The 140,435-nt window shown below is 44.1% G+C and overlaps 5 protein-coding genes across 8 annotated transcripts; all 5 read left to right on the top strand.

Moving 5' to 3' along the window:
• Nucleotides 1-7,923: 7,923 nt before the first annotated feature.
• On the top strand, nt 7,924-17,045 carry LOC129837426 (uncharacterized). 2 transcript variants are annotated; one of them, XR_008756716.1, is made up of 7 exons: nt 7,924-8,148; nt 10,503-10,855; nt 11,030-11,105; nt 11,353-11,431; nt 12,470-12,650; nt 12,737-16,169; nt 16,279-17,045. XR_008756716.1 is itself a non-coding variant. In XM_055903575.1 (6 exons), the coding sequence occupies exons 2-6, from the start codon at nt 10,505-10,507 to the stop codon at nt 13,301-13,303; spliced, it is 1,254 nt and encodes a 417-aa protein (XP_055759550.1). In that variant the 5' UTR covers nt 7,924-8,148; nt 10,503-10,504; the 3' UTR covers nt 13,304-17,045. The 2 variants fall into 2 exon arrangements, 1 of the variants encoding a protein (XP_055759550.1); XM_055903575.1 differs by having other exon boundaries at nt 12,737-17,045.
• A 20,199-nt stretch (nt 17,046-37,244) lies between these two features.
• On the top strand, nt 37,245-46,871 carry LOC129837693 (U4/U6 small nuclear ribonucleoprotein Prp3-like). The gene is made up of 17 exons (XM_055904062.1): nt 37,245-37,416; nt 37,808-37,955; nt 38,164-38,294; nt 38,734-38,901; nt 39,044-39,127; nt 39,268-39,551; nt 39,675-39,796; nt 39,935-40,122; nt 40,300-40,466; nt 40,615-40,697; nt 41,164-41,310; nt 41,446-41,545; nt 41,769-41,882; nt 42,041-42,159; nt 42,373-42,450; nt 45,530-45,585; nt 45,798-46,871. Exons 2-17 carry the CDS (start codon nt 37,811-37,813, stop codon nt 45,945-45,947), a joined length of 2,136 nt encoding a protein of 711 aa, XP_055760037.1. The 5' UTR covers nt 37,245-37,416; nt 37,808-37,810; the 3' UTR covers nt 45,948-46,871.
• Nucleotides 46,872-46,994: 123 nt separating this feature from the next.
• LOC129837692 (regulation of nuclear pre-mRNA domain-containing protein 2-like) lies at nt 46,995-65,438 on the top strand. Its single transcript, XM_055904060.1, has 10 exons — nt 46,995-47,368; nt 57,885-58,014; nt 58,228-58,367; nt 58,489-58,541; nt 59,033-59,159; nt 60,063-60,238; nt 60,344-60,647; nt 62,556-62,834; nt 62,969-63,148; nt 63,362-65,438. The coding sequence occupies exons 1-10, from the start codon at nt 47,182-47,184 to the stop codon at nt 65,416-65,418; spliced, it is 3,633 nt and encodes a 1,210-aa protein (XP_055760035.1). The 5' UTR covers nt 46,995-47,181; the 3' UTR covers nt 65,419-65,438.
• Nucleotides 65,439-65,713: 275 nt separating this feature from the next.
• Nucleotides 65,714-96,977, top strand: LOC129837694 (threonine--tRNA ligase 1, cytoplasmic-like). 3 transcript variants are annotated; one of them, XM_055904064.1, is made up of 18 exons: nt 65,714-65,802; nt 71,270-71,414; nt 72,159-72,278; nt 72,420-72,541; nt 72,966-73,074; nt 73,575-73,639; nt 73,774-73,852; nt 77,184-77,330; nt 77,581-77,679; nt 85,188-85,354; nt 85,443-85,605; nt 87,529-87,666; nt 88,149-88,226; nt 88,329-88,429; nt 95,365-95,466; nt 95,584-95,656; nt 96,492-96,606; nt 96,757-96,977. In XM_055904064.1, the coding sequence occupies exons 2-18, from the start codon at nt 71,403-71,405 to the stop codon at nt 96,897-96,899; spliced, it is 1,833 nt and encodes a 610-aa protein (XP_055760039.1). In that variant the 5' UTR covers nt 65,714-65,802; nt 71,270-71,402; the 3' UTR covers nt 96,900-96,977. The 3 variants fall into 3 exon arrangements, with proteins under 3 accessions (XP_055760039.1, XP_055760038.1, XP_055760040.1); XM_055904063.1 differs by lacking the exon at nt 65,714-65,802 and adding an exon at nt 70,495-70,746 and having other exon boundaries at nt 71,270-71,451; nt 72,164-72,278; XM_055904065.1 differs by lacking the exon at nt 65,714-65,802 and adding an exon at nt 70,815-71,104.
• Nucleotides 96,978-109,866: 12,889 nt separating this feature from the next.
• Nucleotides 109,867-118,235, top strand: LOC129837098 (ADAMTS-like protein 4). Its single transcript, XM_055903015.1, has 4 exons — nt 109,867-110,676; nt 112,148-112,211; nt 116,383-116,996; nt 117,401-118,235. Exons 1-4 carry the CDS (start codon nt 110,654-110,656, stop codon nt 118,233-118,235), a joined length of 1,536 nt encoding a protein of 511 aa, XP_055758990.1. The 5' UTR covers nt 109,867-110,653.
• Nucleotides 118,236-140,435: the final 22,200 nt, after the last annotated feature.

Genomic DNA, 140,435 nt, shown 5'->3' with positions numbered 1-140,435 from the left:
AGAATGAAGTTGCCCATAGTATTAGAGGATGAAGTTGCCCATAGTATTAGAGGAGAATGAAGTTGCCCATAGTATTAGAGGATGAAGTTGCCCATAGTATTAGAGGATGAAGGAAGTTGCCCATAGTATTAGAGGATGAAGTTGCCCATAGTATTAGAGGAGAATGAAGTTGCCCATAGTATTAGAGGAGAAGGAAGTTGCCCATAGTATTAGAGGATGAAGTTGCCCATAGTATTAGAGGAGAATGAAGTTGCCCATAGTATTAGAGGATGAAGTTGCCAATAGTATTAGAGGAGAAGGAAGTTGCCCATAGTATTAGAGGATGAAGGAAGTTGCCCATAGTATTAGAGGAGAATAAAGTTGCCCATAGTATTAGAGGAGAAGGAAGTTGCCCATAGTATTAGAGGAGAAGGAAGTTGCCCATAGTATTAGAGGAGAAGGAAGTTGCCCATAGTATTAGAGAAGAATGAAGTTGCCCATAGTATTAGAGAAGAATGAAGTTGCCCATAGTATTAGAGGAGAATGAAGTTGCCCATAGGCACTGATCTAAAGTCAGTTCTGAGTTCCCCCCCTAACACTTAGGCTACTTAGATTAGGATTTGGTGAAGATACACTGATCCTAGATCTGTGCCTAAGGCAACCCCTATCTGGTGCCAGATTGTCTTCTCCATGACCAATATACTAGTGTTTGAAAAGAGAGGAATAATCCACATCCAAAGTAATGACTACAGGCCTGAACTGTTACCTTGGGAACGGTGACACACACACACACACACACACACACACACACACACACACACACACACACACACACACACACACACACACACACACACACACACACACACACACACACACACACACACACACACACACACACACACACACACACACACACACACACACACACACACACACACAGGTTCATGCTACACACATCACAACTGCTGATACCAGACTCTTATTTACTGTTACTAATACTGCACCATTTAAACACTTGGCCCCCAATCCCCCTTTCCCTGATGTGTAAATATTGTACTATAAATTGTGCCTTCCTGTATACTTATGCAAAAAATGTATAATATTCTACTGAGCCATTTCCTTTGTGTTCGTATTATTATGTTTTATTATTTATTTTTGGTGTTGGATTGTCGAGAAGGAACCTGCAAGTAAGCATTTCGATGGACGGTGTATATCGTGTATCGTTAAATAAAGGCTAAATAACAACAAAAAATACATACAACTAATAAAACGTGAAACTTGAAAGTGAGAACAGAGCCCTCTAGCGTTGGTAAATGGCAAGAACAATAGTGTTTCGTCGTGTGCAGCAGCAACAGGACATTTGTACAATGTATGCAAATCCTTGACGCATGAAAACAATTGTAGACGCCAGGGGGAGCCCTATTCACACAATATTGTGGATGGAGTTCTATCAACAATAGAAAGGACACTTCGGGTCCTCTCTGTTTTGCCAGGAAATGTACATATTTGAAAACATATCTGCTATTTGCATATTATATTTGGGGGGAGATATTATTTCCATAAAACCACTGAATATGGCTAGCATATTGCTATATATAATGCTGACCACAAGTCTGTTGTTGTGAGATATGTACAATTGGTTTAGGACTCATGTGAATGCCTGGACCACCAAAATATTTTGACGTTTTCTATTATGTCTATGTGTTGTCTTGGTAGGTGTCAATTCAACAACTAGGCCTAGAGCTAAAGCCTATAACTTTCCATCTGTCGTATCAACGGTATTTGTCTTTTTACATCGCCCATTACTAATAACCTACATCCTTTCCTCTTCCAATTTGCTCTCAGCACTGTGTAGTTGGCCGTTCAAACGTGCAACCATTGAATAATGTTATGCAATTGCCATGACCTCTAACAGCTTTCTATTGGCTCGGCAACATCGTAGGGAGCGTGGCGAATGCCTTTCTCCCTATACCATTGGTTACACATTTGTAAAGGGGGCGTGGCCTATTGGCTTCATTCACAAATCTCCGCTTGAGCGCCTCTTGTTCATGAGCGCGAGGAACTTAAAGAACCCGACACATCTACAGAGCCACACGTTTCCCGATCAGCAGTGTGTGTTTGCCCTGCATTAGTTTATTCCTGCCGTCGTTATCATATCATCAGAACACAGAGATGAAATAGATAACATTCCTGTGTGTTCTCTGCTTGCCAAACTGTTGTTATGGAATGTGGTCTCCCACAGCCAAACAATGTGCAGGTGCCAGGTGCAGACCACGTGAGAACACACAGTCTAGTTAGAGAGAAGGCTAGTTAGTGTCCTCTGGCTTGGCTGTCTAATAGGAGCCTGATACAGCACTGTTAAACTAGGATAGAGAGAGAAGGGGAGGAGGTGTGCAGTTTACATAACCCTTCTGTATAGCGTTCCTCCAAGAGGTATACTACAAAGCGAATCAACTTGTCGAAATATTCAGAAATAAATGTTACATTTAAAAAAAAAGATAAACTTGAAATGGGCATGGTCGAATTGACTTAACAACAAATAACACATATCTATGTTTAGCTTTCTTAAAGAACCATAAAATCAACAGTACTTTCTGGCTATTTATCAAAGTTAGCTGACTAACTGCTTTGTAGTATCCTTCAGGTTTATCAGTTTACTGGTGTCTGATCTGTCACTACCCTCACCTGGCCTGGCCTCTAGGCCTACGTACAGACACCCACCACACCTTTACCACACATATCCTTGAGACAGACCTTTTACAACTGTCAACAACGGACGTAAACTCATCGCACCCAAAATGTGACACCTACTTGCATCAACGTTCTAAAGTCATGGCGTCTCAGCCTTTTCTAACCAAGGAAGTTTTCCAGGTTCCAGTCTTTCTAGTTATTACACTGGAACTCTCATTTCCGCCACAGGGAGAGCACCTGTCATTTAACCAGTTGTCCTGTCACCTTTGACTCTGCCTTTCTCCCTCCTGTCATCCTTATCCCAAAATAGAAAAATATGAGATTATTTCAAATTGACTGATCCGATATCATTTATTCTTTTTTTTGCATAGCACCCAGCCAAAGCATTTAACCAAGAAACACAGGTAGGGTCTTCATTTGAGCAGGTTTGTTACAGCAGGAAAATAATCCTGCAGCAACAGCAAATGTGAATTATTATGTGGATTATAATTAATGGACATTTTTGTAGGGGTTGATACATTTTTGGTAAGGGAAAATCAAGTCTGAATTGTTAAAGTGGAATTGCAGGAAATTTCTCCTGCAACGGGGTGATCAAATTAAGATCCTACATCTGTAACTAGTCTCTCTACTATGTTATTGAACTTTCACACAATCAGTCATCAGCAGCTAGCAAGGCCCCTGCTCAGGGTCTGTAAAGCCTATAGTAACCTAACATAGCAGACGTAAAAAGACGCCTGAGCGGTGTTCCCACGTCCGAAGCTAGGTTGAATTAGCTGTATCCCGGATGAATTGCTGAGGGTGAGCCTACAGAAACCTTCTAGGCCAACTGTCAGTGTCAAGAGAAACCCCCTGCCTCTGGTTGAGAATGCCAGAAAGCACACAGACCCTTGTGATATATCCTCAGAGGGGTTTATAGAAAGCATAACTTTATATTTTTTAGACAGATAAGGTTGAAATGGGAATGGTTGAATTGACTCAACAACAAAAAACACATATCTAAGTTTAGATTTCTTAATAAACCAGAAAATCAACAGTCATGAGTTAGCTGGCTAACTCATTGATTCTTCTTTGTAATACCCCTCAGGTATATCAGTTTACTGTGATGGTGTCTGAGCTGTTTCTGCCCTCACTGACCTGTCCTCTAGTTCTACCTACAGACACCCACCAGGGGTGGACTAGGACCAGAAATAGACCCTTGCATTTCTAACACAACGGCCCATTTGTTCCCTTGAGGCCCTTATTATTAGCCAGATAAAAAACAAGTTCGATAGTCCCACTGGGCAAAAAATGGACCAGCTCCTCTGGCATTTGCCGAAATGCCGGATGGCCAGCCCACCCCTGACACCCACCACACCTTTACCACACATATCCTTTAGCCAGACCTTTTACAACAACAACGGACCTAAACTCATCGCACCCAAAATGTGACACCTACGTGCATCAACGTTCTACTGTCATGGCGTCTCAGCCTTTTCTAACCAAGGAAGTTTTCTAGGTTCCAGTCTTTCTAGTTTACTTCTCAAGCTCTGACCCTCTGGCGTATGTTAGTTCCCATGAGTCACAGTAAGCTTGTATTTCACCCATACCTGTTCTCTTCTCCATTACTTATACCATTAATACACATTGTATAGGCCTACAGAACCCTTTATTTACACCAGCTTTACTACACTGGAACGCTCATATCACAGGGAGAGCACCTGTCACTCAACCAGTTGTCCTGTCATTTTTCACCCTGGCTTTTTCCCTCCTGTCAGCCACCCAGTCATCTCAAAATAGAAAAAGATTAGATTATATCAAAGATTTTCAAATTGACTGATCTGATATCACTGATCACTTTCTGGCATAGCACCCAGCTAAAGAACATTTATCCAAGAAACGCTTCTGTAACTCCTCTCTACTATGTTAATGAACTTTCACACAATCAGTCATCAGCAGCTAGCGAGGCTCCGACTCAAGGTCTGTAGAGCCTATTGGAACTCACTGCCCCCGGTTGAGAATGCCAAAAAACACACAGACCCTAGATATGGGGGAAGGGTGGAGAGGGGGATGGGTAGAGAGGGGGATGGGTGGAGAGGGGGATGGGTGGAGAGGGGGATGGGTAGAGAAGGGGATGGGTGGAGAGGGGGAAGGGTTGAGAGGGGGATGGGTAGAGAGGGGGATGGGTGGAGAGGGGAATGGGTAGAGAAGGGGATGGGTGGAGAGGGGGAAGGGTTGAGAGGGGGATGGGTGGAGAGGGGGATGGGTAGAGAAGGGGATGGATGGAGAGGGGGAAGGGTTGAGAGGGGGATGGGTAGAGAGGGGGATGGGTGGAGAGGGGAATGGGTAGAGAGGGGGATGGGTGGAGAGGGGGATGGGTAGAGAGGGGGAAGGGTGGAGAGGGGGATGGGTAAAGGGGCGGAAGGGTGGAGAGGAGGATGGTAGAGAGCGGGATGGGTAGAGAGGGGGAAGGGGAAGGGTAGAGAGGAGGAAGGGGAAGGGTAGAGAGGGGGAAGGAGAAGGGTAGAGAGGGGGAAGGGTGGAGAGGGGGAAGGAGAAGGGTAGAGAGGGGGAAGGAGAAGGGTAGAGAGGGGGAAGGGTGGAGAGGGGGATGGGTAAAGGGGCAGAAGGGTGGAGAGGTTGGTGGGTAGAGAGGGGTAAGGGTGGAGAGGAGGATGGTAGAGAGCGGGATGGGTAGAGAGGGGGAAAGGGAAGGGTAGAGAGGAGGAAGGGGAAAGGTAGAGAGGGGGAAGGGTGGAGAGGGGGAAGGGGATGGGTAGAGAGGGGGAAGGGTGGAGAGGGGGAAGGGGAAGGGTAGAGAGGGGGAAGGGGAAGGGTAGAGAGGGGGAAGGGTGGAGAGGGGGAAGGGGAAGGGTAGAGAGGGGGAGGGGGAAGGGTAAGGGTAGAGAGGGGGAAAGGGAAGGGTGGAGAGGGGGAAGGGGAAGGGGAAGGGTGGAGAGGGGGAAGGGGAAGGGTAGAGAGGGGGAGGGGGAAGGGGAAGGGTGGAGAGGGGGAAAGGGAAGGGTGGAGAGGGGGAAGGGGAAGGGTGGAGGGGGGAAGGGTAAGGGTGGAGAGGGGAAAAGGGAGGGTGGAGAGGGGGAAGGGGAAGGGTAGAGAGGGGGAAGGGGATGGGTGGAGGGGGGGAAGGGAAAGGGTAGAAAGGGGGAAAGGGAAGGGTGGAGAGGGGGAAGGGGAAGGGTAGAGAGGGGGAAAGGGAAGGGGGAAGGGGGGGAAGGGGAAGGGTAGAGAGATTTTCCTTTTAGTACTTTATTTGCACATTGTTACAACACTGTACATAGCCATAATATGATATTTGAAATGTCTATATTCCTTTTGAACTTTGGTGAGTGTAAAGTTTACTGTTAATTTTATATTGTTTATTTCACTTTTGTTTATTATCTATTTCACTTGCTTTGGCTATGTAAACATATGTTTCCCATGCCAATAAAGCCCTTTGAATTGAATTGAATTAAGAGAGAGAGAGATCGGGACAGGTAGTGGGTGGTCGTACTCGTCAGCACCAGTGAACCCTGTGAAGGGGAGGATCACTGAGTTCATTCTGCTTTGGAATGTATGGGGGAGGAAAGGCCTTGTATCGACTTAGGACCTCACGGTATCCTATATATAACCACCCAATAACCCACCATCATAAATGCCAAAAGTGTGCAAAGCTGTCATCAAGGCAAAGGTTGGCTACTTTGAAGAAGCTCAAATATAAGATTTTTTGGTTACTACATGATTCCATATGTGTTATTTCATAGTTTTGATGTATTCACTATTATTTTACAATGTAGAAAATAGTACAAATAAAGAAAAAACATTGAATGAGTAGGTGTGTCCAAACTTTTGCCTGGTACTGTAATGCTCAGAAAAACACCAGCAAATCTGAAAGTGATCCCTGTTTCACATCAAACCAATTAAGATATTATTAAATAAAAAGTAGCTCATACATTTCTGTCCTATGATGATAGATGGCCAGGTTTTCGCCAACAGGGACAGTGAATGGGAAATGGCCAGGTTATGTATGTCGCATGTTGAAGAGGAGTGTTGCTGAGTTCATTGTGAGCTGGATGTATGGGGAGAGGAAGTAACCTAACACTACATATACTATATGCTATACACTATATACACACCCAGAAAAAAACAGCAAATCTGAAATTAGTTCCTGTTTCACATCAAAGCAATTAACACCTTTATTAAATCAAGAGTAGCCTATACATTATTGTTGTGTGTGTGTGTGTGTGTGTGTGTGTGTGTGTGTGTGTGTGTGTGTGTGTGTGTGTGTGTGTGTGTGTGTGTGTGTGTGTGTGTGTGTGTGTGTGTGTGTGTGTGTGTGTGTGTGTGTGTGTGTGTGTGTGTTTGCGTGTGAGCGTATGTGTGTTGCATGGTGAAGAGGAGGGTCATTGGGTTAATGTTTAGCTGTATGTATGAGGGGATGGAAAGCTTTAGGTCCCTAAGCACCGTATGCTATATGCCTCTGTGTCAAATCAATCTAATAAAAACAAATTGCATTTTTTACATGTGCCGAATACGAGTGAACTGCTTGCTTACGAGTCTTTCCCAACATTGCAGAGTAAAAAAAAATATATATAATAAAAAATCAAGAGGAATAAAATACACAAATACACATTGGGTTAATTGGGTTAATGTTTAGCTGTATGCATGGATTCTACAGGCTGCCGCAGCCCATAATAACAGTATCAATATGATCTTCTTTCTCCTCTCTGTTCCTGAGGTAGCCTATTTCACACGTTGATAATGACTTGTGGTTTCTCTAGATCAGAACGAAGAGAACAGAACTCTGTTCCAGACCCGGTGTGAGGGGTGACCTTGAATGGTGCCGCGTATTGACAGAACCCTTAGTCCACCAGTTTATTCAGAGTTATAGGCCTAGTCCTGCCTAATATAGCATTTAGGACTAGACCATCAGGTACAAATTAGTCATCATATTGGCCTACGCCTCTATCCTAAATATTTTATACACTATATCTCATTTTTGTTCTAGGCATTCATTATAATAACTCTATAGGCCTAAAAAGGCGTGCTCGTGTGCGTGTGTTTACACCGCTCAGCCGTAGTAGACTGAGGCACGAGCAGACAACCCACTCAGCCCTAACCACGAGCCCCACATGTATGGGCGGGGCTTTGAGTGCCCCGCTGACCCACCAATCAGCAGGCAGTAAAGAATTCACTGGCTGCATGGATCCACCAATGGAGTTTGTAACTTCAGACGAACAACCAATAGGGCACGAACAAATGTGGGCACGTGTATCCGTGCACATGTTGAAGCTCGTAAACCGTGGAGATAGAAAGAACTAGCAAAGAGGCAAACCAATGAAGGTCCGGCGATCGTGAGAGGAAGGAGACTGCCGACCTGATGTTCCAACGAGTGTGAGACAAATATCGACAAGTGGGCTACAGAGATAGATAGACGTTATCAAGGCCGTTTCTGGCAACCGTGGCTGGTTCTACTGCTGTTATTTTGTTGCAATATTTCAGGTGAGCGTTCTCTTTAAAATGTTACATTTCTACATTCCTGCGCGGTTTACGGAATTGACTGTGATAAGCTATACCAGAGACATGAAACAACGTTTCCTTAATTACGTTCGTTGTGTTTAGTGTAGGCTAGGCTACTCCTGATTTGTTACATCGTTGATGGTTTATGCATTACAGTGTTATAGAGCTGTAGGCTAGCGTTAATTCTAAAACCATGGAACAATTGCTAGACCTTTGTCAACGTCAGACTTTAACATAATATATTACATTTGTCAGTGTTCGTTATAAGTATAATTATTGTGCTTAGTGTCATTTGTGTCAGTTGTAATGTTTGTGTTTGTCATGATCACGTTCCTCAAACACACACACTCACCACCTGAGACACAGTCAAATTCCCCTGCAGCCTACATACCTACACGGGACCGGGCCAACACACACACACACACACACACACACACACACACACACACACACACACACACACACACACCGAAAAGAAAGCTGAGGAGTGTATGAGTTTTGGCTCATATGATGCAGTGGGTTGATCCATTGGTCCATGTTATGTCTTTGTATTACATAATATTGGCATGCATTCAGTCATTCATCTTTACATTCCCACAAAGTCTATCTAAATGATAGGCGTAATTGGGACAGCACAAGTCCCAGGAAAGAGCCGCCATAGTTATAATCAATCTGTTATAATCGATTGTTAGGATTGTTACAATTATGTTGCCCAAGTGTACTGTGGTCCTTTTCTTGTAAAGATAACAAAATCTGTGACAGACTATTAAACAGTGAAGTGAATTAATAAGTCTCTCTGTGTGTGTGTGTGTGTGTGTGTGTGTGTGTGTGTGTGTGTGTGTGTGTGTGTGTGTGTGTGTGTGTGTGTGTGTGTGTGTGTGTGTGTGTGTGTGTGGAAAATCAAAACAAATTGTATTTGTCACATGTGCCGAATATGACGTGTGTAGACTTTACCGTGAAATGCTTGCTTACGAGTCTTTCCCAACAATACAGAGTTAAAAATATATAATAAAAAATCAAGAGGAATAAAATACACAACTACACAAGAGTGTGTGTAGTTATAAAAATCACAACTTCTGTGACAGACTATTAAACCATGAAGTGAATTAATAAGTCTGTGCGTGTGTGTGTGTGTGTGTTTGTTTGTTTGTTTGTTTGTTTGTTTGTTTGTTTGTGTGTGTACATTGCAGAGGGACTTTTATCACAGAGGGTTTGCTCTAGCAGAATGTGTGTGGCGAGACTTTATCAGTGTGTGTGGGGGGGGGGGTGTTTAACGGTATGTTGTGTGTGTGTGTGTACATTTGTGTGCGTGGAGGGTGTATATACGAAAGTGTGTATTTTTGGGTGGTGGGCGTTAGACCTTGTGTGTGTGGAGATACTAGTGTGCTCTTGTTACCCCTCTTAATGTAGTCTGAGGTCACAAACCAACAGGGACTCCCAGATTAGAGAGGGGGAGAGAGAGAGGGAGGGGAAGGAGTACTGTCTACAGAGGAGGGGGTTAGAGGGTAGGAAAAGAGAGGAAGAGATGGGAGGCAGACAGAAAAACTGAGAGGAGGGGGGTGGTATAGTGAGTGAATCAGAGTGAGGGGGGATGGAGAGAAAGAGCGAGTAAGAGGGGAGGAGCGAGAGAGAGAGAACCCTGGAGGCCGAGGAGGAGAGAGTCAGAGAGAGAAAGACCCAGCCTACCTTATTGGATTCTACTACTGCATATTCTACTCGCACCCTTCCCCCTCGCCTTTCACTCTCTCTTTCCCCATCTCCTCGCCCTCAATGGGAGCCAGACATGCACTGCCATTGTGTGCCTACTGCATACCCCCAGTCACGCTCTATATCATGTTTAACTAGGCCACTGGTAGACCCACCATTTTGAATTGGTGTTATTATTTTGGGGTTGTAGGATAAAAAAAATGTCTCCCCTATAGCAATTTCCACAGCAATGTCGCTCTTTCAATTCAATTTCAATGTAAGGGCTTTATGGACTTGGGAAACATATGTTTACATTGCCAAAACAAGTGAAATAGATCATAAACAAAAGTGAAATAAACAATGAAAAAAAAGACCAGTAAACATTACACTCACAAAAGTTCCAAAATAATAAAGACATTTGAAATGTCATATTATGTGCAAATAGTTAAAGTATAAAAGGGAAAATGAATAAACATAAATATGGGTTGGATTTTTCTTTCTCTCAGTTGAATATACAATGTCATTTGGCTGTTGTCATGGAGGACACATTTTGTTACTTGGCAGTTATTCTAAATCTTTTCTCTGTTTACCCCACTCCCCCCTGCTCTCTCGCCTCTCCCCCCTTCCCCCCTCTCTCTCCAATCACACAGTGATGCAATCACAGGGCAGCACTTCCTCCCAGCCCTCTGTTGATTCGCTGAGCTCCAGTGACAGCTACCTGTTCAACCACTCTGAGCAGGCGGAGGATGACACTGATGTCTTCCTGTCTGAACGCTCCCCCGCCGTCATCCTCGGCACTGGGGGCATGGTCAGGGGCAACGGGAGTGCCGGGGCAGAGAGTCCCGAGTCCCAGTGGGCGTGTGACGGCTTCACTGACCGCGAGGAGGAGGAGTCACGGGGTTCAGAGGTTACTGTAGGTCACCCCAGGGTCACAGCTGAGAGACTGAGAACAAGCGAGACGGAAAGAGAGAAGACAGAGGGAGACCTGCTCTTTGCCCAGAAGGTGAATGTCAGAGAGAGATGAAGGGATTGGGATGGAAGACAGGGATATATAACTCATCTTCCTACAGATATTTGAGACTGAACCAACTTCAGAGACAGCTTGACCACAGTACTGTACCCCATTAATAATCATCCCTCCTGTCTCTCTCTCTCTCTCTCTCTCTTTCTCTCTCAGTGTGCTGAGCTGCAGGGGTTTGTAAGGCCCTTACTGGAGCTGCTGAATGGACTGAAGGGGGGACGATTTGACCGTGGTAAGCACCATTCTCCTACACTGATGTGTGATGCTGCAGCCTGTATTGATCTAGTCTGTATTGATCTAGTCTGTATTGATCTAGTCTGCAGCTACTGTGTCTGTAGTTTTCATCTGTAGGCGTATTGGTGTGTGTATGTCTGGTGTGTGTGTGTATGTCTGGTGTCTGTGTGTGTGTGCTGACTGTAGCGTGTCAAACAGTGTTACAGTGTGAATGCTGACTGGAGGATTATGTATTTGATTGACAGGTCTGAGTAGTTTCCAGCAGAGTGCAGCCATGGACCGCATCCAGAGGATCATAGGGATCTTACGGAGACCCAACATCGGGTAAGACCACACACACACACACACCTGTTTATGTGCGTACTGGACTCAACCCTGCACTACTCAGTTTCAGCATTATGTCACAACAGCAGAAAAAGAGAGCTTTCATAATATGTAGTCCAGTTTGAATGTTTAGAGAGAGAAGTGGATTTAGTCTGGATCTGTGTTTAGTAGATGAGAACAGGAATGTTAATGTCCATGCTATTCTTAGAAGGGTTGTTTTCTAAACCTTATAATCCTCCTCCCTCTATCTCTCCATTCTCTCCTCCCTCTATCTCTATCTCTCCATTCTCTCCTCCCTCTATCTCTCCATTCTCTCCTCTCTCTATCTCTCCATTCTCTCCTCCCTCTATCTCTATCTCTCCATTCTCTCCTCCCTCTATCTCTCCATTCTCTCCTCCCTCTATCTCTCCATTCTCTCCTCTCTCTATCTCTCCATTCTCTCCTCCCTCTATCTCTCCATTCTCTCCTCCCTCTATCTCTATCTCTCCATTCTCTCCTCCCTCTATCTCTCCATTCTCTCCTCCCTCTATCTCTCCATTCTCTCCTCTCTCTATCTCTCCATTCTCTCCTCTCTCTATCTCTCCATTCTCTCCTCTCTCTATCTCTCCATTCTCTCCTCTCTCTATCTCTCCATTCTCTCCTCCCTCTATCTCTCCATTCTCTCCTCCCTCTATCTCTCCATTCTCTCCTCTCTCTATCGCTCCATTCTCTCCTCCCTCTATCTCTCCATTATCTCCTCCCTCTATCTCTCCATTCTCTCCTCCCTCTATCTCTATCTCTCCATTCTCTCCTCTCTCTATCTCTCCATTCTCTCTCTATCTCTCCATTCTCTCTCTATCTCTCCATTCTCTCCTCCCTCTATCCTCGCTCTATCTCTCCATTCTCTCCTCCCTCTATCTCTATCTCTCCATTCTCTCCTCTCTCTATCTCTCCATTCTCTCTCTATCTCTCCATTCTCTCTCTATCTCTCCATTCTCTCCTCCCTCTATCCTCGCTCTATCTCTCCATTCTCTCCTCCCTCTATCTCCACCTCCGTAGGGAAAAGTATATGAACACTCTTCTCCAGGTGGAGACGATGCTGAAGATGTGGTTTCCACAGGTGTCCCCCATGGCCCCACCTACCGCCCCTACCCTCTTCCCCCCTCGCCTCTCCCCCCGGGACAGCCCCAGCAGCAACCCCCCACACAGGCACAGAGACCAGTCGCACATCCCTGTGAAGGTGAGAACACACAAACACTCACACGCACACACACAATAATATGTTGATAAGTTGTGGCTGACAACATTCTCTCTGTCTCTCTCCAGAAGCGCAGACTGAGTTGGTCAGACACAGACTCTGACACCCCTCCTCCTGTACTCTTTAAGAGGCTCAACGGCGGTGGAGGAGAGGAGAGGGGGAAGGAGGGGAGAGACGTCCCCTCGGCAACTTCAGGGGTACCCCCACACCCCCAGGACCCCACCAGCGACCAAGAGAATGAGAGAAAGGAAGATGAGGATAGCAAAGAGAGAGATGAAGAGTCATCGAGCAACAAAGCGGGGCTCTGTTCTGAGCCCGGTCCCACCTCGGTCCTTGTAGTGCCCATCCTTTCCCCCTGGAAAGCAATGGAGGGGAAACAGCTGCTGCCTGTCATGCCACCTCCCACCACCAGGGGCAGTCCAGAAATGCAGGACAGCGTAATCTCTTCTACCACGCCCTTCAACAACCTCCAAAGCCAGCAGCAGCCAATCGGGTGCCAAAGCCAGCCTGTTGCCGGGAAGACTGGGAAAAAGACCGTAAAGACCTGTCAGGGGCGGGTCCAGGCTCATTCAATCACGGCAAAGCCTTTGAAAAGGGTGGAGTGTAAGAGCAGGGTTAACCCCGCCCCTTTATAGACCTGATGCACTGAGCACACTCCGACCAGCAGGCTAGTGTGACTACGTCAACATGCTAAAGCTGCTGTGATAGGGAGAGTCAGGGTTAGAAATGGGCTGCAGTCCAAACACTTTATTTTTAGCCCCTCAGCCCTTGCACTAGCCACTTTCCCTTGGGGGAATCCCCTTTGAAACCGGATGCAGTTTGATTGCCATCTTAAGTGGAGGTCCAATTCACTAACGTTGCCCCCTCGGCCCTCGATTTAGCTCGAGGGAGCGAGTGAAGAACTTTGATCACTTGCGGGGTTTATATGACCCACAATTCATTGCAAATTGTAGTCAGGTATCATACTCCGGTGACCGCGAATGTTACTTTCACTCACCACGGCTGCATTTTCGGCCTGTCAGACAAAATGATGATTCTAGCTTGATATATATATATATATATGACATTGATTTTAGCGTTGCCAAATTGGCTCCTCTTCGTGAGAAGCCTATAAAACCTAGCTAGCTTCATAAACATATTTTTGGGAATTCTGAAATGTTTTGCAATAAATGACCAAACTATAAAACTAGCTAGCCAGCTATGGATAACTGTAGCTAGCTAGCTACGTTAGCTTGCTAGATACATGAATAGCTTTAGGTTGGTTGTTTTTTAGCTCAACGTCAAGATTTCCACTAAGGACGTTGCCTCTCCGATCATCACTTTCTAATTTGAATTTGGACTGCAGCCATGGTTTTAGGTGCTGATGTGTTTCCTTAATAATGGATCGTTTGCAACTACCTAAACGCAATTAGGACCATTAATGAAAATGATATCTGAGAGACTACAGTTATTACTACATGAGGACAGAATGTGTCCTTGTGAATCATAATCACAGTTCCATAACAATCAGATTTTTTTGCACAAATAGTAGTTGTAGATTGGGAAGGTTGGTAAGCACGTCTTAAAGCCCATCGCTTGTTTATAGAATATTGGATCTCTCATTGACCGTCTGGTATACTCTCTTACTCCACTTAAGAAAAGGTAAATGCCACTATGCAAACTTAATGGAAACGCTGTTGGCTTATGGATATTTGGGTTTCAGGTGGTTGGAGGCAAGGAGGTGAGAGGTGACGAGGAGAGGATGGTTAGGAGGACAGGTGGGATAAGATTTGGGGATTAAGGATAGTTATATTCCTGGAATGATATTCCTGGAATCTCCTCAGAGATGATGCTTCCAGTGAATAACAGCAGACAGACAGTTCAATAGACCGAGGCATTACGGATAGAAGTGAGGAATGATCACATTAGCCAGATGCCATTAGACTACTGAATGACCTCTAGAGCTGAATAACATCTAAGAGGACGTGGCAGGGACCTCTACTGAAGTCTAAAGAGGTTTAGAATCGTTTCAATGTCAATCCACCAACATGACACAATCTGTTGGTAAAGACGGATGCAAGGTGTTTTGGGTGAAGATCGATTATGACTGTGAAACGAATGAAACACAACTGTGTTTTATTCTGTGTGGAGAAATGTGAAGCGGGTTATCTGTTAAACAGTAAATCAAAATTCAAATGCCTAACCGGTAGGAGATAGAATACCAAACAGACCTTAGATCAGCTTCTAGGGACAACTTAATCCTTTAAATGGCTCAGTGAGAGACTCTAAAGACCACCCTGAGAGAAGAGTCCACTCACAGACAGACAGAGACAGACATAAATCCTGTTTATTTATTCACATGTTGACTTGACAACGCTGCGTTTATTTATTACCTTTATTTATTAATTGGCAGCTGTGTTTCTCGCTCTTTGAACTTACAATTGGTTGACCGATTGGTTGACCGATGCTCTTGGGAAAGTTGCTGTACAACGGTTTGTGGTTTTTACTGTTATGATGGGACACATTTTGGGGGGATGATTGGACTACTGTGCCTTTACCAAATAGGATGTGTACAAAAAAACAAAGCATTTTATTCTTTCAAAGCATTTTCTACTACATTTTGATAGTTTGCTTTTCTTTCTTAATAGCACAGTGCACAATCAGTCGGATAACACAGGACACAACCCCTAATTCCTGCCTTCAATCTCTTATCTGGCTTCCAGGGGTCTGTTGGGCAAAACTAGCTACCTACAGATCCCACAGCAGCAAGGCAACCTCTACTCCAACCTGTGCAGTGGTCATGTGTACAACACAACAGTATTCTATACATCATAGCCTTGTATGAACTAACGACAGTGGCTCATTTATTTCAGTGTTTAGATTGACAGTTGCCTCTTCTCTGGGGTGTATTTATAGTTGATTATGTAGGTCTGACTGGAGGATGTGATCAGTGCTTACTATCTCCTGTGTGCTTCTTGGCGCTCGTCAAACTTGAAAAACATGTGAGGATCAGAGCTGAAAGGGAGGCAGTATGAATATTTATTTTGCACCATCATCGCAAGCTGCTATACATAATATGACTAAAACATGATTGATATATTCCTCATAACAAATAATTAATACACATGTATTTACTAATGAAATATAAAATATATGCCATTTAGCAGACGCCTTTTATCCAAAGCGACTTAGTCATGCGTGCATACATTTTTAGATATGGGTGGTCCCTGGAATCAAACCCACTATCCTGGCATTGCAAGCACCATGCTCTACCAGCTGAGCTCCAGAGGAAATAACTGGTGTACATGATACATGGTTTACAAAGAGTTTACTTATGCTTAATAAACTGTTTATATGCAGAGCTTCCAGTAAAGCAGTGCTATAACAAGTTCATATGGTTGCATCCATACTCCCTATAGCTTTCTCCAAGGAGAGCCACAACTGAACACACAATCACTGGTAGCCTCCATGTTACCTACCTACCATCTTTACTTGGGGCTGGGGGATGTTTTTATGCTTGAGGTATAAGTTGCTCTTAACCACCGGTCTAGGATCAGATTTGTCCTACCCCCAATCCTAACGTTTACCATTAGGGGTTGAAAACACACCTGACCCCGAGCCTGTGGTTAAGAGCCACTTCTACCTACTTGTGTTTTTTATACAGCTGTTTTGTGTCAGAGAAACTGATTGCACAGATTTTTGTGATCTCTTTTCCATGTATGTTTTCTACTGCAGAGACCACCGCTGATTGGTCAGAAATAATATGTCTTGTTTATTTCAACTGCCTTTTTATATCTTAGTAGATGCTGTATTCCTCCTCTACTCCTCCCTCCCTCCTCCTCCTCTACTCCTCCCTCCCCCTCTACTCCTCCCTCCCTCCTCCCCCTCTACTCCTCCCTCCCTCCTCCCCCTCTACTCCTCCCTCCTCCTCTCTACTCCTCCCTCCCCCTCTACTCCTCCCTCCCTCCTCCCCCTCTACTCCTCCCTCCCTCCTCCCCCTCTACTCCTCCTCTCTACTCCTCCCTCCCTCCTCCCCCTCTAGTCCTCCTCTCTACTCCTCCTCCCCCTCTCTATCTTTCGCCCTCCCTCCAACCCTGTGCTCCTCCTTCCCTCCTCCACCTCTCTATCCTCCCTCCTCCCCTTTTCTATCCTCCGCCCTCCCTCCTCCCCCTCTCTATCCTCCATCCTCCCCCTCTACTCCCTCCCTCTCTGCCACATTCTACTACTTTTGCCCTCTTCCCTTTCTCTCTCTCATATCTGTTCATCCCTTTCTCTCCCTCTCTTACCTTCTCTCTCACTACTTCTCTGTTTCTCACTCTTACTCTGCTGTCACTCTGTGTTACTCTTCGGAGTACTTTTTACATTGATGATACAAAAATAAAATCTTTTAATAAATGACACTTTTGAAGATACATTTTTTGAGTTCTCTGTTATGTGTGTATGCATGGGTGTTGGTATGTTGGGTTAGAGTGTGTTGGGTTAGAGTGTGTTGGTATGTTGGGTTAGAGTGTGTTGGTATGTTGGGTTAGAGTGTTGGTATGTTGGGTTAGAGTGTGTTGGTATGTTGGGTTAGAGTGTTGGTATGTTGGGTTAGAGTGTGTTGGTATGTTGGGTTATAGTATGTTGGTATGTTGGGTTAGAGTGTGTTGGTATGTTGGGTTAGAGTGTGTTGGTATGTTGGGTTATAGTATGTTGGTATGTTGGGTTAGAGTGTGTTGGTATGTTGGGTTAGAGTGTGTTGGTATGTTGGGTTAGAGTGTGTTGGTATGTTGGGTTGGGTTAGAGTGTGTTGGTATGTTGGGTTAGAGTGTGTTGGTATGTTGGGTTAGAGTGTGTTGGTATGTTGGGTTAGAGTGTGTTGGTATGTTGGGTTAGAGTGTTGGTATGTTGGGTTAGAGTGTTGGTATGTTGGGTTAGAGTGTGTTGGTATGTTGGGTTAGAGTGTTGGTATGTTGGGTTAGAGTGTGTTGGTATGTTGGGTTAGAGTGTGTTGGTATGTTGGGTTAGAGTGTGTTGGGTTGAATTGTGTTGGTATGTTGGGTTAGAGTATGTTGGGTTAGAGTGTGTTGGTATGTTGGGTTAGAGTGTGTTGGTATGTTGGGTTAGAGTATGTTGGGTTAGAGTGTGTTGGTATGTTGGGTTAGAGTGTGTTGGTATGTTGGGTTAGAGTGTGTTGGTATGTTGGGTTAGAGTGTGTTGGTATGTTGGGTTAGAGTGTGTTGGTATGTTGGGTTAGAGTGTGTTGGTATGTTGGGTTAGAGTTTATTGGTATATTGGGTTAGAGTGTGTTGGTATGTTGGGTTAGAGTGTGTTGGTATGTTGGGTTACAGTGTGTTGGGTTAGAGTGTGTTGGTATGTTGGGTTAGAGTGTGTTGGGTTAGAGTGTGTTGGTATGTTGGGTTAGAGTGTGTTGGTATGTTGGGTTAGAGTGTATTGGGTTAGAGTGTGTTGGTATGTTGGGTTAGAGTGTGTTGGTATGTTGGGTTAGAATGTGTTGGTATGTTGGGTTAGAGTGTGTTGGTATGTTGGGTTAGAGTGTATTGGGTTAGAGTGTGTTGGTATGTTGGGTTAGAGTGTGTTGGTATGTTGGGTTAGAGTGTGTTGGTATGTTGGGTTAGAGTGTATTGGGTTAGAGTGTGTTGGTATGTTGGGTTAGAGTGTGTTGGTATGTTGGGTTAGAGTGTGTTGGTATGTTGGGTTAGAGTGTGTTGGTATGTTGGGTTAGAGTGTGTTGGTATGTTGGGTTAGAGCGTGTTGGTATGTTGGGTTACAGTGTGTTGGGTTAGAGTGTGTTGGTATGTTGGGTTAGAGTGTGTTGGTATGTTGGGTTAGAGTGTGTTGGTATGTTGGGTTAGAGTGTGTTGGGTTAGAGCGTGTTGGTATGTTGGGTTAGAGTGTGTTGGTATGTTGGGTTAGAGTGTGTTGGTATGTTGGGTTAGAGCGTGTTGGTATGTTGGGTTAGAGTGTGTTGGTATGTTGGGTTAGAATGTGTTGGTATGTTGGGTTAGAGTGCGTTGGTATGTTGGGTTAGAGTGTGTTGGTATGTTGGGTTAGAGTGTGTTGGTATGTTGGGTTAGAGTGTGTTGGTATGTTGGGTTAGAGTGTGTTGGTATGTTGGGTTAGAGTGTGTTGGTATGTTGGGTTAGAGTGTGTTGGTATGTTGGGTTAGAGTGTGTTGGTATGTTGGGTTAGAGTGTGTTGGTATGTTGGGTTAGAGTGTGTTGGTATGTTGGGTTAGAGTGTGTTGGGTTAGAGCGTGTTGGTATGTTGGGTTAGAGTGTGTTGGTATGTTGGGTTAGAGCGTGTTGGTATGTTGGGTTAGAGCGTGTTGGTATGTTGGGTTAGAGTGTGTTGGTATGTTGGGTTAGAGCGTGTTGGTATGTTGGGTTAGAGTGTGTTGGTATGTTGGGTTAGAGTGTGTTGGGTTAGAGTGTGTTGGTATGTTGGGTTAGAGTGTGTTGGTATGTTGGGTTAGAATGTGTTGGTATGTTGGGTTAGAGTCTGTTGGTATGTTGGGTTAGAGTGTGTTGGTATGTTGGGTTGGGTTAGAGTGTGTTGGTATGTTGGGTTAGAGTGTGTTGGTATGTTGGGTTAGAGTGTGTTGGTATGTTGGGTTAGAGTGTGTTGGTATGTTGGGTTAGAGTGTTGGTATGTTGGGTTAGAGTGTGTTGGTATGTTGGGTTAGAGCGTGTTGGTATGTTGGGTTAGAGTGTGTTGGTATGTTGGGTTAGAGTGTGTTGGTATGTTGGGTTAGAGTGTGTTGGTATGTTGGGTTAGAGTGTGTTGTTATGTTGGGTTAGAGTGTGTTGGTATGTTGGGTTAGAGTGTGTTAGGATATTGGGTTAGAGTGTGTTGGTATGTTGGGTTAGAGTGTGTTGGTATGTTGGTATGTTGGTTAGAGTGTGTTGGGTTGAATTGTGTTGGTATGTTGGGTTAGAGTGTGTTGGTATGTTGGGTTAGAGTGTGTTGGTATGTTGGGTTAGAGTGTGTTGTTATGTTTGGTTAGAGTGTGTTGGTATGTTGGGTTAGAGTGTGTTGGTATGTTGGGTTAGAGTGTGTTGGTATGTTGGGTTAGAGTGTGTTGGTATGTTGGGTTAGAGGGTGTTGGTATGTTGGGTTAGAGTGTGTTGGGTTGAATTGTGTTGGTATGTTGGGTTAGAGTGTGTTGGTATGTTGGGTTAGAGCGTGTTGTATGTTGGGTTAGAGTGTATTGGTATGTTGGGTTAGAGTGTGTTGGTATGTTGGGTTAGAGTGTGTTGGGTTGAATTGTGTTGGTATGTTGGGTTAGAGTGTGTTGGTATGTTGGGTTAGAGTGTGTTGGTATATTGGGTTACAGTGTGTTGGGTTAGAGTGTGTTGGTATATTGGGTTAGAGTGTGTTGGTATGTTGGGTTAGAGTGTGTTGGTATATTGGGTTAGAGTGTGTTGGTATGTTGGGTTAGAGTGTGTTGGTATATTGGGTTACAGTGTGTTGGGTTAGAGTGTGTTGGTATATTGGGTTAGAGTGTGTTGGTATGTTGGGTTAGAGTGTGTTGGTATATTGGGTTAGAGTGTTGGTATGTTGGGTTAGAGTGTGTTGGTATGTTGGGTTAGAGTGTGTTGGTATGTTGGGTTAGAGTGTGTTGGGTTAGAGCGTGTTGGTATGTTGGGTTAGAGTGTTGGTATGTTGGGTTAGAGTGTGTTGGTATGTTGGGTTAGAGTGTGCTGGTATGTTGGGTTAGAGTGTGTTGGTATGTTGGGTTAGAGCGTGTTGGTACGCTGGGTTAGAGTGTGTTGGTATGTTGGGTTAGAGTGTGTTGGTATGTTGGGTTAGAGTGTGTTGGGTTAGAGCGTGTTGGTATGTTGGGTTAGAGCGTGTTGGTATGTTGGGTTAGAGCGTGTTGGTATGTTGGGTTAGAGTGTGTTGGTATGTTGGGTTAGAGTGTGTTGGGTTAGAGCGTGTTGGTATGTTGGGTTAGAGTGTGTTGGTATGTTGGGTTAGAGTGTGTTGGTATGTTGGGTTAGAGTGTGTTGGTATGTTGGGTTAGAGCGTGTTGGTACGCTGGGTTAGAGTGTGTTGGTATGTTGGGTTAGAGTGTGTTGGTATGTTGGGTTAGAGTGTGTTGGGTTAGAGCGTGTTGGTATGTTGGGTTAGAGCGTGTTGGTATGTTGGGTTAGAGTGTGTTGGTATGTTGGGTTAGAGCATTTTGGTATGTTGGGTTAGAGCGTGTTGGTATGTTGGGTTAGAGTGTGTTGGTATGTTGGGTTAGAGCGTGTTGGTACGCTGGGTTAGAGTGTGTTGGTATGTTGGGTTAGAGTGTGTTGGTATGTTGGGTTAGAGTGTGTTGGGTTAGAGCGTGTTGGTATATTGGGTTAGAGTGTGTTGGTATGTTGGGTTAGAGTGTGTTGGTATGTTGGGTTAGAGTGTGTTGGTATGTTGGGTTAGAGTGTGTTGGGTTAGAGCGTGTTGGTATGTTGGGTTAGAGTGTGTTGGTATGTTGGGTTAGAGTGTGTTGGTATGTTGGGTTAGAGCGTGTTGGTATGTTGGGTTAGAGTGTGTTGGTATGTTGGGTTAGAGCGTGTTGGTATGTTGGGTTAGAGTGTGTTGGTATGTTGAGTTAGAGTGTGTTGGTATGTTGGGTTAGAGTGTGTTGGTATGTTGGGTTAGAGTGTGTTGGTATGTTGGGTTGGGTTAGAGTGTGTTGGTATGTTGGGTTAGAGTGTGTTGGTATGTTGGGTTAGAGTGTGTTGGTATGTTGGGTTAGAGTGTGTTGGTATGTTGGGTTAGAGTGTTGGTATGTTGGGTTAGAGTGTGTTGGTATGTTGGGTTAGAGTGTGTTGGTATGTTGGGTTAGAGTGTGTTGGTATGTTGGGTTAGAGTGTGTTGGTATGTTGGGTTAGAGTGTGTTGGTATGTTGGGTTAGAGTGTGTTGGTATGTTGGGTTAGAGTGTGTTGGTATGTTGGGTTAGAGTGTGTTAGTATATTGGGTTAGAGTGTGTTGGTATGTTGGGTTAGAGTGTGTTGGTATGTTGGGTTAGAGTGTGTTGGTATGTTGGGTTAGAGTGTGTTGGTATGTTGGTATGTTGGGTTAGAGTGTGTTGGGTTGAATTGTGTTGGTATGTTGGGTTAGAGTGTGTTGGTATGTTGGGTTAGAGTGTGTTAGTATGTTGGGTTAGAGTGTGTTGGTATGTTGGGTTAGAGTGTGTTGGGTTGAATTGTGTTGGTATGTTGGGTTAGAGTGTGTTGGTATGTTGGGTTAGAGTGTGTTGGTATGTTGGGTTAGAGTGTGTTGGTATGTTGGGTTAGAGCGTGTTGTATGTTGGGTTAGAGTGTATTGGTATGTTGGGTTAGAGTGTGTTGGGTTGAATTGTGTTGGTATGTTGGGTTAGAGTGTGTTGGTATGTTGGGTTAGAGTGTGTTGGTATATTGGGATACAGTGTGTTGGGTTAGAGTGTGTTGGTATATTGGGTTAGAGTGTGTTGGTATGTTGGGTTAGAGTGTGTTGGTATATTGGGTTAGAGTGTTGGTATGTTGGGTTAGAGTGTGTTGGTATGTTGGGTTAGAGTGTGTTGGTATGTTGGGTTAGAGTGTGTTGGGTTAGAGCGTGTTGGTATGTTGGGTTAGAGTGTGTTGGTATGTTGGGTTAGATTGTGTTGGTATGTTGGGTTAGAGTGTGTTGGTATGTTGGGTTAGAGTGTGTTGGTATGTTGGGTTAGAGCGTGTTGGTACGCTGGGTTAGAGTGTGTTGGTATGTTGGGTTAGAGTGTTTTGGTATGTTGGGTTAGAGTGTGTTGGGTTAGAGCGTGTTGGTATGTTGGGTTAGAGCGTGTTGGTATGTTGGGTTAGAGTGTGTTTGTATGTTGGGTTAGAGTGTGTTGGTATGTTGGGTTAGAGTGTGTTGGGTTAGAGCGTGTTGGTATGTTGGGTTAGAGTGTGTTGGTATGTTGGGTTAGAGTGTGTTGGTATGTTGGGTTAGAGTGTGTTGGTATGTTGGGTTAGAGCGTGTTGGTACGCTGGGTTAGAGTGTGTTGGTATGTTGGGTTAGAGTGTGTTGGTATGTTGGGTTAGAGTGTGTTGGGTTAGAGCGTGTTGGTATGTTGGGTTAGAGCGTGTTGGTACGTTGGGTTAGAGTGTGTTGGTATGTTGGGTTAGAGCGTGTTGGTATGTTGGGTTAGAGCGTGTTGGTATGTTGGGTTAGAGTGTGTTGGTATGTTGGGTTAGAGCGTGTTGGTACGCTGGGTTAGAGTGTGTTGGTATGTTTGGTTAGAGTGTGTTGGTATGTTGGGTTAGAGTGTGTTGGGTTAGAGCGTGTTGGTATGTTGGGTTAGAGCGTGTTGGTATGTTGGGTTAGAGTGTGTTGGTATGCTGGGTTAGAGTGTGTTGGGTTAGAGCGTGTTGGTATATTGGGTTAGAGTGTGTTGGTATGTTGGGTTAGAGTGTGTTGGTATATTGGGTTAGAGTGTGTTGGTATGTTGGGTTAGAGCGTGTTGGTATATTGGGTTAGAGTGTGTTGGTATATTGGGTTAGAGTGTGTTGGTATGTTGGGTTAGAGCGTGTTGGTATATTGGGTTAGAGTGTGTTGGTATGTTGGGTTAGAGTGTGTTGGTATATTGGGTTAGAGTGTGTTGGTATGTTGGGTTAGAGTGTGTTGGTATGTTGGGTTAGAGTGTGTTGGTATATTGGGTTAGAGTGTGTTGGTATGTTGGGTTAGAGTGTGTTGGTACGCTGGGTTAGAGTGTGTTGGTATGTTGGGTTAGAGTGTGTTGGTATGTTGGGTTAGAGTGTGTTGGTATGTTGGGTTAGAGTGTGTTGGGTTAGAGCGTGTTGGTATGTTGGGTTAGAGCGTGTTGGTATGTTGGGTTAGAGTGTGTTGGTATGTTGGGTTAGAGTGTGTTGGTATGTTGGGTTAGAGTGTGTTGGTATGTTGGGTTAGAGTGTGTTGGTATGTTGGGTTAGAGTGTGTTGGTATGTTGGGTTGGGTTAGAGTGTGTTGGTATGTTGGGTTAGAGTGTGTTGGTATGTTGGGTTAGAGTGTGTTGGTATGCTGGGTTAGAGTGTTGGTATGTTGGGTTAGAGTGTGTTGGTATGTTGGGTTAGAGTGTGTTGGTATGTTGGGTTAGAGTGTGTTGGTATGTTGGGTTAGAGTGTGTTGGGTTGAATTGTGTTGGTATGTTGGGTTAGAGTGTGTTGGTATGTTGGGTTAGAGTGTGTTGGTATGTTGGGTTAGAGTGTGTTGGTATGTTGGGTTAGAGTGTGTTGGTATGATGGGTTAGAGTGTGTTGGGTTAGAGCGTGTTGGTATGTTGGGTTACAGTGTGTTGGGTTAGAGTGTGTTGGTATGTTGGGTTAGAGCGTGTTGGTATGTTGGGTTACAGTGTGTTGGGTTAGAGCGTGTTGGTATGTTGGGTTAGAGTGTGTTGGTATGTTGGGTTAGAGTGTGTTGGGTTAGAGTGTGTTGGGTTAGAGTGTGTTGGGTTAGAGTGTGTTGGTATGTTGGGTTAGAGTGTGTTGGGTTAGAGTGTGTTGGTATGTTGGGTTAGAGTGTGTTGGTATGTTGGGTTAGAGTGTGTTGGGTTAGAGTGTGTTGGTATGTTGGGTTAGAGTGTGTTGGGTTAGAGTGTGTTGGTATGTTGGGTTAGAGTGTGTTGGGTTAGAGTGTGTTGGTATGTTGGGTTAGAGTGTGTTGGTATGTTGGGTTAGAGTGTGTTGGGTTAGAGTGTGTTGGTATGTTGGGTTAGAGTGTGTTGGGTTAGAGTGTGTTGGTATGTTGGGTTAGAGTGTGTTGGTATGTTGGGTTAGAGTGTGTTGGGTTAGAGCGTGTTGGTATGTTGGGTTACAGTGTGTTGGGTTAGAGTGTGTTTTTATGTTGGGTTAGAGTGTGTTGGTATGTTGGGTTACAGTGTGTTGGGTTAGAGTGTGTTGGTATGTTGGGTTAGAGCGTGTTGGTATGTTGGGTTACAGTGTGTTGGGTTAGAGTGTGTTGGTATGTTGGGTTAGAGTGTGTTGGTATGTTGGGTTAGAGTGTGTTGGTATGTTGGGTTACAGTGTGTTGGGTTAGAGTGTGTTGGTATGTTGGGTTAGAGCGTGTTGGTATGTTGGGTTAGAGCGTGTTGGTATGTTGGGTTACAGTGTGTTGGGTTAGAGTGTGTTGGTATGTTGGGTTAGAGTGTGTTGGTATGTTGGGTTAGAGTGTGTTGGTATGTTGGGTTAGAGTGTGTTGGTATGTTGGGTTAGAGTGTGTTGGTATGTTGGGTTAGAGTTTGTTGGGTTAGAGTGTGTTGGTATGTTGGGTTAGAGTGTGTTGGTATGTTGGGTTACAGTGTGTTGGGTTAGAGTGTGTTGGTATGTTGGGTTAGAGCGTGTTGGTATGTTGGGTTAGAGCGTGTTGGTATGTTGGGTTACAGTGTGTTGGGTTAGAGTGTGTTGGTATGTTGGGTTAGAGTGTGTTGGTATGTTGGGTTAGAGTGTGTTGGTATGTTGGGTTAGAGTGTGTTGGTATGTTGGGTTACAGTGTGTTGGGTTAGAGTGTGTTGGTATGTTGGGTTAGAGTGTGTTGGTATGTTGGGTTAGAGTGTGTTGGTATGTTGGGTTAGAGTGTGTTGGTATGTTGGGTTAGAGTGTGTTGGTATGTTGGGTTAGAGTGTGTTGGTATGTTGGGTTACAGTGTGTTGGGTTAGAGTGTGTTGGTATGTTGGGTTAGAGCGTGTTGGTATGTTGGGTTAGAGTGTGTTGGTATGTTGGGTTAGAGTGTGTTGGTATGTTGGGTTACAGTGTGTTGGGTTAGAGTGTGTTGGTATGTTGGGTTAGAGCGTGTTGGTATGTTGGGTTAGAGCGTGTTGGTATGTTGGGTTACAGTGTGTTGGGTTAGAGTGTGTTGGTATGTTGGGTTAGAGTGTGTTGGTATGTTGGGTTAGAGTGTGTTGGTATGTTGGGTTAGAGTGTGTTGGTATGTTGGGTTAGAGTGTGTTGGTATGTTGGGTTAGAGTGTGTTGGTATGTTGGGTTAGAGTGTGTTGGTATGTTGGGTTAGAGTGTGTTGGTATGTTGGGTTAGAGTGTGTTGGTATGTTGGGTTAGAGTGTGTTGGTATGTTGGGTTAGAGTGTGTTGGTATGTTGGGTTAGAGTGTGTTGGTATGTTGGGTTAGAGTGTGTTGGTATGTTGGGTTAGAGTGTGTTGGTATGTTGGGTTAGAGTGTGTTGGTATGTTGGGTTAGAGTGTGTTGGGTTGAATTGTGTTGGTATGTTGGGTTAGAGTGTGTTGGTATGTTGGGTTAGAGTCTGTTGGTATGTTGGGTTAGAGTGTGTTGGTATGTTGGGTTGGGTTAGAGTGTGTTGGTATGTTGGGTTAGAGTGTGTTGGTATGTTGGGTTAGAGTGTGTTGGTATGTTGGGTTCGAGTGTGTTGGGTTAGAGTGTGTTGGTACGCTGGGTTAGAGTGTGTTAGTATGTTGGGTTAGAGTGTGTTGGTATGTTGGGTCGTCCTAAAGAGTAGTTTACAGCACTGAGGGAGCAGATGTGACTCGATGGGGTGTGGATTTAGAGCTTGTACATTTCGGAAAGGGGAAGGGAGGAGAGAGAGAGAGAGAAAGGGGGGTAACAGGGATTGGGAAATGGGTCTGTTATTGGACTGAGCCTCAGTAATCTGAGGGGGGGGGCTTTATCCTCCTCCCAGCTGCTGCCTGGCCTGCCTCCTCTACTACATAATCTATGTGCTTGTTTACTGCATGACATTAACATGAAATCTACTACGTTCATTGTACAGTTACATAACACTACACTGATGGATCTGCTGGATGCATACATATTTCTACCTCATCTGATTTAGGTGTGTGTGTGTGTGTGTGTGTGTGTGTGTGTGTGTGTGTGGCGATCGAAGGAGGCAAGTCAAAAGTTTTAATACTGTACATATACTGTACGAGTTACATCCTAGCAGTCTGGAGGATGATACTGAAAGCACACACACACACACACACACACACACACCTAAATCAGATGAGGTACCCCTCCAAATTAAAATATGTCTGCCTAAAGACACACATACAGTGGGGCAAAAAAGTATTTAGTCAGCCACCAATTGTGCAAGTTCTCCAACTTAAAAAGATGAGAGGCCTGTTATTTTCATCATAGGTACACTTCAACTATGACAGACAAAATGAGAAAAGGAAATCCAGAAAATCACATTGTAGGATTTTTAATGAATTTATTTGCAAATTATGGTGAAAAATAAGTATTTGGTCAACAACAAAAGTTTATCTCAATACTTTGTAATATACCCTTTGTTGGCAATGACAGAGGTCAAATGTTTTCTGTAAGTCTTCACAAGGTTTTCACACACTGTTGCTGGTATTTTGGCCCATTCCTCCATGCAGATCTCCCCTAGAGCAGTGATGTTTTGGGGCTGTTGCTGGGCAACACGGACTTTCAACTCCCTCCAAAGATTTTCTATGGGGTTGAGATCTGGAGACTGGCTAGGCCACTCCAGGACCTTGAAATGCTTCTTACGAAGCCACTCCTTCGTTGCCCGGGCGGTGTGTTTGGGATCATTGTCATGCTGAAAGACCCAGCCACGTTTCATCTTCAATGCCCTTGCTGATGGAAGGAGGTTTTCACTCAAAATCTCACGATACATGGCCCCATTCATTCTTTCCTTTACACGGATCAGTCGTCCTGGTCCCTTTGCAGAAAAACAGCCCCAAAGCATGATGTTTCCACCCCCATGCTTCACAGTAGGTATGGTGTTCTTTGGATGCATCTCAGCATTCTTTGTCCTCCAAACACGACGAGTTGAGGGACATGTACTGGCTTAAGCAGGGGTACACGTCTGGCACTGCAGGATTTGAGTCCCTGGCGGCGTAGTGTGTTACTGATGGTAGGCTTTGTTACTTTGGTCCCAGCTCTCTGCAGGTCATTCACTAGGTCCCCCCCGTGTGGTTCTGGGATTTTTGCTCACCGTTCTTGAGATCATTTTGACCCCACGGAGTGAGATCTTGCGTGGAGCCCCAGATCAAGGGAGATTATCAGTGGTCTTGTATGTCTTCCATTTCCTAATTGCTCCCACAGTTGATTTCTTCAAACCAAGCTGTTTACCTACTGCAGATTCAGTCTTCCCAGCCTGGTGCAGGTCTACAATTTTGTTTCTGGTGTCCTTTGACAACTCTTTGGTCTTGGCCATAATGGAGTTTGGAGTGTGACTGTTTGAGGTTGTGGACAGGTGTCTTTTATACTGATAACAAGTTCAAACAGGTGCCATTAATACAGGTAACGAGTGGAGGACAGAGGAGCCTCTTAAAGAAGAAGTTACAGGTCTGTGAGAGCCAGAAATCTTGCTTGTTTGTAGGTGACCAAATACTTATTTTCCACCATAATTTACAAATAAATTCATTAAAAATCCTACAATGTGATTTTCTGGATTTATTTTTCTCATTTTGTCTGTCATAGTTGAAGTGTACCTATGATGAAAATTACAGGCCTCTCTCATCTTTTTAAGTGGGAGATCTTGCACAATTGGTGGCTGACTAAATAATTTTTTGTCCCACTGTATACTATCCCAGATGCTCTGAAGAACTGAAAATACACAAACACTCACTGTGGACACATGATCAGAGATAGTGCACTGTGAAACTGATGGCACATGACATGACTTTGGCCATGGCTGCATTACAAACACTTAAAAGACACACCCTCTCCCCTCAGGCTTCAAATTAAGTGGACACTTCTGATGATGAATCATGACGTCTGATGAGTTGACACTTGCAGGGCAAGGGGTGAGGGAGGAATGAATACATTTTAAATGGACCGCCCTTGCCCGGAAATTCGTCAGTCCCACGGTTGTGTTGTCAGTTATCATGGAACCACCGGTCGCTGTTGTGTTGTCAGTCATCATGGAACCACCGGTAGCTGTTGTGTTGTCAGTCATCATGAAACCACCGGTAGCTGTTGTGTTGTCAGTCATCATGGAACCACCGGTAGCTTTTGTGTTGTCAGTCATCATGGAACCACCGGTCGCTGTTGTGTTGTCAGTCATCATGGAACCACCAGTAGCTGTTGTGTTGTTAGTCATCCTGAAACCCCCAGTAGCTGTTGTGTTGTCAGTCATCATGGAACCACCAGTAGCTGTTGTGTTGTTAGTCATCATGAAACCACCGGTAGCTGTTGTGTTGTTAGTCATCATGAAACCACCGGTAGCTGTTGTGTTGTCAGTCATCATGAAACCACCGGTAGCTGTTGTGTTGTCAGTCATCATGGAACCACCGGTAGCTGTTGTGTTGTCAGTCATCATGGAACCACCGGTAGCTGTTGTGTTGTCAGTCATCATGAAACCACCAGTAGCTGTTGTGTTGTCAGTCATCATGGAACCACCAGTAGATGTTGTGTTGTCAGTCATCATGGAACCACCGGTAGCTGTTGTGTTGTCAGTCATCATGGAACCACCGGTAGCTGTTGTGTTGTCAGTCATCATGGAACCACCGGTAGCTGTTGTGTTGTCAGTCATCATGGAACCACCGGTAGCTGTTGTGTTGTCAGTCATCATGGAACCACCAGTAGCTGTTGTGTTGTCAGTCATCATGGAACCACCGGTAGCTGTTGTGTGTGCTTTATATGCGCTACAGTCAATTATGATTGCATTTCATATCTTGGCTAGAAGACAACACCTCCGCAGACATCGAATACTAGCCATCTGACGATATCAGGTAAATCGAAAATTATTATATTGCGATGTCAGGGAAAGTTGTATGTGATAGCTAACGTTTCCAAAAGCTAACCAAACAAAAACATCATTACTTTTACCATACGTGTTTTTGCCGTCATGTGCATTAGTAGCAACATGTCTAACTTATTTACATAAATTTTTACTTACACTTGTATGTTGACTTCTCCATATTAATGTTGGTTGTAAGTTTTGGCTGACTTTTCTTAGCGGATGTACAATCATCGCGAATTAAATAATGGGGCGTTTCAGGCCCCGGAGTGAACAGAATTGTACACTCGCACACTCAATCGCAAACGAGGGCTGAGGGGCTTACGTTGCCAACTTTGCTTACTTGGCTAATTGTTTGGACCGATGGAAAAGATGGCCGTGGGGATTCCCCCAAGGGCATAAGGTGAGGGTAAGTGGAGGAGGGTGTGTCTTTTACGTGTTTGGAACGCAGCCCCTGTGTTTTGGGTAATCATGTCACAGGACCTAGATTTTAACCTTTATTTGAAGCCTTTCCCAGGAATTTGAATTACATCAAAAATGAAAGAAATTGTCTGAGGATGGTGCTGGACCATCTGATATAAAAAGAAAAGGGGACAGGCCGATGAAAAAGCTTTAACTAAAGATGATTGTCCAATACACAGGGCCCTAACCATGACACCTTCCATGCTGACATTGTCACAATGGAGAGTCACGCCCTGACCTGAGAGATCCTTTTTATGTCTCTATTTGGTTTGGTCAGGGTGTGATTTGGGGTGGGTATTCTATGTTCTTTCGTTCTATTATTTGTATTTCTATGTTTTGGCCGGGTAGGGTTCTCAATCAGGGACAGCTGTCTATCGTTGTCTCTGATTGAGAACCGTACTTAGGTATCCCTTTTTCCCACCTGTCTTTGTGGGAAGTTGACTTTGTTTATGACACTTAGCCTTTAGCTTCACGGTTTGTTTTGTAGTGTTTATTGTTTTATCGGCGTATTCACTTAAATAAAAGAAAATGTACGCTCACCACGCTGCACCTTGGTCCAGTTCATTCAACGGCCGTGACATGGAGACTGAACATTCTGTTTAATTCAAATACACAAACATCCAATTATAAATTAAACTCTTTATTTTCTTATAACAAAACTGAATCCCTTTTAAGTACAATTTTTAATGACGTTCTTTATTAAGTTATTATTCCTATTGAAGTTGTAATTTGACAAAAACACTAACAACCACTCACTGAGTTACTGTGTGCCATGTCTTTAACTTAAATTCAGCGGATGTGCTGGACTCTTCCATCCCTGCTCCTCCTCAACAGGCAGCGTATCCATGGAGTTGAACGTTGAGTTTGGGAGCAGAAATTTGAGAGGGTGTGGTTCTCCAAGCTCAGACAGACACGATAGAGCACTGCCATCCCATCCTCCACCAACCAACATTCACAAACAAAAAAACACACACGCACAAAAACACATACAAGTGACAAAACTCAGGTGTGCACACGCACACATCCCTGACATAGTGACTGGCTGATTCAGTACCAGGCCAATCTCTTCTGACACACTGACTGGTTCTAAGCTACAACAACAAAGACCGCCTCCCCCCTGCTTCCCTCCACAGTCCCCCTTGTATCCATGCAGTTTTTAGCTAGAGAAGCCCCTGCCTCCTCCCTCCCTCCCTCTCTAGCAAGGGCAGGAGGAAGGGAGGAGGGGGAGAAAGAGGAGTGGATATGTAGAGGGCACATAGAGGAAACAGGATGACATGACTGCTGAGTGGGGTTTAGGGAACCAAGAAGTAGAATTTTGTGTGTGTTTAGTTGTATTCCTTATTTTGAACATTTGAATTGAAGAAAGTCAAAAGATAACCTCCTCCCCCACCCAACACACAACCTAGAATGAATTAACTCCAATGTTATTCCAGACAGAGCATCCCAACACAGATCAGAACATATCAAATTGTGATTTCTAAAATGTTTCAGTGTGTACAACACTTCTCAGCCAAACCCCTCCCCCCGTAGTAATACTAGAGCTGTGTAGCCTCTGCCAAGTCCCCAACGACAGGATGTTCCGGTTTTCAGGGGAAATGGAAAGAGAGCCTGTGACATGACTTCTGCTTTTGGACGCTAACAAGGCGACACTCCATGTCAACTCCTCCTCCACAGTTACTGGTTTGGTTGAACAGTGCAGAAGGGAACCTCCCGACAGTTTTCTTTTCTTCTCGTCAAGACCGGTATGTAGGGCAGTGTTGACCAAACCCGGTCCTGGGTACGCCAAGGGGTAAATGTTTTGGTTTTTGCCCTAGCTGTTATGTGCCATACATAAGCATCTACCGCTGGTACCAAAAGTTACATGTTCAAATCCAGCAATAGAAAGTTATTTTTTAGATTTTTGTTTTAAGCCTATCCCAAACCTTAACCCTTACCTTAACCATTCTCAGTTAATGCCTCACCTTAAGATTTTGGAGTTAATTCATAATTAATGCCTAAGCATCTGCCTTTGGTGCCAAAACCATTCAGAGTTAATGCCTAACCGTAAGATTTTGGAGTTAATGCCTAACCTTAACCCTAACCTTAAAAATTTGGAGTTAATGCCTACACTTTAACCCGAAACACTTTGAAATTTGACGTTTGGAACAACTTCAAAATTTGACATTTGAGAAACATGGCTGGTTTGGAAACCTCCACCCCTCTCTCTCTCTCTCTCTGTCTCTGCTGTGTTCATTCACTGTGCTCCATTAGAAGTCACGCGAGGCAAGCCATGCTGTACTCTACTACTGACCGCACACACACACACACACACACACACACACACACACACACACACACACACACACACACACACACACACACACACACACACACACACACACACACACACACACGCACACTTACTTGCACTTGCACTCACCCAAATCCTCCAGGGCTGAATGCTGACTATTCTCAAAACAACCTTGATCTGCATTAAACATGCACACTGCCAATAGGGGGCATAGAGTTAACCATCACTACACTAGTCCTGCCTATGAACTGCAATACCAAGAGAGGGAATAGAGTTAACCTCCACACTACTGAACCTACTGTTTAAGGAATATATAGATAAACATTTTAAAGGATTCAAATATTTAGATAGCAGACATATCAAATTTTGTCCTTGCTTGGTGGCCATTATGATGTCATCAGCAGGGGGCAGACTACAATACATGTGGACCATATTTTCAAGGACACAGAAGTCTCTCATAACACAATGTGGGGATATTTGGGGAAGAGTCATGCTATGATGCTCATGGTGACACCATCTTACATGGCTTCTCAATTATTGAAGCAGAGTGATTGAATGAGAGACAAAGAGAAAAAGGTGGGATGAGAGAGAGAGAGAGAAATGGTGAAAGGGTGAAAGCAGGATGGTGAAAGAGGTAAAAACTGCTGTGCTTCCACCGAGTATGTAAATGAGGGTTATTTTGCATGTACATTTACATTTACATTACATTTAAGTCATTTAGCAGACGCTCTTATCCAGAGCGACTTACAAATTGGTGCGTTCACCTTATGACATCCAGTGGAACAACCACTTTACAATAGTGCATCTAAATCTTTTAAGGGGGGGGGTTAGAAGGATTACTTTATCCTATCCTAGGTATTCCTTAAAGAGGTGGGGTTTCAGGTGTCTCCGGAAGGTGGTGATTGACTCCGCTGACCTGACATGTACCTTGACATGTACCTTGACAACACACATGCACACGCATGCACACACACCCTGAGGACTGGTACACTCTGCCCATCTGTGTGTGTATTAGGGGCCGTGGCTCAGTGCTGTAGCATGCAGCTCAGTTTGGTGTGAAGTGAACACACACACACACACACAGGGTTTGGAGAAGTGTATACAGCAGCGTGACCCAGAGTCCCCTGGTACCGGAACCTTCTAGAATGATTTAGACCCACTGTCAGACACACAGAACCACAACTGGGTTAGAATGATGAAACGCCACCTGATCTGCTGGACTGGGGAATCACATAGTTTGATGCCATTCCATTGTGTGTGTGTGCCATTCAGAGGGTGAACAGGCAAGACAAAAGATTTAAGTGCCTTTGAACAGGGTATGGTAGTAGGTGTTCTTGTTCCAAGAACTGCAACTCTGCTGGGTTTTTCATGCTCAACAGCTTCCCATGTGTATCAAGAATGGTCCCCCACCCAAAGGACATCTAGCCAACTTGAGACAATTGTGGGAAGCATTGTAGTCAACATGGGCCAGCATCCCTGTGCAACTCAATATTAGGTAAATACACCTAATGTTTGGTATACTCAGTTTATGTGCCCTTCAATTGAAAACATTGTAGAATAAAACACAACACTGACAGTAATGTTATCTGATGAATAAGGATGAAGCTTTTTCTCAAACCAGACCAGAGGATAGAGGTTGCATTCATACACAGCCCCTCCATTCAAACAGCGACCACAAAATAGTGCCATGCACTGCGGGTGCTACTGAGTACTATGAAAACACCATTGAGAGTCTGTGTGTGTGTTTTGTGGGGAGTCGAGTGTGTATGGGGTGAGGGTGATAATGTGTGCGTGAGTGAGTGTGTGGGGAGATGGGTTGAGGGGTCTGTATGCGGTACAGTCACATTGTGACATGATGCGGTTATATAATGGGCTGGCTGGTGGGATGTCAGACATCTCAGACAGAGTTCAGTGTGTCAAATCGGAGGGCCTGTTGTCCGGACCTCTGGCAGTCTCTATGGGGGTGCCACAGGGTTCAATTCTCGGACCGACTCTTTTCTCTGTATACATCAATGATGTCGCTCTTGCTGCTGGTGATTCTCTGATCCACCTCTACGCAGACAACACCACTCTGTATACTTCTGGCCCTTCTTTGGACACTGTGTTAACTAACCTCCAGACGAGCTTCAATGCCATACAACTCTCCTTCCGTGGCCTCCAACTGCTCTTAAATGCAAGTAAAACTAAATGCATGCTCTTCAACCGATCGCTGCCCACACCTGCCCGCCCGTCCAGCATCACTACTCTGGACGGTTCTGACTTAGAATATGTGGACAACTACAAATACCTAGGTGTCTGGTTAGACCGTAAACTCTCCTTCCAGACTCACATTAAGCATCTCCAATCCAAAATGAAATCTAGAATCAGCTTCCTATTTCGCAACAAAGCATCCTTAACTCATGTTGCCAAACATACCCTCGGAAATCTGACTATCCTGCCGATCCTTGACGTCGGCGATGTCATTTACAAAATAGCCTCCAACACTCTACTCAGCAAATTGGATGCAGTCTATCACAGTGCCATCTGTTTTGTCACCAAAGCCCATATACCACCCACCACTGCGACCTGTATGCTCTTGTTGGCTGGCCCTCGCTTCATATTCGTTGCCAAACCCACTGGCTCCAGGTCATCTATAAGTCTTTGCTAGGTTAAGCCCTGCCTTATCTCAGCTCACTGGTCATCATAGCAGCACCCATCTGTAGCACGCGCTCCAGCAGGTATATTTCACTGGTCCCCCAAAGCCAATCCCTCCTTTGGCCGCCTTTCCTTCCAGTTCACTAATGCCAATGACTGGAACAAATTGCAAAAATCACTGAAGTTGGAGACCCATATCTCCCTCACTAGCTTTAAGCACCAGCTGTCAGAGCAGCTCACAGATCACTGCACCTGTATATAGCCCATCTGTAAATAGCCCATCCAACTACCTCATCCCCATACTGTTATTTATTTTTTTGCTCCTTTGCACCCCAGTATCTCTACTTGCACATTCATCTTCTGCACATCTATCACTCCAGTGTTTAATTGCTAAATTGTAATTAATTCACCACTATGGCCTATTTATTGCCTTATCTCCCTAATCTTACCTCCCTTATCTTACATCATTTGCACACACTGTACGTAGACTTTTTTTCTCTATTGTTATTGACTGTATGTTTGTTTATTCCATGTGTAACTCTGTGTTGTTGTTTGTGTCGCACTGCTTGCTTTATCTTGGCCAGGTCACAGTTGTAAATGAGAACTTGTTCTCAACTAGCCTAGCTGGTTAAATTAAGGTGAAAAAAAGTGTCATTTTTACCCAAACTATTTTTTCCCCAGGGCATTCAGTCAGTCCATTCCTGCATGCGAGGAGTATGGATTGGAAAGATGTGTGTGCTTTGTGTGTGAGAGAGCCCTGTGAAAGTGAGAGAAATGTGGAGATATAAAAAGAGGTGGAATGAGAATGAAAGAAAGAAAGAAAGAGAGTAAATAATAAAAACCCGAATTCCACAGAAAAAGAGTGGTGTTTGTACTATTTGGCTGTACAGCACAGTACAGTTACAGTAGTAGGCCTAGATCATTATAAAACAGCAGTGCAAGGGTTCTAAAACACTACCCCAGTAGTAGTACTAGGGACGGGGAGAGGTGGAGAGGGAAGGGAGGGAGTAGACTAGAGGGTGGAGAGGGGCGGGAGAGCGCTGCATGTAATCCAACAGACGGGGGCTACCCGGCTCACACTGCAGCTCTCGTGCTCAAACTACTACTACTGGACTCAGATGACCTACATCACGCGCCAGGAGGAAAAGGAGAGAAAGGGGCGCGGAAAGGAAATAACCAAATAAACAAGACGGCATCTTCAACATTATCCAGTGTTTTCAACCAATTCTATGAATGCATGTCAGTTTGTTTACGCATCACGTAGTGATTGAAAAAACGCATTAATGCAGTTGTATCTATGTCTCAGTGTATATATTGTATTCGAAATGCAAGTTCAATTGACAAGGCCGACCTAGGCTGTAGCCTATAACGCCACTCTACTCCCGACTGGTGGCCGACAATCCAAATTGCAATAAAGTAGCGTTGCCTACTACTGGGCTGCGTTCAGTACGAAAAACAGTAGAGTAACGTTCAATTAAACGGAAACGGGGGTACTGAACGACCAATTAAAATACGGGGAGGGGTTGTGGATGAAACGGAGCAAACGTACCTCAAAGTTCAATAAAAACGGCCAAAGACTCCAGCCACAAGACTGCTAAATAGTTAGTCAAATAGCTACCCAGACTATCTGCATTGCCCCTTTTTGCACTAACTTATTTTGACTTATCACATAGCCAACGCTGCTGCTACTGTTTACTATCTGTCACTTTATTCCTATTATACATTATGTACATATCTACCTCAATGACCGTATACCCCTGAATATCGACTCGGTACTAAGACTGTTACAACAAGACAATCATCTGTGTCAAATGCACGGTGAGTGGTAAAATTGTAGACTACCTCTGGAAAATCTGTATTTTGATGAAAGTACTCTGCCTGCAGCATAGGCTCTTTTTGTTATCTTAGGCCCCCCATCTAAGAAACCTATTGCAGCCCTCATCCTCCACATACAACACCAGTTCTGCCAGTCACATTCTGTTAAAGGTCCCCAAAGCACACGCATCCCTGGGTCGCACCTCTTCAGTTCGCAGCAGCTAGCGACTGGAACAAGCTGCACAAAAACACTCAAACTGGGCCGTTATATCGCAATCTCTTCATTCAAAGACTACATTTTGGACACGCTTCTGACAGTTGTGGCTGCTTCGCGTGATGTATTGTTGTCTCTACCTTCTTGCCCTTTGTGCTGTCGTCTGTGCCCAATAATGTTTGTACCGTGTTTTGTGCTGCTACCATGTTGTGTTTTCATGTGTTGCTGCCATGCCATGTTGTTGTTTTAGGTCTCTCTTTGTTTAGAGGTTGTGGTGTCTCTCTTCTGATGTGTTTTGTCCTATATTTTAATGTACATTTTTAATCCCAGCCCCCGTCCCCGCAGGAGGCATTTTGGTAGGCCGTCATTGTCAATTCGAATGTGTTCTTAACTGACTTGCCTAGTTAAATAAATAAAAACTATTATTCACGTGTTGATTTTATGATTGATTTACGATAGGTGGCAACAACGAACAAGTACTAACAGTCGAAGAAGATACCTTACGTGTTTCCGCTTCCGGGTTCTGAATTCAGAACGTCGTGTGAACGCCGCGCTAACAGAAAGTTTGTTAACAGCAGCTTGGATTTATTATGTATTTCAATCTTTTAATATTAACGTTTTAGAATATAATTGATATAAGAGGATATATTTACCTGTTAAGGACGAAATCGTCTGGTTGGTAAGTTGATCTCACCGCACGGGGGAATCAGACTGTTGTAGCTTGCTACAATAGTTCAATGCTAGCTAGTAGTTGAGACATAGCTAGCAAGTTAGCTAGTAGTTGAGTCCTAACTAGTTAGCCAACACTGGCAAAAATCTGTGTTGACAGGTGAAATGTGAACAGGCAAGGGAAACAAAAACATCAAGTGTTTAACTTGGCAAGCAAACTAACCATAACTTTTAGTAGCTAACTTAACGTTAGCTGGGCAGATAAACGTGACGTTGGTCTGTTTGTCAACTTTGCTGATCGTCTATCCATGCCACTAAGGTTAACGTTAGCTACTTGGCTAGCTAAGAAGTTTGTCTGTTTCTGTGTGTTTGTTTGTTTACCGACAACCATTGTGTTGTAGACGATGTCTCTTCCTAAACGGGAGGTGGAGGAGCTGCGGCCCTGGGTGGAACGGACCGTGAAGAAGGTGCTGGGTTTCTCTGAGCCTACTGTCGTCACTGCGGCCCTGCACTGTGTAGGCAAGGGCCTGGACAAGAGGAAGACCACAGGTGTGTGTGAGAGGGGGATTATGAGGGCAGTTGGTGTGTGACATGTTACACTGAAATGATGGCAGAAAAGCTGTGTTGTATGCTGTCTGTTTTGTTAGCCTATTTTTCCAGACGTCTGTTTTTTGGTGGGTCTGACTCAAAGAGATAACTGTTCAGCAGTCTTTAAATGTTGTATTTGACCCTTGACTCCTAACCTTTGACCCATCAGACCAGCTGCGTCCATTCCTGGATGAGTCTGCCGGTGGGTTCGTGGAGAGACTATTTGAGGCCCTGGAGGAGAGCCGCAATTCCCGTGGGAACAAGGGTGCTGGGGAGAGGAACCGCAAGAGAGACCTGAAGGTAGACCTCACCACACACTGCTGCTGTTGTTGTACCACACGTTCCATGTTAGCTACTGGTTACAACCTACAGGTTATCTACATGTCTAGACCATAGAGATGGAACACATTAACCTGTAGCCTGTAACCAGTAGCTACCTACATGTTTAGACCATGGAGATGGAACAGATATCGGAAGGGATTGAATGGGTGTAAACAATAGGCTAGGTGAGGTTCTACTATTATCAGAGATTTCAACTCAGTAACTCGTTTATCTACAGAAAGTAATTGTCTCAAGGCTTGATCTTTATTATGTTCGTGTCATACATATCTCCCCTGGGAGCAGGAAACAGTGAGTGGATATTCCCCAGGAGGTTGTTTAAATTATTGCAGTGGTTAGATTGCTTGGCTGTGCCTCTGGCTAAGCCTCAGGCCATTGCCACCTACTGATGTTCCTCCAGGATGTCTTTGGTGATGAGGTGGAAGTGGGTGCGAGGCGGGACGTCCCTGAGGCAGGAGATGGTGTGCCGGTGAAGAGGAAACGTGCCCCCCGCTTCGAGGAGGTGGAGGAACCAGAGGTCCTACCTGCACCCCCTACTGAGAGCCCTGGCATGCTCACTAAGATACAGGTAGCCACACACACAGAGACCCACATACACACTGTTTCCCATATAAAAAAACACGTACCAAGATCCTGCTTCACATACAGACGTGTCACGATCCTTGTGTAATGAATCAATGTGTTCATTCTTTCTCTCTCTCTGTCCTCAGATCAAACAGATGATGGAGGCTGCCACCAGACAGATAGAGGAGAGGAAGAAACAGCTGAGCTTCGTCCCAGTGTCTTCCCAGCAGGTGAGACTAATCTTCCTCCACTCTCTCCCTCTCTTGAAGGATTGGCTTTCTCCTCCTTATAAATGAAAAGTGTAGATGTCTGACAGATATTGTGGACTTGTGTTGTTACTGTCTTATCACAATCTCCTGTCCCCCTCCAGAGGCTGCCCCTGCCCACTCCCCAGCCAGACCCTCCTTTTGCCTCTCGTTTTCTCCCTGCTCCCTCTGCCCCCTCCTCGGGCTCGGCCCAGTCCATCGCTCCCTCCCAGGCAGCTACTTTCATGAACGATGCCATTGAGAAGGCTAGGAAGGCTGCAGAGCTGCAGGCCCGCATCCAGTCGCAGTTAGCCATGAAGCCTGGTATACTGGGAGCCATTGGGAGCACTGGAGGACCTCATAACCTGGTGGCGCTGGCCAACCTACACGCCATGGGGATAGCACCACCGTGAGTATAGCATGACCCGGCATATAGCACAGACCCGGCTTTAGACACTTCCACAAATACATGTCATACTACAGGGAGGTTTAACACGTATGTCATCTGAGTTTGTGTGTGTGTTGGGTGTAGGAAGGTGGCGGAGGCCCGTGAGTCAAACAAGCCGGCCCCTCTAATTCTGGATGATATGGGTCGGACCGTGGATGCCAGCGGCAACGAGGTGGAGCTAACACACCGCATGCCCACGCTCAAAGGTACAACACTCTCCTCTACTGTCACAATCAGCATGCTCTATTCCCCGATTTTCAGTCACCTGTCTGACTGTTCATTCATCTCCTCTCCATCCACAGCTAATATCTGACTGTGTTCATTCATCTCCTCTCCATCCACAGCTAATATCCGTGCGGTGAAGAGGGAGCAGTTCCGTCAGCAGTTGAAGGAGAAGCCTGGCGAGGAACTGGAGTCCACTATCTACTTTGATGGGCGTGTTAACATAGCACCCGCCCAGCGAGCCAAGAAGGGCTTCAAGTTCCACGAACAGGGACGCTTTGAGAAGATCGCCCAGAGGATCAGAACTAAGGTACCAAATCTGATCCCTGACCTGTCACCTTCCACCTCTCACCATAGCCTTTTATTATTTTGAAAGTGTTTCACAACAATTGATCAATCCACAGAGAGGGAAAAACTATTTGTAGAGTGTAACATTAACTGCAAAATGGAAATGAAACAACCAAAACCACCTCCGTCCCCTGTCCAGGCCCAGTTGGAGAAGCTGCAGACAGAGATCGCCCAGGCAGCCAAGAAGACGGGGATCCAGGCCTCCACCAAGCTGGCCCTCTTTGCCCCCAAGAAGATGCTGGGGGACGGGCAGGTGCCCATCATTGAGTGGTGGGACTCGTACATCCTCCCCTCCAACATTGACCTGTGAGTCTTTACACATTTAATCCCCACTTTAGTCATCCTAACATCTATATCCAAGTTGTATACCTTTTGAAGAATTGTCATGAAAGTCCTCTCTCCACCATTTTCCAGATTTCTTGTTGTGCTGATCACATCTCTTCTTCTCTCTCAGATCCACAGATACCAATTTTGTGGCGATGGAGTTGTTTGGAGTCACAAACCTGGTGGAGCACCCTGCTCAGATCAGCCCCCCAGGTAATCATCCCTTTGATGTTACTTTTATGTCAAGGTCCCAATAAGGGCTCCTGGATATTAGTCAGAGGGTTAGATTCATCTTACCCGGTCGCCCGTGTAGGCGTGTTTTGCATGGGCTGAAAGTTGACTGTGTTCGATATGGAACGAGGCTGCCGCCCAGGTGTGACCCAGGGGACCTGTTCAATGCCCACGGCGAAGTCGGCTCAAAACAAAAGTGACGCTAATTAAGCGTGTGGGGTAATGACTAGGATTCTGTTTTCACATGACAAAGGGTTTGGTTTTGATAGAAACCCTTTATCTGCCTTCCAGATGAAAACTAGTTTGAAAATTCAAACATATTTGATGTAAAAGAGATGTATGTTTCTGAACGATGCGCCATGCCGCCTTGTTGACAACCTGACCGAGAGGCGTAGACTACTGTTCAGTTTGAGAAGGCCGCTCTAAGTGTTGGTCTCCCTCTCTCCAGTGGACACAGACAAGCCAGGAGTGACCCTGGGAGTGTACCTGACTAAGAAGGAACAGAAGAAGCTGAGGAGACAGACTCGCAGGGAGGGACAGAAAGAGCTACAGGAGAAGGTCCGACTGGGGCTCATGCCCCCCCCAGAACCTAAAGGTAGGATCGAGACCAGGGCTGTTGAAGTAATGCTGCTTTTCTCTTCGGCGTTTTACTGAGTGGTAGTCCTGTTTGAGGCCTGTGTTCCTCCCCGTTTTAGTGCATCTCTAACCTTGAGTGTGTTTGTCCCGTCAGTGCGCATCTCTAACCTGATGAGAGTGCTAGGTACGGAGGCAGTACAGGATCCCACTAAGGTAGAGGCCCACGTCAGAGCACAGATGGCCAAGAGACAGAAGTAAGTCAAACCACTACACATTTCTCTCTGTATTGTCCCCTCTTTCTCTTACCCCTCCCTCATATATTAACCAATTATTCCTCGCTCTCTCTCCCTCCTCTCTCTTTTCTGCCTCCCATCTATCACTGCTCCTATTTCACCCACTTCCTGGCTCACCATTTTTTTCCCTTCCCCATATGACATCTCTCACTACATAACCAGCTGTCTGTGTGTTTGTCCTCAGGGCCCATGAGGAGGCCAATGCAGCCCGGAAGCTCACAACCGAGCAGAGAAAAGAGAAGAAGGTGAAGAAGCTGAAAGAGGACCTGAGTCTTGGAGTTCACATCTCAGTCTATAGGTGAGTTAGGGTTATTCTCTGGATAGCATAAGGTTTTGTGTGCATGTTATAGTGTTTAGGTAAGTCTCTGTGCACATGTAACTATTTACGGCTTAGTGTGTCCGTGGGCCTTTCCTACTCATTCGTACTTGCTCGCTCACCCCCTCGCTTTCCTTCAGGATCCGTAACCTCCACAACCCGGCTAAGAAGTTTAAAGTGGAAGCTAACGCCAACCAGCTGTACCTGACGGGCACCGTGGTGCTACACCGAGACGTCAATATGGTGGTGGTGGAGGGAGGTGAGGGAGGGAAGGGTGTGAGGGGAGAGGGACCATATTAGTCTCTTTAAATGGGTCTACTTTCACTGAGTCTGAACCATTCAAGTTGCATTTAATTACCATGAATTACTCATGCAAATCTCATAACATTTCTTATGACTTGTTGCTGTAAATGGGTTCTTCTTTACCCCAGAGTTAACTACATGACTGAGCATGCATGTACTGTTCTCTCAGGTCCCAAAGCCCAGAAGAAGTTCAAGAGGCTCATGTTGAGCAGAATCAAATGGGAAGAACACAACTCCAAGAGAGATGGTGAGAATTTAATTTATATATACAGTACCAGTCAAAAGTTGGACACCTACTCATTCAAGGGTTTTTCTTTTATTTGTACTATTTTCTACATTGCAATATAATAGTGAAGACATCACAACTATGAAATAACACATATGGAATAATGTAGTAACTAAAAAAGTGTTTAAAAAATCAAAATATATTTTAGGTCTTAGATTCTTCAAAGTAGCCACCCTTTGCCTTGATGACAGCTTTGCTGGCATTCTCTCAACCAGCTTCATGAGGAATGCTTTTCCAACAGTCTTGAATGAGTTTCCACTGAGCACTTGTTGCCTGCTTTTCCTTCACTCTGTTGTCCAACTCATCCCAAACCATCTCAATTGGGTTGAGGTCGGGTGATTGTGGAGGCCAGGTCATTTGATGCACTCCATCACTCTCCTTGGTCAAGTAGCCCTTACACAGCCTGGAGGTGTGTTTTCGGTCATTGTCCTGTTAAAACAAATGATAGTCCCACTAAGCCCAAACCAGATGGGATGACGTATGGCTGTAGAATGCTGTGGTAGCCATGCTGTGCCTTGAATTCTAAATAAATCACTGACAGTGTCACCAGCAAAGCACCATCACACCACGACCTCCATGCTTCAAGGTGGGAACCACACATGCGGAGATCATCCTTTCACCTACTCTGCGTCTCAAAGACACGGCAGTTGGAACCAAACAAACTCAAATTTGGACTCCAGACCAAAGGACATAATGGTTTAATGTCCATTGCTCATCTTTCATGACCCAAGCAAGTCTCTTCTTATAGGTGTCCTTTAGCAGTGGTTTCTTTGCAGCAATTTGACCACGAAGGCCTGATTCGCGCAGTCTCCTCTGAACAGTTGCTGTTGAGATGTGTCTGTTACTTGAACTCTGAAGCATTTATTTGGGCTGGTAACTAATGAACTTATCCTCTGCAGCAGAGGTAACTCTGGGTCTTCCTTTCCTGTGGCGGTTCTCATGAGAGCCAGTTTCATCATAGCGCTTGATGGTTTTTGCGACTGCACTTGAAGAAACTTTCAAAGTTCTTAATTTCCGTATTGACTGACCTTCATGTCTTCAAGTAATGATGGACTGTCGTTTCTCTTTGCTTATTTGAGCTGTTCTTTCCATAATATGGACTTGGTCTTTTACCAAATTGGGCTATCTTCTGTATACCCCCACCAACCTTGTCACAACACAACTGATAGGCTCATAAAATACTAAAAACAGCAACAAATCAACTCCAAGTGATTGTAATTTTTGCAAATCTGTTCCAAAGTAGTCTGAACATAAGAGATGTATACAGTGGCAAGAAAGTATTTGAACCCTTTGGAAATACCTGGATTTCTAAATAAATTGGTCATAAAATGTTCTGATCTTCATCAAGGTCATAACAATAGACACGCTGTCTGCTTAAACTAATAACACACAAACAATGATACATTTATGTCTTTATTGAACACACTGTGTAAACATTCACAGTGCAGGGTGGGAAAAGTATGTGAATCCTTGGATTTAATAACTGGTTGACCCTCATTTGGCAGCAATAACCTCAACCAAACGTTTTCTGTAGTTGCGGATCAGACCTGCACAACGGTCAGGAGGAATTTTGGACCATCCCTCTTTACAAAACCTGTTTCAGTTCAGCAATATTCTTGGGATGTCTGGTGTGAACTGCTCTCTTGAGGTCATGCAACAGCATCTCAATCGGGTTGAGGTCAGGACTCTGACTGGGCCACTCCAGAAGGCGTATTTACTTCTATGTTTTGGGTCATTGTCCTGTTGCATCACCCAACTTCTGTTGAGCTTCAATTGGCGGACAGATAGCCTAACATTCTCCTGCAAAATGTCTTGATAAACTTGGGACTTCATTTTTCTGTTGCTGATAGCAAGCTGTCCAGGCCCTGAGGCAGCAAAGCAGCCCCAAACCATGATGCTCCCTCCACCATACTTTACAGTTGGGATGAGGTTTTGATGTTTGTGTGCTCTGCCTTTTTTTCTTCACACAGTGTTGTGTGTTCCTTCCAAACAACTCAACTGTAGTTTCATCTGTCCACAGAATATTTTATTTTATTTTGGAACATCCAGGTGCACTTTTACAAACTTCAGATGTGCAGCAATGTTTTTTTTGGACAGAGGTGGCTTCTTCTGTGGTGTCCTCCCATTAACACCATTCTTGTTTAGTGTTTTACGTATCGTAGACTCGTCAACAGAGATGTTAGCATGTTCCAGAGATTTCTGTAAGTCTTTAGCTGACACTCTAGGATTCTTCTTGAGCATTCTGCGCTGTGCTCTTGCAGTCATCTTTGCAGGACGGCCACTCCTAGGGAGAGTAGCAACAGTGCTGAACTTTCCATTTATAGACAATTTGTCTTACCGTGGACTGATGATCATCAAGGCTTTTAGAGATACTTTTGTAACCCTTTCCAGATTTATGCAGTCAACAATTCTTAATCTTAGGTCTTCTGATAACTCTTTTGTTCGAGGCATGGTTTACCTCAGGCAATGCCTCTTGTGAATAGCAAACTCACATTTTGTGAGTTGTTTTTTTATAGGGCTAGCCAATCTCCAATCTCGTTTCATTGATTGGACTCCAGGTCATTAGCCTAGGAGTTCATACTTTTCCCAACCTACACTGTGAATGTTTAAATTATGTATTCAATATAGACAGACAAGAAAAATACAATTGGTGTTATTAGTTTAAGCACACTGTTTGTCTATTGTTGTGACTTAGATGAAGGTCAGATCAAATTTGATTATCAATTTATGCAGAAATTCAGGTAATTCCAAAGGGTTCACATACTTTTTCTTGCCACTGTATGTGGTCGTATACAAATGTAAGCATGGTTTGAAATTATTTTTGTAGTCAAATGTTATATATGTATGGGCGTCTTGTGGTCAATTTGCAAATTATTTGTAATTATGTTCTGCCCCCCTGACCATCTGCTCAAGAAAAAATGTGCCCATAGCTGAATCTAGTTGATGATCCACGCTGTATGTCTTACTGTTTATATTACATAATACTTCACTGTAGTTGTTGTGGTTCTGAATCCGTTTTCCTTTCTCCTCTGTCTGTCAGATCCAGATGCAGACGATGAGACCAAGAAGAACAACAGATGCAGCCTGGTCTGGGAGGTGAGTGGTTAACCATTACATCTTATTTGACTAATGCTCCAGGAGTGTAATGCATGCTTCGTATAATAATCATGCTCATCTTGGACAACTGGCTTCTTTAAAATGGATTGATTCTATACTGCGTTTACACTGATATAACCTTGTCTTTCTCTTTCTTCCCCTGCTGTTTTCACCTCCTGCCTCCATCTGTCCCCTCTCCTCCATCCTCCCAGGGCACGGCTAAGGAGCGTAACTACGGGGAGATTAAGTTTAAGCAGTGTCCTACAGAGAACATGGCTAGAGAACACTTTAAGAAGCACGGAACAGAACACTACTGGGACCTGGCTCTGAGCCAGAGCGTGCTGGAGAGCACTGATGACTGAAGGGAGCGCATCACTAGAGCTGAGGAGGCAGAAGAATCCCTTACCACTGACCCAGGATCCGATAGTTGTTCATCCTCATAATGGTTAGGAGTTATCTGATCCTGGATCAGTGGTGAAGCGCATTGTTACCTCGTTCACCAGAGACATGCAAAGGTCAGGGGTGATTGTACCCCTCTTTACAGATACATTCACAACCCCAACCCAGCCTTGTATGGCTGACTGCCTGCCTGTTATTGTGTGGTGACTTAAGACAGGGAGGGAGACGGATTGGGAGTGAATGAATGAATGAAAGGAAGTGCTGGTTAGAGAATGGATGAGGGCGTAGATTAGGAGGGATATATGGTGTGTATAGATATTGAGCGAGGTGTACACTGTTCTGCAATCACATTTTGTGGAAGAGTTGATAACTGTGAGACCATCTTTCTAGTAGTTAGGATGTCATTCAGTCTGTCAGTTGCTGTGTGTCAGTGTTTAATACTATGTCTGACATCTCTCCACTGTGTGAGTGTTCTATAGCTTGCTATTGGCTTCTCAACCTGACTACAGTTCCTGAGTGTAAGCCCAGCTGTGGTCCAAATACAGTTCTGAAATATTGCCGCAATGTACTATTCCCAAGCAAAAGCCCTGTTTCGAATAAACAAAAACCAACCTATCAGCATAGAAGTAACTAAAGACTATGAAACGTATGAGATCATACATTTGACTATTGTTTTTGTGTAATGTTTTTGGCCATTTTATTTTTAAAGAAAATTGACACAATTGTTTTTTGTGGAATGACCACATTTAGTCAAATATTGACTGACCCAAAATTGTTTTATTTTCTTTAGTGATGTTTGTTTTGGATAAAGTGTCTTCCCCTTATGTTTGATCCTGTATATGTTGTCAATAAACACATGCAGGACAATACAATACTTTTTAATGAAAGCTTTATACCTTTGTGCATTTTTTAAATTATTTTCAGCTGCTGCATTGGATTTGTAACACGGTGAGAGGTACCATTTTATAATGCTTGCGATTGGATGCAACCAACTTTTCACATATAGGCCCCTTTCAGGTTGTAAATATTGGTCAAACTTGGAAGTTGCCTGGCCCTCCAACTGTTATTAGGTCAGTTTTCCGAATCTGACCCTAGATCTGTAGGGGGCGTGTCTCCTTTCGCCTGTCTGTCACACTTTTGCTACCTTCATGACTCATTGCGGTGTCCGTGTCTGCAGTACCAGAGAGAACTGGAAAAATGGCGGCGGGTTCTGGAGCTGTTAGCGGCCATGGTGGCCGCGGCGCTTTGGAGGCCACCCTGGACCGCAGATTCCAAGGAGTATCCAACACTATGGAGTCTATACAGGGACTGTCGACCTGGTGCATTGAAAATAAAAAGTATCACAGCCTTATCGTTCGGTACTGGATGAAGTGGCTCAAGAAATGTGAGTAGCTAACGTTAGCTTGTCATTCGTTAGCTAGCTTTCCCTGTTACTATAACGTACACACGTTAGCTAATCAATGATGTTCCTAATGTGTTACCGAAAAATGTTGACTCCATAAAGTTCACGCATAGCTAAAATAAGATGGGTAATAAAACTTGTACTTATAGTTAGCTGCCTTGCAAGCTAATGTAACTAACTAGTTATAGTAAGGTAGTTAGTACCTACCAGTAGCTGCAGTTCAGCATATCGTTATGTATATTAACGTTAGCTAGCGACGTGTGATCAATCTAGTTTGCTCGAACCTGACCTGTCTGCACATACTGTTCGACATTGCACCTGTTTTGTACGCATCACACGCGCTATGTTTTTGCAGAACTGCAGAGGATAGAGGAGCCAGGTAATTAGCTAGCTAGCCAAACTATCAAATGTGTTTGAACTGGAGTTAAAATGGGGGTAGTGTTGACAGAGCACAGGTGATACATGCTGCTGGGTAAACAAGTGGGCTGAAAAACCGGCCTTTAGGAAGAAAGCCCAGGGTCGATTGTATGGTTGTTTTAACGAGGTGGCAAAGAGGGGGCCAACACCAGTCGTGTGGCCATGGGACATTAGCAAATTGTATAACAAAAGGCGTTAAATTGGCTTAAAATACGACGCATTGTATTGCATAACTGTTTCAGACCCGACGGCAAACGGGTGGCTAGCTGGTTTAGTTTAATACAAAATATCGACAAAAGTATTCAAAAGAGGGACAAAGTACGTATTATTTTCTTTTTGGGGGGGCGGGGGGGCATATTTTCCTCATGTTTTGTCAACTCGCACACAGTTGCTGTCCTGCACGTCGGATCACTGCATGTTCTGTGTGTGTCTTGACCAATCAGATTAGGGAGATCACAGGCAAAAACTGTTTACATGAATGTTGCAGCATCCTACACCTAAACATTAGCGATCTGGTATGCTGTATGTGGAGATAACGAGACGATTCTCAGTCTGATATTCTGTAGGCTACTAACAACACACAGCCTACTATGTGCCCTGGCAGTGGTAAACAAAGCTGTAATGCTATGTATTTATGGCCCAAACTGTTAATTTGTATTAGGAGAAAATGTGATCAAGTTGGATTTATATTCATACTTGGGCTGGCTAGGCTACCTAGACCTTTTCAATCCAAAGTGATTAACTGGAAATAATTAGTCAACACAATAGTGATAAAATAAGAGTTTGTTTTTTATTATTGGTCTACAGTTGCGTAGGTCTACATGATACAAACCTGTATAAAGCAAGCTCAGCCCGGAGTTCTATTGTCCAATCATAGTGGTCTCCGTCTGTGTTTTAACACATAATTAATATGAACAAGTACAAGGTTGCTGCAGTCTAACAGGGTTTTCATCCTCCTCAGGGCCAGGAGTTTTCTGACCTGATCACGGTCATAAGGTCTGGTGTTTTACCTGGTTAGGTTACCAGATCAGGAAGAACTCCAGACCCAGTGGAAAAGATGTGCCCTACCACTCTGAGACTTGTTGCCACCTCTGCTGTTTCAACTGTTAATTTGTATCTGCCCAGATTTATTAAAATAAATACATTTGAAGTGATCCATATTGATCCGTATTCAAGTTAGATACTACCACCATGTCCAGTGGTAACTCCCCCATCCAAGACATTTTTAAAAGGTTAAGATGTATGTTTCTACACAATTTAAAAGCTCTAAAATGCTATTTGGGGAATGTCAATACCTCCATCCATTATCACTTTGGCTGCTGAAGCTTCATTCACCTCAGTCAATAAGGGACATGCATAACATTCTAGAACAAACATGCCATAGCCTACAGCAATAAACAGCTACACTGGCTATTCACTGGCAAACTAGTTTAGTTTGCTGTCCAGTCAAACAGAAGTTACCTAGCAATTTTCCACCTCTGAACTGCTTTCGTCAACTCAACTGAGAGAGGTCATGTTGGGCTCTCTGCAGTCCCAAAAAAGCCAGCCAGCCAATCAAACAGCCTTCCCGCCAGAACAAACCTACTACCCTAACTCCAATCTGAGCCAGATTGACAGCGCTCTGACCCAATGAGAATGGCGGGACACTAAGGCTGGCCAATCATATTTCAGGGGTGGCACTCACAATGCCCCTGGGTAGGCCTAGCTAAGATTTTAACTCCAGTGTTTGGCATAGCTATCTATGTTTGTCAAACACTGGGGTTAAATTAGACCTAAACTTTGACTATGCCATTCATTGTGTTTTTGAGGGGTTATTTTATGAAGTGCATGGTGTGATATGCTATGGATATAGATATGCCAGTGTTTTGTTCTTTATGGAAACTGATGTTGCCCACAGGTATAAAGGTTTAGCTGGTTTTCAATGCTTTCATTGCCCTGCACAGTTTTCGTTAATTTAAAATTAATTGTACTGCAGTAGACTTAACATTTGCAAGGTTGCATGTGTTCCCATCTCGCTCTGTCCCTGTCATTGGCTCAACCACATGTATATCTGTTGTCTATGGTGCTGTGCTTTATGTATGATGTCCTCTAACATTCAAACTAGCTTTTGAACTCAGTCAACCAAAGACAAACTTAGTGAGTTGTAGGCTTCATTGTCAAGGTTAAACTTTCAACTCAAATGTTTTAATTTTCACGGAATGTTGGATGGCCGTGTTAACAGTTCAGCTCCTAGGGTTGTATTGTAATGCAGTGTTTCCGCTGCACTCATTTAACTGTGGCGCTGTGCCACGGCAAGATCATTGCTGCCACGCCCCAAAAATATGAAACATAAATTTTTCTGTCGAGGCACACTTTGATTTACTTTTCCCCTGCAAACAAAATGTAATGACTAGACAAATCAGATAACCGCATAGTAGAATAGTTCATCTATTTCCCTCTTGAGATTCATTCATGTTATGAGTGCTATAGGGAGGGAAACCTGCATTCTGACAAACAGATGCACAACAATTCTTGCAATCACAGAGAAAAGCCGTTTTAATGGCCTTTGTTAAAAAGAGGATGTTGCCAGCTTTCCATTCCTACTTTATTTATTAACTCCTGAATATGTGCGAACTGCACCACAGAGGTTTTAGCAGCATCATGGTTAAGCACATTATCACTGTAATTTGCTGTGACTGTATAGGGGAGAGTGGGGCTAAATGTAACGCAGTCAATTGTAAGGTACCTTGGGGTGAAACACCACCCTACCTCACTTGTTTTGGGGGGTGACAAAAACAATTGTGCTGAAACAGATGCCATTTTTAGTTGAGCAAGAGCAGTGGAAACAAGGGAAAGTGTTGGGGGGGGGTGACATGAAGTGGTTTTGGTGAGAAGTAGAGGCGTTACCCCGGGTGGCGGAATACCCCAAGTTACCCTAACAGGTAGGCAGGGCTACATTATATTCACTATTTATGCAAGTTCTTTGGAACGTACATTTCACTAATGGGATGCTATCTAGTTAAAAGATTACATTTGGGATCTAGCTAATGATTAGCCCAATAGGGTAAATGCAGATAAGCAACCCCATGCTTCAGCCTATTTATTTCTAGCACTATGCTGCATCAGTTGGGCTACAGGTGATAATGCTTATTGCTAATAGCATACATGATCATATGGACATGCATACGCTATATGCATGGTCAAATAATTCAAAACATTTTAACATATGTTATTGGGTCTTCCTCCAATGCAGTATTCCAGAGAAAATACTGTTGTAATGTGTTGCCTGACCAGCTGGAAATAACTATCTGTTGGTTAATATCGGTCATGTGTTTCTGCTATGAGATTGAGAAAACACATAAGTGTCTATTGTTTACAGTAGTAGGGGCCTATATGATGTTCCGTTTAAGAACACATACCTTTTTTCCACTTGCAAAATTAATCCTACTGTACCTGAGCTGGTGCAGATAGTGGTACATATTTTACAACTTGAGTTCATCACAGTTTGGTTTGGAAGGCTTAAAGCGTGCTAATTAGGTATCCAAAATATCTGGTCCTGGCTGGCTTGTACTAGGTCAGTGATTTCTGTGTTGGGTCAGGAGGAACCACTGGTCCCCCTGGTGGTGGTACTGAAAAGCTTTTATGTGGGTCACCGAACAGAAAAGGTTTCGGAACCAATTTCTGCAAACTGGGCTGTGCGTCTTAGAGGTACGCTAAGCCTAATGCTGTTGTAATGCCACTTGACATGCATCATTTGCCCATGATTGCTATCTGATGGTTTACGTGGCATCGCATTCTGCCTGGCCAAGCAGACTGCGAGGGTTGGAAATTGCCAGGGACCTCACAACACAATACCATATTATCGCCATACTTTGGTGCTGATACTATGTGTATTGCGATTTTGACACAGATTTTATTGCGATTTGAAGTTCCAAACATATTGCTCAGCATATGTCCACTGCAGAGGCACTAGAGGGCCATGAGAAAGTTTTGATCAGTCATGGAAATAAGTGCTGAAAACAATTGGTTCCCTATTTAAAATGATTGAGAACAAGCTATGGAAAAATACTGGAGTTTTGTTGCAGGTGCAGCCAACTAGCCCAAATAATATTGCAACATTGTCAAAACGGTAAAAAATATCATCAAAAAGAATATCCTGATATGTAACTACACTGCTCAAAAAAATAAAGGGAACACTTAAACAACACAATGTAACTCCAAGTCAATCACACTTCTATGAAATCAAACTGTCCACTTAGGAAGCAACACTGATTGACAATAAATTTCACATGCTGTTGTGCAAATGGAATAGACAAAAGGTGGAAATTATAGGCAATTAGTAAGACACCCCCAAAAAAGGAATGATTCTGCAGGTGGTGACCACAGACCACTTCTCAGTTCCTATGCTTCCTGGCTGATGTTTTGGTCACTTTTGAATGCTGGCGGTGCTTTCACTCTAGTGGTAGCATGAGACGGAGTCTACAACCCACACAAGTGGCTCAGGTAGTGCAGTTCATCCAGGATGGCACATCAATGCGAGCTGTGGCAAAAAGGTTTGCTGTGTCTGTCAGCGTAGTGTCCAGAGCATGGAGGCGCTACCAGGAGACAGGCCAGTACATCAGGAGACGTGGAGGAGGCCGTAGGAGGGCAACAACCCAGCAGCAGGACCCTACCTCCGCCTTTGTGCAAGGAGGTGCACGGCCAGAGCCCTGCAAAATGACCTCCAGCAGGCCACAAATGTGCATGTGTCAGCATATGGTCTCACAAGGGGTCTGAGCATCTCATCTCGGTACCTAATGGCAGTCAGGCTACCTCTGGCGAGCACATGGAGGGCTGTGCGGCCCCACAAAGAAATGCCACACCACACTATGACTGACCCACCGCCAAACCGGTCATGCTGGAGGATGTTGCAGGCAGCAGAACGTTCTCCACGGCGTCTCCAGACTCTGTCACATGTGCTCATGGGCTCAGTGTGAACCTGCTTTCATCTGTGAAGAGCACATGGCGCCAGTGGCGAATTTGCCAATCTTGGTGTTCTCTGGCAAATGCCAAACGTCCTGCACGGTGTTGGGCTGTAAGCACAACCCCCACCTGTGGACGTCGGGCCCTCATACCACCCTCATGGAGTCTGTTTCTGACCGTTTGAGCAGACACATGCACATTTGTGGCCTGCTGGAGGTCATTTTGCAGGGCTCTGGCAGTGCACCTCCTTGCACAAAGGCGGAGGTAGCGGTCCTGCTGCTGGGTTGTTGCCCTCCTACGGCCTCCTCCACGTCTCCTGATGTACTGGCCTGTCTCCTGGTAGCGCCTCCATGCTCTGGACACTACGCTGACAGACACAGCAAACCTTTTTGCCACAGCTCGCATTGATGTGCCATCCTGGATGAGCTGCACTACCTGAGCCACTTGTGTGGGTTGTAGACTCCGTCTCATGCTACCACTAGAGTGAGCGCACCGCCAGCATTCAAAAGTGACCAAAACATCAGCCAGGAAGCATAGGAACTGAGAAGTGGTCTGTGGTCACCACCTGCAGAATCACTCCTTTATTGAGGGTGTCTTGCTAATTGCCTATAATTTCCACCTTTTGTCTATTCCATTTGCACAACAGCATGTGCAATTTATTGTCAATCAGTGTTGCTTCCTAAGTGGACTGTTTGATTTCACAGAAGTGTGATTGACTTGGAGTTACATTGTGTTGTTTAAGTGTTCCCTTTATTTTTTTGAGCAGTGTATATATATCCCCCCATCACTATGGCTTTGGAGGTTGAAACTTTAAACCCTCAGACGTGGACAGTTTGACCGGAGAGCGGGTGGCCCTAGTATTCGTTGGTCTGTTGAAATGAGTCCGTGTCCACCTAGACTACGGTGTCCGCTGTAGTAGAACAGGTATTCCATCCAAGGCCCCACATTTACACCCAATCACATGTCCTAGTCCATAATCATTCTGCAATATTCTCAACTGAAGATTTGCAAGGATTCGTCTTTACAATATAACTTAGGCCAGGGAAGGAAGCTGGGACCTGTTGCTATTGAAAGCGATTGTTTATTTTGAACTGTTTCCCATTCCCCACCACTCCTGTGCAACTGAGACTTAGTTAGGCCTAGACTTCAGCAAGTTCTATTTTTTGACTCCAGGATCTTTTCGAAGAAGAGCCGTTTCATGTAATGAACTTAGGATATGAATTAGAACTCATTGTTACATTCATTGGATATCTTGGTGCTCTATTCAATCCATAGTGCTGGGCAAGTCAGTTAAGAACACATTCTTATTTACAATGACTGCCTACCCCGGCCAAACCCGTACCACGCTGGGCCAATTGTGTGCTTCCCTAGGGGACTCCCAATCACGACCGGATGTGATACAGCCTGGATTCGAACCAGGGACTGTAGTGACGCCTCTTGCACTGAGATGCAGTGCCTTAGACCGCTGCGCCACTCGGGAGCCCATGCTGTTTGGTTTGCGTACTGTAGACAGCAGAGAGCTTGTTGTTTTCTGTTCTGTGCTCAGTCTTCATCTCTTCCTCCCCTGGTTGTATACTTTCCAACTCGTCCTCCCTGAATGCATCTTCCCATGGGGAGTCAGGGGGGACGTTTCTCTCTCCTTTGACTTGCCAACCGTTCCCCACTTGGACTCAACTGAGATGTATGAAAGGCTTCTGCATTGTTATTGTATTGGTAATGTATCTCTGTTTATTTTGTTACCATTCACTAAGATATACCCTACTTAGTTGATTTACACTAGTCATCACAGCTGTCCTGCACAAGATGCTGAGGCTGTAGGGCGTAGGCTAATATCACTTTCAGTTTATCAATATGGCTTCAATGACCCTAATTGATATTGTGGGACTCGTACATACCGCTTCTAGTCTTGTCTGGATCAGAACCTGATCTGTGTTTGATTTGTGTCCGTTTTCCCTACTCCATCAGCTGATCACTTTGAAATACCTAAACTCTGGGTGTGCAGGCTTTTGAATGTATGACATTCTCCAGCTTTGAGTCATTTACATTTTTTTAATTACATGAATGTCATGAACATTGTCTTGTGTCAGAGTGTGACAACGCTGTCTGCTCTGTTCATCTGTCTGAAAACAATGTGTCATGAATGAATAGGTGGCGGTGCTGAACATGATTGACATTGTGACTAGAGGTCGACCGATTATGATTTTTCGATGCCGATACCGATTATTGGAGGACAAAAAAAGCCGATACCGATTAATCGGCCGATTTCTTTAAACTTTTTTATATATATATAAATCATACACACACATTTTTGTAATAATGACAATTGCAACAATACTGAATGAACAATGAACACTTTTATTTTAACTTAATATAATACATAAATACACACACACAGCTCTGAAGTGACAATGATACTGAAGAGTCTGCTTAGGAGACAAATACTCTCAACTGTTTGAATAAAAATAGAGTTTAAGTTACCTGTGATGAATGTTGAAAACAAAAACTTTAATTTCTATATGCAGGAAATCCTATTTTAATAATGGGCATGGTAAGAATTGACAACCAAAGTGCGAGTCATAATTCCCATGACACCTTCTAGCAAAATCTGAAAATCATTTATTCCATAGGATATTTTTAGATTCACTTAAAATAAGGTCTGTGTTTCGTGTAGGCTTACATCACCGTGCCAATTTTATAACTGTGTAGATATCCATAGGACAAGGTAACTCTGATCAATATTGGCTAAATATAAGTTAAGATACATTTTTTTGTAGAGTGGATTTATGAAAATATGTTGACAAACGTTACCTTATCCTAGTGAGATTTACACGGGTATCAAAACGTTGAGGCGGTTTAAGCCTGCACGAAACACAGACCTTATTTAAGAAAGGCATTGATATTTATGGTTACGTACACATTGGAGCAATGACAGTCATTGATTGATTGTTTTTTATAAGATACGTTTAATGCTAGCTAGCAACTTACCTTAGCTTACTGCATTCGCTAACAGGCAGGCTCCTCGTGGAGTGCAACGTAATCAGGTGTTAGAGCATTGGACTAGTTAACTGTAAGGTTGCAAGATTGGATCCCCCGAGCTGACAAGGTTAAAAATCGGTCGTTCTGCCTTGTTCCTAGGCCGTCATTGAAAATAAGAATGTGTTTTTAACTGACTTGCCTAGTTAAATAAAGATTAAATAAAGGTGTAATAAAATAAAATAAATATCGGCGCCCAAAAATACCGATTTCCGATTGTTATGAAAACTTGAAATCGGCCCCGATTAAATCGGTCGACCTCTAATTGTGACTACTGTGTTGCATGCTGCGTCTTTGAACATGTTCAACTGGATCTTCATATATTCAGGGAGGGAGATGTTAGAGCCTTTATATTGCCATTCAAGCTGTGTTTTCCCCCCCCAACCACCAGGCTTCATTTATGTTGGACTCCATTTACCTGCATGACAAGCCTATTTGGTTTCCACGTCTTAGCCTTGCCTGTAACACAGGGCTTTAGTTGGAGAAGTTGTCAGTTGAAAAAAGTGTGCGCTGCAGTAATGACGTTTTGTCTGTGCGTTAATTATGCTTTAGAAAGAAAAGTGAATATCAGCTTGTCATGACATCTGACTGTCACTTAGTAAAAGCACTGCATTGTTTGTCATTTCAGTGAAGTTTCCCATCAACACGGGTTGGTTTTGCTATATTTTCAGAATTGATTAGCAAATGCATGGATGAGCTAATAGGTCTTCCACAGGGCAGTCTAGGTTTAGGCTGGTCATCCACTGGGCGAGGGTGGTCTAGGTTAAGGCTGGTCATCCACTGGGCGGTGTAGGTTTAGGCTGGTCATCCACTGGGCGGTGTAGGTTTAGGCTGGTCATCCACTGGGAGGTCTAGGTTTAGGCTGGTCATCCACTGGGAGGTCTAGGTTTAGGCTGGTCATCCACTGGGAGGTCTAGGTTTAGGCTGGTCATCCACTGGGAGGTCTAGGTTTAGGCTGGTCATCCACTGGGCGGTCTAGGTTTAGGCTGGTCATCCACTGGGCGAGGGTGGTTTAGGCTGGTAATCCACTGGGTGAGGGTGGTCTAGGTTTAGGCTGGTCATCCACTGGGCGGTCTAGGTTTAGGCTGGTCATCCACTGGGCGAGGGTGGTCTAGGTTTAGGCTAGTCATCCACTGGGCGAGGGTGGTCTAGGTTTAGGCTAGTCATCCACTGGGCGAGGGTGGTCTAGGTTTAGGCTAGTCATCCACTGGGCGAGGTTGGTCTAGGTTTAGGCTAGTCATCCACTGGGCGAGGGTGGTCTAGGTTTAGGCTAGTCATCCACTGGGCGAGGGTGGTCTAGGTTTAGGCTAGTCATCCACTGGGCGAGGGTGGTCTAGGTTTAGGCTAGTCATCCACTGGGCGAGGGTGGTCTAGGTTTAGGCTAGTCATCCACTGGGCGAGGGTGGTCTAGGTTTAGGCTGGTCATCCACTGGGCGGTCTAGGTTTAGGCTGGTCATCCACTGGGCGAGGGTGGTCTAGGTTTAGGCTAGTCATCCACTGGGCGAGGGTGGTCTAGGTTTAGGCTAGTCATCCACTGGGCGAGGGTGGTTTAGGCTGGTAATCCACTGGGTGAGGGTGGTCTAGGTTTAGGCTGGTCATCCACTGGGCGGTCTAGGTTTAGGCTGGTCATCCACTGGGCGAGGGTGGTCTAGGTTTAGGCTGGTCATCCACTGGGCGAGGGTGGTCTAGGTTTAGGCTAGTCATCCACTGGGCGAGGGTGGTCTAGGTTTAGGCTAGTCATCCACTGGGCGAGGGTGGTCTAGGTTTAGGCTAGTCATCCACTGGGCGAGGGTGGTCTAGGTTTAGGCTAGTCATCCACTGGGCGAGGGTGGTCTAGGTTTAGGCTAGTCATCCACTGGGCGAGGGTGGTCTAGGTTTAGGCTAGTCATCCACTGGGCGAGGGTGGTCTAGGTTTAGGCTGGTCATCCACTGGGCGAGGGTGGTCTAGGTTTAGGCTGGTCATCCACTGGGCGAGGGTGGTCTACGCTTAGGCTGGTAAAGGTTTTTGATGTGGTTAAACATCAGGCTTCTTAGGACCCACTAAACCTCTTCCTCCTCCACCTATTCTTCTTCTTCCCTGTCTTCCTCTCCTCCTTCTCTCCATCAGCGGACACCAACCACCGTCTGAATCTGTTCTATCTAGCCAATGATGTAATCCAGAACTGCAAGAGAAAGAACGCCATCGTCTACCGCTCAAACTTCGCTGAGGTGCTCCCCAACGCTGCACTAATGGTCAAGTGAGTGAGCTGCGCTGGATTATATGAATATTGTGAGGCATATCCTAACTTCCATTTGAGGCACGTTTTAATTGTCAATGGGGAGACTAAGTGAACATCTGATTTAGGTGGAAGTTAGGATTAGCCCATGTATGATGAAATTGACCACCAATCTCTTGCTGACTGAATCTGTGCCCTTCTAACCTCTTGCCCTTTAACCTGTTGTCTTGCCAGAGACCCGAAGGTGCGTAAGTCAGTGGAGCGGATCTTCACTATTTGGGAGGAGAGGAACGTCTATCCTGAGGAACTCATCACCCAGCTCAAAGCCAACCTGGCCAAGAAGGAGAGGGAGAAAGAGAAGCCTCCTCCACCAGGTCAGTCTCCTATTTCTTTCTCTCCTGTCACCATCTTTTCCTTTTGCTGTCTCTCTCTATTTCTGTAACCTCTGAGTCTGTATGAGTCAACAGGTCAGTGTGTTGTGGTTTTGTTCTGTAGCCCCAGTCAACCCCAAAGCTGCCCTGAAGTCCAAGATTGTGGCTGATTTCATAGTAAGTGTATTTTTTTCTGTCCTCTGCTAAATTGCTTTTACCATTTTAAAGGGGTAATCTGCAGTTGCTACATCCATTTTTGGTTTTGATAAATGAATGATTTGTACCCATTGATTCTTGAAGAATATAACTTTTATAAATGCCTCATGAGCTTAGTTCAACTGTCACACCCCATCAGAACCTAAAATATAAACTTGTTTTACTCCAATATTTGTAAACAACAAATGTAAACGAACACTATATAGACTCCAAACATGGTTAAAATGATAATGTTGGTATCATGGATGGTCAGTCCTTGTATCCATAGCTCTGTCTATGAATTTGAGGGGTTACATTTCTTCAGCCCTATCCCTCAGCTTATTACCCAAACAGTGGCGGGGATGATGCTTCATTGTTTCAACTGATGATTGGCCCTCGATGGAGATGCACACAATAATACTCTTTCCCTCCTTCCCCACGCCCTCCCTCTTTCCTTCCCCCTCTCTCTCCAGCCCCAGTCGTTCATCGAGCAGCTGGCGGGCTTCAAACGGGTGGTGGAGGAGGAGGAGCTGAGGGAGACCCAGCTGACAGCTCTCAGAGTGGACGTCTGCAGCACGGAGGCCCTCAAGAGACTCAAAGGTCAGTGGTCAAAACAGGGTTAAGGCCAGGGTTCATGCCTAGGGCTGTTACGGTGACCGTATTACCGCCACACCGGCAGTCACGAGTCATGACTGCAGTCAAATTCCATGTGAATGTTGAATCACAGTAACTAGGCGTCTCCAAAACTGCGCTCTTTATGTCCCCTATAGTCGTTAGTACCCTACCAAACTTGCTAATGGCCTGGTACTCAGCGCTCTATTGACCCTCAAATCACTCCGACATCAATGCAATGGAAAATCAAATGGAACACTTCATGAGAGCCCTGGCGTTTAGAGTTTGGGGGGAATAGGATCACCCGTAGTGTAGCAAGAGTCAGCTCATAGTTGGTTGATGCATAGAATAAAGTACATGTTCCTATAAGCCCATGTTGCACAACATTTCTATAGGCTATGCTATTCAATTGCGTGAGAAAACAGAGTTTTGATGGCCTCTAATAAAAAGAGGAGAATCCCATCAGCTTTCTATAGTCTAGGCCTCCTATATTTATTTCTCAACTTTCCTAATATTAAGCACATTGCTTTGCTTTACAATCAGAGTAGCCCTCCTGAGTGGTGCTGCGGTCTAAGACACTGGTCAGTGATCGAGGCGTCACTACAGATCCGGGTTCGATCCCGGGTTGTGTTGCAGCCGGCCGCGACCGGGAGACCCATGAGGCGGTGCACAATTGGCCCAGCGTTGTCTGGGTTAGGGGAGGGTTTGGCCGGCTGGGATATCCTTGTCCCATCGCGCTCTAGCGACTCCTTGTGGCGGCCGGGCACATGCACGCTGACTTCGGTCACCAGCTTTGCGGTGTTATCTATGACATATTGGTGCGGCTGGCTTCTGTGTACTCTTGTTTAAATTACTTATTTTACTCTTGTTCTCTGTCCATCTCTACCCCAGACAAGGCCGGAGGGAACAAGTTTGCCAAGGACTTTGAAGAGGGCAGTCAGAAGCTGCAGGAGTTTGTCAGTTTCCTGGAGAACCAGATGCCTGTAGGGCCCCCTCTGCTGGAGGCTCTGGGAAACGCAGACGTCTTCTATGAGATGCAATACAAGGAAGTCAAGATCGTGGCCAGCGTGAGTATCAACCAATCATTCAGGCAATCAATCTGATCGTCATCTATCAAATAAATAATGTAATCAAAATCTAATACATCTAATTCTATGGTTCTAATTTTCAAGGCCTACAAAACCTTTGCCAACCGCGTGGTCAACCTCAAACGTAAACTGGATGCAGTCAAGTCCTCCCTTCCCGGTCCCGAAGACTCTCCCATCCCCTCCCTCTCTGAGGACGCTCCCTCACCCACCGGCTCTGACTCCCCCTTCCTGGGGCTGGGAGGAGGCAGAGGGGGTAGGCTGGGCTTTGACCCGGACCTGGATGGGAGTGCCATGGACGAGAGGGACGTGGGGGTTGTGAGAGAGGGGGACAACAGAGATGTGGAGGACATGGATCTGTCTGAGGAGGACATGGAGATAGCCAACACAGGTGAAATGGCAGTAGGGAATTCTCAATGAGACTAAACCTTGTCAAAATAAACACTTTAACCCCTTGTCAAAATAAACACTTTAACCCCTTGTCAAAATAAACACTTTAACCCCTTGTCAAAATAAACGCTTTAACCCCGTGTCAAAATAAACGTGTTAACCCCGTGTCAAAATAAACGGCGTTAACCCCTTGTCAAAATAAACGCTTTAACCCCTTGTCAAAATAAACGCGTTAACCCCGTGTCAAAATAAACGCGTTAACCCCGTGTCAAAATAAACGCGTTAACCCCGTGTCAAAATAAACGCGTTAACCCCGTGTCAAAATAAACGCGCTAACCCCTTGTCAAAATAAACGCGCTAACCCCTTGTCAAAATAAACGCGCTAACCCCGTGTCAAAATAAACGCGCTAACCCCGTGTCAAAATAAACGCGCTAACCCCGTGTCAAAATAAACGCGCTAACCCCGTGTCAAAATAAACGCGCTAACCCCGTGTCAAAATAAACGCGCTAACCCCGTGTCAAAATAAACGCGCTAACCCCGTGTCAAAATAAACGCGCTAACCCCGTGTCAAAATAAACGCGTTAACCCCGTGTCAAAATAAACGCGTTAACCCCGTGTCAAAATAAACGCGTTAACCCCGTGTCAAAATAAACGCGTTAACCCCGTGTCAAAATAAACGCGTTAACCCCGTGTCAAAATAAACGCGTTAACCCCGTGTCAAAATAAACGCGTTAACCCCGTGTCAAAATAAACGCGTTAACCCCGTGTCAAAATAAACGCGTTAACCCCGTGTCAAAATAAACGCGTTAACCCCGTGTCAAAATAAACGCGCTAACCCCGTGTCAAAATAAACGCGCTAACCCCGTGTCAAAATAAACGCGCTAACCCCGTGTCAAAATAAACGCGCTAACCCCGTGTCAAAATAAACGCGCTAACCCCGTGTCAAAATAAACGCGCTAACCCCGTGTCAAAATAAACGCGCTAACCCCGTGTCAAAATAAACGCGCTAACCCCGTGTCAAAATAAACGCGCTAACCCCGTGTCAAAATAAACGCGCTAACCCCGTGTCAAAATAAACGCGCTAACCCCGTGTCAAAATAAACGCGCTAACCCCGTGTCAAAATAAACGCGCTAACCCCGTGTCAAAATAAACGCGCTAACCCCGTGTCAAAATAAACGCGCTAACCCCGTGTCAAAATAAACGCGCTAACCCCGTGTCAAAATAAACGCGCTAACCCCGTGTCAAAATAAACGCGCTAACCCCGTGTCAAAATAAACGCGCTAACCCCGTGTCAAAATAAACGCGCTAACCCCGTGTCAAAATAAACGCGCTAACCCCGTGTCAAAATAAACGCGCTAACCCCGTGTCAAAATAAACGCGCTAACCCCGTGTCAAAATAAACGCGCTAACCCCGTGTCAAAATAAACGCGCTAACCCCGTGTCAAAATAAACGCGCTAACCCCGTGTCAAAATAAACGCGCTAACCCCGTGTCAAAATAAACGCGCTAACCCCGTGTCAAAATAAACGCGCTAACCCCGTGTCAAAATAAACGCGCTAACCCCGTGTCAAAATAAACGCGCTAGCCCCGTGTCAAAATAAACGCGCTAGCCCCGTGTCAAAATAAACGCGCTAGCCCCGTGTCAAAATAAACGCGCTAGCCCCGTGTCAAAATAAACGCGCTAGCCCCGTGTCAAAATAAACGCGCTAGCCCCGTGTCAAAAATACACGCGCTAGCCCCGTGTCAAAAATACACGCGCTAGCCCCGTGTCAAAAATACACGCGCTAGCCCCGTGTCAAAAATACACGCGCTAGCCCCGTGTCAAAATACACGCGTTAGCCCCGTGTCAAAATACACGCGTTAACCCCGTGTCAAAATACACGCGTTAACCCCTTGTGTTTCCATCAGCTGAGAAGCAGTCGTCATCAGCCACCGTTTCCAAGGTGACCAGCTCCAAGACCGCAGCGAAACCCGCCCCTGTCACACTCATTCGAACCTCCACCGAATCCCCTCTCAAAAAGGCAGCCTCGTCTACCCCCACGCCAGTGACCCCCAGCACCCCTACGAGTGCGGGTGTGAGTGGTCCTAGCGGGCCGACCGCTCCTCTGGGAATGAACCTGGCCAACGTGGACCTAGGCAAGATCAGCTCCATACTGAGCAGTATCACATCAGCCATGAAGAACACAGGTGTGTGTGTGTATGGATTTAAGTCAATATATGGATTCTGTGACACACGGGTACAGAAATGTTATGACATGTTTGCATAAGATTGTTCTCTCTTTGTCTCTCTCTTTCTCTCTGTGTGTCTCTGTCTCTTTCAGCAGCCAGCCCTGTGTCTCGCCCCTCCCCTGGAACTCCCACCACCCCCTCTGGCCAATCATCTTCCTCCAAAACCCCAGTTGGCCCCACCCCTCCTAGCCCAGCCCTGGCCAGCATCCTGTCCAGAGTGAACGTCACCCCTGAAGGCATCCTCAACGCCCTGTCAAAGACCCACACACAGAGTGAGACACACATAAAATAGTAAACCAGACAGGCAGATTTATAGACAGACTTTGAGAAGAGAAATGCAAGGCTTCTGTTGGAATTGTTTTGAGGGGCACTTTTTATGTTGAGTAACTTGTGTATCTGCTGGTGTAATTATCTCCACCCACCCCACTTTTTCTCTCTCTCTCCCTCCCCATATCTTTGTTTCTCTCCATCTTCTCTCTCCTCAGGTCTGTCCTCTCTGCTGAGGTCTGGTAGCTCCTCCTCCCCTGCCCCCTCCTCCCATGCCTCCCCAGACTCCTCAGCAGCCAAGGGCCCCCCCACACCCACCACTCCGAGCAACACCAAACCCCCCCTGACCAACAGTCTCAAACGAGACACACCTGAGAGGAGCAGAGGAGCCAGGGATTGGGTGAAAAACCGAGAGGCTTCCCCTCCTCCTCCTCCTCCCTCTCTCCCTAGCCGCTCTGTGTCTCCTCCCAGCCTAGAGTCTAAGATCAACCGTTTCCTCCAGGGGAACCCAGGGTTCAGTCTGGGCCTGGGGGATGGGAGCCCTCTGCTGGGGGGAGATGGGGTAGACGGGACCCCTGTCAGGGATGAGAGCGGGGGCACCCCCACCCAGGACGAAATCATGGACACACCAGGGGGTGTCTCCTCCGACCCCCTTGGCCTCAACAGTGACCCCAAGAGCTTAGGCTCATCCATAGGTCATGATCTTTCACCCACGGCCTACCGCAGTGACCCTTGGGACGCCGTCATCACCCCAACAGGAAGCAGCAGCGACGTGGACTTCCTCTCTTCCTCTTCTCGTTTCCAAGGCTACGGAGCGGGGAAGAAGGCCGCCAAGCTGAAGGAGGAAGATTCGAAGAGGAAGATTAGCTCTTCATCACTGGGAAGCAGCAAGGTCAAGAAGGATGGACAGAACAGTCACGGGAAGAGTCACGGGAACGACAGATCAGTCGAAGGAGAGAGGAGAGCGTCCATAGGTTCTCGCAAGACCAGCAGTGGGTCAGAGGAGGGAGGAATGTGTGGAACGAGGGATGAAAAGGGAAAGAGGGGAGGAGAGGATGGTGGGGGCTCATCTGACGGGGAGGGGGGGCAGTACCACCGTATCGAGACTCTGGTGTCGCCTTGCACAGAGGGAGCACCTTTCCAATCACTGGGGGGCTTCTCAAACCGCCAGCCAACTGGAGAGCGCATCCAGACGGTGGAAAGTATACGCGTGATTGGCCAAGGGCTGCGTCGCGGTGGTGGAGGAGAAGGGGGGAGGCCAGGCGGAGGGATGTGGTACGATGAGGAAGGGTACCTGGATGCCCAGCCCCCCTCACCTTCCCCTCAGGGCGGCTCTGACGACATGACTTCACCCACCATGCCTCCCCCGACCTCACACCACCACCTTCCTCCTCATCCTCATTCTAATCACCCTCATCCGCACGGCCCCCCACCCCAGTTTCAGATGCCCCCCTACCATGGGGAGAACCCCCAGGGTCCCCTCCCCTCACACCTCCACCATCACCCCCCTCCTCCCTTCTTCAACTCCCCTCCTCCACCCATCCCACGCCCTCCACCCCCTCCCATGCCCCAGCTCCCTCCACCCCCGCGCAACTTCCTTCCCCCCTCGGCAGTCATGGTAGGCGGGGTTCTAGTCCCCATTGACCGCCAACTGCCCCTCCCTCCCCAGGTCCGCCCAGACGGAGGAGGAGACCGAGGGGGGATGGGAGGGGGACCCAGGGGGGGTAAAGGTGGCCCCACTCCCCTCATGTCCTCTCTGTTAGGGGAGCCCCCTAAAATGCCTCGTCCCGGCACAGTTAAAGAGCATTTCGCTCCCCGCCACGCACCCCCTCTCCACCGCCCCGGCACCCCCGGTGCCCCGCCTCCCTTATTGGGCCGTGTCAAGGATGGCATCAACCTTCCTCCTCCATCCCCCTCTCCCTCCTCCTCCACCCCTCCCTCTCCCTCAGGCGACCCTCTGCTTCCTCGCCCCCAAGCTCCTCCGCTCCAGCACCCTCCAGCTAGCCCGCCTGCTCAGCCCCGACACCCCAACCCCAACCATCCCCACCGTCCCTCGCCCCCCCTCCTTCGCCTACCCTCCCCCAACCCCCGCCCCCCCATCAACTCCATCCCCCAGAGACCTCTACTCCACCCTCGCGGCCACCCTGTCCATCCGCACCTAAACCGAGAGCCACCCATGTTCCGCGGGGGCAAGCGTCCTGGCCCTCCATTCGGCGGGGGCCGAGGAGGTCCCTTCTACCCCCCCAAGAGACCTTTCTTACCCCCACGCTATTGAAATGTTAACCCATGCTGAATGAAAAGCAACCCACACACCTAGCTACCCGACACGGGGAGAAGATGTGTAGAACCCTTATGGTATGAGCCCAGTCTGTCCTCACTATGTTAATCCTTGTGGAGTCATTTGTTTTACTACATTTAGTTGATCGCACCTTGACACAAACTAGCTCGTCACCTCACCACAATACAGTACCAGCTTAGCAATTATGCACAGTGTTATGGATGAAATAGGTAACCAAACCAAATCTTCCTCCCCCTCCCCTCCTCCAATCCCCAGGAGCGACAATGTTCTCTGCTTCCCCTCACTAAAGCAGTGAGGGAGTAATGGAGGTGTGAACTAGAAGGAAGACGACAAGCACAGATCAAATAGAAACAGAAACAGGTGGTTATTCTATTTCACTAAAATTCTACTTACCTCCGGTATTGTGTGAATAAGCTGATATAAACACTTTCAGGGAGAGAGTGATAGATTAGATGGGATAGGATGGATGGAGGGATAGATGGGATGGGCTGGAGGGAGGGATAGATGGGATAGGCTGGAGGGATAGATGGGGTGGGCTGGAGGGAGGGATAGATGGGGTGGGCTGGAGGGAGGGATAGATGGGGTGGGCTGGAGGGAGGGATAGATGAGATGGGCTGGAGGGAGGGATAGATGAGATGGGCTGGAGGGAGGGATAAATGGGATGGGCTGGAGGGATGGATAGATGGGATGGGCTGGAGGGAGGGATAGATGGGGTGGGCTGGAGGGAGGGATAGATGAGATGGGCTGGAGGGAGGGATAGATGAGATGGGCTGGAGGGAGGGATAAATGGGATGGGCTGGAGGGATGGATGGAGGGAGGGATAGATGGGAGGGGGTTTGATTGAGGAACAAAGTTGCTCCCTGAGAGTATGTCCTAAATACAACCATTTTTCTTAATAGGATTTGGTTATCCAAATGAGTGCTGACTTTATGATCAGTGCTGTTGTGGAGTTTCTCCACCATAACCCCAACGTGCTCCCAGTGCATCGTATTGGAAATAATAACCTTGTTTCTCTCCTAGAGGTTTTCATGCTTAAGTCTCTCTTCCCTCTGTATATTTCTCAGCTTTTAAATGTATAGACTGAATGAGTTGGCTGTTTTGCGACTATTAAACCTCAGTTGTTTGTGTAAAGAGCAGAGTCATCGCTATTCGCTAACTTGTGATTGACGCCATTGTGAAGAAGCCTTAGCTTTAGTTACACACCGAGGCAGAGATGTTCGTGCTTCTTATTGCTCGAACAAAACACCACTCTGTCCATCTCCATTTTTCCAATCTGAGGGGGGAGGAGAGTGAAGAATCGTCCAGTGTAAAGACGCATTTAACTGATAATGATGAGTTGTGGAGACTCTCAGTAGTTGAAGCTGGTGCTTTAGAAGTTTGAACTATGAGCCCGCTGTGTCTCTACTAGGCCATCGCTACCTGTATTGTCTTTAATAAAATCCAGTTTCAACCCAACCAAGGGGAGGGTACTACTTTCTTTGATACTGTCATGGATACCGGTAAGACCAGTCGCAGCAGTTGTTATGGCTGCTGCTGTATGATAGATGTTATTTTGGTCTAGTTATTCAAAGCTGAATTGAAATGCTGAAACATTACTTATAACAGTACAAACAATGTCATTTTTTCCCCCCAACTGCTCATTTGTTCTGAGTTGTTTTGGATTTCTTGCTGTGATTTTTGTTGTGGCTGTAACTTCATGTCAGATGTAAAATATCTATACCCGCCTATGCATGTGCAGTGCACTGTCTGTCCAGTCCAGAAGTTTTTTTTGTTTGTTACTTTTGACCTTTTCCCTTCGCTACCTTTCCTAGATTTAGTCTCTTCTTTCCTTCCTCTGACGCTGTACATTTACAACTGTAGAATACCAAATAACACCAATGAAGAAGTGATGAGTGAATTATCTGTAAACATTCATTACTCATTACCATAATGGAAAACTATGTAAATGCTCCTCTAAATTTCCCATCAGTGTTAGTTTATCAGTTTTATAGTGTTCTGCTATACATTTCTGAATGGAAGCCATGCTGTTCTGAATCAATGCTACAGAGCAGATCCTACTCTCACTCTGACTGTATGATGTGATGCTTCTCTCTGTCACTGCTGATAATGACCAGATTAACGCAGGCAGGTTGGTTTGTGCACATTTCCCTGCTGTACAGTAGACTAATGACTTCCCTTCTAACTCATACCTCAGTTAGACAGAGATAGCCACCAGGATGGATTCAGAGATGTAATCATTTTCTTTGAACAGTTTGTTTAAATAATATTGTCATTCAATGTACTCTTGAGTTTGAAATATGTTTGTTTGGATAACCTTTGAGTGAAAATGCTTAAGATTTGAGGAATCTAATGGTGTGTGTGTATAGTATGCATTAACTATGTAATGATTCAGTCATGAAGGGGGTGGTTGTGTTCTCCTTGTTTAGATGCATTGATATTCTTTTTATGATCATCAATGATGTTCTATCATTAATCTTTTGAGTGTCCAATCCTTTCCGATGCTACTGCTCTCCTCTCTCTACCACTGAGCCGTCCTGTAGTTCAGGGATTTACTATGTTTACCTATGACTGTCACAATTTAGACATACAGCCAGGCATTTACTTCATATTAAGACTTTACAGTTTAAACCACACTCCATGGAGTCCTACTGCATGTGTTTTTGTTTTAAAGACGGCCTCTGCAATTATGAATATTCAATTCATAATCTCAACCCCTTGGCCTTACCTTTTTAGGCACTTGTCAATCTAGGAGGATTACATACGTGTAAGCCAATCAGAGGCATGGTGCAGCTATTACCGTATTGCACCTATCCAATCCTTTCATATCCGTGAAGTGTGTAGTAGAGACTAGGGGTTGATTTGGTGACTGGAACAGGCCACAGAGCACTGACATGAAGACAGTACTGGACCATATCGGCTAAGACCAGTGGTGGCTGGTGGCACTTTAGATGGGGAGGACGGGCTCATAGTAATGGCTGGAACGGAATAAATTGAGTGTTATCAAACACCTGGTTTTCCATGTGTTTTATACCATTCCATCCATTGAGTTGTCCTCCCCTCACCAGCCTCCTCTGGTTGACCGAGGTAATCACTGCCATGCTATTACACCCATTGTGAATTTAGTTATATTATTAAGTCTGAAGATCCTAACCCAGAAGTGGGTTACCATTTATTGTTTTCTATGCACACACACACACACACACACACGTGATTCAATCCAACAGCATCTACCAAACCCATCTGCATTCATCCTTTTCGATTGACACTCATTTTCTTGGTTGTGTAGCTCACATCCCTGCACAGAGCTCTAGTCCACATGTCTTTGCTGTCACATCCATAGTTCCTCCCAAACCAGTCCACTGCATGTATGACGCACCTTGACTCTGATTTCACGGTCTGGCGTTGAAAGCATTGAAGTCTGTAACCCACCCACCCAATATTCAGTGCAGTCACTGCACACTACTTTAAATGTATTACCCCTATCCCATTTAATGAAAGGCAATTGAGATCATATTGTAATATTACCACATCTCAAAGTGGCTTCCTCTCATCACCTTCATATACTGTTCTGAGAAGACCGGATAGGTGAAAGCAATGTGGGGGAAGAAGTGTGCTAAAAGTATTTATTTCACCGGTTTCCTTCATTCAGATCAGTGTAGATGAAGGAAAGGATGCGATGAGAGCCATGAGATGCTCTTCATACAAACATAAATACGTTTCACCTTATGAGAGCACACACGTCTCTTATCTGTGTGGTGGTGGGTTTCCAAGTATGAGATATTTACGGTGAACAAGTATTTAATTGTGCTTCATAATGGTCCATATTTCAGGTAGTAGCCAATGAGAAGGACATTTCCCCTAGACACTGATCTAATATAATTTTGGAGTTTTACCCCTAATGAGATTTTGGAATCAGTATTTGGGGTAACCTGTGAATTTTAGAGCAACCTGATTTCTAGGGCTTTAACTGAATTTGTCTTTCTGTGATTCTTTGTGTCCTATCTCCTCACCCCTCAAATGTATTTGAGGAGAAGGTCCAAGGTCCCGCTAGAGCATTCTACCCAGGGACCTACCCATTTCAGTGACACTTTACAGGTGGTCCTAAATCCCCAGTTAAATTACTCTAGCGCCCCCAAGCGTTCAATGTTTTTTCTTATACAAGCCAGTCTGCGTCACTTGCAAATCCCCTTTTCTCTCAAATCATATTGACGTTTGTTAGTACATCAACACTATGTAACTCTTTGAAGTATATTTTACTTAAGTTATTTACATTTATGTAGAATAAATTAAACCATATTTACGTGTATATCGGTAAAATAAAATGACCAAGTTGTGTCTTAACTATTATACACAAAGACGTCTACAACCACTGAGCTTTGAACCAATATACCTTATGTGGAAAGAAATAACGAAACCCAATTGATCATATCACCACGCGCTCGTTACTGGTGTCTTGAATGTACGAATTGAAATGCCAGTGGCAAGGCTTCTCAAACTAATCCTAGTTATATGCTACTTTATATTAAAACAATGTAAACGAAATAGGCTATTTATACTATTCCTTCCAGTCTGTTGAAAGTAGCCTAATTTATGCCCCACGTCAGAGGCGAGTACTTTTGAGCTATGTGTGTGTAATAGCCTAATAACGGTGTGCTGAGCTACAATATTCTCTGCTGTTCCTCTCTCTTCATGCGGCCAATCAATGAATGGATGTGTGTTACTGGCTGGCTCTCACAGGGACCAACCCGGTTGCCTCACCGTTGATCAATTCTCTTCAGGCGCTGCACAGATGCAGTGATCTACTCATATTGCGATGGGTTTCTTGAACACTCCACTCTTGATCTTGGGCGTAATTTGACAAAATGTAGAAATTGAGCATACCTATGTTAAATATATTCAGGTCATTTTCATGGAATGTCGGTTTTAGATTAATGCTGTGAAGTTAGTCTCGTGTACCTGAAAGTGATCTATCCGAATGTTAAGTACAGATTAGTGGGCGCCACTGAGGTGTATAACTGAACGGTGAGCGCGCTTTCATTGTTGACGCTCACCAACGTGCGCGCACTTGCCAACGTCACGTTTCCGCCCTCTTCCCTTGCTGGCCAATCACTTTTCTTTCCCATCTACTTCATTCTTCCGGTATTATGACCGCTTGCGGTGTAAGGGACAACGAGTGTGAAATGCTATGATTAAGTTTTCGGTGAAACTGGTGGATTAAGGATGCTCGTGACCGTGATGTTACTGTTTCCCGTCTGTCGGTCGTCAGTTCGGGCAGTGCTTTACTGTCAGAGGCGCTTTAGCAAGGTGTGCAAGCTTTATCAACCGTTTTCTGTTATGAAAAGTAGCTGTACTGGCCTGCTGAGTACAGTATCATTGGGTTGTGGAGCCAGCCTTCTCCAAATCAGTGGTGTAGCATTGTCCTATGACCGCTCAGGTACATAGGTGTGGGCGTGTCCTCTGACAAACCATTGGATGGGTCTATGAATAGCCCTGAAAGTGTTCTGACGGCCAAACAAGACTGCGCTGTAAACTGTCATGTCATTTGTGTCTGTGTGTGACCACAAGGTTATACATTTTTTTTTAGGGGTGTTTGGTGGGAGGGGACAGTTCTCAATTAAGCTTATTATTGGGTCCTCTCGCTCTGAAATATGCAACTACTAATGTATGTATGATAATACCATACGTTTTGTTATGAATGCCATATTGTGCGAAGATTTGATATAAAACGATTACATGTTAATGGTATGATCCCCGTTGTCTGTATTGTTGTTGTTCATATAGACCCCTGTGCTCTCTTATTTCCTAATTTCTTCCCCTCTGCCTTTAGATACAGGTATCCCCTGCTCTGTCTGAGCGTGTGCGGGTCTTTGAGTCTCTCAGAGAGAGGCAGGGACAGCAGAGGACAAGCGGTGCCACGAAACAGGCCTTCAGCGTCCGATTGGCTGATGGCAGGACAGTGAATGGCACCACAGGTGTGACCACGCCCTCAATCATCGCTCAGAACGCACGGTTAGCCTCTCAGACATTGTGTGTGTGTGTGTGTGTGTGTTTTTATAATGTATTATTCAGAATCCTAAAAGTCAGGGAAGGGTTATCCCCAGTGCTTGACTTGGAATTCAATAGGTGCTGGTACTTATTTTGAGTGCCGGTACTGTTTTATATTTAGGTAAAGGAACTCTGCAATACTTTTGAGCTAATATTCTATAAGAGGTGCAGGAACTCTGCAATACTTTTGAGCTAATATTCTATAAGAGGTGCAGGAACTCTGCAATACTTTTGAGCTAATATTCTATAAGAGGTGCAGGAACTCAAGCAGCAGAAATGTTGAGGTGCCAATACTCTGCTCCATTGAGCTTCTGTCCAATTCAAGCACCGTTTGTTTATCCCTCAGAACACGAGCCGTGTTTAGACAGGCAGCCCAAGTCTCTTATTTTTCCCCACTAATTGGTCTTTTGATTCATCAGATCTTTTCACATCAGTTCGTTTTTAGAGCTGATCTGATTGGTCAAAATTAGTGAATTGATTGACCAATTAGTGGAAAACAATATCAGAATTGGGCTGCCTGTCAGCCTTAGTAACTCCCTCCAGAGTCCTACAGGCCTTTCTCAGTCCCTGGGACACCTATCTCTTTGCTTTCAGATTGGAATTTGGTGAAATTGGATAGGTGTAAGCAAACATATTGACATTGTCTCTAACCCTCCAACACTCCATGTCAGTGCAGTGTGAAAGGTGCTCTGGTGTGCAGGGTGAATGGAGAGCTGTGGGAGCTGCTTCGCCCCCTGGAGGCTGACTGTGAACTACAGCTACTAGGCTTCGACACCACAGAGGGCAAACAGGTACTTACTAAGGACATTCTCATTCATCTAGAAGATCTTGCATGTAGAGCAGTCAGAGGCAGAGGTTGACCTCTTCTCTCTCTTATCCCCTCTCGCTCATCTCTTTCATTTTCTCCCTTCCTGCCTCCCTTTCTCCCCCAGGCGGTGTGGAGGACAGGAGCGTGTGTTGTGGGGTGGGTGTTAGAGAGGGTGTTTGGGGTGAATGTGTGCAGAGAGGGCGTGTCAGAGTCCAGCCTCTACTGTGACCACCTCCTGGAGAACAAGTAAGACATCTCCCCCTCTTTGTAATATAATATCTGCCATTTTGCAGATGCTTTTATCTAAAGCAACTTAGTCATTACATTTTACCCCACTAACTATCCCCTCACCTTTTGGCACCCATTCAAGACAGAAAAGCTGCTTTGAGGGAGGGAGGGATGCATTTGTTCTCTAACAGCCCCTGGGAGGAGCTATCATGTAAATGGGATTTTTTTTTAAATATATATATAAATTTGCTAAAATGTCTAAACCTGTTTTTGCTTTGTCATTATGGGTATTGTGTATAGATTGAGGGGGGAAAAACTATTGAATCAATTTTAGAATAAGGCTGAAACGTAACAAAATGTGGAAAAAGTTGAGTGGTTTGAATACTTTCCGAATGCACTATATACACAGAGAAACAGTACTTACCCCTGGTCTCTCTCCCAGTGCCCTGTCCCTAGCTGAGCTAGAGGAGAGATGTAAGGAGGCCGCTGGCCAGAAGCTTCCTCTCTCCAGACTGGAGCTGAACAGGCAGGAAGTTACAGAGCTCTTCCAGGTCAGAGGTCATTGGCCCTGTTTGTCTGTCATTGGCTGCATCTGAAATGGCATCCTATTTCTTTTTTTTCTTTTTTTTTCTTCTTTTTTTTTGGCATCCTATTTCTTATGTAGTTCCCTATATAGGGAATAGGGTGCCATTTAGGACATAGCCATTGTGGTTGGAAACAGGCATTTGGATCAATACTAGTACTACTTTGTACCTTACCTGCACTAAATGTATTTGGCTTAGTGTTTGGTTAGTTGGTGTAATAATGCAGGGATATTATGAAGTTGGTACAGAATGAGACATTAGATGGCATTACGGTTATGGCCCACAGTATTCTAGAATGTAGGTGTGTTGCTTTGCTCCTACCTGTAGCAGCTTGTGGAATGACTGTTTACATGTGTTGTCTTTAACCTCTGACTGTAATGGTCATCTAGGAATGTCTGTAATTCAAGGGGTGTGGCTGTGATACACGAGTGTGTATGTGTACTAACTGAGTGTGTTCTGTCATCTAGGACAATGCTCTGAGACTCCAGTTGATTGAAGAACAGATGAGTGGTCCTACTGTCACAGTCTACAGGTTTGTTGCTCAGCATCTCACAGCCTGATAAAAGACACCACATGGTAATGTTACAGTCATGGTCTGTTTTTATGGATAAATGACTGTACGCTAGGATGACATGTCCATCTCTTCCTGTTCCGTGTGTGGATCAGGTGTGGAGACAGCATAGGAGTCTGCAATGGTCCTCTCCTCCCTCACACTGGTCTCCTCAAGGTCTTCAAGATGCTGCAGGTATGTGTGTTTGTGTGTCTGTCAACCTGCCTGCCTTCCTGTCTGCATATCAGTTCAGTGAGGAATATACAGTTCTTGTCTTCTCCTCATGACATCTAAACTACGCTGGATGTAAAAATTGAATGTACAGGATAAAAAAACAACATTTAAATGGGTTTTCATCGCATTTTCATCTCTACTGGCGAATTTGCCAATCTTGGTGTTCTCTGGCAAATGCCAAACGTCCTGCACGGTGTTGGGCTGTAAGCACAACCCCCACCTGTGGACGTCGGGCCCTCATACCACCCTCATGGAGTCTGTTTCTGACCGTTTGAGCAGACACATGCACATTTGTGGCCTGCTGGAGGTCATTTTGCAGGGCTCTGGCAGTGCACCTCCTTGCACAAAGGCGGAGGTAGCGGTCCTGCTGCTGGGTTGTTGCCCTCCTACGGCCTCCTCCACGTCTCCTGATGTACTGGGATGTCTCCTGGTAGCGCCTTCATGCTCTGGACACTACGCTGACAGACACAGCAAACCTTTTTGCCACAGCTCGCATTGATGTGCCATCCTGGATGAACTGCACTACCTGAGCCACTTGTGTGGGTTGTAGACTCCGTCTCATGCTACCACTAGAGTGAGAGCACCGCCAGCATTCAAAAGTGACCAAAACATCAGCCAGGAAGCATAGGAACTGAGAAGTGGTCTGTGATCACCACCTGCAGAATCACTCCTTTTTTGGGGGTGTCTTGCTAATTGCCTATAATTTCCACCTTTTGTCTATTCCATTTGCACAACAGCATGTGAAATTTATTGTCAATCAGTGTTGCTTCCTAAGTGGACAGTTTGATTTCACAGAAGTGTGATTGACTTGGAGTTACATTTATTTTTTTGAGCAGTATATATATATATATATATAATACTCACTACCTACCGGTCAAAAGTTTTAGAACACCTACTCATTCAAGTGTTTTTATTTTTACTATTTTCTACATTGTAGAATAATAGTGAAGACATCAAAACAATGAAATAACACATATGGAATCCATGTAGTAACCAGAAAGTGTTAAACAAATCAAAATATATTTGAGATTCTTCAAAGTAGCCACCCTTTTGCCTTGATGACAGCTTTGTACACTCTTGGCATTATCTCAACCAGCTTCAGGAGGTAGTCACCTGGAATGCATTTTAATTAACAGGTTTACCGCAAAAAACATCAAGCTCTATGATGAAACTGGCCATCATGAGGACCGCCACAAGAACTGAAGACCCAGTGTTATCTCTGCTGCAGAGAATAAGTTCATTAGAGTTAACTGCACATCAGATTGCAGCCCAAATTAATGCTTCACGGAGTTCAAGTGACAAACAGATCTCAACATCAACTGTTCAGAGGAGACTGCTTGAATCAGGCAGGGGCGGCAGGGTAGCCTAGTGGTTAGAGCATTGGACTAGTAACCGGAAGGTTGCAAGTTCAAACCCCCGAGCTGACAAGGTACAAATCTGTCGTTCTGCCCCTGAACAGGCAGTTAACCCACTGTTCCTAGGCCGTCATTGAAAATAAGAATTTGTTCTTAACTGACTTGCCTAGTTAAATAAAGGTAAAATATATAAAAACGCTGCAAAGAAAACACTACCAAAGGACACCGATAAGAAGAAGAGACTTGCTTGGGCCAAGAAACACGAGCAATGGACATGAGACTGGTGGAAATCTGTCATTTGGTCTAATGAGTTCAAATTTGAGATTTTTGGTTCCAACCGCCTTTGTGAGACGCAGTGTAGGTGAACGGATGATCTCCGCATGTGTGGTTCCCACCTTGAAGCATGGAGGTGTGATGGTGTGGGGTTGCTTTGCTGGTGACAGTCTGTGATTTATTTAGAATTCAAGGCTACGGTGGCTACCACCGTATTCTGCAGCGATACGCCATCCCATCTGGTTTGGGCTTAGTGCGGCTATCATTTGTTTTTCAACAGGACAATGACCCAATACACACCTCCAGGCTGTGTAAGGGCTATTTTACCAAGAAGGAGAGTGATGGAGATCAGATGACCTGGCCTCCACAATCACCCGACCTCAACCCAATTGAGATGGTTTGGGATGAGTTGGACCGCAGAGTAAAGGAAAAGCAGCCAACAAGTGCTCAGGATATGTGGGAACTCCTTCAAGACTGTTGGAAAAGCATTCCAGGTAAAGCTGGTTGAGAGAATTCCAAGTATGTGCAAAGCTGTCAAGGCAAAGGGTGGATACTTTAAAGAATCTAGAATATATTTTGATTTGTTTTTTTGGTTACTACATGATTCCATTTGTTATTTCATAGTTGTGATGTCTTCACTATTATTCTACAATGTAGAAAATAGTACTAATAAAGAAAAACCCTTGAATGAGTAGGTGTGTCAACTCTTGACTGGTACTGTATATATTGGACACCTACTCATTCAAGGGTTTTTCTTTATTTTTACTATATATACTGAACAAAAATATAAACGCAACAATTTCAAAGATTTTACAGAGTTATAGTTCATATAAGGAAATCATTCAATTGAAAATAAACTCATTAGGCCCTAATCTATGGTTTTCACATGACTGGGAATACAGATTTGTCACAGATACCTTAAACTACCATTTGCCTCATGCAGCGCAACACATCTCCTTCGCATAGAGTTGATCTCATCACGGTATCTCTGTGCATTAAAATTGCCAACGATAAAATGCAGTTGGGTTAATTGTCCATCCATAGCTTATGCCTGCCCGTACCATAACCTCACCGCCACCATGGGGCACTCAGTTCACAACATTAACATCAGCAAACCACTCGCCCTCCTGACGCCATACATGTCGTCTGCGGTTGTGAGACTGGTTGGAGTTACTGCCAAATTCTCTAAAATGACGGCTTATGGTAGAGATATTAACATTACATTTTCTGGCAACAGCTCTGGTGTACATTCCTGCAGTCAGCATGTCAATTGCACGCCCCCTATAAAACTTGAGACATCTGTGGCATTGTGTTGTGCGACACAACGGCACATTTTAGAGTGGCCTTTTATTGACCACAGCACAAGGTGCACCGGTGTAATGATCATTCTGTTTAATCAGCTTACTCTTGATATGCCACACCTGTCAGGTGGATAGATTATCTTGGCAAAGGAGAAATGCTCACTAACAGGGATGTAAACAAATTTGTTCACAAAAATTGAGAGAAATAAGCTTTTTATGAGTATGGAACATTTATGGTATCTTATTTTAGCTCATGAAACATGGGAACAACACTTTACATGTTGCCGTTTATATTTTTGTTCAGTATATTTCTCGTTTCTGCAACTCTATCTCTCTTTCTCTGTCCCCCCTCTTTCTGTTCAGGTGTCTCCCGTAACGTTGACCAATCCTGTTGGCACATCAGGTGTGATGCGTGTGATGGGTGTGGCCTTCCTAGGAGAGAGGGAGAGGGAGGAGTGGGAGAGGGAACAGGAGGAGACACGGAAGAGAGACCACAGACGCATCGGCAAGGTGAGGTTGACGGGGAGAGGGAAGAAAAAAGATCTAGGCCCAATAAGCTTAGAAATTTTAACAACCGGAGACAGGTTATTATTGGCACAGCAGCGCTACTGTAGCTAGCCGAGTAGTGTAGAAACTATTACGAACGAACCTATTTTAGCAGGCTAGCTTAGCATCTTGGCTAACTGTGAGGCAAGTGCGACGGTGTCTCAAATGGAGCGTATATTGATATGGGGGAGGTGTGTGTGTGTTTTGCCTCCAGGACCAGGAGCTGTTCTTCTTTAATGACGTCAGTCCTGGAAGCTGCTTCTTCCTGCCTAAAGGAGCTCACATCTACAACACACTCGCTGACTTTATCAAGGTAACACGCACACACAGACGCATCACAATTTTTATGCTTGAAATATTGTTTATTTTTATTGATATAAAATAGACTAACTTATACACAAATGTACTATACTTACCAATCCTATCTTACTAGCTACTACTTCTACAAAATAGATCAGATATTCACAGGAAACCTATCTCTGCAGCCAACTCCAACACCCCCAGAATGGCTTGTAGTTTCTCCATCAGAAAAATGCCATTTGTCTCCTGGTCCCAGTTTTTCACAAGTTGTCTATCTGTATTTCGTCTATCGGATAGTGTTAAATGCATAGAAATAGAATGGTCAAACCATCAACTTGAATTAAGAGTCCAGTTCTATTCATTTTATTTCTATGCATTTAACACTTTCTGACAGGCCAAATCCAGAACTGGGCCCTGAGCTCACACGCTGCTCGTAAAACCCCCTCCTAACTCTCCTGTAAAACTCCACCTTGTGCTTCAGCTCCATGTGCTTGTGAAACAGATGTCATTTCTCCTGCTCAGGCAGGTGCTGGTTGTGATGCCAGCAGCTGGCCATGTTTGGGGGCTTCCAGTGCCACTCACACTGCAAGATCTCTGAGAAACTCGGTCAGGACCAGACCTAAATTCACACACAAAACCAGTTCTATATGTACCCAAATGCATGCTAAACAAGGAATGTTGAGAACTACACCAAACTCAACAATGAACCAAATCTTCGTGAGAATACACCAGGATTCGCTCCTTTGATGATGGGATTTGAAGGTCTAGCAGGAAGATACTGATGTCTCAGTGCCATCCATGTTACAGACGGGTGAAATCGCTGGATGTAGAAGCGCGTTGTTGAAAACTTGATAATCTAAGATGGCAGAAACCAGAGTAAACAGTCTAGAGTTGGGCCAATGTGGTCTGTCTGCACTTCCCGAGAGCACCACTTTCTCCTCTATAGCCGTTGCTAAGTGATAATTGACACTTCCACATTATGCTGTTTAATTCGGATAGTTTTCAAAACCAATGAAGATGCAATTTGTTGACACCAAAACACAATACCGACTTGAATACACATTATCCCAAACGCTAATCAGTAAAAATGTATTTTAAATTCACTGCACTGTTTTGTTTGTTTACAGCGGGTCATTTCATAGGGAACTGTCAGACACTCTCGTATTGTTACATCAGCATCATGTCAAGAATGAGGTGCTAACATGTCAGCTGTTTTAAAACCTGTCAGAAATATCTTCATATATGTCTCTGGCAGAAACAAGTCCCTCGTCTTGGTGTTGATGCCACCAAAACAGTTCCATATCAACATTGGTGCCAATCAAACATTCTAAAGTTGCTCTTTTCAATTGTGAGATCATCATATTCAAATGTAAGTATTCTTATGAATAGAATGACCATGGCAAGGAAATAGAACAAGTTTCAAATCAACACTTACTCTTATCAGCCAAACATTCCAAATTCAAACATTCTACCAACTTTGCTTTGGTTGACTTAGCCAGAGTGAATTAACTAACTATCTACTCTCGTCTGAGTGTGCCAGAGCGCAGAATAACTGATGAATTAACAAACGCACACCCGTTGAATATGACCGGTATAAGTAAACTTTGTCAAATAAACGTAATTTAATTGTTGCAACCAGCACAGTTAGTCAACACTCTGGATAACATGCAGACAGCCTAACCAGCTCTGCTAGGGTGAGTAAAATGGTCAGAGTGAGGTGTTCTCTCATTTGTGTCTGGAAGTAGCTAGCAAGTTAGCCAACTTTAGCCAGTTAGCTTGGGTGATTTAACTGCCGTTGTGAGGTCAGAATGCTCGATCAACCCTACTCCTCGGTCAGCGCGTACAGTGTGTTTTTATTTCTTTTTATTTAACCAGGTAGGCTAGTTGAGAACAAGTTCTCATTTACAACTGCGACCTGGCCAAGATAAAGCAAAGCTGTTCGACACATATAACAACAGAGTTACACATGGAGTAAAACAAACATACAGTCAATAATACAGTAGAAAAATAAGTCTATATACAATGTAAGCAAATGAGGTGAGATAAGGGAGGTAAAGGCAATAAATAGGCCATGGTGGCGAAGTAAATACAATACTGATATTAAAACACTGGAATGGTAGATTTGACAGTAGATGAATGTGCAAAGTAGAAATACGGGGGTGCAAAGGAGCAAAATAAGTAAATACTAGAGGTCGACCGATTAATCGGAATGGCCGATTTAATCGGGGCTGATTTCAAGTTTTCATAACAATCGTAAATCTGTATTTTTGGGCGCCGATTTGCCGTTTTTTTATTAATTTTTAATTTTATTTATTTTTTACACCTTTTATTTAATCTTTATTTAACTAGGCAAGTCAGTTAAAAACACATTCTTATTTTCAATGACGGCCTAGGAACAAGGCAGAACGACCGATTTTTAACCTTGTCAGCTCGGGGGATCCAATCTTGCAACCTTACAGTTAACTAGTCCAATGCTCTAACACCTGATTACGTTGCACTCCACGAGGAGCCTGCCTGTTAGCGAATGCAGTAAGCTAAGGTAAATTGCTAGCTAGCATTAAACTTATCGTCTAAAAAACAATCAATCAATGACTGTCATTGCTCCAATGTGTACGTAACCATAAATATCAATGCCTTTCTTAAAATCAATACACAAGTATATATTTTTAAACCTGCATATTTAGCTAAAAGAAATCCAGGTTAGCAGGCAATATTAACCAGGTGAAATTGTGTCATTTCTCTTGCGTTCATTGCACGCAGAGTCAGGGTATATGCAACAGTTTGGGTCGCCTGGCTCTTTGCGAACTAATTTGCCAGAATTTTACGTAATTATGACAACATTAAAGATTGTGCAATGTAACAGGAATATTTAGACTCATGGATGCCACCCGTTAGATAAAATACGGAACGGAATAAACGTTTTGTTTTCGAGGTGATAGTTTCCGAATTAGTCAAAGGTATATGGTTTAGAGAGAAATAGTCGACGCGTTATAATTCCTGTAATAACTTGCGGCTGAATTTGAAAGGGGTTCCTTCGTTATTTTACCGTTCATGTCTTCCATAGAGAATGTCTTGATCTACTTCAAATAAGGTCTGTGTTTCGTGCAGGCTTAAACCGCCTCAACGTTTTGATACCCGTGTAAATCTCACTAGGATAAGGTAATGTTTGTCAACATATTTTCATAAATCCACTCTACAAAAAAATGTATCTTCGCTTATATTTAGCCAATATTGATCAGAGTTACCTTGTCCTATGGATATCTACACAGTTATAAAATTGGCACGGTGATGTAAGCCTACACGAAACACAGACCTTATTTTAAGTGAATCTAAAAATATCCTATGGAATAAATGATTTTCAGATTTTGCTAGAAGGTGTCATGGGAATTATGACTCGCACTTTGGTTGTCAATTCTCACCATGCCCATTATTAAAATAGGATTTCCTGCATATAGAAATTAAAGTTTTTGTTTTCAACATTCATCAAAGGTAACTTAAACTCTATTTTTATTCAAACAGTTGAGCGTATTTGTCTCCTAAGCAGACTCTTCAGTATCATTGTCACTTCAGAGCTGTGTGTGTGTATTTATGTATTATATTAAGTTAAAATAAAAGTGTTCATTGTTCATTCAGTATTGTTGCAATTGTCATTATTACAAAAATGTGTGTGTATGATATATATATATATATTTAAAAAACATTTTTTTAAAATTTTTATTAATCGGTATCGGCTTTTTTTGTCCTCGAATAATCAGTATCGGCATTGAAAAATCATAATCGGTCGACCTCTAGTAAATACAGTAGGGGAAGAGGTCGTTGTTTAGGCTATTTATAGATGAGCAATGTACAGGTGCAGTGATTTGTGAGCTGCTCTGACAGCTGGTGCTTAAAGCTCGTGAGGGAGATAAGTGTTTTCAGTTTCAGAGATTTTTGTAGTTCGTTCCAGTCTATGGCAGCAGAGAACTGGAAGGAGAGGCGGCCAAAGGAGGAATTGGCTTTGGGGGTGACAAGTGAGATATACCTGCTGGAACGTGTGCTACGGGTGGGTGCTGCTATGGTGACCAGCGAGCAGAGATAAGGCGGGACTTTACCTAGCAGGGTCTTGTAGATGACCTGGAGCCAGTGGGTTTGGCGACGAGTATGAAGCGAGGGCCAGCCAACGAGAGCGTACAGGTCGCAGTGGTGGGTAGTATATGTGGCTTTGGAGACAAAACGGATGGCACTGTGATAGACTGCATCCAATTTGTTGAGTAGAATGTTGGAGGCTATTTTGTAAATGACATCGCCGAAGTCGAAGATTGGTAAAATGGTCAGTTTTACGAGGGTATGTTTGGCAGCATGGGTGAAGGATGCTTTGTTGTGAAATAGGAAGCCAATTCTAGATTTAACTTTGGATTGGGGATGTTTTATGTGAGTCTGGAAGGAGAGTTTACAGTCTAACCAGACACCTAGGTATTTGTAGTTGTCCACATATTCTAAGTCAGAACCGTCCAGAGTAGTGATGCTGGACAGGCAGGCAGGTGCAGACAGCGATCGGTTGAAGAGCATGCCTTTAGTTTTACATGTATTTAAGAGTAGTTGGAGGCCACGGAAGGAGAGTTGTATGACATTGAAACTCGTCTGGAGGGTTGTTAACACAGTGTTGAGAGAAGGACCAGAAGTATACAGAATGGTGTTTTCTGCGTAGAGGTGGATCAGAGACTCACCAGCAGCAAGAACGACATCATTGATGTATACAGAGAAGAGAGTCGGCCCAATAATTGAACTCTGTGGCACCCCCATAGAGACTGCCAGAGGCCCGGACAACAGGCCCTCCGATTTGACACACTGAACTCTGTCGGAGAAGTAGTTGGTGAACCAGGCGAGGCAATCATTTGAGAAACCAAGGCTGTTGAGTCTGCCGATGAGGATGTGGTGATTGACAGAGTCGAAAGCCTTGGCCAGGTCAATGAATACGGCTGCACAGTATTGTTTTTTATCGATGGCGGTTAAGATATCGTTTAGGACCTTGACCGTGGCTGAGGTGCACTCATGACCAGCTCTGAAACCAGATTGCATAGCGGAGAAGGTACGGTGGGATTCGAAATGGTCGGTGATCTGTTTGTTAACTTGGCTTTCGAAGACCTTAGAAAGGCAGGGTAGGATAGATATAGGTCTGTAGCAGTTTGGGTCAAGAGTGTCCCCCCCCTTTGAAGAGGGGGATGACCGCAGCTGCTTTCCAATCTTTGGGAATCTCAGACGAGACGAAAGAGAGGTTGAACAGGCTAGTAATAGGAGTTACAACAATTTTGGCAGATAATTTTAGAAAGAAAGGGTCCAGATTGTCTAGCCCGGCTGATTTGTGGGGGTCCAGATTTTGCACCTCTTTCAGAACATCAGCTGATTTGGGATTTGGGAGAAGGAGAAATGGGGAAGACTTGGGTGAGTTGCTGTGGGGGGTGCAGTGCTGTTGACCGGGGTAGGGTTAGCCAGGTGGAAAGCATGGCCAGCCGTAGATAAATGCTTATTGAAATTCTCAATTATAGTGGATTTATCGGTGGTGACAGTTTCCTATCCTCAGTGCAGTGGGCAGCTGGGAGGAGGTGCTCTTATTTTCCATGGACTTTACAATGTCCCAGAACTTTTTTGAGTTTGTGTTGCAGGAAGCAAATTTCTGCTTGAAAAAGCTAGCCTTGGCTTTTCTAAATGCCTGTGTATATTGGTTTCTAACTTCCCTGAAAAGTTGCATTTCACGGGGACTGTTCGATGCTAATGCAGAACGCCACAGGATGTTTTTGTGTTGGTTAAAGGCAGTCAGGTCTGGAGAGAACCAAGGGCTGTATCTGTTCCTGGTTCTAAATTTCTTGAATGGGGCATGCTTATTTAAGATAGTGAGGAAGGCATTTTTAAAGAATAACCAGGCATCCTCTACTGATGGGATGAGGTCAATATCCTTCCAGGATACCTGGGCCAGGTCGATTAGAAAGGCCTGCTCGCTGAAGTGTTTCAGGGAGCGTTTGATAGTGATGAGTGGAGGTCGTTTGACCGCTGACCCATTACGGATGCAGGCAATGAGGCAGTGATCGCTGAGATCTTGGTTGAAAACAGCAGAGGTGAATTTAGAGAGCAAGTTGGTTGGGATGATATCTATGAGGGTGCCCGTGTTTATGGATTTGGGGTTGTACCTGGTAGGTTCATTGATCATTTGTGTGAGATTGAGCGCATCAAGCTTAGCTTGTAGGATGACCGTGGTGTTAAGCATGTCACAGTTTAGGCCACCTAGCAGCACGAGCTTTGAAGATAGATGGGGGGCAATCAGTTCACATATGATATCCAGAGCACAGCTGGGGGGCAGAGGGTGGTCTATAGCAGGCGGCAACGGTGAGAGACTTTTTTTTAGAGGTGGATTTTTAGTAGTAGGACAGAACTCTGCAGGCTATCTCTGCAGTAGATTGCAACACCGCCCTCTTTGGCCGTTCTATCATGTCTGAAAATGTTGTAGTTAGGGATGGAGATTTCAGAGTTATTGGTGGTCTTCCTAAGCCAGGATTCAGACACGGCTAAGACATCCGGGGTGGCGGAAGCAGTGAATAAAACAAACTTAGGGAGGAGGCTTCTAATGTTAACATGCATGAAACCAAGGCTTTTACGGTTACAGAAGTCATCAAAAGAGAGCGCCTGGGGAATAGGAGTGGAGCTAGGCACTGCAGGGCCTGGATTCACCTCTACATCACCAGAGGAACAGAGGAGGATAAGGGTACGGCTAAAAGCCATGGGAATTGGACGTCTAGGACGTCCGGAACAGAGAGTACAAGGAGCAGGTTTCTGGGGGCAATAAAATAGATTCAAGGTATAATGTACAGACAAAGGTATGGTAGGATGTGAGTACATTGGAGGTTAACCTAGGCATTGAGTGACGATGAAAGATATATTGTCTCTAGAAACATAATTAAAACCAGGTGATGTCATCGCATGTGTGGGTGGTGGAACTGAAGGGTTGGATAAGGTATAATGAGCAGGTCTAGAGGCTCTACAGTGAAATAAGCCAATAAACATTAACCAGCACAGCAATGGACAAGGCATATTGACATTAGGGAGAGGCATTTCAGGTGTGCTCTGAAAGCTCCTAGAGCGGAACGCTCTGAATTTACGAATGGAGAATCTGACAACACTCTGAATTTACAAACGCCCAGAGCGCACTCTGGAACTCCAGTGTGAAGTTATTAACACCCCCTTAGTAATTTTTATGATTTTAGAATAGAATGGCCAAGACAATCAGCCAAGTACGCTTCCGTGTGTACTCACACACACACACACACACACACACAGTCGCTCATTCAGACATCTTTACCCTGACGGTGACCTCAGGACACTCCTGTTGTAGTCAGGAAATCACCGAAATTACTACACTGTGACTGTCTGTTTTCCAAATAACCCTGGATGACACGCACAGAGAAGAATTCTGTCTGTAATAATTAAGTTGTTACATCCCTCTGTTCCTCCCTTTCTCTCCACCCCCCCCCCCCCCCCCCCCCCCCCCAGACTGAGTACAGGAGGCGTGGCTTCCATGAGGTTGTGACCCCTACTCTATACAGCACTGCACTGTGGGAGCGTTCGGGTCACTGGGAACACTACAGTGAAAACATGTTTACTGTGACTGGTGACACACACACCTATGCACTCAAACCCATGAACTGCCCTGCACACTGGTGAGAACACACACACCCCTACATTCTCTCTCATACTCTGCCCCACACACTGTTCAGGACATCTCAATAACAGCTATCTCTGTTCCAGTCTGATGTTTGAGCAGCGTGTAAGGTCATGGAGGGAGCTCCCGTTGCGTTGGGCCGATTTCGGGGCACTGCATCGGAACGAGCTGTCTGGCGCTCTGGGTGGTCTCACCCGGGTCCGCAGGTTCTGCCAGGACGACGCACACATCTTCTGCACTCCTGAGCAGGTACACACACGATTCCTGTCATTTGAACCTTTTTGGATATTTGTCTCACATTTTCCACCTTGGAATTCCTAGGACAGCAGACAGTGGGAGAAAGTGGGATTGTATCCCTGACTCCCCCAATGATTCCCTTTCCCATTAAACCACACACACTTATGCTTATACACACACTGATTCACATGATATTGTGAGGTTTGTTTTCCACTTTGGCTAATCCAATCACTGAAGCAGTCAATACATCAAATGTTCCTCCTCACTCATCTCTGAGTTAACCCTTAACCTGTCTAGGACTGGGGAACCCCTCGCCAACAGCCAATGAAATTGCAGGGTGCCAAATTCAATCAACAGAAATCTCATAATTCAAATTTCTCGAACATACAAGTATTAGACACCATTTTAAAGATAAAATTCTCGTTAATCCAACCACAGTGTCCGATTTTCAAAAGCTTTTCGGCGAAAGCAGAACATATCATTATGTTAGGTCAGCAACTAGTCACAGAAAGCATACAGCGATTTTCCAACCAAAGAGAGGAGTCACAAAAAGCAGAAATATTGATAAAATTAATCACTAACCTTTGATATTCTTCATCAGATGACACTCCCGGGACAACATGTTACACAATACATGTATGTTCGATCAAGTTCATATTTATATCCAAAAACCTCAGTTTACATTTGGCTTTGCCTCTGAAACACCCCGTGAATTTGCACAGAGCCACATCAAATCACAGAAATACTCATAATAAACATTGATAAAAGAGTTATTCACAGATTTAAAGATATACTTCTCCTTAATGAGAGGAGAGCTGTGTCAGATTAAAAAAAAAAACTTTACGGAAAAAGCAAACCATGCAATAATCTGAGTACGGCGCTCAGAGACCAACACAACCCAAAAAGATATCCACCATGTTGGAGTCAACATAAGTCAGAAATAGCATTATAAATATTCACCTACCTTTGATGATCTTCATCAGAATGCACTCCCAGGATTCCCAGTTCCACAATAAATGTTTGATTTGTTCCATAAAGTCCATTTATGTCCAAATTACTCCTTTTGGTTCGTGCGTTCAGTACACAATTTAAACTCACGACGCGCGGGCAGGTCGTGAGTTTGCAAAAGTTCAGACGAAAAGTAATTTTACAGTCCGTAGAAACATGTCAAACGAAGTATAGAATCAATCTTTAGGATGTTTTTAACATAAATCTTCAATAATGTTCCAACCGAAGAATTCCTTTGTCTGTAGAAAAGCAATGGAACAGATCTTGCTCTCACGTGAACGAGCATCACGAGCTCAAGGCATTCTGGCAGACCTCTGACTCATTCCCCTCTCATTCGGCCTCACTACACAGTAGAAGCATCAAACAAGGTTCTAAAGACTGTTGACATCTAGTGGAAGCCGTAGGAAGTGCAAAATGACCCCATAGATACTGTGTATTCGATAGGCCAAGAGTTGAAAACCTACAAACCTCAGATTTCCAACTTTCTGGCTGGATTTTTCTCAGGTTTTTGCCTGCCATATGAGTTCTGTTATACTCAGACATCATTCAAACAGTTTTAGAAACTTCAGAGTGTTTTCTATCCAAATCTACTAATAATATGCATATATTAGCAACTGGGACTGAGTAGCAGGCAGTTTACTCTGGGCACGCTTTTCATCCAAACGTGAAAATGCTGCCCCCTATCCATAACAAGTTAAGCCCTGAAGCCCTGGACTCATCTCTAAGTTAACCCTTAACCCCGAAAGCCTTGTACTCTCCAGTTTCACATCTGTTTGTTTATACTGTCTTTTACAATATTGGATTTACATTCTCTATTCTGTCTCCATCACTCTGTCCTCCTTTTCTGGCTGGACTCCTGCCCCCCAATCCCTTCCTGTACCCCCCCCCCCCCCCCCCCCCCCCACACACACACACTCTCTCTGTCAGTTGGAGGAGGAGATCATAGCGTGTTTGGACTTTGTGAGGAGTGTGTATCGAGTTTTTGGATTCTCCTTCCACTGTCTCCTCTCCACCCGACCTACACCCTGCCTGGGGGAGCCTGCACTGTGGGATCACGCTGAGCAGGTACACCACACCGACACACACACACACACACACACACACACACACACAATATACAGACAGATGTACACACACACACAACATACAGACAGATGTACACACACAGAGCCGGCTGTGTAAATGTGTGTTTACTGTCCCACAAGTGATGTCTATAAATCCCAGCACACAGCCTCTATTGTAATCATAATTACATCACGTAATGAGGGACACTTATCCAATCAGTGTTGATATATGGCCATGTGGATGTGACCAACTCAAAGCCCTGTCTGTTCTGTGGCTGCTGTCTACGCTCCCTGCCTCTTCCTCTGTGGAGTAAAGCTCAGGAAGTTAACACAGAGAGGAGAAGCTCAATGAAGAAATGAGATCCTTTCTTTCCGTTTTTCTCTTTCCCACTTTCTTCCCCTCTTCCCTCTCACTCCCCTCCCTCTTGTCCCCCCCTGCTCTCCTCTCTCTCTACCCCTCTTTGTCTCTTTCTCTTTGAGCAGCAGTTGGAGAGGAGTCTGCAGCAGTTTGGGGAGCGCTGGCAGCTCAACCCAGGAGATGGAGCGTTCTACGGGCCAAAGGTCAGTTACACAAGACCCTTCTGTCTGAACGTTGTGTAACGCTGCAACCTGCCCTGAACAGAGCCATGTTATCAACACTCACACATCTTCCTGTTGTCCTAGATTGACATCCAGATCAAGGACGCCATTGGTCGACAGCACCAGTGTGCCACCATCCAATTGGACTTCCAGCTACCAATCAGATTTGACCTGCAGTATGTGGGGTGAGTCACTCATCTATGTCAGTTCAACCTGTGTGTTCTGGGATGTTCCCTGATGCAGCTTCTGCTCTTATCTAACTGATGGTACATTTAATTGGGTTGCACATGGCTGACAACGTTATTAGACTGAGGGAATTTAAAGCTAGAATCCTAAGTTGTTGCGTCCATTTTTGGACTTATAAATGATTTTTATATATATTATATAATCTCAGCAAAAAAATAAACATCCCCTTTTCAGGACCCTGTCTTTCAAAGATAATTAGTAAAAATCTAAATAACTTCACTGATCTTCATTGTAAAGGGTTTAAACACTGTTTCCCATGCTTGTTCAATTAACCATAAACAATTAATGAACATGCACCTGTGGAACCGTCGTTAAGACACTAACGGCTTAGGCAATTAAGGTCAATTAAGGTCACTTAGGCAATTAAGGTCACAGTTATAAAAACTTAGGACATTAAAGAGGCCTTTCTACTGACTCTGGAAAAACACCAAAAGAAAGATGCTCAGGGTCCCTGCTCATCTGTGTGAACGTGCTGCAAGGAGACATGAGGACTGCAGATGTGGCCAGGGCAATAAATTGCAATGTCCGTACTGTGAGACGCCTAAGACAGCGCTACAGGGAGACAGGGCGGACAGCTGATCGTCCTCACAGTGGCAGACCACGTGTAACATCACCTGCACAGGATCAGTACATCCGAACATCACACCTGCGGGACAGGTACAGGATGGCAACAACAACTGCCCGAGTTACACCGGGAACGCACAATCCCTCCATCAGTGCTCAGACTGTCCGCATTAGACTGAGAGAGGCTGGACTGAGGGCTTGTAGGCCTGATGTAAGGCAGGTCCTCACCAGACATCACCGGCAACAACGTCGCCTATGGGCACAAACCCACCGTTGCTGGACCAAACAGAACTGGCAAAAAGTGCTCTTTACTGATGAGTTGCGGTTTGGTCTCACCAGGGGTGATGGTCAGATTCACGTTTATTGTTAAAGGAATGAGAGTTACACCGAGGCCTGTACTCTGGAGCGGGATCGAGGTGGAGGGTTCGTCATGGTCTGGGGCGGTGTGTCACAGCATCATCAGACTGAGGTTGTCATTGGAGGCAATCTCAATGCTGTGCCTTACAGGGAAGACATCCTCCTCCCTCATGGTACCCTTCTTGAAGGCTCATCCTGACATGACCCTCCAGCATGACAATGCCACCAGCCATACTGCTCGTTCTGTGCGTGATTTCCTGCAAGACAGGAATGTCAGTGTTCTGCCGTGGCCAGCGACGAGCCCGGATCTTCCATTGAGCACATCTGGGACCTGTTGGATCGGAGGGTGAGGGCTAGGGCCATTCCCCCCAGAAATGTCCAGGAACTTGCAGGTACCTTGGTGGAAGAGTGGGGTAACATATCACAGCAAAACTGGCAAATCTGGTGCAGTCCATGAGGAGGAGATGCACTGCAGTACTTAATGCAGCTGGTGGCCACACCAGATACTCACTGTTACTTTTGATTTTGACCCCCCCTTTGTTCAGGGACACATTATTCAATTTCTGTTAGTCACATGTCTGTGGAACTTGTTCAGTTTGTCTCAGTTGTTGAATCTTGTTATGTTCATACAAATATTCACACATGTTAAGTTTTCTGAAAATATACGTACATACAGTGGGGAGAACAGGTATTTGATACACTGCCGATTTTGCAGGTTTTCCTACTTACAAAGCATGTAGAGGTCTGTCATTTTTATCATAGGTACACTTCAACTGTGAGAGACGGAATCTAAAAAAAAAATCCAGAAAATCACAAATTTGTTGGCAGAACTGAAAAAGCATGTGCGAGCAAGGAGGCCGACAAACCTGACTCAGTTACACCATCTCTGTCAGGAGGAATGGGCCCAAATTCACCCAACTTATTGTGGGAAGCTTGTGGAAGGCTACCTAAAACGTTTGACCCAAGTTAATCTATTTAAAGGCAATGCTACCAAATACTAATTGAGTCGATGAGAACTTTTGACCCACTAGGAATGTGAAGAAATAAAAGCTGAAATAAATCATTCTCTACTATTATTCTGACATTTCACATTCTTAAAATAAATTGGTGATCCTAACTGACCTAAGACAGGGATTTTTTACTAGGATTAAATGTCAGGAATTGTGAAAAAGGAGTTTAAATGTATTTGGCTAAGGTGTATGTAATCTTCCGACTTCAACTGTACATGTAGATTGGTGTGTAAGCAAGCAATAGGCTACCTGTAACTGGGCTGTAGGCCTGGCCGATGTTGGTGATGACATTGGTGTAGATCAGAGTGGTTTCAGAATTGAAGGGTAAACACACAAAAGTTTGGGGTCACTTAGAAATGTCCTTGTTTTTTTATTTTGGGGGGGGGGGGGGGGGGGTGTATATATAACATAAAATTTATTAGAAATAGGGTGTAGAGATTACTATTGTAGCTGGAAACGGCTGATTTAAAAAAATATATATTAAAAAATTATGGAATGTCTACATAGGCGTACAGAGGCCAATTATCAGCAACCATCACTCCTGTGTTCCAATGGCACGTTCTGTTAGCCTTTTCAAATGATAAACATGTATTAGCTAATTGGTCATTAGAAAACCCTTTTGCAATTATGTTAGCTCAGCTGAAAACTGTTGTTCTGATTAAAGAAGCAATAAAACAGGCCTTCTTTAGACTGGTTGAGTATCTGGATTATCAGCATTTGTGTACAGGCTCAAAATGGACAGAAACAAAGAACTTTTTTCTGAAGTCTTTTCAGTCTATTCTTTCTTTTCAGTCTACTTCAGTCTATTCTTGTTCTGAGAAATGAAGACTATTCCATGCGAGAAATTGCCAAGAAACTGAAGATCTTGTACAAGATCTGTGTACTACTCCCTTCACAGAACAGCACAAACTGTCTCTAACTAGAATAGAAAGAGGAGTGGGAGGCCCCGGTGTACAACTGAGCAAGAGGACAAGTACATTAGAGTGTCTAGTTTGAGAGACCAACGCCTCACAAGTCCTCAATTGGCAGCTTCATTAAATAGTACCCGCAAAACACCAGTCTCAACGTCAGCAGTGAAGAGGAGACCCTGGGACACTGGCCTTCTACGCAGAGTTGGGAAAAAAGAAGCAATATCTCAGACTGGGCAAAAGAACAGACACTGGACAATGTTTGTAAACAACATAAATAAACACTGTATAGCCTCATAACAAGGTTAAACAAATGTTGATATCATGGTTGGTCAGTCCTTGCATCCATATCTCAGAATTTCACTCATTACTTCCGGCGCGGACAGAGATGGCCGCCTCGCTTCGCGTTCCTAGGAAACTGTTTACGTGTTATTTCTTACATTGGTACCCCAGGTAATCTTAGGTTTCATTACATACAGTCGGGAGGAACTACTGAATATAAGAGCAACGTCAACTCACCATCATTACGACCAGGAATATGACTCTCCCGATGCGGATCCTGTGTTTTGCCTTCCACCCAGTACAATGGATAGGATCCCAGCCGGCGACCCTAAACAACGACGCCATAAAAGGGGCAAACGAAGCGGTCTTCTGGTCAGGCTCCAGAGACGGGCACATCGCTCTCCACTCCCTAGCATACTACTCGCCAATGTCCAGTCTCTTGACAACAAGGTTGATGAAATCCGAGCAAGGGTAACATTCCAGAGAGACATCAGAGACTGTAACGTTCTTTGCTTCACGGAAACATGGCTTACTCGAGAGACGCTAACGGAGTCGGTGCAGCCAGCTGGTTTCTTCACGCATCGCGCCGACAGAAACAAGCATCTTTCTGGTAAGAAGAGGGGTGGGGGGGTATGCCTTATGATTAACGGGGGGTATGCCTTATGATTAACGAGACGTGGTGTTATGATAACAACATACAGGAACTCAAGTCATTCTGTTCACCTGACTTAGAATTCCTCACAATCAAATGTCGACCGCATTATCTTCCAAGGGAATTCTCTTCGATTATAATCACAGCCGTATATATTCCCCCCCCAAGCAGACACATCGATGGCCCTGAACGAACTTTATCTGACTCTATGTAAACTGGAAACCACACATCCTGAGGCTGCATTCATTATAGCCGGGGATTTTAACAAGGCTAATCTGAAAACAAACTCCCTAAATTCTATCAGCATATCGATTGTGCTACCAGGGCTGGTAAAACCCTGGATCATTGTTATTCTAACTTCCGCGACGCATATAAGGCCCTCCCCCGCCCTCCTTTCGGAAAAGCTGACCACGACTCCATTTTGTTGCTTCCAGCCTACAAACAGAAACTAAAACAAGAAGCTCCTGTGCTCAGGTCTGTTCAACGCTAGTCCGACCAATCTGATTCCACGCTTCAAGACTGCTTCGATCAGGTGGATTGGGATATGTTCCGCATTGCGTCCAAAAACAACATTGACGAATACGCTGATTCGGTGAGTGAGTTCATTAGAAAATGCATCGGCGACATTATACCCACAGCAACGATTAAAACATTCCCAAACCAGGAACCGTGGATTGATGGCAGCATTCGCGCGAAACTGAAAGCGCAAACTACTGCTTTTAACCAGAGCAAGGTGACCGGAAACATGACCGAATACAAACAGTGTAGCTATTCCCTCCGCAAGGCAATCAAACAAGCTAAGTGCCAGTATAGAGACAAAGTAGAGTCGCAATTCAACAGCTCAGACACAAGAGGTATGTGGCAGGGTCTACAGCCAATCACGGATTACAAAAAGAAAACCAGCCCCGTCGCGGACCAGGATGTCTTGCTCCCCGACAGACTACATAACTTTTTTGCTCGCTTTGAGGACAATACAGTGCCACTGACACGGCCCGCTACCAAAACCTGCGGGCTCTCCTTCATTGTAGCCGAGGTGAGTAAAACATTTAAACGTGTTAACCCTCGCAAGGCTGCAGGCCCAGACGGCATTCCAAGCCGCGTCCTCAGAGCATGCGCAGACCAGCTGGCTGGTGTGTTTACAGACATATTCAATCAATCCTTATCCCAGTCTGCTGTTCCCACATGCTTCAAGAGGGCCACCATTGTTCCTGTTCCCAAGAAAGCTAAGGTAACTGAGCTAAACGTCTACCGCCCCGTAGCACTCACTTCCGTCATCATGAAGTGCTTTGAGAGACTAGTCAAGGACCATATCACCTCCACCCTACCTGACACCCTAGACCCACTCCAATTTGCTTACTGACCCAATAGCTCCACAGACGACGCAATCGCAACCACACTGCACACTGCTCTAACCCATCTGGACAAGAGGAATACCTATGTCAGAACACTGTTCATCGACTACAGCTCAGCATTTACCACCATAGTACCCTCGACTCGTTATCAAGCTCGAGACCCTGGGTCTCGATCCCGCCCTGTGCAACTGGGTACTGGACTTCCTGACGGGCCGCCCCCAGGTGGTGAAGGTAGGTAACAACATCTCCACCCCGCTGATCCTCAACACCGGGGCCCCACAAGGTTGCGTTCTCAGCCCTCTCCTGTACTCCCTGTTCACCCATGACTGCGTGGCCATGCACGCCTCCAACTCAATCATCAAGTTTGCGGACGACACTACAGTGGTAGGCTTGATTCCCAACAACGGCGAGACGACCTACAGGGAGGAGGTGAGGGCCCTCGGAGTGTGGTGTCAGGAAAATAACCTCACACTCAACGTCAACAAAACAAAGGAGATGATTGTGGACTTCGGGAAACAGCAGAGGGAGCACCCCCCTATCCACATCGACGGGACAGTAGTGGAGAGGGTAGTAAGTTTTAAGTTCCTCGGCGTACACATCACAGACAAACTGAATTGGTCCACCCACACAGACAGCGTTGTGAAGAAGGCGCAGCAGCGCCTCTTCAACCTCAGGAGGCTGAAGAAATTTGGCTTGTCACCAAAAGCACTCACAAACTTCTACAGATGCACAATCGAGAGCATCCTGTCGGGCTGTATCACCGCCTGGTACGGCAACTGCTCCGCCCACAACCGTAAGGCTCTCCAGAGGGTAGTGAGGTCTGCACAACGCATCACCGGGGGCAAACTACCTGCCCTCAAGAACACCTAAAGCACCCAATGTCACAGGAAGGCCATAAAGATCACCAAGGACAACATCCACCCGAGCCACTGCCTGTTCACCCCGCTATCATACCGAAGGCGAGGTCAGTACAGGTGCATCAAAGCAGGGACCAAGAGACTGATAAACAGCTTCTATCTCAAGGCCATCAGACTGTTAAACAGCCACCACTAACATTTAGTGGCTGCTGCCAACATACTGACTCAACTCCAGCCACTTTAATAATGGGAATTGATGGAAATGTATGTAAAAATGCATCACTAGCCACTTTAAACAATGCCACTTAATGTTTACATACCCTACATTACTCATCTCATATGTATATACTGTACTCTATCATCTACTGCATCTTGCAATCTTTATGTAATACATGTATCACTAGCCACTTTAAACTATGCCACTATGTTTATATACCCTACATTACTCATCTCATATGTATATACTGTACTCTGTACCTTCTACTGCATCTTGCTTATGCCGTTTTGTACCATCACTCATTCATATATCTTTATGTACATATTCTTTATCCCTTTACACTTATGTGTGTATAAGATAGTAGTTGTGGAATTGGTAGATTACTCGTTGGTTATTACTGCATTGTCGGAACTAGAAGCACAAGCATTTCGCTACACTTGCATTAACATCTGCTAACCATGTGTATGTGACAAATAAAATTTGATTTGATTTGGTTACATTTCTCCAGGCTCATCCCTTAGCTTTTTACCAAAACAGAGGTGGGGTGTCCGCTTTGTTATTGTAGCTTTAAGACTGAAGTGATCTCCTCTCCCCTACCCCTTTCTCACCACATCTTTCTCTCTTCCCTCACCCTCTCTCTCCCTCGCTCTCTTTCACCCTTTCTCTCGCTCTCAGGGGGGATGGAGAGACCCACAGACCAGTGATGGTTCACAGAGCTGTTCTGGGATCACTGGAACGCATGATCGCTATATTGGCTGAGAATTTTGGGGGGAAATGGTGAGAAGAGTGTCTGTATGTCTGTGATTTGATTAATCTAAAATTATACCGTTTTGGTTACCCACATTTCTCTTCCTCTTACTCACTCAGTTTCTCTTTCCTTTCGGTCTCTTTCAGGCCTCTGTGGTTGTCTCCAGCGCAGGTCATCATTATTCCTGTAGGGGGAGGTAGTGAGTCGTATGCGCAACAGGTCAGGACTCATAATATCAGATCTGGGGCCATATGTATCAAGCGTCTCAGAGTAGGAGTGCTGATTTAGGCTCAGTTTTGCATTTTGGATCTCAATTCTTAAGATTAAATGGAAAGCAGGAACCTGGTCCTAGATCAGCACTCCTGCTCTGAGACACATTATACACATGGCCCTTGTACTGCAGGCTGAAATCAAACCCCCCTCATACACCCACACACGTGACCAAACACAACATGACTCAGCACACATCAAAAGCTGTACCCCTCAGTGACTCCAGAGGTCGAAGGCTAATCCAGCACTGTACCCATACACGGTTCATCATGACTCTGAAAAGGACTTGATTTGAGGTTAATTTTGTGATCAGGTCTTCGTTTATTTAACACATGGGAACCAACAATGAAACAAAGCTACGCACGTACATGCCACTACTCACATATCAATATATTCTACAAGTTCCATCTGCCACATGATGAATGAGCCAGCAGCAGGTAAGACCAGACACGGGAGATAACATGACATGTAATGTTTCTGAGGCCTTTATCAGGACACGGCTCCTATTTCTCTCTTGACTTGTCTTGTAAAAAGTCTGCCAGTCACAACATTGCCAATACATCCTCCTGTATGTAATGCGTATGTAGCCCCAGGGGAGGAGAATCTATCAACACTGCTGATCTGGGGTCTGTCATGATGATACATAGCCAGGTAATACAGCCACCAGTGTCTCGGCCCTCAGGGTGGAATTTAAAAGGTGTCGTCCTTACTGTTATCCTACCATAGCCTGGTTCCTGTCTCCTCTACCACCACTGTGAGTGATGTATGTTTTGCTCTTGTTAAGGTGGTCCTACAGTTCCGCGAGGCCGGCTTCATGGCTGACGTGGATGATGACCAGGGTGCCACCTTAAATAAGAAGATCCGCTCTGCACAGCTGGCCCAGTACAACTACATATTTGGTAAGAGTGCGTGGGTGAACACGGATTAGATTACTGTAGATTCAAAATAAACTGACACGGCTTGGAATCATATTAATTCAATAATTGTTTATTTCTCTGTGTGTGTGTGTGTGTGTGTGTGTGTGTGTGTGTGTGTGTGTGCGTCCCCAGTGGTAGGTGAGAAGGAGTGTGTGAGTGGCACGGTGAGTGTAAGGACCAGAGGGGGGAAGCAGCTAGGGAGGAGACCGACAGAGGAGGTCCTGGCATCACTCACACACCTACGAGACACACGGAGCAACCAGGATGACTTCTAACACACACACACACCTGTTGTGGATGAAGAATTGCTCACTGTACTTTTGTAATAAAATATAATAACTTAAATTATAAAACTCTTCTGGACATCTTTTGAACACACTTTTTCTGTGTGTGTAACTGTCATTAGGGTGCGTAGGGTGCCGTCTTTCGGATGGGACGTTAAACGGGTGTCCTGACTCTCTGAGGTCATTAAAGATCCCATGGCACTTATCGTAAGAGTAGGGGTGTTAACCCCGGTGTCCTGGCTAAATTCCCAATCTGGCCCTCAAACCATCATGGTCACCTAATAATCCCCAGTTTACAATTGGCTCATTCATCCCCCTCCCCTCCCCTGTAACTATTCCCCAGGTCGTTGCTGCAAATGAGAACGTGTTCTCAGTCAACTTACCTGGTAAAATAAGAAAATAAAAATAAATAAAAAATTATGGACATGGTCATGTTAATGGGGCTGGTGTTACTGTCCTAACAGTAAGTGTTTCATTGTGCAGTACTGGTTGGAGAGACATCCATTTTAGGAGTCTTATCAGGGTTTTCAAGCAACCGTTGTGATTGGTTGTTAATCCTTAAGACTGTCATCACTACCTTTAAAAGACTGGAATAAGAAGGGCAGGATACGCAGGGAGCGTGGGGGGATTTGACTAAAATAGGAGAGGGAGCCCTGTGTTTAGTGGAAACAGGAAAGGCAGAAGGAAGGTCGGAAGGTTTGAAGTTTTTCCCTCTTTAATTGAGAGAGGGAGCGACGGAATGGAAAGGACATGAGTCACAACAGTGACAGAACAGCTAGGAGAGACAGGGAGGAGGGGGGGCATTATAACCCGGGAGGGGGGGTCACAGATCAAACAGACTGGACAAAGAACCTCTTCAACAAAACGGCTATTGGCCAAAGGCGGCGGTTTTGTGTGCTTAGTTCTACGCGAGCACTTCACTGCCGAGACAGAAAGAGAGGGAGGCCGATAGGAGTTGAATTGGGTTCAGGCCAGGGGACTTTTGGTGTGTATCGGTCCCTAGAGCCAGACACTGTAAGTGGGGGACCAGACCGTGAGCATTACCAGAGGAGGAGAGGTTGGACTTGGCTCCACGTTCCAATCACACAGATTAACGGTCAGGCGATTAAAACAGACCAAAGCTTATTTCCAATACGCAGAATAAATGCCTTATATTCCTTGTCCCCCTCTTGAATGACTTCTTTTCTCTGAAATGATTAAAGTCGGGGAGTTGTTTGGTCCGGTAAGTGTTCCACAGTAGATCCAGAGTGGTGACATGGACCATTAGTATCAGTGAACATTCCCAAAACCATTAGTTAGTGATAACTACAAGCCCATCAGTCGGTCACTCTCCCCTCCTTACAGCATTCCTTCCCCCTATCTCTCTCCCTCTAATCTCTTTCTCCCTACTCTTTCTCTCACTGTACTCTCTAGTTCCTTTCTCTGAACACACAAAGCAATCCTTCATTTGACAGTTCGAGTCGCACAGAGTTCATTCTGAAATTATTTTTAGCCAGGGGGTTGAGAGAGAGGTGGGTTGGGGGGTAGAAAGAGAGGCGGACCTTTAGACGTTAAAGACAATAACAAAGGAAGCTGCTGAGGGAGGTATAGATCACTGTCTCCAGTCCTAGGACTGCCTATAGGCTACAATGTAACATGTCAATAAGGCTATAGGAGGATGAAATTAAAAAAATTGTTTAGAGGGTTGTTTATATATATACACTGCTCAAAAAAATAAAGGGAACACTTAAACAACACAATGTAACTCCCAAGTCAATCACACTTCTGTGAAATCAAACTGTCCACTTAGGAAGCAACACTGATTGACAATACATTTCACATGCTGTTGTGCAAATGGAATAGACAAAAGGTGGAAATTATAGGCAATTAGCAAGGCACCCCCAAAAAAGGAGTGATTCTGCAGGTGGTGACCACAGGCCACTTCTCAGTTCCTATGCTTTCTGGCTGATGTTTTGGTCACTTTTGAATGCTGGCGGTGCTCTCACTCTAGTGGTAGCATGAGACGGAGTCTACAACCCACACAAGTGGCTCAGGTAGTGCAGTTCATCCATGATGGCACATCAATGCGAGCTGTGGCAAAAAGGTTTGCTGTGTCTGTCAGCGTAGTGTCCAGAGCATGGAGGCGCTACCAGGAGACAGGCCAGTACATCAGGAGACGTGGAGGAGGCCGTAGGAGGGCAACAACCCAGCAGCAGGACCGCTACCTCCGCCTTTGTGCAAGGAGGTGCACTGCCAGAGCCCTGCAAAATGACCTCCAGCAGGCCACAAATGTGCATGTGTCAGCATATGGTCTCACAAGGGGTCTGAGGATCTCATCTCGGTACCTAATGGCAGTCAGGCTACCTCTCGCGGGCACATGGAGGGCTGTGCGGCCCCACAAAGAAATTCCACCCCACACCATGACTGACCCATCGCCAAACCGGTCATGCTGGAGGATGTTGCAGGCAGCAGAACGTTCTCCACGGCGTCTCCAGACTCTGTCACGTCTGTCACATGTGCTCAGTGTGAACCTGCTTTCATCTGTGAAGAGCACAGGGCGCCAGTGACGAATATGCCAATCTTGGTGTTCTCTGGCAAATGCCAAACGTCCTGCACGGTGTTGGGCTGTAAGCACAACCCCCACCTGTGGACGTCGGGCCCTTATACCACCCTCATGGAGTCTGTTTCTGACCGTTTGAGCAGACACATGCACATTTGTGGCCTGCTGGAAGTCATTTTGCAGGGCGCTGGCAGTGCACCTCCTTTCACAAAGGCGGAGGTAGCGGTCCTGCTGCTGGGTTGTTGCCCTCCTACGGCCTCCTCCACGTCTCCTGATGTACTGGCCTGTCTCCTGGTAGCGCCTCCATGCTCTGGACACTACGCTGACAGACACAGCAAACCTTTTTGCCACAGCTCGCATTGATGTGCCATCATGGATGAACTGCACTACCTGAGCCACTTGTGTGGGTTGTAGACTCCGTCTCATGCTACCACTAGAGTGAGAGCACCGCCAGCATTCAAAAGTGACCAAAACATCAGCCAGAAAGCATAGGAACTGAGAAGTGGCCTGTGGTCACCACCTGCAGAATCACTCCTTTTTTGGGGGTGCCTTGCTAATTGCCTATAATTTCCACCTTTTGTCTATTCCATTTGCACAACAGCATGTGAAATTTATTGTCAATCAGTGTTGCTTCCTAAGTGGACAGTTTGATTTCACAGAAGTGTGATTGACTTGGAGTTACATTGTGTTGTTTAAGTGTTCCCTTTATTTTTTTGAGCAGTGTATATAGTAGGTAGCCTAGAAGTCCAGGCAGGTACATAAATGACCCAGGATGCATCCCAAATGGCACCCTATTCCCCTGACCTGTCCCAAATTGCACCATGTTCCCTTTGACCTGTCCCAAATGGCACCATATTAACTTTGACCTGTCCTAAATGGCACCCTATTAACCTTGACCTGTCCCAAATGGCACCATATTAACTTTGACCTGTCCTAAATGGCACCCTATTAACCTTGACCTGTCCCAAATGGCACCATATTAACTTTGACCTGTCCTAAATGGCACCCTATTAACCTTGACCTGTCCCAAATGGCACCATATTAACTTTGACATGGCCTAGATGGCACCCTATTAACTTTTACATGGCCCAAATGGCGCCCTATTAACTTTGACATGACCCAAATGGCGCCCTATTAACTTTGACATGGCCTAAATGGCACGCTATTAACTTTGACCTGTCCCAAATGGCACCCTATTAACTTTGACATGGCCTAAATGGCGCCCTATTAACTTTGCCATGGCCCAAATGGTGCCCTATTAACTTTGACATGGCCTAAATGGCACCCTATTAACTTTGACATGGCCTAAATGGCACCCTATTAACTTTGACATGGCCTAAATGGCACCCTATTAACTTTGACATGGCCTAAATGGCGCCCTATTAACTTTGACATGGCCTAAATGGCACCCTATTAACTTTGACATGGCCTAAATGGCACCCTATTAACTTTGACATGGCCAAATGGCGCCCTATTAACTTTGACATGGCCCAAATGGCGCCCTATTAACTTTGACATGGCCTAAATGGCACCCTATTAACTTTGACATGGCCCAAATTGCGCCCTATTAACTTTGATATGGCCCAAATGGCGCCCTATTAACTTTGACATGGCCTAAATGGCACCCTATTAACTTTGACATGGCCTAAATGGCACCCTATTAACGTTGACCTGTCCCAAATGGCACCCTATTAACTTTGACATGGCCTAAATGGTACCCTATTCCAATTTGACCTGTCCCAAATGGCACACTATTCCCTATGTAGTTCACAGCCCGGTGGGTTCTGGTCTAAAGTAGTACACTATAAAGGGAATAGGGTGCCATATGGAACACACTCCAGTTTCAGGTCATCCTTTCTGTGGGAGGGGGGCTGGGAGGCAGGGTGACCGTGACCAGGGGAAGTCAAACAGAACGGTGGTGTGACGTCCTCATGGTGGTATTGTTCTGTTCTGCTGGTTTCACTGAGAACCTGTCAGACAATGATTGGTGGGATGGGGACCTGAAAATAGACCCCTGTGCCTGGACTCCCTTTCCCCTCCACCTCTGTAGAAAGAACCTTCCTGTTTTGTGTGTATGTATGTTTAACTATCCTTGTGAGCACCAGAAGTCCTCGCAAGGATAGTAAAACAAGGAAAATTAATTTTGCCGGTCCCCATTTTGCTGGCCCTCTGAGGAAAAATACTATTTTAGGTTTAGGGGTTAGGTTTAGGGTTACAATTAGGGATAGAATTAAGGTTAATGTTAGATTTAGTGATAGGATTTTGGATGGGAATCAATTATTTGATCCTCACAGGGATAGAAATGCAATAGTGTGTGTGTGAGAGGGAGAGAGAGAGTTTGCTGCCAGGTGGACTGAGAGTCCAGCCACTGAAAACAATAACAGGAGGTCTGTTGGCCTTTGCAGCAAACAGTGACAACAACCTAGCAGTCTAGAGCCCTCTCTCTCGCTCTCTTCTCTCTCTCGTGTGGGTTTGCTGGTAATGTTTGGATAGGGGTAAGCCAATTAGTGAAGGGAATATTATTATTATTTCTGACGGGGGTGTGTGTGTGGTGGATGGAAGACACTTAGTTGGAGCGGTATAGCTCACTGTTACACGCTCCAGTTGACCAGCTTCAGTCCCTTGAAATGAATTCCTCATTGAGAAACAGACTGGGGGAATAAATCATTTGGATATTTAAAACATTTGGATATACACCAAACCATGGGACAAACCGGACTGATCACTAGACACACACATAGAAGCAAACTCCCCTCTACACCCACCCCCCCAATATTTCCCAACTTCTGTCCTGATCTAGTAGTTGAGGAGGTTTTCTAAAGTCTTTATTTGATCCAGTTGTCTCTCCCAGTCAGCTGGTTTGTCTCTCTAATCCTCCTGTGTGGACTTCACACCTTTCACTGGAGCTGTTTCCATCTGGCCCTGCATATACAGTGCCTTGCAAAAGTATTCACCCCCTTGGCATTTTTTCCTATTTTGTTTCATTACAACCTGTAATTTAAATGTATTTTTATTTGAATTTCGTGTAATGGATATACACAAAATAGTCCAAATTGGTGAAGTGAAATAAAAATAAAAAACTTGTTTCAAAAAAATTCTAACATTAAAAAGCAGTGTGTGCGTATGTATTCACCCCCTTTGCTATGAAGCCCCTAAATAAGATCTGGTGCAACCAATTACCTTCAGAAGTCACATAATTAGTTAGATTGCACACAGGTGGACTTTATTTAAGTGTCACATGATCTGTCACCTGAGCTCAGTATATATACACCTGTTATGAAAGGCCCCAGAGTCTGCAACACCACTAAGCAAGGGGCACCACCAAGCAAGCGACACCATTAAGACCAAGGAGCTCTCCAAACAGGTCAGGGACAAAGTTGTGGAGAAGTACAGATCAGGGTTGGGTTATAAAAAAATATCAGAAACTTTGAACATTCCACGGAGCACCATTAAATCTATTATTTAAAAAATGTTAAGAATATGGCACCACAACAAACCTGCCAAGAGAGGGCAGGCCACCAAAACTCACAGACCAAGCAAGGGGGGCATTAATCAGAGAGGCAACAAAGAGACCAAAGATAACCCTGAAGGAGCTGCAAAGCTCCACAGCGGAGATTGGAGTATCTGTCCATAGGACCACTTTAAGCTGTACACGCCACAGAGCTGGGCTTTACGGAAGAGTGGCCAGAAAAAAGCCATTGCTTAAAGAAAAAAATAAGCAAACACGTTTTGTGTTCACCAAAAGGATTGTGGGAGACTCCCCAAACATATGGAAGAAGGTACTCTGGTCAGATGAGACTAAAATTGAGCGTTTGGGCCATCAAGGAAAACGCTAGGTCTGGCGCAAACCCAACACCTCCCATCACCCCGAGAACACCATCCCCTGCTGTGGGGGATGTTTTTCATCGGCAGGGACGGTGAAACTGGTCAGAACTGAAGGAATGATGGATGGCGCTAAATACAGGGAATTTCTTGAGGGAAACCTGTTTCAGTCTTCCAGAGATTTCAGACTGGGATGGAGGTTCACCTTCCAGCAGGACAATGACCCTAAGCATACTGCTGAATCAACACTCGAGTGGTTTAAGGGGAAACATTTAAATGTCTTGGAATGGCCTAATCAAAGCCCAGACCTCAATCAAATTGTGAATCTGTGGTATGACTTAAAAATGGCTATACACCAGCGGAACCCATCCAACTTGAAGGAGCTGGAGCAGTTTTGCTTTGAAGAATGGGCAAAAATCCCAGTGGCTAGATGTACCAAGCTTATAGAGACATACCCCAAGAGACTTGCAGCTGTAATTGCTGCAAAAGGTGGCTCTACAAAGTATTGCCTTTGGGGGGGTGAATAGTTATGCACGCTCAAGTTTTCAGTTTTTATGTCTTATTTCTTGTTTGTTTCACAATAAAGTGGTAGGCATGTTGTTTAAATCAAATGATACAAACCCCCCAAAACTCAATTTTTATTTGAGGTTGTAAGGCAAGAAAATAGGAAAAACTCCAAGGGGGGTGAATACTTTCGCAAGCCACTGTAGCCAGTAATGGCTCTCACAAACACACACAAGCACATGATCTGTGAAGGTTTCATCCCTGTGGAGGCACACACACACACACATATTTACGCTTGCACATACACAAACCCAATGAAAGTGCCAGGTCTGGAGAGGTCCTGCATATAGCCATTAATGGATGCACCCTCACACACACCTCAGTACAGTAAGGTACAGTTCTAGCTCTGGCTTCACTTTGCTCTCAAATATGTCTGCTATGTTCAACAACACACAGCTGACCTGATTTCCTATCCTCTTCTCAGCAGAGAGAGAGAGAGCGGAGGAGGAGGAGAGATGGAAAGAAATAATGATTTGACAGGAGCAAGGATCGAAGTTGAAAAGAGTGTCTGTGTGTGTGTGTCCGTCGGCCCGTCTGTCTCTTCTTTCCAACCACCCTGTGAGAGAGGCGTTTGGTTTATTTTCTCTCCCCAGCGTGGTGAGATGATGCCAAGAGGGAGAGCGAGTTCTCTTCTCAGTTCAGAGGAAGGTGAGGAGGCAAGGAGGCTTGGACTAGTTTAGGAGACTGCGAGAATAAACCTGCTTTCTGCCTCTTTATAAATATTTACTGTATAACTCCTCTCGAAGCAGCTAGCTGGAGGTAAATTCCGGCTTTATGAAAGAGACAGAAAGAGGCAAGTGGAGGGTTAAAGAGCGAGAGAGAGAATGAGAGAGAGAACTGGAGAGTGAGCGAAAAGAGAGGCCATCGGTTTTGAATTCTGCTGTGTGAGCTGTGTGGAAAGCTCTCGTGTTCTGACATCTGATATTTCTCATGTCGCTATCCAAATCACACTCGTGGCTGGAGACACTGGAGATTTATGTGCGATTAGAGGGACAGAATAGTGAGAGAAGACAAAATAACACAATGCACAAATAACACACCTGCACACACTTGTACCTGCATATTTAACCTTTGACATAATATAACCACATTTGTTGGGGGTAAAAACAGGAGCAAGTGATCAGTGTGTGTACAAGTGCTTGTATGAATGCAACAGAATATATTAGATGGAAATGTGTGACATCGACCTAAAGAGGGGGGACATTTTTGAGAAGTGGAGGGAGGGGGACAGCGCAGAGAAAGAGAGAAAGTGGGAAACAGTTTTGGAGACTGATCTGACTGGTGGTCTGTCAACGCTTCACAGTGAACTTCCCACTATGTCCTTCTAGCCAACCAAACCACATCAGAATGTCCTAGCCAACCAAACCACATCAGAATGTCCTAGCCCAACCAAACCACATCAGAATGTCCTAGCCCAACCAAACCACATCAGAATGTCCTAGCCCAACCAAACCACATCAGAATGTCCTAGCCCAACCAAACCACATCAGAATGTCCTAGCCCAACCAAACCACATCAGAATGTCCAAGCCCAACCAAACCACATCAGAATGTCCTAGCCCAACCAAACCACATCAGAATGTCCTAGCCCAACCAAACCACATCAGAATGTCCAAGCCCAACCAAACCACATCAGAATGTCCTAGCCCAACCAAACCACATCAGAATGTCCTAGCCCAACCAAACCACATCAGAATGTCCTAGCCCAACCAAACCACATCAGAATGTCCTAGCCCAACCAAACCACATCAGAATGTCCTAGCCCAACCAAACCACATCAGAATGTCCTAGCCCAACCAAACCACATCAGAATGTCCTAGCCCAACCAAACCACATCAGAATGTCCTAGCCCAACCAAACCACATCAGAATGTCCAAGCCCAACCAAACCACATCAGAATGTCCAAGCCCAACCAAACCACATCAGAATGTCCTTCTATGCTTCATATGCTTTTGTATGACTGGTTAAAACGTATGATACTATACGTCCTCAAAGTGTTATGATATGGAACGACCGCAATTCCATTCATGATGTAGCCTAACGTAACATATCATACTAAATTAAGTGTCACAGATTTATATAGAGAATAATATGAATTGTTTGAGACCACATTGCATTTTCACATGCCTTGTCTAGACAAACTGTGTTGAAGAGCTTTGTAGTTGAGGTTGTTGACTCAGTACAGTAAAGTGTCAAAGAAAGTGTTGCTGCAGCATGTTTATCACTTGACCATTAAGCCAAGATGATACAGCAATATATTCCAATCCTTAACATGAACATCTCCTATTCCATCTCAGAACCATTCTTGTGAGCACAGTTGTAGGAGCTTAATTTGACCACTCTTTTGTTGTTGAGAATTTTCCTGCACCGCAGGAAATGCAGATCAGCTTTGTGATTTACATAAATTCCCTGAAAACCCACACTAACACAAGGTTAAATATCAATATTGAACTTTTCATGTAGTCTGCTTTTGGCCAGACAATAGCCTAACTACTGATCAAGCAACATTATGCACTAAACATTCAAATCCTGTTGCTGCAGGATTATTTTGCTGTGACAATATAGGTCAAATTAAGATCCTACACCTGTAGCTATGTTTTGAGTTTCCCCATGCAATCCCCCTTGGTGGGTGTGAGAGTTAATGTGGAGTTAATGTGTTTATGTGGAGACAGGCAGAGAGAGTGGAACCACAGGAGGCTGCTGAGTGGAGGACAGCTCATAATAATGTCTGGAACGGAACCAATTAAATGGTATCAAACACATGTATTTCATACCATTCCACCGATTCCGCTCCAGCCATTTAACACAAGCCCGTCCTCCACAATTAAGATGCCACCAACTTCCTGTGATATACACTACCTCCCCTCCTAGACTTTTCTCACCTGCCAAAAGACCACCCATTCTATTGGCCACCTCACTTACTGTCCAACTACCTCCCCTCCCTCCCTCCCTCCCTCACACACTCCCTAACCTCCCTCCCTCCCTCCCTCCCCCTCCTTCTGTTCAGACTCAGCTATTCTTTCCTTTCCTCTTTTCCCACTCTGTTAAGAATACACAGTCCTCCTCTTTGATCTGTCCATCTATAAGATGCCTCTGGAATGGAACAAATATTGACTCCATCTGACCCAGACAAATCCCTCCCTCCTCCCTCCTTCCCTTTCCAGCTCTTTCAATTCAATTCAAGGGGCTTTTTTGGCATGGGAAACATAACATTGCCAAAGCAAGTGAAGTAGATAATATACACAGTGAAATAAACAATAAAAATGAACAGTAAACATTACACTCACAGAAGTCACTCTCTCTTTCTCTCTCTCAATTCAATTCAAGAGGCTTTATTGGCATGGGAAACATATGTTTACATTTCAAGTGAATAACAAGTGAACTGGGTAAACAAAAGTGAAATAAAATATGGTCATACATTTGGCAGGAGGTTAGGAAGTGCAGCTCAGTTTCCACCTCATTTTGTGGCCAGTGTGCACATAGCCTGTCTTCTCTTGAGAGCCAGGTCTGCCTATGGCGACCATTCTCAATAGCAAGGCTATGTTCACTGAGTCTGTACATAGTCAAAGCTTTCCTTAAGTTTGGGTCAGTCACAGTGGTCAGTTATTCTGCCACTGTGTACTCTCTGTTGAGGACCAAATAGCATTCTAGTTTGCTCTGTTTTTTTGTTAATTCTTTCCAATGTGTCAAGTGATTATCTTTTTGTTTTCTCATGATTTGGTTGGGTCTAATTGTGTTGCTGTCCTGGGGCACTGTGGGTTCTGTTTGTGTTTCTGAACAGAGCCCCAGGACCAGCTTGTTTAGGGGACTCTTCTCCAGGTTAATTTCTCTGTAGGTGAAGGCTTTGTTATGGAAGGTTTGGGAATCGCTTCCTTTTAGGTGGTTGTAGAATTTAACAGCTCTTTTCTGGATTTTGATAATTAACAGGTATCGGCATAATTCTGCTCTGCATACATTATTTGGTGTTTTATGTGGTACACTGAGGATATTTCTGCAGAATTCTACATGCAGAGTCTCAAATTGGTGTTTTTCCCATTTTGTGAAATCTTGGTTGGCGAGCGGACCCCAGACCTCACAACCATAAAGGGCAATGGGTTCTATAACTGATTCAAGTATTTTTGCCAGATCCTAATTGTATGTCAAATTTGATCTTCCTTTTGATGGAATAGAATGCTCTCTCTCTCTCGCTCTGTCATTCATTGTTTCTCTACCCCCTCTTTGTCACTGTCTCCCCCTCTTTTACCCCTTTCTGCCTCCACACTCTCGCCCTCTAACGTTGGGCCCCTTTCTCTCTAATTCATTACCCCTTCTCTGTGTGTGTAGTATAGTATTAGGTCAGCCTTCCCCTGGGTAAAGGTTTATATAAGACTCTCCATGCCTGTTGATATGGCTGCCTGTCTAGACCTTGAGCCTCTCTCTCTCTCAATTCAATTCAAAGGGCTTTATTGACTTGGGAAACATGTTTACACTGCCAAAGTGAAATAAACAGTAAAAAATGTACAGTAAACATTACACTCACAAAAGTTCCAAAGGAATAGAGACATTTCAAATGTCAAATGTCTCTCTCTCTCTCTCTCTCTCTCTCTCTCTCTCTCTCTCTCTCTCTCTCTCTCTCTCTCTCTCTGTCTCTCTCTCTCTCTCTCCTGGTCTCAGAAAGCCTCATTAAACGCAGCACTTTGGCAATGAAAGGGTCAAGGATATGTGGCCAGAGTAAGAATGCCCGAGGTGTGTAGTGTCTATGTGTGTGGGTTGGTGTGTGAGGTAGCAAAGGGGTGCAGAGGTAGTTAGAGGGTAGTTAGGGCGAGGCGGTTATTGTTCCCCTGGGGTGGAACTGCCCCGGACCACAGTGCTATTACTCACTACAGTCACCCGAGACAAATAACAGATCTACAGTTATATACAGCACACACACACACCCTCTTGTGTGATATGGTGATTGCTTGCTAATCAGGGCTGTGTGGTTGGCCGTGCGTGTCCAACAGGTCCCACACTCTGGTTACTGCCTCTCAGATACAGGAAGAGGGATGGAGAGAAATAGAGAAGAGAGAGAATAATCCAGAGAAAAGAAAAGGGTGTGGAGAAAGGGTCAGGAGGGTCAAGAGAGAGAGAGAACAAGAAAGAAAGGGAGAGCGATGGAGAAGGGCACACAGCACTGGAGAGATTACCACGGTGACCACACACACAACCTGTTGTTACACTTTGATAATGGATCAGTTCTGTTGAGTATCAATACGACAGCAGGTCTTTCACACACTCTCTAATACAGCGTAGTTAGTTACAGTATAGGCTACATCCTGTGATACTGTGTGTGTGTGTGTGTGTGTGTGTGTGTGTGTGTGTGTGTGTGTGTGTGTGTGTGTGTGTGTGTGTGTGTGTGTGTGTGTGTGTGTGTGTGTGTGTGTGTGTGTGTGTGTGTGTGTGTGTGTGTGTTTATCCTCATCATTTCATACAACAGAATGTTAGTGTGACAGATGTAATCATAAGCCAGTTGTATAATGTGGTGCAGGTTTTAGATTGGTTTAGAGCAGTGTTTGATGTAGCCAATCTTCATCACCATCTCTGTACTGTAGTCATGTTGTGTTTCTGCTGGCCAAGAAAAGCACACTGTCCTCTGAGACCAGTAGCTCTGTGTTAGATCATACATATCTCTCTCTCGCTCTCGCTCTCGCTCTCGCTCTCGCTCTCGCTCTCTCTCTCTCTCTCTCTCTCTCTCTCGCTCTCTCTCTCGCTCTCTCTCTCGCTCTCTCTCTCTCGCTCTCTCTCTCTCGCTCTCTCTCTCTCTCGCTCTCTCATCTATATACATGTACTGTATATAAACCTGTGGCAAACGCAGCCGGAGGCAGTGACTATTCACTCAGGCCAGTCTTATCGGTGTTTGCAGACAACAAATCATGTCACTAAACTTACTGCCGTTCCAGTTATGCTTTTGACGCGAAAATCATCGCCGCTCCTCAACCACTCTCTCTCTGATGTGGTACCGCGCGCTGCGCTTTGGGTCCACTTTTATTATCGTCTGTTTGGTCTGTCGACTATTCTCATAAGATATTTGCATGATTGATACAGTTCTGTGGAAGGATTCAGTCCCCCTAGTTCCAATAGACCTACGTTTTACAGTCGATGTTGTAAAACAATAGTCTTGAATTGTTTTTATTTAATTTATTGGCTCTAAAACAATAAGGGGGGTGCATGCGCGCCACGTGGTGCTACTGTCAGCGCTGCCAACTCTGAGCCCTGAGCAGTTGTCAACAATGAGTTGATGATTATTAGTGATCAGAACAAGTCTGTACAATGGAACATTCTTATAGAGGATTGTTGTGCAACTCAGAAAGCGGCTCTCGGTTACTCAATTATAGATTAGTCAGAGTGGTGCCCGCAGTTTGGTGTGTGCGTGTGTGATATGGAAGGGAGAGAGAGAGAACGATAAGAGAGAAAGAGAAACAGAGAGAGAGAGAGAGTTGTGTAATCTGTCCATTTTGTATCGCTCTTTTTCTCCCCCTCAGGCCCCCAGGCTGCCAGACGTCACACCAGTTTAAAACAAGGACAAAAAAAGTTGTCGGGTGAACGAGAGAAAAAACACTCTGAACCCTTTCCCGATCCGAATCCAGGGAGGAGTGGGTGAGTGTGACAGAACGAGGGGGACCGAGAGAGAGAGCACGCGAAGGAACCCTCTCTCACAACCACACAGAAGACACAACGATTGTTCTGACTATCACCGAAAGGAACGGATAATAACTCACCCCGGGAATCAACAAAAACACATATACGGTGGTCAGAAAGTCGTTACAGGAGGGGAAATACTTCAGGGCGAGGCCACCGAGAGAATGCGTCTCAGGTTTCTGTGCAGGTAAATTGGGGGGACTCTACTGACCGATAAGCTGCTCCACGCTTTCATGTGTGCGAAAGGTTTCTAACCAAATTGTATTTCAGTGGCGATGTAGCCCTACAGTAAGTGTAGTAGTGTACAGTAAGTATATGTTATCTACACGCATTTAAAACTGTTGAAAAGTCAACTGTTGTGAATAAAGATCCCGTGTGTGCTATAGCATATAGGTGAAGCGTACACGCGCATGTGTTGCGTTGCATGGGCACGATATGTAGAATGAATTTTCCCTCGGGCTGGGGTTGAGGTTAAAACTCACTATGTCTGGGCAGATTTAGTAACAGTTCCCACTCTCCCTCCCTGTCCACCCTCTCTCGCTCTCTCTCTCCGTTTTTATTCTACAATGTGCCACTGTAAAGAGAAACGTGGACGCGGGTAGGGGGTCGTTAGTTCAGGTTGAGCGGATCTGTTGTGTCAGGCTGTGCGGGACCTTTGTCTGTGGTTTTGGGATAATTGTTTAGTCTAGTGTGGGCCTGGGGACTGTGGGGAGGGTTTCAGTCCGAGGGGAGACGGTGGCGGTACACACATTGGAGAAACCGCACCAGTCACAGCGGTCACATGTAGCCTGCGGATTTGGGATTGCGGTGATGTTATGGGATTGTGGTGTGTCTTCACAGTTCACACAATAGTTGTGTTGGTGCATCTCAAATGATCTACTTTAGCCCAGTGCGCATGCGTCCGCGTCCTGAGTTTGTGGCTATATAAAAGCACTTTAAAGGAACCTATAATCATGTGACCAACATAAACCAACACCAAAGCCGCAGGCCCCTCTCTCCAAGTCTCAAACTATTGAAACAAATGTACATGATGAGTTGGGATTGCGAGTGATTGCGTTTGGATGTGGGCTTGTGTGTTTAAAGCCACAGGGTGTGGACAGGTGGGAGGAACAACACGGCTGATGTTTGGACGCATTAGTTTGTTTGCACCTTCTCGGCGCGGTCAGATTGATTGCGATCTATGCCGCTGAACCGCTGCTGAACCGCCAGGTCAAATAAACAGTTATTCCTGAATTCACACGCGGCGCCGGGAAAAAACGACGCATGGTGTGAACCTCTAATATAGCACGGTCAGGAACATTCGAAAGAATGTCAACTGAGCTGCTGAGAGTTAGTTTTACAGTATGTCCTATAATGAAAGAAACATTACGCACGGTGCTTTTACTCATGATAGAACGTTTATTAAACAGCTACTAGACAGGCTCTGGACTGTTAGGGAAAGATAAGTATGTGTTGACTATTAAATGATGTCGTTTATGAAGCTACTGAGGCGTTTTGATAGTCTTAGTATATGAGGATATACAGTGCAACCCCATAATACATCCTCTGTAAGGAAAGTCATCAAATCTGCTTCTGTTTACTAAACCCCTCTTCACTCTTCCTCTCTAACCCCCTCATCGTTTTATCTCCTCTCTCTCTCTTCCCTCCCCCTCTCTCAGGATTTATGTGCTGTGGGGTTTTGTGGCAGTCACATCCTCTCTGACCAAGGCTGAGAAGAAAAAGGTGAGTAGTGGTTTTACCATAGTGATGGTGATTCGAGGCGATTAGTGTCTGTAATCGTAGTTTAGGGTCCTGGTGGATTAGCCCATGAAAGCCTGTAGTGAGTGGTGCACCATCTCACTGTGTGAGCACCAGTGGTCATTTCTGGCGCCGGGTCAGTGGCCGTGAGTCAGTAATGGTCTCGGCTCTGTGGCAGCTGTATTTTTGTGATGTCACTCATTACCCAAGTCTCCTGGTGGCGGAGTGGTCCCCTGACACAGAGACAGAGACAGGTGTGGCCGTTATTTGACCTATTGTAGCCCTGGACATGCTCAGAAATAGAATACACACACACACACACACACACACACACACACACACACACACACACACACACACACACACACACACACACACACAGAGGGACACCTACTATTACATACACATACAGGCATGTACGCTCTTTCTCTCAGAGTGGTGGTGCGCAGACTCAAGTTTTGGTTTTTGCTGAATGGAAACTTTTGTTCAGGTCTCTCTCTAGCTGTTCTGCCAACTAGGCACGGACACACGCACACGCACACGCACACGCACACACACACACACACACACACACACACACACACACACACACACACACACACACACACACACACACACACACACACACACACACACACACACACACACACACACACACACACACACAGAGAGAGCTCTGAGTTATGAAATTAGGAGTTAAGAAACATTTAGACAGATCCACAGAGGAACACATCAAAGCCTTGCCTGTTACATGCACACATAGCGCACTGCGTTCAGCATGCCAGGCCAGAGCTGGCTGTGCTACAGCACTTCCACAAGGCCATCCATCCATATTCCACACAGTTGATGATTTTATTCCTCAGTTCATAAAACTGCTTTAAAGCTACTGCCAGCATAAGTGAACTTAGCTTAGACGTCTTCTATTTCCTAGCCCGCTGAACAACATCCAGGGATTCTGGCATTGAAACTTTGACACCAATTGAAGGCAGATTTGCTCAGGCAGGGGCCAACAGAACTAGAGAGGCCTGTCTAGGAAACACTTGAATATGTTTGTTACATGTTTACTACATGTGTATCCAACAAGCTCTCACAGTCTCACCTCAGAATTAAACGTTCCTCCATGTTTCTCAAACGTCAAACTTCAAAGATGTTCCAAATGTCAAATTTTAAAGTGTTTAAGGGTAAGTTTAGGCATTTTTTAAAAATGTTTTGTTAACCCATCCTCCACCCCCCCCTTAGGAAGACAAACATATATATATATATTTTTGTACAGCTTTTCTGCTATGTATATATAAATTTTACATATACATTTTACATACACATCTTTCATACACATTTTACATACATGGTACTTTTATATAAAGCAATCATATAACAATAATACATTACCAAACAAAAAGCTATTTAATCCCACCCCTCAGCCACTCTCAGCCCATTCCACCTGTCACCCTCGTTTGGTTTCCATGTGCCATATATTTTTCAATTGTGCTGTGATGTTTACATACATTTTGAATCTTTCTAATTCTATAGTATCCACAGATTGTGAGCTAAAGATGAAAGCCTTTCCTACGAGTATTATTATGTTATTTATTGATTCAAAATCGCCCAAAAGTGCTATTTGTAAGGTTAATTTTAAATTAATGTTGTGATTTTCTTCACCATTCCTGAACCTGTGACCAGAAACAAGCTACATAGGGGCAATACCAGAATAAATTATGTAGTGATTCTGTCTCATCGCAGCAAAATCTACAGAGCTGAGATTGTTGTATGCCCCATATATAAAGCATTCTGTTGGTGGCAAGAATTTTGTATAATATTTTAAATTGAAAAACTTGAAGTGTTGTTTTTTGTACCAGTTCATAAACCATGTGCCATGGAATCGGTACATCTAAATCTCTTCCCATTTATTTTGCTACCTGTATGGCACAGCTGTCAACATTTTTGGCCTCAAATGAAACTGGTATATTTTCAATTTATGCCAATTCCTTTCAGCCAATTTGTATCTTTAATTTATGGCAAGCAAACAAGTTTCCTACCTTCTCCCTTTTCCACTTGCCTCCTCCATATTTGTGGTAATGCTGCAATCAGTTGGTTGTAAGTTTGGATTGAGCAGACATTCTCATATATTTTCAATAGCAGGAGATATAAAGGTAAAAGGACAATTTTTGAACAAAGGATGAACCTTTCTTAATAATCTACTGGAGAACCATTTTGGGTTTTAATATAACTTATGTATGAGTAAAGCTTTTAGTGAGAGGTTTAAAGCTTTAATATTTAATAATTTTAGCCCCCCAAACTCATATTCATTACATAAATAAGCACGTTTAATTTTGTCTGGCTTAGCATTCCAAATAAAATGTTATATTTTTTGCTCATATGATTTAAAAAACGACTCGTCTGGAGTAGGCAGCGCCATTCGTAAGTAAGTAAACTATGTTAGGACCAAAGAGTTAATCAATGTGATTTTTCCATAAATAGACAAGTGTTTGCCTCTCCATGGTTGCAGAATCTTTTCATTTTTGCTAACTTTTTATTGAAATTGATTGTGGTAAGTTCATTTATATTTTTTGTGTTGTGAATACGAAGTATGTCTAATTCACCATCCGCCCATTTTATTGGTAAACTACAAGATAGTGTAAACACTGTGTCTTTTAACGATCCAATATGTAATATGGTACACTTGTCATAATTAAGTTTTAGTCCAGAGAGGCTAGAAAAGTGACCAAGATCCTCATTGAAACTGTGCAGGGATCCAGATTGCGGACTTAAGAAAAATCTTGAGTCATCGGCATACATTGACACTTTTGTTTTTATCCCCTGGATTTCTAACTCCTTGATGTTCTTGTTGGATCTAATTTTAATAGCTAGCATTTCAATGGACATAATAAATAGATATGGAGACAACGGACAGCCTTGTTTTACTCCTCTTAAAAGCTCAATACTCTCTGAGAAGTAACCAATATTTACTATTTTACATCGGGGGTTGCTGTACATAACTTTAACCCATTGTATAAGAGATTCACAGAAATTAAAGTAATCCAGGCATTTATATATACATTCTAGTTGTTCTTTATCAAACACTGTTTAAAAATCTGCTATGAAGACCAGGCCTGGTGTCTTTGATGTTTCATAATGTTCAATTGTTTCAAGTAATTGTCGTATATTATCTCCAATATATCGTCCAAACCTGTCTGATCGGGATGAACAATATCTGGTAAAACTTTTTTATTCTAGTTTTTTAAATGGACTAGATCTTTATACTTACCATCAGGGTCCTGTTTTAGTAGTAATGAAATCAGACCTTCTTGTTGAGTACTTGAAATTCTATACATTTTAAATATGCTAATAATGGAGAAATTAAAACATGCAAATAATGGATCTTTGAGTACACCAAAAAAGGCCTGATATACCTCTACTGGTATACCATCAAGCCCTGGTGTTTTTCCAGACTGAAAAGATTATATTGCCTCAAAAAGTTCCTCTTCTGTAAGTTGGCCTTCACACAGGTCTTTCTGTAAATTAAATAATAAAAATAATAATTATTATTATTAGGAAATACATCTTTACAGTTAACATCATTCAGTGGAAATGGAGGAGACTGAAAAGAAAACTTATTGCTTAAAATATTTTGCTTTCAAAATATAATTTGGTGAATCATGGATGACTCCATAATTTGTAACGAGTTTCTGTAAATTCTTTTTGGTAACATTTCTATGATAAAGATTCAAGAAAACACTTTTCCATCCAATTCGCTTTATTTTTGTAAAACATTACACTTGATCGTTCTTGAATAAGTACCTCCAATTCTTTTTGTTTTTTCTCTAACCAATTTTGTGCCTCTTTAGGCATTAACTCTGCATTTTTAAGGTTAGAGTTAAGGTTTGGGATAGGCTTAAAAAAAACTTCAAAAACAACTTTCTATCACTGGATTTCAACATGCAACCTTTTGCATCAGAGGCAGACGCCCGTCCACAACACCCTAGCAACACCCTTGAATGTAACAGCGCTCACTGTTGCCCCTTGTGGCTGGTTCCCACATCATCTCCCGACGTCCTCAGACATGGATGGACGTCTAAACTGACTTGTTTCACGGGTGACCTGGCTGATTTATCATATGTCTGATGTGTTTTTGTGTGTGTGTGTGTTCGTGTTCCAGGCGACGGGCAGAAGATCTCGGCAGGTGGACAATAGTCCGGACGGGGTGTGGTCTGCCTGGGAGGAGTGGTCAGGATGTTCTCAGAGCTGTGGAGTGGGCGTGTCACAGAGAACCAGAAAGTGTGAAGCCCCTCCCCGTCCTCTAACTCCTCCTCTCTCCCACTCTCCTCCAAACTGGGGGGGTTCATCGTTCCTCCCAGGGAGGGCCGGGGGTCCCAACCATGCCTCTATCATCTCCGCCATCCGCCCCTTCTACCCCCCTCATTACTCTAGCAACCAGCCATCCCAGTACGGGGAAGGAGGTGGGGGAGGGACAGAGAGACAGCCAGCCCCCTTCTATCCCCCCTCACTCCCATCATCCAATCAGAACCCAGGACTGTCTCTCTATCGGGACACTCCTATAGGAGGAGGGGCAGGAGCTGTGCCAGCGCAGTCCTCCAATCCCACGTCTCCCCTCTATCGCCTGGAATTCTCATCACCCAATCAGGAACCAGGTTCTGTTTACCGTTCCACCTCATTTCCTGCCCCCCCATCCAGCTACAGCCAACCAGCACAGGCCGCCCACCGGCCAGCCAATCCTGGAACAGGGAGGGTGGGAGGAAGTGGGAGCAGAAGGTCAGTGTTGCCCAATAGGGGGGCTCTGCCTGCTAGTAGGTGAGTATGATCGGATGATGGTGTTGGCAAGGAAACTGTTTACTGTAGACGTTGTTTTAGACGTCATGTAAATGTTAAGACGTTGTTGTTAAGGTGTTAGTAGTATGTGTTGAGTCATTCGGTTGATGTGAGTCATGGGAGTGTGAGTTGCTGTGCCATTAGATCACTAGTTCTGCTCAATATCATGACCTCCATACAGATAGACTCCTTAGGGCTCTCACTCTCGTGTGCTCTGCCTCTAACTCTCACTGTAGGCTGTAAGCGCTTGGCTCCAGTTGTGGAGAATGTCAATCATTTTAAGAGCAGATAAGAGTTCTGTCATCATGTGTAATATTTCCCTGTCTAATCCCCCCTCTCTCTCTCAGATCCTCTTCTATCCGTCCGGGTCAGTTTGGTTACGGCAGGGTTCCCTTCTCTCTGCCATTACACCGGCAAAACCGGCACTCCCGCCACACTGAGCACGGCAATGCTACCATAGCAACCCTGGTACTAGAGACTGAGGGGCAGGAGGGAACTGTTGTTAACATTGACCAAATGGACAGATCCGGAGAAGAGAAGAGGAGGGGAGAGAAGGAGAGGGAGGGAGGCAAAAACCACAAAGGGAACAAGGGAGAGAGGGAGCATGAGAGGAGAGAGGAGGAGAGGAAGACAGAGGGGGAGAGTACGGAGTCACCTGTCGCTAAGGCATTGCTAACAACAACCATAGCTAAACCAGAAAGGAATGGACAGAGGGACACGGACACTCACAGACAGATGGACAGACAAAGACAAGCTGCTGCGGAGCGAGGGAGGGAGAGAGGGAGAGAAAGAGAGAGAGTGCCCTCGACCCTCCCTCACTCACACAGGCCATCTCCCTTCCAGCCCAACCACGACAGAATCATTGACAGACACGCCCCTCCTCCCCTCCCCCCTCTGCCTCACCCCTACTCCCCCTCTCTTTCTCACCCCTACTCTCCCCCTCTCCACCGCTCCTCCCCCCAGCACAGAGAGAGAGAGTCCCCCTATGGCTTCAACCCTCAGGTCCAATCCCCTCACCCTGGACCCCCCCAACCCAACATCTACCCCCTGCAATATCAGCAGCATCCCCACCCCCTGGCCGAGGGGGAGTCAGGGGGACAGAGATTACCCCCCCAGAACTACAGGTGTTCGGGAGCAGAGCATAAGTTTCGTCGGTGCTTCTCACAGGTAAGAGCTAACTAGGAGGTGGTTCTCACCAGTAGTAAACTAGGAGGTGGTTCCTGTATGAGTGTAGAGTTAATAACACCAGTCGTTAACTAGGAGGTGGTTCCTGTATGAGTGTAGAGTTAGTAACACCAGTAGTTAACTAGGAGGAGATCCTGTATGAGTGTAGAGTTAGTAACACCAGTAGTTAACTAGGAGGAGATCCTGTATGAGTGTAGAGTTAGCAACACAAGTAGTTAACTAGGAGGTGGTTCCTGTATGAGTTAAGAGTTAGTAACACCAGTAGTTAACTAGGAGGAGATCCTGTATGAGTGTAGAGTTAGTAACACCAGTAGTTAACTAGGAGGTGGTTCCTGTATGAGTGTATAGTTAATAACACCAGTAGTTAACTAGGAGGAGGTTCCTGTATGAGTGTCGAGTTAGTAACACCAGTAGTTAACTTGGAGGAGGTTCCTGTATGAGTGTATAGTTAGTAACACCAGTAGTTAACTAGGAGGTGGTTCCTGTATGAGTGTATAGTTAGTAACACCAGTAGTTAACTAGGAGCTGGTTCCTGTATGAGTGTATAGTTAGTAACACCAGTAGTTAACTAGGAGCTGGTTCCTGTATGAGTGTATAGTTAGTAATACCAGTAGTTAACTAGGAGGAGGATCATGTATGAGTTTAGAGTTAGTAACACCAGTAGTTATCTAGGAGGAGGTTCCTGTATGAGTGTATAGTTAGTAACACCAGTAGTTAACTAGGAGGAGGTTCCTGTATGAGTGGATAGTTAGTAACACCAGTAGTTAACTAGGAGGAGGTTCCTGTATGAGTGTATAGTTAGTAACACCAGTAGTTAACTAGGAGGAGGTTCCTGTATGAGTGGATAGTTAGTAACACCAGTAGTTAACTAGGAGGAGGTTCCTGTATGAGTGTATAGTTAGTAACACCAGTAGTTAACTAGGAGGTGGTTCTTGTATGAGTGTATAGTTAGTAACACCAGTAGTTAACTAGCAGGCGATTCCTGTATGAGTGTATAGTTAGTAACACCAGTAGTTCACTAGGAGGTGGTTTCTGTATGAGTGTATAGTTAGTAACACCAGTAGTTAACTAGGAGCTGGTTCCTGTATGAGTCTATAGTTAGTAACACCAGTAGTTAACTAGGAGGTGGTTCCTGTATGAGTGTATAGTTAGCAACACCAGTAGTTAACTAGGAGCTGGTTCCTGTATGAGTGTAGAGTTAGTAACACCAGTAGTTAACTAGAAGTTGGTTCCTGTATGAGTGTACAGTTAGTAACACCAGTAGTTAACTAGGAGGTGGTTCCTGTATGAGTGTAGAGTTAGTAACACCAGTAGTTAACTAGGAGGTGGTTCCTGTATGAGTGTATAGTTAGTAACACCAGTAGTTAACTAGGAGAAGGTTCCTGTATGAGTGTAGAGTTAGTAACACCAGTAGTTAACTAGGAGGTGGTTCTTGTATGAGTGTATAGTTAGTAACACCAGTAGTTAACTAGGAGGTGGTTCCTGTATGAGTTTATAGTTAGTAACACCAGTAGTTAACTAGGAGGTGGTTCCTGTATGAGTGTATAGTTAGTAACACCAGTAGTTAACTAGGAGGTGGTTCTTGTATGAGTGTATAGTTAGTAACACCAGTAGTTAACTAGGAGGTGGTTCCTGTATGAGTTTATAGTTAGTAACACCAGTAGTTAACTAGGAGGTGGTTCCTGTATGAGTGTAGAGTTACTAACACCAGTAGTTAACTAGGAGGTGGTTCCTGTATGAGTGTATAGTTAGTAACACCAGTAGTTAACTAGGAGGTGGTTCCTGTATGAGTGTATAGTTAGTAACACCAGTAGTTAACTAGGAGGTGGTTCTTGTATGAGTGTATAGTTAGTAACACCAGTAGTTAACTAGGAGGTGGTTCCTGTATGAGTTTATAGTTAGTAACACCAGTAGTTAACTAGGAGGTGGTTCTTGTATGAGTGTATAGTTAGTAACACCAGTAGTTAACTAAGAGGGGATTAATGTATGAGTGTATAGTTAGTAACACCAGTAGTTAACTAGGAGGTGGTTCCTGTATGAGTGTGTAGTTAGTAACACCAGTAGTTAACTAGGAGGTGGTTCCTGTATGAGTGTAGAGTTAGTAACACCAGTAGTTAACTAGGATGTGGTTCCTGTATGCGTGTATAGTTAGTAACACCAGTAGTTAACTAGGAGGAGGTTCCTGTATGCGTGTATAGTTAGTAACACCAGTAGTTAACTAGGATGTGGTTCCTGTATGCGTGTATAGTTAGTAACACCAGTAGTTAACTAGGATGTGGTTCCTGTATGCGTGTAGAGTTAGTAACACCAGTAGTTAATTAGGAGGAGGTTCCTGTATGACTGTAGATTTTGTAACACCAGTAGTTAACTAGGAGGTGGTTCCTGTATGAGTGTATAGTTAGTAACACCAGTAGTTAACTAGGAGGAGGTTCCTGTATGCGTGTATAGTTAGTAACACCAGTAGTTAACTAGGAGGAGGTTCCTGTATGAGTGTATAGTTAGTAACACCAGTAGTTAACTAGGAGCTGGTTCCTGTATGAGTGTATAGTTAGTAACACCAGTAGTTAACTAGGAGCTGGTTCTTGTGTTAGTGTAGAGTTAGTAACAACAGTAGTTAACTAGGAGCTGGTTCCTGTATGAGTGTATAGTTAGTAACACCAGTAGTTAACTAGGAGGTGCTTCCTGTATGAGTGTAGAGTTAGTAACACCAGTAGTTAACTAGGAGCTGGTTCCTGTATGAGTGTAGAGTTAGTAACACCAGTAGTTAACTAGGAGGAGGTTCCTGTATGAGTGTAGAGTTAGTAACACCAGTAGTTATCTAGGAGGAGGTTCCTGTATGAGTGTATAGTTAGTAACACCAGTAGTTAACTAGGAGGTGGTTCCTGTACGAGTGTAGAGTTAGTAACACCAGTAGTTTACTAGGAGGTGGTTCCTGTATGAGTGTAGCGTTAGTAACACCAGTAGTTAACTAGGATGAGGTTCCTGTATGGCTGTAGAGTTTGTAACACCAGTAGTTAACTAGGAGGTGGTTCCTGTATGAGTGTATAGTTAGTAACACCAGTAGTTAACTAGGAGGAGGTTCCTGTATGCGTGTATAGTTATTAACACCAGTAGTTAACTAAGAGGTGATTCATGTATGAGTGTATAGTTAGTAACACCAGTAGTTAACTAGGAGCTGGTTCCTGTATGAGTGTATAGTTAGTAACACCAGTAGTTAACTAGGAGGTGGTTCTTGTATGAGTGTAGAGTTAGTAACACCAGTAGTTCACTAGCATGTGGTTCCTGTATGAGTGTATAGTTAGTAACACCAGTAGTTAACTAGGAGGAGGTTCCTGTATGCGTGTATAGTTAGTAACACCAGTAGTTAACTAGGAGGAGGTTCCTGTATGAGTGTATAGTTAGTAACACCAGTAGTTAACTAGGAGATGGTTCCTGTATGAGTGTATAGTTAGTAACACCAGTAGTTAACTAGGAGGTGGTTCCTGTATGAGTGTAGAGTTAGTAACACCAGTAGTTAACTAGCAGTTGATTCCTGTATGAGTGTAGAGTTAGTAACACCAGTAGTTAACTAGGAGGTGGTTCTTGTGTTAGTGTAGAGTTAGTAACACCAGTAGTTAACTAGGAGCTGGTTCCTGTATGAGTGTATAGTTAGTAACACCCGTAGTTAACTAGGAGGTGCTTCCTGTATGAGTGTAGAGTTAGTAACACCAGTAGTTAACTAGGAGGAGGTTCCTGTATGAGTGTAGAGTTAGTAACACCAGTAGTTATCTAGGAGGAGGTTCCTGTATGAGTGTATAGTTAGTAACACCAGTAGTTAACTAGGAGGTGGTTCCTGTACGAGTGTAGAGTTAGTAACACCAGTAGTTAACTAGGAGGTGGTTCCTGTATGAGTGTAGAGTTAGTAACACCAGTAGTTAACTAGGATGAGGTTCCTGTATGACTGTAGATTTTGTAACACCAGTAGTTAACTAGGAGGTGGTTCCTGTATGAGTGTATAGTTAATAACACCAGTAGTTAACTAGGAGGAGGTTCCTGTATGCGTGTATAGTTAGTAACACCAGTAGTTAACTAAGAGGTGATTCATGTATGAGTGTATAGTTAGTAACACCAGTAGTTAACTAGGAGCTGGTTCCTGTATGAGTGTATAGTTAGTAACACCAGTAGTTAACTAGGAGGTGGTTCTTGTATGAGTGTAGAGTTAGTAACACCAGTAGTTAACTAGGAGGTGGTTCTTGTATGAGTGTAGAGTTAGTAACACCAGTAGTTAACTAGGAGGAGGTTCCTGTATGAGTGTATAGTTAGTAACACCAGTAGTTAACTAGGAGCTGGTTCCTGTATGAGTGTAGAGTTAGTAACACCAGTAGTTAACTAGGAGGTGGTTCCTGTATGAGTGTAGAGTTAGTAACACCAGTAGTTAACTAGCAGTTGATTCCTGTATGAGTGTAGAGTTAGTAACACCAGTAGTTAACTAGGAGGAGGTTCCTGTATGAGTGTAGAGTTAGTTACACCAGTAGTTAACTAGGAGGTGGTTCCTGTATGAGTGTATAGTTAGTAACACCAGTAGTTAACTAGGAGGTGGTTCCTGTATGAGTCTAGAGTTAGTAACACCAGTAGTTAACTAGGATGAGGTTCCTGTATGACTGTAGAGTTTGTAACACCAGTAGTTAACTAGGAGGTGGTTCCTGTATGAGTGTATAGTTAATAACACCAGTAGTTAACTAGGAGGAGGTTCCTGTATGCGTGTATAGTTAGTAACACCAGTAGTTAACTAAGAGGTGATTCATGTATGAGTGTATAGTTAGTAACACCAGTAGTTAACTAGGAGCTGGTTCCTGTATGAGTGTATAGTTAGTAACACCAGTAGTTAACTAGGAGGTGGTTCTTGTATGAGTGTAGAGTTAGTAACACCAGTAGTTCACTAGGATGTGGTTCCTGTATGAGTGTAGAGTTAGTAACACCAGTAGTTAACTAGGAGGAGGTTCCTGTATGAGTGTATAGTTAGTAACACCAGTAGTTCACTAGGATGTGGTTCCTGTATGAGTGTATAGTTAGTAACACCAGTAGTTAACTAGGAGGTGGTTCCTGTATGAGTGTAGAGTTACTAACACCAGTAGTTAACTAGGAGGTGGTTCCTGTATGAGTGTATAGTTAGTAACACCAGTAGTTAACTAGGAGGTGGTTCCTGTATGAGTGTATAGTTAGTAACACCAGTAGTTAACTAGGAGGTGGTTCTTGTATGAGTGTATAGTTAGTAACACCAGTAGTTAACTAGGAGGTGGTTCCTGTATGAGTTTATAGTTAGTAACACCAGTAGTTAACTAGGAGGTGGTTCTTGTATGAGTGTATAGTTAGTAACACCAGTAGTTAACTAAGAGGGGATTAATGTATGAGTGTATAGTTAGTAACACCAGTAGTTAACTAGGAGGTGGTTCCTGTATGAGTGTGTAGTTAGTAACACCAGTAGTTAACTAGGAGGTGGTTCCTGTATGAGTGTAGAGTTAGTAACACCAGTAGTTAACTAGGATGTGGTTCCTGTATGCGTGTATAGTTAGTAACACCAGTAGTTAACTAGGAGGAGGTTCCTGTATGCGTGTATAGTTAGTAACACCAGTAGTTAACTAGGATGTGGTTCCTGTATGCGTGTATAGTTAGTAACACCAGTAGTTAACTAGGATGTGGTTCCTGTATGCGTGTAGAGTTAGTAACACCAGTAGTTAATTAGGAGGAGGTTCCTGTATGACTGTAGATTTTGTAACACCAGTAGTTAACTAGGAGGTGGTTCCTGTATGAGTGTATAGTTAGTAACACCAGTAGTTAACTAGGAGGAGGTTCCTGTATGCGTGTATAGTTAGTAACACCAGTAGTTAACTAGGAGGAGGTTCCTGTATGAGTGTATAGTTAGTAACACCAGTAGTTAACTAGGAGCTGGTTCCTGTATGAGTGTATAGTTAGTAACACCAGTAGTTAACTAGGAGCAGGTTCTTGTGTTAGTGTAGAGTTAGTAACAACAGTAGTTAACTAGGAGCTGGTTCCTGTATGAGTGTATAGTTAGTAACACCAGTAGTTAACTAGGAGGTGCTTCCTGTATGAGTGTAGAGTTAGTAACACCAGTAGTTAACTAGGAGCTGGTTCCTGTATGAGTGTAGAGTTAGTAACACCAGTAGTTAACTAGGAGGAGGTTCCTGTATGAGTGTAGAGTTAGTAACACCAGTAGTTATCTAGGAGGAGGTTCCTGTATGAGTGTATAGTTAGTAACACCAGTAGTTAACTAGGAGGTGGTTCCTGTACGAGTGTAGAGTTAGTAACACCAGTAGTTTACTAGGAGGTGGTTCCTGTATGAGTGTAGCGTTAGTAACACCAGTAGTTAACTAGGATGAGGTTCCTGTATGGCTGTAGAGTTTGTAACACCAGTAGTTAACTAGGAGGTGGTTCCTGTATGAGTGTATAGTTAGTAACACCAGTAGTTAACTAGGAGGAGGTTCCTGTATGCGTGTATAGTTAGTAACACCAGTAGTTAACTAAGAGGTGATTCATGTATGAGTGTATAGTTAGTAACACCAGTAGTTAACTAGGAGCTGGTTCCTGTATGAGTGTATAGTTAGTAACACCAGTAGTTAACTAGGAGGTGGTTCTTGTATGAGTGTAGAGTTAGTAACACCAGTAGTTCACTAGCATGTGGTTCCTGTATGAGTGTATAGTTAGTAACACCAGTAGTTAACTAGGAGGAGGTTCCTGTATGCGTGTATAGTTAGTAACACCAGTAGTTAACTAGGAGGAGGTTCCTGTATGAGTGTATAGTTAGTAACACCAGTAGTTAACTAGGAGCTGGTTCCTGTATGAGTGTATAGTTAGTAACACCAGTAGTTAACTAGGAGGTGGTTCCTGTATGAGTGTAGAGTTAGTAACACCAGTAGTTAACTAGCAGTTGATTCCTGTATGAGTGTAGAGTTAGTAACACCAGTAGTTAACTAGGAGGTGGTTCTTGTGTTAGTGTAGAGTTAGTAACACCAGTAGTTAACTAGGAGCTGGTTCCTGTATGAGTGTATAGTTAGTAACACCCGTAGTTAACTAGGAGGTGCTTCCTGTATGAGTGTAGAGTTAGTAACACCAGTAGTTAACTAGGAGCTGGTTCCTGTATGAGTGTAGAGTTAGTAACACCAGTAGTTAACTAGGAGGAGGTTCCTGTATGAGTGTAGAGTTAGTAACACCAGTAGTTAACTAGGAGGAGGTTCCTGTATGAGTGTAGAGTTAGTAACACCAGTAGTTATCTAGGAGGAGGTTCCTGTATGAGTGTATAGTTAGTAACACCAGTAGTTAACTAGGAGGTGGTTCCTGTACGAGTGTAGAGTTAGTAACACCAGTAGTTAACTAGGAGGTGGTTCCTGTATGAGTGTAGAGTTAGTAACACCAGTAGTTAACTAGGATGAGGTTCCTGTATGACTGTAGAGTTTGTAACACCAGTAGTTAACTAGGAGGTGGTTCCTGTATGAGTGTATAGTTAATAACACCAGTAGTTAACTAGGAGGAGGTTCCTGTATGCGTGTATAGTTAGTAACACCAGTAGTTAACTAAGAGGTGATTCATGTATGAGTGTATAGTTAGTAACACCAGTAGTTAACTAGGAGCTGGTTCCTGTATGAGTGTATAGTTAGTAACACCAGTAGTTAACTAGGAGGTGGTTCTTGTATGAGTGTAGAGTTAGTAACACCAGTAGTTAACTAGGAGGTGGTTCTTGTATGAGTGTAGAGTTAGTAACACCAGTAGTTAACTAGGAGGAGGTTCCTGTATGAGTGTATAGTTAGTAACACCAGTAGTTAACTAGGAGCTGGTTCTTGTATGAGTGTAGAGTTAGTAACACCAGTAGTTCACTAGGATGTGGTTCCTGTATGAGTGTAGAGTTAGTAACACCAGTAGTTAACTAGGAGGAGGTTCCTGTATGAGTGTATAGTTAGTAACACCAGTAGTTCACTAGGATGTGGTTCCTGTATGAGTGTATAGTTAGTAACACCAGTAGTTAACTAGGAGGAGGTCCTGTATGCGTGTATAGTTAGTAACACCAGTAGTTAACTAGGAGGAGGTTCCTGTATGAGTGTATAGTTAGTAACACCAGTAGTTAACTAGGAGCTGGTTCCTGTATGAGTGTAGAGTTAGTAACACCAGTAGTTAACTAGGAGGTGGTTCCTGTATGAGTGTAGAGTTAGTAACACCAGTCGTTAACTAGCAGTTGATTCCTGTATGAGTGTAGAGTTAGTAACACCAGTAGTTAACTAGGAGGAGGTTCCTGTATGAGTGTAGAGTTAGTAACACCAGTAGTTAACTAGGAGGAGGTTCCTGTATGAGTGTATAGTTAGTAACACCAGTAGTTAACTAGGAGGTGGTTCCTGTACGAGTGTAGAGTTAGTAACACCAGTAGTTAACTCGGAGGAAGTTCCTGTATGAGTGTATAGTTATTAACACCAGTAGTTAACTAGGAGGTGGTTCCTGTATGAGTGTATAGTTAGTAACACCAGTAGTTAACTAGGAGAAGGTTCCTGTATGAGTGTATAGTTAGTAACACCAGTAGTTAACTAGGAGGTGGTTCCTGTATGAGTGTATAGTTAGTAACACCAGTAGTTAACTAGGAGCTGGTTCCTGTATGAGTGTATAGTTAGTAACACCAGTAGTTAACTAGGAGCTGGTTCCTGTATGAGTGTATAGTTAGTAATACCAGTAGTTAACTAGGAGGAGGATCATGTATGAGTTTAGAGTTAGTAACACCAGTAGTTAACTAGGAGGAGGTTCCTGTATGAGTGTATAGTTAGTAACACCAGTAGTTATCTAGGAGGTGATTCCTGTATGAGTGTATAGTTCGTAACACCAGTAGTTAACTAGGAGCTGGTTCCTGTATGAGTGTATAGTTAGTAACACCAGTAGTTAACTAGGAGGTGGTTCTTGTATGAGTGTATAGTTAGTAACACCAGTAGTTAACTAGCAGGCGATTCCTGTATGAGTGTATAGTTAGTAACACCAGTAGTTAACTAGGAGGTGGTTTCTGTATGAGTGTATAGTTAGTAACACCAGTAGTTAACTAGGAGCTGGTTCCTGTATGAGTCTATAGTTAGTAACACCAGTAGTTAACTAGGAGGTGGTTCCTGTATGAGTGTATAGTTAGCAACACCAGTAGTTAACTAGGAGGTGGTTCTTGTGTTAGTGTAGAGTTAGTAACAACAGTAGTTAACTAGGAGCTGGTTCCTGTATGAGTGTATAGTTAGTAACACCAGTAGTTAACTAGGAGGTGCTTCCTGTATGAGTGTAGAGTTAGTAACACCAGTAGTTAACTAGGAGGTGGTTCCTGTATGAGTGTAGAGTTAGTAACACCAGTAGTTAACTAGGAGGAGGTTCCTGTATGAGTGTAGAGTTAGTAACACCAGTAGTTAACTAGGAGGAGGTTCCTGTATGAGTGTAGAGTTAGTAACACCAGTAGTTATCTAGGAGGAGTTTCCTGTATGAGTGTATAGTTAGTAACACCAGTAGTTAACTAGGAGGTGGTTCCTGTACGAGTGTAGAGTTAGTAACACCAGTAGTTAACTAGGAGGTGGTTCCTGTATGAGTGTAGAGTTAGTAACACCAGTAGTTAACTAGGATGAGGTTCCTGTATGACTGTAGAGTTTGTAACACCAGTAGTTAACTAGGAGGTGGTTCCTGTATGAGTGTAGAGTTAGTAACACCAGTAGTTCACTAGGATGTGGTTCCTGTATGAGTGTAGAGTTAGTAACACTAGTAGTTAACTAGGAGGTGGTTCCTGTATGAGTGTAGAGTTAGTAACACCAGTAGTTAACTAGGAGGAGGTTCCTGTATAAATGTGTAGAGTTAGTAACACCAGTAGTTAACTAGGAGGAGGTTCCTGTATGAGTGTAGAGTTAGTAACACCAGTAGTTAACTAGGATGTGGTTCTTGTATGAGTGTATAGTTAGTAACACCAGTAGTTAACTAAAAGGTGATTCCTGTATGAGTTTAGAGTTACTAACACCAGTAGTTAACTAGGAGGTGGTTCCTGTATGAGTGTATAGTTAGTAACACCAGTAGTTAACTAGGAGCTGGTTCCTGTATGAGTGTATAGTTAGTAACACCAGTAGTTAACTAGGAGGTGGTTCTTGTATGAGTGTATAGTTAGTAACACCAGTAGTTAACTAGGAGGTGGTTCCTGTATGGGTGTATAGTTAGTAACACCAGTAGTTAACTAAGAGGGGATTCATGTATGAGTGTATAGTTAGTAACACCAGTAGTTAACTAGGAGGTGGTTCCTGTATGAGTGTGTAGTTAGTAACACCAGTAGTTAACTAGGAGGTGGTTCCTGTATGAGTGTAGAGTTAGTAACACCAGTAGTTAACTAGGATGTGGTTCCTGTATGAGTGTAGAGTTAGTAACACCAGTAGTTAATTAGGAGGAGGTTCCTGTATGAGTTTAGAATTAGTAACACCAGTAGTTAACTAGGAGCTGGTTCCTGTATGCGTGTAGAGTTTGTAACACCAGTAGTTAACTAGGAGGTGGTTCCTGTATGAGTGTATAGTTAGTAACACCAGTAGTTAACTAGGAGGAGGTTCCTGTATGCGTTTATAGTTAGTAACACCAGTAGTTAACTAGGAGGAGGTTCCTGTATGAGTGTATAGTTAGTAACACCAGTAGTTAACTAGGAGCTGGTTCCTGTATGAGTGTATAGTTAGTAACACCAGTAGTTAACTAGGAGGTGCTTCCTGTATGAGTGTAGAGTTAGTAACACCAGTAGTTAACTAAGAGGTGGTTCCTGTATGAGTGTAGAGTTAGTAACACCAGTAGTTAACTAGGAGGAGGTTCCTGTATGAGTGTAGAGTTAGTAACACCAGTAGTTAACTAGGAGGAGGTTCCTGTATGAGTGTAGAGTTAGTAACACCAGTAGTTATCTAGGAGGAGGTTCCTGTATGAGTGTATAGTTAGTAACACCAGTAGTTAACTAGGACGTGGTTCCTGTACGAGTGTAGAGTTAGTAACACCAGTAGTTAACTAGGAGGTGGTTCCTGTATGAGTGTAGAGTTAGTAACACCAGTAGTTAACTAGGATGAGGTTCCTGTATGACTGTAGAGTTTGTAACACCAGTAGTTAACTAGGAGGTGGTTCCTGTATGAGTGTATAGTTAATAACACCAGTAGTTAACTAGGAGGAGGTTCCTGTATGCGTGTATAGTTAGTAACACCAGTAGTTAACTAAGAGGTGATTCATGTATGAGTGTATAGTTAGTAACACCAGTAGTTAACTAGGAGGTGGTTCTTGTATGAGTGTAGAGTTAGTAACACCAGTAGTTCACTAGGATGTGGTTCCTGTATGAGTGTAGAGTTAGTAACACCAGTAGTTAACTGGGAGGATGTTCCTGTATGAGTGTATAGTTAGTAACACCAGTAGTTCACTAGGATGTGGTTCCTGTATGAGTGTATAGTTAGTAACACCAGTAGTTAACTAGGAGGAGGTTCCTGTATGCGTGTATAGTTAGTAACACCAGTAGTTAACTAGGAGGAGGTTCCTGTATGAGTGTATAGTTAGTAACACCAGTAGTTTACTAGGAGCTGGTTCCTGTATGAGTGTATAGTTAGTAACACCAGTAGTTAACTAGGAGGTGGTTCCTGTATGAGTGTATAGTTAGTAACACCAGTAGTTAACTAGGAGAAGGTTCCTGTATGAGTGTATAGTTAGTAACACCAGTAGTTAACTAGGAGGTGGTTCCTGTATGAGTGTATAGTTAGTAACACCAGTAGTTAACTAGGAGCTGGTTCCTGTATGAGTGTATAGTTAGTAACACCAGTAGTTAACTAGGAGCTGGTTCCTGTATGAGTGTATAGTTAGTAATACCAGTAGTTAACTAGGAGGAGGATCATGTATGAGTTTAGAGTTAGTAACACCAGTAGTTAACTAGGAGGAGGTTCCTGTATGAGTGTATAGTTAGTAACACCAGTAGTTATCTAGGAGGTGATTCCTGTATGAGTGTACAGTTCGTAACACCAGTAGTTAACTAGGAGCTGGTTCCTGTATGAGTGTATAGTTAGTAACACCAGTAGTTAACTAGGAGGTGGTTCCTGTATGAGTTTATAGTTAGTAACACCAGTAGTTAACTAGGAGATGGTTCCTGTATGAGTGTAGAGTTACTAACACCAGTAGTTAACTAGGAGGTGGTTCCTGTATGAGTGTATAGTTAGTAACACCAGTAGTTAACTAGGAGGTGGTTCCTGTATGAGTGTATAGTTAGTAACACCAGTAGTTAACTAGGAGGTGGTTCTTGTATGAGTGTATAGTTAGTAACACCAGTAGTTAACTAGGAGGTGGTTCCTGTATGAGTTTATAGTTAGTAACACCAGTAGTTAACTAGGAGGTGGTTCTTGTATGAGTGTATAGTTAGTAACACCAGTAGTTAACTAAGAGGGGATTAATGTATGAGTGTATAGTTAGTAACACCAGTAGTTAACTAGGAGGTGGTTCCTGTATGAGTGTGTAGTTAGTAACACCAGTAGTTAACTAGGAGGTGGTTCCTGTATGAGTGTAGAGTTAGTAACACCAGTAGTTAATTAGGAGGAGGTTCCTGTATGACTGTAGATTTTGTAACACCAGTAGTTAACTAGGAGGTGGTTCCTGTATGAGTGTATAGTTAGTAACACCAGTAGTTAACTAGGAGGAGGTTCCTGTATGCGTGTATAGTTAGTAACACCAGTAGTTAACTAGGAGGAGGTTCCTGTATGAGTGTATAGTTAGTAACACCAGTAGTTAACTAGGAGCTGGTTCCTGTATGAGTGTATAGTTAGTAACACCAGTAGTTAACTAGGAGGTGCTTCCTGTATGAGTGTAGAGTTAGTAACACCAGTAGTTAACTAGGAGCTGGTTCCTGTATGAGTGTAGAGTTAGTAACACCAGTAGTTAACTAGGAGGAGGTTCCTGTATGAGTGTAGAGTTAGTAACACCAGTAGTTATCTAGGAGGAGGTTCCTGTATGAGTGTATAGTTAGTAACACCAGTAGTTAACTAGGAGGTGGTTCCTGTACGAGTGTAGAGTTAGTAACACCAGTAGTTTACTAGGAGGAGGTTCCTGTATGAGTGTAGCGTTAGTAACACCAGTAGTTAACTAGGATGAGGTTCCTGTATGACTGTAGAGTTTGTAACACCAGTAGTTAACTAGGAGGTGGTTCCTGTATGAGTGTATAGTTAGTAACACCAGTAGTTAACTAGGAGGAGGTTCCTGTATGCGTGTATAGTTAGTAACACCAGTAGTTAACTAAGAGGTGATTCATGTATGAGTGTATAGTTAGTAACACCAGTAGTTAACTAGGAGCTGGTTCCTGTATGAGTGTATAGTTAGTAACACCAGTAGTTAACTAGGAGGTGGTTCTTGTATGAGTGTAGAGTTAGTAACACCAGTAGTACACTAGGATGTGGTTCCTGTATGAGTGTAGAGTTAGTAACACCAGTAGTTAACTAGGAGGAGGTTCCTGTATGAGTGTATAGTTAGTAACACCAGTAGTTCACTAGGATGTGGTTCCTGTATGAGTGTATAGTTAGTAACACCAGTAGTTAACTAGGAGGAGGTTCCTGTATGCGTGTATAGTTAGTAACACCAGTAGTTAACTAGGAGGAGGTTCCTGTATGAGTGTATAGTTAGTAACACCAGTAGTTAACTAGGATCTGGTTCCTGTATGAGTGTAGAGTTAGTAACACCAGTAGTTAACTAGCAGTTGATTCCTGTATGAGTGTAGAGTTAGTAACACCAGTAGTTAACTAGGAGGTGGTTCTTGTGTTAGTGTAGAGTTAGTAACACCAGTAGTTAACTAGGAGCTGGTTCCTGTATGAGTGTATAGTTAGTAACACCAGTAGTTAACTAGGAGGTGCTTCCTGTATGAGTGTAGAGTTAGTAACACCAGTAGTTAACTAGGAGCTGGTTCCTGTATGAGTGTAGAGTTAGTAACACCAGTAGTTAACTAGGAGGAGGTTCCTGTATGAGTGTAGAGTTAGTAACACCAGTAGTTAACTAGGAGGAGGTTCCTGTATGAGTGTAGAGTTAGTAACACCAGTAGTTATCTAGGAGGAGGTTCCTGTATGAGTGTATAGTTAGTAACACCAGTAGTTAACTAGGAGGTGGTTCCTGTACGAGTGTAGAGTTAGTAACACCAGTAGTTAACTAGGAGGTGGTTCCTGTATGAGTGTAGAGTTAGTAACACCAGTAGTTAACTAGGATGAGGTTCCTGTATGACTGTAGAGTTTGTAACACCAGTAGTTAACTAGGAGGTGGTTCCTGTATGAGTGTATAGTTAATAACACCAGTAGTTAACTAGGAGGAGGTTCCTGTATGCGTGTATAGTTAGTAACACCAGTAGTTAACTAAGAGGTGATTCATGTATGAGTGTATAGTTAGTAACACCAGTAGTTAACTAGGAGCTGGTTCCTGTATGAGTGTATAGTTAGTAACACCAGTAGTTAACTAGGAGGTGGTTCTTGTATGAGTGTAGAGTTAGTAACACCAGTAGTTAACTAGGAGGTGGTTCTTGTATGAGTGTAGAGTTAGTAACACCAGTAGTTAACTAGGAGGAGGTTCCTGTATGAGTGTATAGTTAGTAACACCAGTAGTTAACTAGGAGGTGGTTCTTGTATGAGTGTAGAGTTAGTAACACCAGTAGTTAACTAGGAGGTGGTTCCTGTATGAGTGTATAGTTAGTAACACCAGTAGTTAACTAGGAGCTGGTTCCTGTATGAGTGTATAGTTAGTAACACCAGTAGTTAACTAGGAGCTGGTTCCTGTATGAGTGTATAGTTAGTAATACCAGTAGTTAACTAGGAGGAGGATCATGTATGAGTTTAGAGTTAGTAACACCAGTAGTTAACTAGGAGGAGGTTCCTGTATGAGTGTATAGTTAGTAACACCAGTAGTTATCTAGGAGGTGATTCCTGTATGAGTGTACAGTTCGTAACACCAGTAGTTAACTAGGAGCTGGTTCCTGTATGAGTGTATAGTTAGTAACACCAGTAGTTAACTAGGAGGTGGTTCTTGTATGAGTGTATAGTTAGTAACACCAGTAGTTAACTAGGAGCTGGTTCCTGTATGAGTGTAGAGTTAGTAACACCAGTAGTTAACTAGAAGTTGGTTCCTGTATGAGTGTACAGTTAGTAACACCAGTAGTTAACTAGGAGGTGGTTCCTGTATGAGTGTAGAGTTAGTAACACCAGTAGTTAACTAGGAGGTGGTTCCTGTATGAGTGTATAGTTAGTAACACCAGTAGTTAACTAGGAGGTGGTTCTTGTATGAGTGTATAGTTAGTAACACCAGTAGTTAACTAGGAGGTGGTTCCTGTATGAGTTTATAGTTAGTAACACCAGTAGTTAACTAGGAGATGGTTCCTGTATGAGTGTATAGTTAGTAACACCAGTAGTTAACTAGGAGGTGGTTCCTGTATGAGTTTATAGTTAGTAACACCAGTAGTTAACTAGGAGATGGTTCCTGTATGAGTGTAGAGTTACTAACACCAGTAGTTAACTAGGAGGTGGTTCCTGTATGAGTGTATAGTTAGTAACACCAGTAGTTAACTAGGAGGTGGTTCTTGTATGAGTGTATAGTTAGTAACACCAGTAGTTAACTAGGAGGTGGTTCCTGTATGAGTTTATAGTTAGTAACACCAGTAGTTAACTAGGAGGTGGTTCTTGTATGAGTGTATAGTTAGTAACACCAGTAGTTAACTAAGAGGGGATTAATGTATGAGTGTATAGTTAGTAACACCAGTAGTTAACTAGGAGGTGGTTCCTGTATGAGTGTGTAGTTAGTAACACCAGTAGTTAACTAGGAGGTGGTTCCTGTATGAGTGTAGAGTTAGTAACACCAGTAGTTAATTAGGAGGAGGTTCCTGTATGACTGTAGATTTTGTAACACCAGTAGTTAACTAGGAGGTGGTTCCTGTATGAGTGTATAGTTAGTAACACCAGTAGTTAACTAGGAGGAGGTTCCTGTATGCGTGTATAGTTAGTAACACCAGTAGTTAACTAGGAGGAGGTTCCTGTATGAGTGTATAGTTAGTAACACCAGTAGTTAACTAGGAGCTGGTTCCTGTATGAGTGTATAGTTAGTAACACCAGTAGTTAACTAGGAGGTGCTTCCTGTATGAGTGTAGAGTTAGTAACACCAGTAGTTAACTAGGAGCTGGTTCCTGTATGAGTGTAGAGTTAGTAACACCAGTAGTTAACTAGGAGGAGGTTCCTGTATGAGTGTAGAGTTAGTAACACCAGTAGTTATCTAGGAGGAGGTTCCTGTATGAGTGTATAGTTAGTAACACCAGTAGTTAACTAGGAGGTGGTTCCTGTACGAGTGTAGAGTTAGTAACACCAGTAGTTTACTAGGAGGAGGTTCCTGTATGAGTGTAGCGTTAGTAACACCAGTAGTTAACTAGGATGAGGTTCCTGTATGACTGTAGAGTTTGTAACACCAGTAGTTAACTAGGAGGTGGTTCCTGTATGAGTGTATAGTTAGTAACACCAGTAGTTAACTAGGAGGAGGTTCCTGTATGCGTGTATAGTTAGTAACACCAGTAGTTAACTAAGAGGTGATTCATGTATGAGTGTATAGTTAGTAACACCAGTAGTTAACTAGGAGCTGGTTCCTGTATGAGTGTATAGTTAGTAACACCAGTAGTTAACTAGGAGGTGGTTCTTGTATGAGTGTAGAGTTAGTAACACCAGTAGTACACTAGGATGTGGTTCCTGTATGAGTGTAGAGTTAGTAACACCAGTAGTTAACTAGGAGGAGGTTCCTGTATGAGTGTATAGTTAGTAACACCAGTAGTTCACTAGGATGTGGTTCCTGTATGAGTGTATAGTTAGTAACACCAGTAGTTAACTAGGAGGAGGTTCCTGTATGCGTGTATAGTTAGTAACACCAGTAGTTAACTAGGAGGAGGTTCCTGTATGAGTGTATAGTTAGTAACACCAGTAGTTAACTAGGATCTGGTTCCTGTATGAGTGTAGAGTTAGTAACACCAGTAGTTAACTAGCAGTTGATTCCTGTATGAGTGTAGAGTTAGTAACACCAGTAGTTAACTAGGAGGTGGTTCTTGTGTTAGTGCAGAGTTAGTAACACCAGTAGTTAACTAGGAGCTGGTTCCTGTATGAGTGTATAGTTAGTAACACCAGTAGTTAACTAGGAGGTGCTTCCTGTATGAGTGTAGAGTTAGTAACACCAGTAGTTAACTAGGAGCTGGTTCCTGTATGAGTGTAGAGTTAGTAACACCAGTAGTTAACTAGGAGGAGGTTCCTGTATGAGTGTAGAGTTAGTAACACCAGTAGTTAACTAGGAGGAGGTTCCTGTATGAGTGTAGAGTTAGTAACACCAGTAGTTATCTAGGAGGAGGTTCCTGTATGAGTGTATAGTTAGTAACACCAGTAGTTAACTAGGAGGTGGTTCCTGTACGAGTGTAGAGTTAGTAACACCAGTAGTTAACTAGGAGGTGGTTCCTGTATGAGTGTAGAGTTAGTAACACCAGTAGTTAACTAGGATGAGGTTCCTGTATGACTGTAGAGTTTGTAACACCAGTAGTTAACTAGGAGGTGGTTCCTGTATGAGTGTATAGTTAATAACACCAGTAGTTAACTAGGAGGAGGTTCCTGTATGCGTGTATAGTTAGTAACACCAGTAGTTAACTAAGAGGTGATTCATGTATGAGTGTATAGTTAGTAACACCAGTAGTTAACTAGGAGCTGGTTCCTGTATGAGTGTATAGTTAGTAACACCAGTAGTTAACTAGGAGGTGGTTCTTGTATGAGTGTAGAGTTAGTAACACCAGTAGTTAACTAGGAGGTGGTTCTTGTATGAGTGTAGAGTTAGTAACACCAGTAGTTAACTAGGAGGAGGTTCCTGTATGAGTGTATAGTTAGTAACACCAGTAGTTAACTAGGAGGTGGTTCTTGTATGAGTGTAGAGTTAGTAACACCAGTAGTTAACTAGGAGGTGGTTCCTGTATGAGTGTATAGTTAGTAACACCAGTAGTTAACTAGGAGCTGGTTCCTGTATGAGTGTATAGTTAGTAACACCAGTAGTTAACTAGGAGCTGGTTCCTGTATGAGTGTATAGTTAGTAATACCAGTAGTTAACTAGGAGGAGGATCATGTATGAGTTTAGAGTTAGTAACACCAGTAGTTAACTAGGAGGAGGTTCCTGTATGAGTGTATAGTTAGTAACACCAGTAGTTATCTAGGAGGTGATTCCTGTATGAGTGTACAGTTCGTAACACCAGTAGTTAACTAGGAGCTGGTTCCTGTATGAGTGTATAGTTAGTAACACCAGTAGTTAACTAGGAGGTGGTTCTTGTATGAGTGTATAGTTAGTAACACCAGTAGTTAACTAGCAGGCGATTCCTGTATGAGTGTATAGTTAGTAACACCAGTAGTTAACTAGGAGGTGGTTTCTGTATGAGTGTATAGTTAGTAACACCAGTAGTTAACTAGGAGCTGGTTCCTGTATGAGTCTATAGTTAATAACACCAGTAGTTAAGTAGGAGGTGGTTCCTGTATGAGTGTATAGTTAGCAACACCAGTAGTTAACTAGGAGCTGGTTCCTGTATGAGTGTAGAGTTAGTAACACCAGTAGTTAACTAGAAGTTGGTTCCTGTATGAGTGTACAGTTAGTAACACCAGTAGTTAACTAGGAGGTGGTTCCTGTATGAGTGTAGAGTTAGTAACACCAGTAGTTAACTAGGAGGTGGTTCCTGTATGAGTGTATAGTTAGTAACACCAGTAGTTAACTAGGAGGTGGTTCTTGTATGAGTGTATAGTTAGTAACACCAGTAGTTAACTAGGAGGTGGTTCCTGTATGAGTTTATAGTTAGTAACACCAGTAGTTAACTAGGAGATGGTTCCTGTATGAGTGTAGAGTTACTAACACCAGTAGTTAACTAGGAGGTGGATCCAGTATGAGTGCATAGTTAGTAACACCAGTAGTTAACTAGGAGGTGGTTCCTGTATGAGTGTATAGTTAGTAACACCAGTAGTTAACTAGGAGGTGGTTCTTGTATGAGTGTATAGTTAGTAACACCAGTAGTTAACTAGGAGGTGGTTCCTGTATGAGTTTATAGTTAGTAACACCAGTAGTTAACTAGGAGGTGGTTCTTGTATGAGTGTATAGTTAGTAACACCAGTAGTTAACTAAGAGGGGATTAATGTATGAGTGTATAGTTAGTAACACCAGTAGTTAACTAGGAGGTGGTTCCTGTATGAGTGTGTAGTTAGTAACACCAGTAGTTAACTAGGAGGTGGTTCCTGTATGAGTGTAGAGTTAGTAACACCAGTAGTTAACTAGGAGGTGGTTCCTGTATGAGTGTAGAGTTAGTAACACCAGTAGTTAACTAGGATGTGGTTCCTGTATGAGTGTAGAGTTAGTAACACCAGTAGTTAATTAGGAGGAGGTTCCTGTATGACTGTAGATTTTGTAACACCAGTAGTTAACTAGGAGGTGGTTCCTGTATGAGTGTATAGTTAGTAACACCAGTAGTTAACTAGGAGGAGGTTCCTGTATGCGTGTATAGTTAGTAACACCAGTAGTTAACTAGGAGGAGGTTCCTGTATGAGTGTATAGTTAGTAACACCAGTAGTTAACTAGGAGCTGGTTCCTGTATGAGTGTATAGTTAGTAACACCAGTAGTTAACTAGGAGCTGGTTCTTGTGTTAGTGTAGAGTTAGTAACAACAGTAGTTAACTAGGAGCTGGTTCCTGTATGAGTGTATAGTTAGTAACACCAGTAGTTAACTAGGAGGTGCTTCCTGTATGAGTGTAGAGTTAGTAACACCAGTAGTTAACTAGGAGCTGGTTCCTGTATGAGTGTAGAGTTAGTAACACCAGTAGTTAACTAGGAGGAGGTTCCTGTATGAGTGTAGAGTTAGTAACACCAGTAGTTATCTAGGAGGAGGTTCCTGTATGAGTGTATAGTTAGTAACACCAGTAGTTAACTAGGAGGTGGTTCCTGTACGAGTGTAGAGTTAGTAACACCAGTAGTTTACTAGGAGGAGGTTCCTGTATGAGTGTAGCGTTAGTAACACCAGTAGTTAACTAGGATGAGGTTCCTGTATGACTGTAGAGTTTGTAACACCAGTAGTTAACTAGGAGGTGGTTCCTGTATGAGTGTATAGTTAGTAACACCAGTAGTTAACTAGGAGGAGGTTCCTGTATGCGTGTATAGTTAGTAACACCAGTAGTTAACTAAGAGGTGATTCATGTATGAGTGTATAGTTAGTAACACCAGTAGTTAACTAGGAGCTGGTTCCTGTATGAGTGTATAGTTAGTAACACCAGTAGTTAACTAGGAGGTGGTTCTTGTATGAGTGTAGAGTTAGTAACACCAGTAGTTCACTAGGATGTGGTTCCTGTATGAGTGTAGAGTTAGTAACACCAGTAGTTAACTAGGAGGAGGTTCCTGTATGAGTGTATAGTTAGTAACACCAGTAGTTCACTAGGATGTGGTTCCTGTATGAGTGTATAGTTAGTAACACCAGTAGTTAACTAGGAGGAGGTTCCTGTATGCGTGTATAGTTAGTAACACCAGTAGTTAACTAGGAGGAGGTTCCTGTATGAGTGTATAGTTAGTAACACCAGTAGTTAACTAGGAGCTGGTTCCTGTATGAGTGTAGAGTTAGTAACACCAGTAGTTAACTAGCAGTTGATTCCTGTATGAGTGTAGAGTTAGTAACACCAGTAGTTAACTAGGAGGTGGTTCTTGTGTTAGTGTAGAGTTAGTAACACCAGTAGTTAACTAGGAGCTGGTTCCTGTATGAGTGTATAGTTAGTAACACCAGTAGTTAACTAGGAGGTGCTTCCTGTATGAGTGTAGAGTTAGTAACACCAGTAGTTAACTAGGAGCTGGTTCCTGTATGAGTGTAGAGTTAGTAACACCAGTAGTTAACTAGGAGGAGGTTCCTGTATGAGTGTATAGTTAGTAACACCAGTAGTTAACTAGGAGGAGGTTCCTGTATGAGTGTAGAGTTAGTAACACCAGTAGTTATCTAGGAGGAGGTTCCTGTATGAGTGTATAGTTAGTAACACCAGTAGTTAACTAGGAGGTGGTTCCTGTACGAGTGTAGAGTTAGTAACACCAGTAGTTAACTAGGAGGTGGTTCCTGTATGAGTGTAGAGTTAGTAACACCAGTAGTTAACTAGGATGAGGTTCCTGTATGACTGTAGAGTTTGTAACACCAGTAGTTAACTAGGAGGTGGTTCCTGTATGAGTGTATAGTTAATAACACCAGTAGTTAACTAGGAGGAGGTTCCTGTATGCGTGTATAGTTAGTAACACCAGTAGTTAACTAAGAGGTGATTCATGTATGAGTGTATAGTTAGTAACACCAGTAGTTAACTAGGAGCTGGTTCCTGTATGAGTGTAAAGTTAGTAACACCAGTAGTTAACTAGGAGCTGGTTCCTGTATGAGTGTAGAGTTAGTAACACCAGTAGTTAACTAGGAGGAGGTTCCTGTATGAGTGTATAGTTAGTAACACCAGTAGTTAACTAGGAGGAGGTTCCTGTATGAGTGTAGAGTTAGTAACACCAGTAGTTATCTAGGAGGAGGTTCCTGTATGAGTGTATAGTTAGTAACACCAGTAGTTAACTAGGAGGTGGTTCCTGTACGAGTGTAGAGTTAGTAACACCAGTAGTTAACTAGGAGGTGGTTCCTGTATGAGTGTAGAGTTAGTAACACCAGTAGTTAACTAGGATGAGGTTCCTGTATGACTGTAGAGTTTGTAACACCAGTAGTTAACTAGGAGGTGGCTCCTGTATGAGTGTATAGTTAATAACACCAGTAGTTAACTAGGAGGAGGTTCCTGTATGCGTGTATAGTTAGTAACACCAGTAGTTAACTAAGAGGTGATTCATGTATGAGTGTATAGTTAGTAACACCAGTAGTTAACTAGGAGCTGGTTCCTGTATGAGTGTATAGTTAGTAACACCAGTAGTTAACTAGGAGGTGGTTCTTGTATGAGTGTAGAGTTAGTAACACCAGTAGTTAACTAGGAGGTGGTTCTTGTATGAGTGTAGAGTTAGTAACACCAGTAGTTAACTAGGAGGAGGTTCCTGTATGAGTGTATAGTTAGTAACACCAGTAGTTAACTAGGAGGTGGTTCTTGTATGAGTGTAGAGTTAGTAACACCAGTAGTTAACTAGGAGGTGGTTCTTGTATGAGTGTAG

The sequence above is a fragment of the Salvelinus fontinalis genome, chromosome 38 (genome assembly GCF_029448725.1).
Source record: "Salvelinus fontinalis isolate EN_2023a chromosome 38, ASM2944872v1, whole genome shotgun sequence".
NCBI lineage: Eukaryota > Metazoa > Chordata > Actinopteri > Salmoniformes > Salmonidae > Salvelinus > Salvelinus fontinalis.
The sequence above is the reverse complement of the archived record's forward strand: the minus strand, read 5'-3'. Positions and strand labels throughout refer to the sequence as shown.

Bases quoted from the DNA above. Each gene is read 5' to 3' on its own strand.
- LOC129837426 (XM_055903575.1), top strand. From the start codon at position 10,505: ATGCAATCACAGGGCAGCACTTCCTCCCAGCCCTCTGTTGATTCGCTG. The intron at 11,432-12,469 runs GTAAGACCACAC...CCACCTCCGTAG, and splicing joins TTACGGAGACCCAACATCGG to GGAAAAGTATATGAACACTC. The intron at 12,651-12,736 runs GTGAGAACACAC...GTCTCTCTCCAG, and splicing joins AGTCGCACATCCCTGTGAAG to AAGCGCAGACTGAGTTGGTC.
- LOC129837692 (XM_055904060.1), top strand. From the start codon at position 47,182: ATGGCGGCGGGTTCTGGAGCTGTTAGCGGCCATGGTGGCCGCGGCGCT. The intron at 62,835-62,968 runs GTGTGTGTGTGT...TGTCTCTTTCAG, and splicing joins ATCAGCCATGAAGAACACAG to CAGCCAGCCCTGTGTCTCGC. The intron at 63,149-63,361 runs GTGAGACACACA...CTCTCTCCTCAG, and splicing joins GTCAAAGACCCACACACAGA to GTCTGTCCTCTCTGCTGAGG.
- LOC129837694 (XM_055904063.1), top strand. From the start codon at position 70,663: ATGCTCGTGACCGTGATGTTACTGTTTCCCGTCTGTCGGTCGTCAGTT. The intron at 88,227-88,328 runs GTCAGTTACACA...CTGTTGTCCTAG, and splicing joins GAGCGTTCTACGGGCCAAAG to ATTGACATCCAGATCAAGGA. The intron at 96,607-96,756 runs GTAAGAGTGCGT...GTGCGTCCCCAG, and splicing joins CCAGTACAACTACATATTTG to TGGTAGGTGAGAAGGAGTGT.
- LOC129837098 (XM_055903015.1), top strand. From the start codon at position 110,654: ATGCGTCTCAGGTTTCTGTGCAG. The intron at 110,677-112,147 runs GTAAATTGGGGG...CCCCTCTCTCAG, and splicing joins CGTCTCAGGTTTCTGTGCAG to GATTTATGTGCTGTGGGGTT. The intron at 116,997-117,400 runs GTCAGTGTTGCC...TCTCTCTCTCAG, and splicing joins GGAGGAAGTGGGAGCAGAAG to ATCCTCTTCTATCCGTCCGG.
- LOC129837693 (XM_055904062.1), top strand. From the start codon at position 37,811: ATGTCTCTTCCTAAACGGGAGGTGGAGGAGCTGCGGCCCTGGGTGGAA. The intron at 39,552-39,674 runs GTGAGTATAGCA...TGTTGGGTGTAG, and splicing joins GCCATGGGGATAGCACCACC to GAAGGTGGCGGAGGCCCGTG. The intron at 45,586-45,797 runs GTGAGTGGTTAA...CCATCCTCCCAG, and splicing joins GATGCAGCCTGGTCTGGGAG to GGCACGGCTAAGGAGCGTAA.